The 144,179-nt window shown below is 48.3% G+C and overlaps 4 protein-coding genes across 16 annotated transcripts; 2 read left to right on the top strand and 2 right to left on the bottom strand.

The window, feature by feature from the left end:
* Nucleotides 1-13,963: 13,963 nt before the first annotated feature.
* On the top strand, nucleotides 13,964-15,432 carry LOC138916846 (olfactory receptor 4D10-like). The gene has a single exon (XM_070230450.1). The coding sequence runs from the start codon at nucleotides 14,438-14,440 to the stop codon at nucleotides 15,371-15,373; it is 936 nt and encodes a 311-aa protein (XP_070086551.1). The 5' UTR covers nucleotides 13,964-14,437; the 3' UTR covers nucleotides 15,374-15,432.
* A 7,733-nt stretch (nucleotides 15,433-23,165) lies between these two features.
* On the top strand, nucleotides 23,166-24,101 carry LOC138916665 (olfactory receptor 4D11-like). Its single transcript, XM_070229743.1, has one exon. It carries the CDS (start codon nucleotides 23,166-23,168, stop codon nucleotides 24,099-24,101), a length of 936 nt encoding a protein of 311 aa, XP_070085844.1.
* Nucleotides 24,102-30,121: 6,020 nt separating this feature from the next.
* On the bottom strand, nucleotides 30,122-115,598 carry LOC138916664 (liprin-alpha-1-like). 10 transcript variants are annotated; one of them, XM_070229732.1, is made up of 29 exons: nucleotides 115,459-115,598; nucleotides 91,118-91,219; nucleotides 90,612-90,776; nucleotides 89,892-89,966; nucleotides 89,430-89,531; nucleotides 88,981-89,205; nucleotides 87,159-87,305; nucleotides 85,632-85,766; nucleotides 84,388-84,462; nucleotides 83,925-84,008; nucleotides 81,839-81,970; nucleotides 80,469-80,531; nucleotides 79,333-79,412; nucleotides 75,246-75,381; nucleotides 71,883-72,106; nucleotides 68,985-69,216; nucleotides 63,644-63,795; nucleotides 62,484-62,656; nucleotides 61,997-62,090; nucleotides 55,869-55,950; nucleotides 55,561-55,761; nucleotides 53,871-53,933; nucleotides 53,344-53,370; nucleotides 48,286-48,461; nucleotides 48,103-48,200; nucleotides 37,027-37,202; nucleotides 35,992-36,060; nucleotides 34,935-35,100; nucleotides 30,122-32,478 (listed from the first exon to the last, which is right to left on the bottom strand). In XM_070229732.1, exons 1-29 carry the CDS (start codon nucleotides 115,510-115,512, stop codon nucleotides 32,420-32,422), a joined length of 3,567 nt encoding a protein of 1,188 aa, XP_070085833.1. In that variant the 5' UTR covers nucleotides 115,513-115,598; the 3' UTR covers nucleotides 30,122-32,419. The 10 variants fall into 10 exon arrangements, with proteins under 10 accessions (XP_070085833.1, XP_070085834.1, XP_070085836.1 ...); XM_070229733.1 differs by having other exon boundaries at nucleotides 88,981-89,202; XM_070229735.1 differs by lacking the exon at nucleotides 84,388-84,462.
* Nucleotides 115,599-115,728: 130 nt separating this feature from the next.
* Nucleotides 115,729-142,688, bottom strand: LOC138916667 (src substrate cortactin-like). 4 transcript variants are annotated; one of them, XM_070229745.1, is made up of 7 exons: nucleotides 142,538-142,688; nucleotides 140,594-140,704; nucleotides 138,965-139,075; nucleotides 138,321-138,431; nucleotides 135,911-135,966; nucleotides 131,758-131,827; nucleotides 115,729-115,880 (listed from the first exon to the last, which is right to left on the bottom strand). In XM_070229745.1, the coding sequence occupies exons 1-7, from the start codon at nucleotides 142,671-142,673 to the stop codon at nucleotides 115,729-115,731; spliced, it is 747 nt and encodes a 248-aa protein (XP_070085846.1). In that variant the 5' UTR covers nucleotides 142,674-142,688. The 4 variants fall into 4 exon arrangements, with proteins under 4 accessions (XP_070085846.1, XP_070085848.1, XP_070085849.1 ...); XM_070229747.1 differs by lacking the exon at nucleotides 115,729-115,880 and adding an exon at nucleotides 130,075-130,239; XM_070229748.1 differs by lacking the exons at nucleotides 115,729-115,880; nucleotides 131,758-131,827 and adding an exon at nucleotides 131,834-132,366.
* Nucleotides 142,689-144,179: the final 1,491 nt, after the last annotated feature.

Genomic DNA, 144,179 nt, shown 5'->3' with positions numbered 1-144,179 from the left:
GGGCTGAGAAGAGCACCAATAGCCTTATGGGCTTTCCTTTGTATGTCATTTATGGCCCTTCTTTGCTGCTTTTAAGATTCTCTCTTTATCTTTAATTGCGGACATTTTAACTATAATGTGTCTTGGTGTGGGTCTCTTTGGGATTATCTTGTTTGGTGTTCTCTGTGTTTCCTGTACTTGGGTGTCTGTTTCCTTCCTTAGGTTAGGAAAGTTTTCATCTATTATTTCTTCAAATAGATTATCTGCCCTTTTGTCTCTATCTTCTCCTTCTGGGACACACATAATACGAATGTTAGTGTGCTTGATATGGTCCCAAAGTTCTCTTAGACTGTCCTCATTCTTTTAAATTCTTTTTTCTTTTATGTGTTCAGCTTGGGTGATTTCCTCTAGTCTTTCATCCAGCTTGCTGATCCTTTCTGTATCATCTACTCGGCTATTAAGTCCCTCTAGTGAATTTTTCATTTCCAGTATTGTATTCTTCATTTCTGACTGGTTCTTTTTGAGATTTTCTAATTTTTTGTTGATGTTCTCAGTGTGTTCATCCAGTCTTCTCCCAATATCTATGAGAATCCCTATGAGTTTTTGCTTGAAATCTTTGTCAGGTAGATTGCTTATTTCTGTTTCATTTAATTCTTTTTGGGAGGGGGGTTGTCCTGTTCCTTCGCATGGAATGTATTCCTTTGCCTACTGATTATGCCTCTTTCTCTGTGCTTATTTCTATGTATTAGGTGAGTCAGCCATGTCAACTGATCTTGGAGAAGTGGCTTTATGTAAGAAAAGCCTTTAGAGGCCCAGTAGTGTGCTTCCCTCTCATCAGCAGTCCAAATGATCCATGAGTGACCGCTGTGAGTGCTATTTATGTCCTTCTGCTGTGTCAGGGTTGCTCTTACTGCAGATACTCAAGGAGTCTAGTCTTTGACTCCCTGGCCAGCTGTTTGTAAATTGGGTTTGGGGAGCCCCAGCAGCATTGGCAACAAGATCTAATAGCACACTTTTGTTGCAGTTTTCCTGTTACTTGAGTAGGTACCCAATGTAGTTGGTTGCTAGGCTCAGGGGATAACAGTTGCTGTAGGCCTCAGGCTTGCAAGGCTATTGTCAGCTCTCTTAGAATCACAGTTCTGGGGGCACAGGCCCTAGGCATGGGGAGCACTCAACTGTTTCAGGCTTCAAAAGGTGGGGCAAATCTTGTTTGTGGGTTTTTGTGAAGCACAAGTCTTCTGCCACTGATAAGCCCCCCCCCTCGCCCCCAGTCCACACACACCATAAACACAGTCCTGGCTCATGAATACTTCCTGATCTCCTGAAGCATACTCTGTAACCCCACTGTAGATGCCCCCACCACTCCACCAATGCCCCCCACAGTTCACCTGGTCCTCACACAGGCCCTGCTCCACAGAGGTGGACACACCAGCCTGTCTGTACAGGATTAAGGTACCCAGTCTACACAGGCTGACAAGTAGCATGAGGGCTTGTTGTTACGTGGTTCCAGTCCCTAGAGTGGGCTGCCTGCCCGGGATGAACTGAATTAAATCCACTCTTTATTGGGTGCAGGGGTGTGGCAGACCCTTGAACTAACAAGCCAGGGGAAGAACGCCAATGGCATCTGCCAGCATCTATGTCAGCTCTCCTGTACTTGGTCACAACAATGGCTGCCACTAATGTCTCAGTCTCTGGAGAGGTCTCATCACTCACTGAGATGCACCCAGAGCCTGCCACGTGAGTCTCTTTTCACCAAAGGACTGTGGAGCTTTCTTTCTGGTGATTTTAGGTTGCTGTCTGAGATGGGTGAATCTATGTGTGGGCCTTTTAAGAGCTGGATATTTCCAGCTTTCTTCTGATAGCTTTTCTGGGGTTATTCCCCATTGCAGTTAATAGCCAGTGGAGCCAGATAGTAGGACACTTATCTCAGTTGTGCTGAGTCTGAAGGATGCTTATAGTGGTACAGTGCCCTTACTAAGGGCCCTACTTCTCCAAGGGAGACTGCATACCTTAGGATGGCTCCCATCTGGCTGGCTGTGAAGCTCCACCACTCACAAAGGTGGCTTCTTTTTCTCTCTATAAGGAATTTCTCCCTCTTCTGCCTCAGTCAGGACAGTTTCTTGTTGTGGGTGTTCTTTTTATCCACATTTCAGTTGTCTGTCTGGGATAATTTTTCCAAGAATAGTTGTGATCTGGCTGTGTTTGCGGGAGGAAGTGAGTTCAGAGTCTGCCTGTGCTGCCATCTTGACGAGATCCTCCTTGGTTTTTAGTATTTAAAATTGTCTCTATTTCTTGAACAGATACTTCATCATGGAAGTCAAAGGAAATGGAAGTATTTGAATCACAGTATCTGCAATCTTATACTCAAGATCTGGGCATCTGTGTGTGTCTTTATGAGAACACCAAATCAAATGTTAGATTCAATAACATTTGTTGAGACCCATGTACACCATAGAATAGAAACATCCCAGGAAAAATGAGTGTTTTGCAATATTCATGGAAAATGAATGTACAAATTCATTCATTCGGAGTTTCAATAAACCAGTGCTTTGAGTATGTCCAGACAGACACTTGAAATACCTGACAATCAAATATGGGAGGATGGAATTTTTTTACTCTCTCTTTCTTCTGGAGCACAAATCCTAGTAAGATTGAGTAAGTAAACAGATTCATTGAAATGTAGCAGTAGGCTAATTATTATGATAATAATAATGATAATGTAAGACTGCATTCCTTCATTTTCATTTATTGAAAACAGCTAGATTTTTTAATTTATAATTTCTTATATTTTAGAAACATAATACAGTGCATGTATTATGTATTACGTAATTTCTCCCATGGGAAGCATCTGATACACAAACACTTTAATATTTCTGCAGGCAAATGTATGAATATTTCCACAAACATGCAATAAATAAAAACTGTGCATGGTGTCACATAAATTCAGATAAAATTTTGCAACAAAATTAATTCATGTCAGATCAGAGTTTACTGCCAAATGTATTCCTAAAAATTTTCCAGCATTCAGAGTTTTGAGATTTCAGAATGACTTGCAAAAAATGCAGAAGCTGAGTAAGAGGGAGTTGTAGTAGGAAGAGTAATCCCCCCAGAAAGATATTCACATCCTAATCTTCAGAATCTGTGAGTATGCTATTTAGATAGTAAAGGAAATTAAGGTTGCAGGTGGAATTAAGGTTGCTAATGAGCTGACCTTGAAGAGGGAGATTACCCTGGATTATCTGGGAGAGGGCCAATAAAATCACAAGGGCCTTCAAAAGTGGAAGAGGTAGACAGAAGAGGAGGTCAGAGTGAGCAACGTGAGGAGTACTTGAGTTGACATGGTTGGCTTTAAAGACGGAAGTATCCACAAGCCAAGGAATGTAGCTAGACTCTAGAAGCTAGAAAAAGAGAAGAATGGGTTCTGCCTTAGAACCTCCAGAAAAGAATACATCCTGCCAACACCTTGATTTTAGCTTTGTGAGGCCCATGTCAGATTTCTGACCTACAGAATTTTAGGACAATAAATTTGTGTTGTTTTAAACAACTAACTCTTTGTAATTTTGTAACAGGAGTAGTAGGAAACTAATATAAGAGAAATGCTTCAATTGGAGATGAAGGGGCTGTATGGACTGAAAAGGTAAAGAAAGAGAAAAATGAATAAAAAGGGTCAGAGGTGGGACAGGGCTCAATCAAGGGAAGGTGCCCACATGTTTCACCCAAAAGCCTAAGAATGAGCAACACACCATGCACAAATCTCAAGTACAAGGGCAATGGGCTAGAGAAGCCAGTCCCAAGCTGTCACCACTTTAAAACTCTGTATAGGATGAAATCGACCTTCAAATCTGAAGTAAAGGTCTAATTTAACACTCTCATAAATTCCACATGTAATTGGCTAATAGTGAGATGACTTGATATCAATTGAAGTGCCCCTAGACTTTATGAAAAGAGACTCAGAGATGGAGTCTCAAGCATTTTGTATATTGACTATACTTACCATATTAGAATTTAAAATGTCATCCACTGTAAACTGTATTTGCCACTTTAATGACAGCTAAGTAGTAAAAATGAAGCATTTCCATATCACATGTACTCACTGATTGTAAGACAAATCTTAATTTCATGGATGTTAAAATATGAAAGAAAAGTTCATCTTAGAACTCAAGAAATTGAATATTTAAAAATACAGTCATGTGTCACATAATGGCATTTTGGTCAATTCAGACCACATTAATGACTGTAATCCTACAAGATTAATACCATATAACCTAGGTGTATAGAAGTCTGTATTATCTAGATTTGTGTGAGTACACTCTATGATGTTCACACAATGATGAAATCACCTAAAAATGAATTTCTCAGAATGCATCCTCACCATAAAGCAACACATGACTGTATGAGGTAATCAGTCCCTGTCACACACACATACACATGCAAACACACACAGTCACACACAAAGACTTTTCCAAAGAGAGACAGGTAAAAAGTAAACAAGTTTTATTTTGTCAGCCATGTATTTTAGGAACACAGAAGACTGTGGTCAACTCACTAGTACAAAACAGATTTTTATAATCAAATTCTGATCGTCAATAACACATTACCTTATTTATGTGCAGTTCATCATTTTCTTGGTATTAAAATAAAGTGTGAAACTTCTATTTTTGCTCACTTTAGGGGACCAAAGATGCTACAGCTACAGTTCCTCATTTTGGAAGACATGAAGATACTTATCTTATGGGAACCTGATAAGATATTCTCTTCTGGACACCCTCCTTTTGTTTCCCAAAGATCCAGGCACATTCAGGAGTTACACTTTTCTCATTGAACATATAAACAAATGCACTCTATGGACTTTCAGCCTTTCAAGAGAAAGAAGTAAAGACTCAGTGCGTTGAAATGCAATTTTTAAAATTTCCAGGATATACTAAAGTATATAATTTTCATGGGAATTATAGGTTACCAAAATGGACTAAAAGAAAGTAGAAAAATCTTAACAGAAAGTGCCCCTCCTCCTGCCCAGCACTCCAGCTCTGCCATCAGACAGACCACCGCACAGAGAGAAAAGTAGCCAGCAGCTGAGGGGATCACACAGGTGAAAGAAAGTGCCCCTCCCCCTGCCCAGTGATCTAGCTCAGCAACTGGCCAGAGTGCCACACAAACAGAAAAGGAGTCTGTTTTGAGCTAGGGAGCTGCAGATTGTGGCAAGCTCAGAATACACAGTGCCTGACCCCATTCAGTGGTGGCAGTTGGAAACTGTGAACAGATAATATCATGAGGGGCCGGCCCAGTGGCACAGCAGTTAAGTGTGCATGTTCCACTTTGGCAGCCCTGGGTTCACCAGTTCAGATCCCGGGTGTGAACATGGCATTGCTTGGCATGCCATGCTGTGGTAAGCGTCCCACATATAACATGGAGGAAGCTGGGCACGGATGTTAGCTCAGGGCCAGTCTTCCTCAGAATAAAGAGGAGGATTGGCAGCAGTTAGCTCAGGGTTAATCTTCCTAAAAAAAATAAAAGATAATATCACGAGATGGAGACAAAAATCCAGGCCATCAAGCTGTATGAAGATATTAAATCTCAAGAACAGAAGGAAAATGACAAGTACCCAGCAATCAGCCCCAACAGCATGGAAATTCACAACCTAAATGACAGAGAATTCAAAATAACTATCATTAAAAAAATACTCAACGAGTAACTAGAAAATGCAGAAAGGCAGTTCAATGAATTGAGGAACTTCTTCATAAAAGAGATTGAAACTATAAAAAGAACCAATCAGAACTGTGTGGAGATGAAAAACACAATGAATGAGATGAAGAAAAATCTGGATTCCCTAAACAATAGAGCTGATATTATGGAGGATTGAATTACCAACTTAGAGAACAGAAATATAGAAATGTTTCAGATGGAGGAGGAGAGAGAACTGAGATTAAAAAGAAATGAAGAAATTATCTGAGAAATATCAGACTCAATTAGGAAATGCAACATAAGGATTATAGGTATTCCAGAGGGATAAGAGAAGGAGAATGGAGCAGAAAGCTTGTTCAAAGAAATAATAGCAGAGAACTTCCCAAACATGAGGAAGGAGTTGGAAATGCAAGTGAAATAAGCCAATATATTTCCTAACTGTATCAATGTAAAAAGACCTTCTCCAAGGCATATATTAGTAAAGCTGGCAAAAGTCAATGACAAAGAGAAAATATTAAGGGAAGCAAGGCAAAAGAAAACAACTAACAAAGGAACCCCTAACAGGCTTTCAGAGGATTTCTCAGCAGAAACCTTACAGGCTAGGAGAAAGTGGAATGATATATTCAAAATTTTGAAAAACAAAAACTTTAAGCCAAGAATAGTCTATCAATCAAAAATATCCTTTAGATATGACAGAGAAATAAAAAGTTTCCCAGATAAACAAAAGCTAAGGGAGTTCATCACCACATGACATTCCTACAAGAAATCCTCAGTAAGGCCATCATAGTGGAAAAATAAAAGGAAAGGGGCTACAAAGCCCTGAGCCAGGAGATAAATAGGTAGGCAATAATCAGGAAAATGCAGCTGTCTATTAGAACAGATTAGTAAACACTTAACTATAACATTAAAGATAAAGGGAAGGAAAACACCAAAATAAATATAATCTTGTCACTTTAACACAAACTCACAACGCAAGATGGAAAAAGATATGACAATGATAACCTAAAAGGGGAGGAGGAAAGAGATGGAATTGGTTTAGTCTAATGAAATAAAAGGCTATCAAAAATGCACTAGCTCATCTATAAGATATTTCTATAAACCTAATGGTAATCAGTAAACAAATAATTAAAACAGAGACATAAGGAGAAAATCATCATAGAAAACTACTTAACCCAATTGGTAATCCAAAATACATGGGACGAGAAAAAAGGGAAATGCAGAAAATAAGCAATGAGAGGGGAGCATTAAGCCCTCATATATCAATAATCACTCTAAATGTAAATGGATTGAATTCTCCAATCAAAAGACAGAGTGGTAGGATGGATGAAAAAAGAAGACCCAACAATATGCTGCCTCCAGGAAACACATCTCAGCCCCAAAGACAAACACAGTCTCAGAGTGAAGCAATGGAAGAAGATATCCCATGCTAATGACAAATAAATGACAGCAGATGTTGCCATACTTGTATCAGACAAAGTAGATGTCAAGATAAAATAGGTAAAGAGACACAAAGAGGGGCAGTATATAATGATTAAAGGGACACTCCACCAAGAAGAATTAACATTTATAAATATTTATGCACCCAACACAGGAGTACCAAAGTACATAAAGCAACTGTTAACAAACTTAAAAGGAGATATTACCAACAACACAATAACAGTATGGACCTGAACACTCCTTTTAAATCAATGGATAGATCATCCAGACAAAAATTCAACAAGGAAATAGTGGAATTAAATGAAAAGACCAGATGGACTTTAGAGATATATATAGAACACTCCATGCCAAAACAGCAGAATACACATTCTTCTCTAGTGCGCATGTAACATTCTCAAGGGTAGACCATATATTGGGAAATAAGGCAAGCCTCAATAAATTTAAGTAGATTGAAATAATATCTAGCATCTTTTCTGACCACAATGCTATGAAACTAGAAATCCACTAGGAGAAAAAAGCTGGGAAAGGGACAAAAATGTGGAAACTAAACAATATGCTACTGAACAACAAATGGATGATTAAAGAAATTAAAGGAGAAATCAAAAAATACTATAGACAAAGGAAAATGAAAATGCATCAGACCAGCTTATACGGGATGCAGCAAAAGTGATCCTAAGATGGAAATTTATAGCAATACAGGCCCATGTTAACAAACAATAAAAATCTCCAATAAGCAACCTTAAACTTCTCCTAACAGAATTAGAAAAAGAAGAACAAATAAAGCCCATACTCAGTGGGTGGAGGGAAAAAAGAAAAAGTAGAGCAGAAACAAATGATATTGAAACAAAAAAGACAGTAGAAAGGATCGATGAATCAAAGAGCTGGTTCTTTGGGAGGATAAACAAAATTGACAAACCTTTAGGGAGACTCACTAAGAAAAAACGAGAGAAGTCTCAAATAGATAAAATTAGAAATGAAAAAGGAAAAATTACAATGGCTACCACAGAAATACAAAAGATTATAAAAGAATACTTTGGAAACCTATACGCCTACAAATTGGACAGTTTAGAAGAAATGAATAAATTCTTAGACTCTTACAACTTACCAAAACTGAATCAAGAAGAAATAGAGAATCTGAATAGACAAATCACAAGTAGAGAGGTTGAAATAGTAATCAAAAACCTCCCCCAAAATAAAAGCACAGGAACAGATGGCTTCTATGGAGAATTCTACCAAACATTCAAAGAAGATTTATTAACTATCCTCAAACTATTCCAAAAAATTGAGGAAGCCAGAACACTTCCTAACACATTCTATGAGGCCAACATCACCCAGATACCAAAAGAAGACAAGGATAACACAAACAAGGAAAATTACATGCCAATATCACTGATGAGCATAGATGCAAAAATCTTCAACAAAATATTGGCAAACTGAAAACAGCAATACATTAAAAAAATCACACACCATGATCAAGTGGGATTCATACCAGAGACACAGGGATGGTTCAACATCTGTAAATCAATCAAGGTGATACACCACATTAACGAAATGAGGAATAAAAACCACACAATAATCTCAACAGACACAGAGAAAGCATTAGACAAGATATAACACCCATTCATGATAAAAACTCTCAATAAAATATATATAGGGGCAGGCCCCATAGCACAGCGGTTAAGTAAACATGTTTAGCTTCAGCAGCCCAGGGTTTGCCTGTTCAGATCCCAGGTGGAGACATGGCACTGCTTGGCAAGCCATGCTGTGGTAGGCGTCCCATGTATCAAGTAGAGGAAGATGGGCATGGATGTTAGCTCAGGGCCAGCCTTCCTCAGCAAAAAGAGGAGGATTGGCAGCAGTTAGCTCAGGGCTAATTTTCCTCAAAAAGAAATGTTTATAGAAGGAGAGTAACTCAACATATTAAAGGCCATATATGACAAACCCACAGCCAACATCATACTCAATGGAGAAAAAATGAAAGCCATCCCTCTGAAAACAGGAACAAGACAAGTGTGGTCACTCTCACCACTCTTCTTCAACATAGTATTGGAGGTTTGGGCCAGAGCAATTAGGCAAGAAAAAGAAATAAAAGGAATCCAAATAGGCAATGAAGAAGTGGAACTCTCACTATTTGCAGATTAGATGATTTTATATGTAGAAAACCCTAAAGAATCCATTGGAAAATTATGATAAATAATCAACAACTACATCAAAGTTGCAGGGTGCAAAGTCACCTTACAAAAATCAGTAGTATTTCTATATTCTGATAATGAACTAACAGAAGAGAACTCAAAGATACAATCCCATTTAGAATTGAATCAAACGGATAACACGCTAAGGAAGAAATTTAACCAAGGAAGTGAAAGATCTGTTCACTGAATCATAAGCCATTGATGAAAGAAATTGAAGAAGATATATATAAATACAAAGATATTCTATGCTCATGGATTGTAAGAATTAATATTGTAAAATGTACATACTACCCAAAGAGATCTACAGATTCAATGCAATCCCTATCCAAATTCCAATAACATCTTTCACAGAATTAGAAAAAGCAATTGAGAGAAAGAAAAATAAATTCGGAGGCATCATACTTATGATTTCAACCTTTATACTACAAAGCTTTAATAATCAAAACAGTATAGTCTGGCATAAAAACAGACATACAGATAAATGGAACATAATCAAGAGCTCATAAATAAATCCATGCATATACAGGCAATTAATTTACAACAAAGAAGCCAAGAATGTACAATGGGAAAGGGATACTCTCTTCAATAAATGATACTGGAAAAACTAGATAACTAGATGCATAATAATGAAATCAGACCCCTGTCTTACACAGCTCAGAAAAATTATTTGAAATGGATTAAATATTTAAATATTTAAATATTAAAGACCTGAAACAATAAAACTCCTAGGAGAAAAAGTCATGGAAAATCTCCTCAACATTGGCCTTGTCAATAATTTTTTGGATATGACACCAAAAGGACAAGCAACAAAAGAAAAACTTAATAAATGAAACTACATCAAACTGAAAGCTTCTGCACAGCAAAAGAGACAATCAAAACATGAGAAGACAACCTACAGAATGGGAGAAATTATTTGCAAATTATGTATCTGATAAGCTGTTAGTATCCAAAACACATAAAGAACTGATAAACTCAATACCAAAAACACACAATCCGATTTAAAAATGGGCATAGGAACTGAATAGATATTTTTTTAAACAGGGCATTCAAATGGCCAATAGGTACATGAAAATGTGCTCAACATCACTAAGCATGAGAGAAATGCAATTCAAAACCACAGTGAGATATCACTTCACACCTGTTAGAATGGCTATCATCAAAAAGACAAAAGATAAGTGTTGGTGAGGATGTGGAGGAAAGAAAATCCTTGTGCACTGCTGCTGGAAATATACATTGGTACAACCACTGTGGAAAACAGTAGAGAGGTTCCTCAAAAGATTTAAAATAAGACTACCATATGAACCAGCAATACCATCTCTGGATATATACCAAAAGGAAATGAAATTAAGGTCTTGAAGAAGTATCAGCACTTCTATGTTCATTGCAGCATTATTCACAACATTCAAGATATGAAAGCAATCTCAGTGTCCATCAACGGATCGATGGATAAAGAAGGTGTGGTCAGTCACAAAAAATAGAAAGTCCTGCCATTTGCAACAACACAGATGGACCTTGAGGGCATTATGCTAAGTGAACTAAGTCAAACAAAGACAAATATTCTATGATCTCATATTTATATGGAACCTAAAAATCTGATCTCATAGAAACAGAGTAGAATGAAGGTAGGTTACCAGGTGTTGGGGATGGGGAGAAGTAAGGAGATGTTGGTTAAACTGTACAAATTCCCAGCTATAAGATGAATAAGTTTTGGATCTAATGTAAAGATGGTGATTATAGTTAACAATATGGTAACAATACTTGAAAGTTTAAAAGAGAGTATGTCTTAAATGATCTCACTACCAAAAAGAACGAGTAATTATGTGAGGTGATGAAAGTGTTCGCTAACACTAAGATGATAAGCATTTTGCAATTATAAAGGTATCAAATCAACACATTATATGCCTTAAACACACTCAATGATATATGTCAATTAAATCTCAGTAAAGCTGGGTTGGGGGAGGAATTACCCATCTCAAACACATAACCTGCATCATGCACTTTTTAATCTGTGTAGGCTAGTTTACAGTACTAAAACAAAATGGAAAAGCAAGTAAATCCAAACCCATCAGCATTCTGCAAACAGTGGAAGTTCATTTTATATAAGATCCCATCATTCAATAAATTCAGGTAATCTTAAGTAACTATTATGATTTTGTAGACAGCTTTACTAACATACTTATCTAGATGTATCCAAATTGAGAGTTTCCATTTGAGTAGAGTGTTGGAAAAAAGGAAAAACGTGCATTCCCCAAACGTCATCTAAGTCTTGTTTCTCTACATGCAGAGACTTAGAGCAACATCATGAGACTATAATCATTCTGCATATAATTAGAAACTAGACTGGTAGCAAAGGATTTGAGGTGCAGTTTTTCTTGAGATTTTTGACAATCAAAATGAAACTGATTTGTCTATACTGTCCTCTGAGCCTTACAAGCAATGAAAACTGGACCCTTTTTCTCTCTCAGGTGCAGTATTTGGCATGTTTTAACAAAGTTCTTATTGAGCTATGGATAAACAGATAGATTTCCTCTACTGCCTCTAAAGAATTTGGATATCAATCAAAATGTGTCCGTCTGTGTATGCGTGAATGTGTGTTTACACATGTGAATGTTTCAGTAACTTCTTAATAACTCCCTTTGAAACTTCATCACCAACAACAGAATCAGGCACTGAATTCCACTTCCTTGTCCAATATTATTCCCTTTGCAATTCTCACATTAAGCCTGAGGCTGAGGGATTTGCACGTAAGATAGGGACACAGAGGAAGTTCTTGAAGATGTGATTCTTTGAATCTGCCCTTTCTTTCCTGAAAGGAGAATAAAGACACTAAGATATTTAGTCTTCCAAGAGGCTCTGCCTTCAGAAACAATATTTTCAAGAATTAACGTCACTAGTGTCACTAGTGTTCTATTCTGGTCTGTACCTGATGACATACAATTTGTAGTTGGAGTTTCAGGATCAAAGGTATTAGGTAAAGATGTTAAGATTTAGCTAAGGTTAAAGTTATCGATAGTGACATTGAGATGTTGTTATTGATTATACAAACTATGTATGAATAGTTTGACTTTGATATTTTCCAGGTATACTAAATGCTTCAGAGCCAAGATGATCTTCTCAGTGACAGAAACAACAAAGGTGGGTGTTAACTATTGGAAGAGAGGTGATATGTTAAGAGGGATTCAGAAATGTGGTCCACTCAGTGTGAGAGAAGGCATCATTCATTTGCTGTGATCATTTGAGTTGCTTCTTGATGAGATAGTCTCAGACTAAGCTCCACATAAATTGGGTTTCCAGAACCCCTTTCTGAAAAATTCTTATCTTCAGACAGACTTTACCAAATTTTCTTTTCTTTGTTTTGTTTCTCTGAGAAAGATTATCACTGAGCTAACATCTGCTGCCAATCCTCCTCTCTTATGCTGAGGAAGATTGGCCCTGAGCTACTATCTGTGCCCGTCTTTCTCTATTTTTCCTATGTGGGACGCCTGCCACAGCATAGCTTGATGAGCAGGGCGTAGGTCCGTGTCCAGGATCCGAACCAGTGAACCTGGGGCCACCAAAGCAGTGCATGCAAACTTAACCACACGGCTATCAGGCGCACCCCAAAATATTCTTGTTATACAAAATGAGACCCTATATACATAAGGTTGAAGAGGCAAACAAAACAATGTTTTTTCCATCCTATCTCTATCTTTTCCTTAACTTCAAACATAGATTCACACTATATTCCATCTGAAAAACAGGAATAACATTAATACTTTCTAAAGGATAGTGGTGAAAATTCAATGTCAACATTTCATAACTCTTCACACACAGTAAACACTCAAAAAGTAGCAGCTTTTATTACTGCTAGAAATCATTATATCTCTTAGCATAGTTCCTATCCCAACCAAATCAATCTCTACTTTTCTCTTGACATTTTACATTTTATCATGCATTATGTTCATCAATTTATACAAATCATTCACTTTCGCTAAGCTGCAAACACTTTGACAATGTGGTCCCATTTGTTCATATACATTTGAACATTGCAATAAATGTTGACTTGCTAAGTATAAGGTGGAATAAGTAATAATTATAAAATTTCCTAAGAATGGCCAATAACAGCTTATAAAAAATAGGTATTATTCTAAACATATCTACATCTCTCCCTCCTGTGTGAACCCTCCACTCTCTTAGCTTTGATCCACACAGAGATAGAGGCAGAAGAGAGTGTGGTTGATAGAGTATGGATGACCTTTCAAAAGTGGGTCACTATCTTTATTCTCTCCCCCACACTCAAGCAAGGATCACAACAGTTACATGAGATGAATAAGTTCTAGAGAATTGCTGTGCAGCACTGTGGCTATACTGTATTGGCACCCAAAAATTTGTTAAGAGGGCAGCTCTCATGTTCAAGTGTTATCACAATAAAAGAAACTAAAGATATTCTTTGATATTTGTATTTATATATTGTTTCAATGCGTTTCTTAAAAATAAATTTTGAATATTTTAAAATAATTAATAAAAAATCTGATTCGTATAAGGTAATGACAAAGAAAAGCTACATATATGGAATAACAGGTGACAATTTTAAGAAATTCAACATAAAACAGCCAACAGTAAGGAAACTGACTCATGCCACAGCAACATTGCAGTAAGAAACAGAATGATACTCTTTTTTTCTTTTTAGCAAGACAAGACCCTGTGGAAGTCAACAGAAAGTTTGCTAATATGAATATTAAACTTTCATACTATGAGTCTACAGTGGCTGGAACCTCATTGTACTTATCTTTCTGTTTATGATTCAGACATTTTGGACATTCGATATATTTGGATGGAAGAAAACAATAACAAAATTTGAAAACTAAAATAAATTAATTAAATAAAATGTTATGTAAACATCACTGCTGAACATAAAGTTTGTTCTTTTCAAAAATAGTTTTATAAGAACAGAATTATTGAATGACTTTACATGGGATAATTTGATTTGATCACCAAACTGACTGCAATCTTAAAAATTTAGACAAAACAACAAATCACAAACAGTGCAACCACGCGAGGAACATTCTGAATTGTATTCTTAGTGCTTGAGAAGAAAACAAAATAAAGAGCCAAGTCTTTTCAAATGAAGAAGCTTGAAACAAGAGAGAGAGAAAGAAGTTGACTCAATGGAGCTAAAAAACTGCACGAGGGTCAAAGAATTTATTTTCCTTGGCCTAACCCAGAATCAAGAACTGAACTGGGTCTTATTCCTTTTCCTGCTTTGGGTGTATGTGACAACTCTGCTGGGAAACCTCCTCATCACGGTCACGGTGACCTGTGAATCTCGCCTTCACACCCCCATGTATTTTTTGCTCCGTAATTTGTCTGTTGCTGACATCTGCTTTTCCTCCATCACAGCTCCCAAGGTTCTGGTGGACCTTCTGTCAGAGAGAAAGACCATCTCCTTCAATGGCTGCTCCACCCAGATGTTTTTCTTCCACCTTGTTGGAGGGGTGGATGTATGTTCTTTGTCGGTGATGGCATTTGATCGCTATGTGGCCATCTCCAAGCCCCTGCACTACATGACCATCATGAGCAGAGGGCGATGCACTGCCCTCATTGTAGCCTGCTGGCTGGGGGGCTTTGTCCACTCCATCGTGCAGATTTCCCTGTTGCTGCCCCTCCCCTTCTGTGGACCCAATGTTCTTGATACTTTCTACTGTGATGTCCCCCAGGTCCTCAAACTCGCCCATACTGACATTTTTGTGCTTGAGCTACTGATGATTTCCAATAGTGGGCTGCTCACCACACTGTGGTTTATCTTCCTGCTTGTGTCCTACACAGTCATCCTAATGATGCTGAGGTCTCAGGCAGGGGAGGGCAGGAGGAAAGCCATCTCCACCTGCACCTCACACATCACTGTGGTGACCTTGCACTTTGTGCCCTGCATCTATGTCTATGCCCGGCCCTTCACTGCCCTCCCCACAGATAAGGCCATCTCCGTCACCTTCACTGTCATCTCCCCTCTGCTGAACCCCTTGATCTACACTCTGAGGAACCAGGAGATGAAGTCAGCCATCAGGAAACTGAGAAGAAGATGTGTACCTTCTGAGAGGATATAGACTGGTCGCTCACTCCTTCTCACCACCTTTGAAAATGTCCATCAAATAAACCGCATTGACTAAAGGATTTCTAAATAATTTTGATATTTCTACTGAGATGCACACGACTTTCAAAGATTCTGTTTGGCATGCAATAATAATGTAAAAAGATACGTTTCATGTTGCAAAAGGAAGCAGAGAAATCAAACTGTTAGCTGAAGAGTTATTGCATAATGCTTATGCAATAAAGCCTTGGAAGAAATAAAGAAAAATGAACCTGTATGCACTCAGACAATTTTATCACATTGGAATTGTTGTGGGGGTTCGTTCAGCTCTATTGCTTATAATTGAGAAATACAAATGTTGTTTATTTCAGATGTACAACTTGATGTTTTGATATACATATAGATTGTGAAATGATCATTGGGGGAAAATGGATTAAGGTGGGACCTCTCTTGGTTATTACTTACAACAACATGGAAATCTCCAATTGTATAAATAAAATTAACAATAAGAAAAAGCAAATATATATATACTCAGACATTCCCACTATATTCTTGTTACCAGGAAGGGAGCTGAGAAACATAATGCAGCTTGGGCATTGGATTGCTAAGGTCTTTCATGAAGTAATCACATTTTAATGAAGTAAGCACACTCAAATTAAGTTCCTCCTCTGACTTTCTGATATGAGTAAATTAAATAACTACTACCTGAAGATTTTTCCGTCTGAAGCCCACACTCCAGTGGTTGAGTGCAGGCGCTTTGAAGCCAGCACAGCTTGAGTTAGAATGTGGACCCCAGTAACTATGGGTTCTATGACCTCATGTAGGTCCTTACCCTGACCTTCCTCTGAACCCCACACCTACTGACCACACTTCCATGACATTGCCTCAGCGACCGGGGCTCAGCTCAAGCACCACACTCAGGACCTTGTTTCCAATTCCCTGTCCTCCTTCTTCCTATTCCCCCAGTAGGGCTATGATTTATTTATTGTATCCCCAGCACCTGGCACAGCAAGTAGAACATAGAAAACTGTCCAAAAAATGGTTGAGTTAAAGAACTCAGTGAATGAATATCACCTCTCACTCCTTTCTGTTTCTCAAATCATTGGAGAATAGGAGTAAGAAAACAATGGATTTGTTATTATTTTCTGTTAACATGACTCCCTAAAAATGACAGAAACCTATGAAGCTGCTTCAGACTACGCATATACATTCAAAAAGGTTGGCATGAACGGAAAAACATTATTCAATACATGAACTTGGTTTTTATTTGTTTTCTTGTTCTGCTATTTACAGCATTTGGGAGTTTTTCTTTTTTGCCCTTCATTTCTGCAGGTAGATCCTAGATCTTAAAATTTTTGAAATTAGACAAATGTTCATGTCACAGTACAAATGTCAGTTCAAAAATCAGACATGCAAAGGTCCTCAGGTGGGGCTGTGCCCAGGCCTTCATAAGAAGATGAGAGGAAGCAAGGAGGAGCCAGGTAATGATTGAAGTCAGAGAGATAATGAGGCCATGGGACCAGGTCTTTAGGACCTTTTAGACATTGTGAGGATTATGACTTTCACTCTAAATAACATGAGATGCATCTGAAGGGCTTTGAAGAGCAGAATAGTGATGCATGTTTTAACAGAATTGCAGGGGCTCCTGTTACAAATAGAATGAAGAGAGGTGAGGACAAAAACAGGGAGACCAATTAAGAGGCTACAACAATAGTCCCATGAAAGAAATAATGAAGATATAACTTAGGGTAGTAACAGTGGAGGTGGTGAGAATGGTGAAAAACTCTGAAAGTCGAGCAAGTAGGAGTTGCTGATGGATCCAGCGTGGATTTCCTGGTGACATGTGTGTCCTGTGAGAACTCCATCACCCACTTTCTTCATCTGCCCATTGAGAGCTCCTTCACTCTCGTCTACATAATCCTTTCAGGTCCAATGGCTCCTTCCAATACTTGTGTGTCACACTTCAGGAATTACCCTACGTGGGTGAAACTGCTAAGGAAGTTGTGCAGAATCCCTAAGAATAGGCATTTATGTCCCAATAGAAAATCTACTAAGAGGTAAGGTAGAATTCTGGTAAGCTGACCTAACAGGATTCTTGCTGAAGGCAGGCCACGGTGATCAAATATCACTTGGGGGATGGAGAATGGTGAGGAACCTGATAAGATACTGAGGGTGATCAACATGGAGGTTGGGGGATTTTGGCTAAACTGAATTAGCAGAATTCTTGCTAAAATTGGATAATGCAGAGACAAGCATGGAGGTCTCAAAGTGGAGGCCTAGTTGAAAAGTTCAGGGGAGTCTGAGTAGAGTTTGGTCAAGGGGAGAATCTTTGTCACTGCTAAAAACTTTTAGATCCTACACAAAAAGTGTGTTCCTAAGGACATGTGCCTGAGTCACATCTTGATTACTCCCACTGAAACCACCTCTCCATCAGTAGAATTTTTCCACAGCCACATCCAATTATATGCCCTCTGATAATTCTCACACTAGTTCTGGGATTGACAAATTGGTACATATGATGGAACACTGTGAATCAGTGTGGAAGAGCCAAGGAAATATTATTCCCTGAGTCTGCCTTTTTCCACGTAAAGATAGACAGGAAGCCACTGAAATCACTGGCCTTCAGAGGGGTATTTAACAAAATTTCCTGAAGCTGAATGACTCCCAAGGTTCGTGTGAACATTATTCAAGATGTTTGAGAAGGAGGTTGGAAATTTTAGGTAAGACACATAACTCTACATGAGTGTGAATGACTATGGTGTCTGGGTGTCGATGAATAAGTGTGAGAAGAGAAGAGTGAGAAAAACTGAAATCTAGATGGAATTGTAAGATTCATAAATACACTTTGACTAAAAATAATGAAATATATACACAAGATGCTGCATTCCAGGGTGAACTGTCAGTGGCAGACAGCACAGCTAAGAAATATGAACAAAGAAGATATTGTGAAAGGAGAGTCATAGAAATGAGTTTAGTTTGGAAGTAGGCAGAGGAAGCTCTTTTTTTCCAGGATCCTTTGAATTGCACAAACAAGAGATTTTTCTCAGAAAAAAACAATGAGATTTTCTCATCCTATAGATGGATCTCTTGAAACTGAAATCTACAGAGGTTTTTCTTATGCTAAATTCAAAACTAGAAAGAAAATAAAATATTTCAAAAAAGTTGAAAGAATAATACAGTGAACACCTACATACCCTCCCTTAGATTTATCAAAAAATAAAAATTTTGTAACAACGATTTTCTTTTGCTTGTCTTTCCGTGCCTACAGATTTGGATCCTTTCTTTCCAGCCAAACTTCCCACTCATCAGCAACTGTTATATATTCAACTGGTCCCCTAAAGCCAGATCTCCCATTCTCTCCACTCCCATGTGCCCCAAACAGAAATGTCACCTCCTCCATGCAGCTTCCTCTGAGCCTCTTGGAGAGAAATCACCCTTTTCTCACACACACCTCATCTGTCTTTAGACGGTCCCCATCAATGTCATATTATTAAATTTCAGTTCTTTCTCCACTGGTTTTGGATTATATTCATTTCTCTCAAATAACCTAGAACTCTGCCAACTTTCTATCAATATTTGTTAAATAAATGGAGTAAAAATAGCAGAAACATGGAGCAGAAGGCAGAGGATGTTGTCTGAATTACCAAAAGTATCTTGTGAACGTAGGACCTATTCCTCTCTGACAAACAGTACTGACTCGGGGTCTGAGGTACTGTACCTTCTACCCTTCTGTGTAGACCACAGTCTACTATTTACAATTCCATAGTCCCTGTGGAAGGATATCATAAGTAGGTAAGACCTCCTCAATATCTTTAGTAACTATATTGAGTTGGTGTTTTCTGGTGATTATTTCCCCACTTTAACTAGTCAGAATTGATAGCTCAGCTACTATTTGGTTCAACACACTCCATTTCCTGATGAGCCTCCCATGTTAAGGTTACCCAACATAGTACTAATCATAAGAGATAACCAGTCATGTATGTTGAGACTCTATGTATGTTAATTCACCTAATCCTGATAACTTCCCTGTGAGGTGGGTATTACTATAATCCCCATTCCACAGATGAAGTGGAGACTCCATGAGGTCTCTCACTTACCCAAGTCACACAGGGACAAAGCCAGGACTTGAGCCCAGATGGCTCTCACTGCAGAGACCAGCACTTGACTTCTCTGGTCTGCTAAGATGTTGTCAGATAAGAAACCAAACCAAGCAAGTGCTCTCCTTACTACCAAACGCTGTCACCACCCTCTGGGCCACTCTCATTGACAGTAAAAGAAAAGTACCTCCTATTTTCCCCAAAAAAAGTATGTTCTGATGAAGCTGTTTTAGAATACAGATTCTGGAAAACATACAACTCTTCTAAAAGATTGTCAGTACATTTAAGAAGCTGTGTGCCTGAGACAGTTACTAACCCAGCGTTTTACTTTAAGGTAACACACGTATGAGCATACTTATTATTGCTTAGGCAATGCTCTAAGTATTGATGTTTTTGCATATATTAATTCATTTAATCCTCACAAAAATCACATGAGGGAGATGCTAATGTTTCCAGATACTGATGCAGAGCCTGAGGCCAAAGGGGTAAACGAACTTCTCCTGTAGCGTAAGCAGTAAGTACCCAGCTGGGATTGCAACAGGCTGTGCTATGCCAGAGGCCCCCAGGTATCTGCCTGCATGCTCTGATAACTCTTGGTAGCTTTTTTAGTTTTCCATATTAAGTAGACTTTCGACAAAATTGTATACAGAAGAAAGACAACTTGAATGGAAAGTGAGCTAGGTGAAAAGAAATATCTTCATTTGAACTGGAAAACACCCCAAAAAAGTGAGAGAAGTGACTTTCACCTTTCTTTTCTTTCTGATCATGGTAAGGAAAAGGAGATAAACTGCAAAGAAAGAAATTAAGTCCATTTCAAGGATTCGCAAAATAAAAAAAGGAAGGAATTCAAGAGCAAAATGATTATATTGTAAGCACATGCCTAACATTTTAAGAAAGTGACAAATTGTTTTCAAAAGTGGTTGCATCATAACATGGATGGACCTTGAGAGAATTATGTTAAGTGAAATAAGCCAGCGAGAGAAAGATAATCTGTGTATGACTCCACTCATATGAGGAATTTAAAACTATGGACCAAGAACAGTTTAGTGGATACCAGGGGAAAGGTGGGGTGGGGGGTGGGCACAAAGGGTGAAGTGGTGCACCTACAACATGACTGACAAACATTAATGTACAATTGAAATTTCACAAGATTGTAACCTATCAATGACTCAATAAAAAATAATAATAATAATAAAAAGTGGTTGCATCATTGCACATTCCCACCAGAGTTACAGTTCCTCTACACTTTTGTCAACTCTGATATGTCAATCTTCTTTTTTTATTGCAGTAACACTGGATCATAACATTATATAGCTTTCAGACGTACATCGTAACATATTTCGAAGACTGTGTAGATTACATCATGTTCACCACCCAAAAACTAATCATAATCCATCACCACACATGTGAGCCTAAATCATCCCTTTTACCCTCCCCTCTCCCCTCTTCCTCTGTGGTAACCACCAATCCAATCTCTGTTGCTATGTGTTTGTTTGTCGTTGTTTTTATCTTCTACTTATGAGTGAGATCATACAGTATCTGACTTTCTCCCTCTGACTTATTCCACTCAGCATAATAACCTCAAGCTTCATCCATGTTGTCACAAATGGCTGGATTGCATCATTTCTTATGGCTGAGTAGTATTCCATTATGAATATATACCACATCTTCTTTATCCATTCTTCCCTTGATGGGCACCTAGGTTGCTTGCAAGTCTTGGCTATTGTGAATAATGCTGCAATGAACACAGGGGTGCATGTATCTTTATGCATTTGTGTTTTCAAGATCTTTGGATAAATACCCAGCAGTGGGATAGCTGGATCATACGGTAGATCTATTCTTAATTTTCTGAGGATGCTCCATGTTGCTTTCCATAGTGGCTGCACCAGTTTGCACTCCCACCAGCAGTGTACGAGGGTTCCCTTCTCTCCACATCCTCTCCAACACTTGTTTCCTGTCTTGTTAATTATAGCCATTCTGATGGGAGAGAGGTGATATCTCATTGTAATTTGAATTTGCATTTCCCTGATAGCTAATGATGTTGAACATCCTTTCACGCACCTGTTGGCCATCTGTATGTCTTCTTTGGAGAAATCTCTGTTCAGATCTTTTGCCCATTTTTAAATTGGGTTGTTGATTTTATGTTGTTGAGATGTATGAGTTCTTTGTATATTTTGGATATTAACCCCTTCTCTCTTATTTTAGCCATTTTAATAAATGTGCACTGTTACCTCACTATAGCTTTCATTTACATTTCCCCACTGATAAATGACATTGAGCATCTTTTCATATGCTTAATTGCTAAACCTATATCTTCTCGTTGAAGTATCTGTTCAAACCATTTGTCCCTTTTTTTTTAATTGGGTGGTTGGTTTTCTTATTGAATTTTAAGAGTTACAGCCATTCCATTCCTAGGTACTTACCTAAGAGAAATGGAAACATGTATCTACATGAAGACCTCTACAAGAATATTCATAGCAGCTTTATGTGTAATAGCCAAAAACTAGAAACAACCCAAATGTTCATCAACAAGTGAATTGATAAACAAAATGTGGCACATCCGTACAATAAAAGGGAACAAAATATTGGTACACACAAAACGTGGATGTATTTTGTAAGTGAAACAAGCCAGACAAAAAGAGAACGTACACCTTTTAGGATTCCATTTATAGAAAATTTTAGAGAATGCAAACTAATGGATAGTGACAGAATGCAGATCAGTGCTTGCCTGAAGAAAGGGGGCAGAGGGGACATATTAGAGTCACAAGGACACTTTTGGAGTGATACATATATTAATTAACTTATATCTTATTATATCTTAATATATATTAAGACATATTAATTAACTATCTTAAACATATTGATGATTGCATGGGTATATGCGTACGTCAGAACTTATCAAAGTGTACACGTCAAACACATGAGTCTATCGTATGTCAATGAAAGCGCAATAAAAAAAATAGCTTTTAGGAAAGAAATTTGACCAGTGAACAGAAGAGAAGCTCTGAGTTACCACTTTTCTTTCATAGCTGAGGAGTTATTCAACATCCAGGGGTTTTGGTACCTAAAGTATATTAAAGAAAGAAACAAATAAATCCCCTTAAGGAAAAATAGAACGATAAAGAAGAATTTTACAGCTTTAAAATTATCTGATTTTTCATAGCATTAAATCTGTGACCTAAAAAAGGGAGGAGTGCTTCTGTGAAATTCAGTCCAAAGACAATCATTTTGCAGATAGGAGTTCTTAAAGCATTTAAATGGAGCACCCAGTCTGGAAAAAACCCCACATTTGTGTAAAACCTCAAAGGACCCCAGTTGTACCAAATAGGCATTGTCTTATTTACACACCAAACTGCATCCATTTTTGTATCCCTTGTGCCAAAATATTCCCTTTCTGATTATTTACTATTCACCTTTTTATCTTGGATACTTACAACTTCTATTCTGAGAACATTACTTTTATGCATTTTCTAAAATACATATAATTTACAGAAGAAAACAATAATTAACTGCATGCTTACGGAATAAGATGGCATGTAGGATGTGTTAACAATAACCTTGGAAAGAGTCTTCATGTGGTGATAATGCCTCACTAGTCTTCCGACCTAATACCCAACTGTAAACCTGAATCTATTAAGGGGGAGTAAACCCTTTCTGAAATAACACTTTTAATTTTTTCCAAGCTACACAAAGAAGAAGAAACATGATTCAATGGAGTTGGGAAATGGCACCAGGGTAAAAGAATTTATATTTCTAGGACTTACTCAGTCCCAAGATCTCAGTTTGGTCTTATTTCTTTTTCTGTGTTTTGTGTACATGACAACTCTGCTGGGAAACCTCCTCATCATGGTCACTGTGACCTGTGAGCCTTGCCTTCACACCCCCATGTACTTCCTGCTCCGCAATCTAGCCATCCTTGACGTCTGCTTCTCCTCCATCACCGCTCCAAAGGTCCTGGCAGACCTTCTGTCAAAGATAAAGACCATATCCTATACTAGCTGCATGACACAAACGTTCTTCTTCCATCTCCTCGGTGGAGCAGATATTTTCTCTCTCTCTGTGATGGCATTTGATCGCTACATAGCCATCTCCAAGCCCCTGCATTATGTCACCATCATGAGTAGGGGGCGATGCACTGCCCTCATTTTGGCTTCCTGGGTGGGGGGCTTTGTCCACTCCATCATGCAAATTTCCCTGTTGCTGCCCCTCCCCTTCTGTGGACCCAATGTTCTTGACACATTCTACTGTGATGTCCCCCAGGTCCTCAAACTCGCCTGTACAGACACCTCTGCACTTGAGCTCCTGATGATTTCCAACAATGGCTTAGTGAGTACCCTGTGGTTTATCTTCCTGCTTGTGTCCTACACAGTCATCCTAATGATGCTGAGGTCTCAGGCAGGGGAGGGCAGGAGGAAAGCCATCTCCACCTGCACCTCACACATCACGGTGGTGACTCTGCACTTTGTGCCCTGCATCTATGTCTATGCCCGGCCCTTCACTGCCCTCCCCACAGATAAAGCCATCTCTGTCACCTTCACTGTCATCTCCCCTCTGATGAACCCCTTGATCTACACTCTGAGGAACCAAGAAATGAAGTCAGCCATGAAGAGACTGAAGAGAAGACTCATGCCTTCTGTGGTGGAATAGAATAAGAGTTTCCAACCTCTTCATCACCAAGGACTCCTTTCATCATTTTTCCCACAGAGTCCTATTTATATACTCAAATATATTATCAATAAACCAACTACACGTACTAGGTAACAATTTATTTTTCTAGTAAATTAATAGGTTGCTGGTAACCCTAGCTTCTGGTAAGCATAAAGTAACTAGTGCTACAGGATTGAGCTGATTGATGTATTTCCATTCAAAGAACAAAGTAACAATGTGTCAGGACAACTATATCGCAGGTGAAGAGATTGATTAAATCCAACTCCTTTTCCAGAGGTAAGTACACAGAAGCCTAGAGTTAGAGTGATTTGCTCAAGAACTCATATCCACTTAATCACAGAGATAAGTCTTCAGATACCCAATTGATTGCTCTTAAACCATTTGGATGTAATGTATTACATTACTGGACCTGTCTATGCCAAACTGTAATCCTGTTCTAGAAAGATTTCATGATCACTGCAAATGCAGCACCCGTATATGGGGACAAATGGCCCATCACAGATTAAGACTTTTTTTTGCTTAGTTGAACACCACATGGGCTTGTGACCTCTTGAGAACCTCAAAGGCACACAATTGTTGTCCTCCTGGATTCCTGTAAGGAACGAAGAAGCTTTGAAAGACTTCCCATAATGGCCTACAGGGATTTATCTTATGCAGAACTGCACGTGCCAGATTCACATTCTTGTGATAAGTTTAGACAAAGGCAGAACCTCAGAAATCCTACACAACAAGCAAGCAATTCTCATTATTCAAGAACTGATCTTCTAGTCCAGCCTTACCAGGGCCAATCTCAGACTGGGTTCTCCATTGAGAATTTACACTCTTTTCACTTCCCACTTCCTGAGAGAGAGAGAGGAAGGGTTAAAGAAGATAAAACTCTAAACAATCCAGTCTTCAATTTGTTGGTGTTTGTGAAGAAGTAAAAGGTAGTGTTTTTGTCTGGGAAAGCATGGTAAAAGTAAACCATTATAGCTGAATGCTCTAACCTCAGAGTCATACGGCCTTGGGTCCAAATCCTATCTCTGCCATCCCTCAACTGTGTGATCTTGAGCAAATTATTTCATGTCTTCACAGGTCATATGTCACTTATAAAAAGGTACTTATAATATCCATCTCATGGAGTTGTTGTCAGGGTTAAAATGAGATGGTATATGTGAAACATACAATGCCTGGCAGATAGTAAATTCTCAGTGAAAGGCAAATATCATTATTAATACCCTCCAAATTGCTCTACATTATGCACATTCTGACCTGAACCCTAACCCCAACCCCCAATGATCTGTTACACTCTCCTACTACAGGGCCACTACTCCTCATTATTGGAAAAAACTGATGGGGTAGCAAAACATAGGAATATACATTGAATTCAAAGCATTTTTCATCCAGCTTTCTTGGACCAGCGCCATGGCCAAGTGGTTAAGTTCGTGTGCTCTGCTTCAGCAGCCCAGGGATTAACTGGTTCAGATTCTGGATGCAGACGTGGCATCACTCGTCAGGCCACGGTGAGGCGGAGTCCCACATTTCACAACCAGAGGCACTCACAACTAGAACCTACAACTGTGTACTGGGGGGCTTTGGGGAGAAGAACAAAAAAAAAAGATGGCAACAGTTTTAGCTCAGGTGTCAATCTAGGAAAAAAACAAATTTCTAGCTTTCTGTCATTAAAACATGACTACAGCTTTGCTGGTTATTTTTATAGCTTAAAAAGTCATCCTGAAGCTGTTGACATAATGCATTGGATAGTTTCATATTAAAAGAAAGTAATGGATCAAATATAAACCCTTGGCTTTTCTGGCAGGGATAAGGGATCAGAACAAGAAGTCAGATCACCCAGGACAGAGAAGAGCCCAAGTAGAGTTAGCCAAAGGATACTGAGCGTTGAGGACAAACTTTACTTATGTCCCACTTTGGATCTGGAATGGCACCATAAGCATTGATTAACTAACTGGTTCATTGCCATTTCTTGTCACCTGGTCTATAAATTCTAAATGTTTACCATATTGACCTACTTCCCCTAACATGAAAATTCTAAGAATAATTCACATTTGTCAAGTCACCGTTCATATGGTCCTGCTACCTTTGCTCAGGTAGCACTGGTCACGAGTCTCTAAGCTTTTCTATGTGAAATTGCCTATGAAAAATGCATGCCACAAACCACCTTACAGTCTATTTCATGCCAATTTGTCCTTTTCTGTCCTTCCTATCTCTTGTGAATCACTCAAATCAGAGTTTTATCACTATGTCAGAATTGGATGGCACCAAAGATCTATGGGGACTGAATCACTGATTGCATCTCAGAGGCATAATCCCAGGAGACCAAGGACCAAAGAACTCCTGCCACATCACTGTCCCTGAGACTTTCTCAAGCCATGTTTAAACACACAACACAATCTGATTCAATATTTCAGGAGAAGGAGAAAGAATTACATCTGATTACATAAACATTATCATTACTCTGGATGACATAAAATCTAAAGCTGGGTTGCATTTGTTCCAATTAAATCAGCTTTTATTATTTTTAAGCTCTGTTCCTAATAGCCATGGAAAGGTTGACTGGCTCTGGACACACACACATAGCTTTCAAACTACCCTTTCTTACATTGTTCCCTGAATCGAATATTTCAATGACCAACATCTCTGGGTACCCGTGAACCCAATAACATAAAATTATTCTGAAGTAATTAACCTGATGAATATCAACAGCTGTCACTGTGCTACCTTCCTAGATTCTAAGGGAGCTGTGGATCTTAGAGATGTAGATTAAGATAATTGTATAGCCTCAATGAATATATTGCATTCAACAGAAATTGGACATATAAATCTACACCATTCAGTCTCTAACAGCGGCCCTGACAGTAGCCACAAAGATTTGATTTTTCCCTCACTACCCTTTTATTTAAGCTTTATTTCCCAGCCCCCTAAGCAAAGCAATTTTGGTTAGAAGGAAGACAGCACAGTCCTTGGTGTGGTTTAACACACTTTCTTTAACACACATCTGCCACATTCATTTGGTCAACCAAGTCACTGAGGCTGGCCAGGCTGCAGGGGATGAGACCCCACCTGTCAGTGGGAGGAGCAGCAGAGAAGCTGCAGCCCACGTGAAGTTTTGTCGTACGCCATAGTTCATCAAGTCTAAGATGCCATCATTTGTAAGACACATCCTGACTTCAAAGACACCAAAATGTCACAAAGGAGTCACGACAGAATGGATGAAACGTAGTGCGTGCATGCTGAGTTGTGGTGTAAAATGGGTGGGCTGCAGTTAATGTTCAAAACTTGGGTAAATTACATTCCAAAGTGAGGACCAAGAAGCAATTTTTCCCGACATCTAAAGACTGAGGGTTTAAAACACAGAGGGTCTCCCTAAAATAACTATTAAAATATTATTATAGAAAATGTCACACAAATGCAAAAAGAGAATACTATGATAAACCCTCATGAATCCATCACCCACCTTCAACAACTATCAACCCACACGGTCAATTTGGTTTGACCCATATCCTGACCTACCCCTCCGCCAAGATTATTGTCAAGCAAATCCCAGACACGGTCATTTCATCTGTAAATACTGGGCACACAACACGTGCCCTCGGTTGTAATCATAGTAACCCACTTGGCCCAGCAATGAATAACACCTCCAGCCTTCCTCACGGCAACAGTGAACACGGATTCAGCTCTGCTGGGAGCTGGGGAGGAGAAAGGGAGGTGCGGGAAAGCTGAAATTCTCATCCCCCAGAAGGAGATGCCAAGAGGCAAAGTCCACACTGGAGGAATCGAGAGGCCACATTAAGCACGTGTTATGTAGGAGCCCGGGCGTCACGGCTCCCTCTCTCGGCTCACCATGTTCCCACTGGGGGGTGGGTCCCTTGGGGTAGAGCCAGGTCTATCCATCCGGGTATCTCCCGGGCAGGGCAGCTCTTCTCCAGAATGTCGAAAGGTGGAATGGGGTGAACAGGGGCCCCACAAGCATGTGTCTGTGTGCAAATCGCAGGATCCTGTGAACGTGAGTTTATTTGGGAAAGGGGTCTTTGTAGGTGTAACTAAGTGAAGCGTCTTGAGGTGAGACCATCCCAGATGACCTAGGTGGGCCAGTGACAAGTGTCCTCGTAAGAGACAGAAGATAAGACACAGGGTGGGGCCACGTGAAGACAGAGGCAGAGACGGGAGACCCGGCTCACAGCCCAGGAGGCCAACAAGCACTGAAAGCGGGAAGAGGCGAAGGATGGATCCTCCACGCCAGCCCTGCTCCTCCCTGCACTGGGTGTGCCCTCGGCGTGTGCCAGGTGGAGGGGGCGCACGCAGTGCTGGCCTCAAACAACAGGACTCCAAAAGGTGCCCCACTGAGTCAAGGACACGCGGTTGCAAAACCACTGGCTACTACTCCTCACCGAGGAGTTAAGCTAAGGAAATGTCAGAAACAGAAGCCTCTGAGCTATTTGGGAATGCACTCGATGACATGTCGGTGGTTAGGACAGCAGCCACAGCACCCGAACGCCCACCTCGCTATCCACCTGCCGGAGATACACGGGAGACACGCTCCTCCCCAGACCCTGGGGAGCCCATCCCCATGAGCACAGGACTTAGTCAGCAAAAGAGCAAAGAAAACCCCAAACCCACAATTACCTTAAAGTGCATGATGTGAGACTTGAAAAGAGAAACTTAAGGGCAGCAATTATGAGGCTAAAGGAGGCTCGACAGAGTTCTAGCGGTGGGAAGGGTCCAGAGAGTCTTCAGTGTGGCCACACCTGGCTTGCGAATGGCTCCCATCCCCGCCGACTGCGGGCGAGCCCTGGGACACTGCGTGTGGGGCGAGCAGACCCGGGAGGCGTGGCTGAGAGTGTGCCTAGCACAGCAGAGTGCGCGTAGCACAGCAGAGCTACTGCAACACCGGCCTGTGCTCTCTGCGTCGTTCTGAGCTGACCTTTTGTTAAAGGCGTAAACGGAACCACCGAATGAAGTTTTAATCAAACACCTGCAACTTAAAGAGTCAATGATGACCTGGTCTGCTTCCAGAAGCTTCAGGCTACCCAAGGCTTGCCCGGCTTTGGTCAGGCAAACGGACTGGTGGGTGAAAAAGCAGGGAAACGCTATGTGCTTTTGAGTCTCACACTTAAGTGAACCCAAGAACGAGGAAATGCCAAGAAAAGGCTGCCCCCAACAAAACTGGAAAACCAGCCAGCACAGGCTCTCAAGAGAACACCAAACCACCGGATCGCTGTGCCCTGACGGACACCAGCTGGAATGTATTCACCCGAATAAAGAAAACACGTCACTCAGGAGAGGCGGCCGTCAGCCCTGGAAGGACAGCAGAACAGGAAAAGGAAAACCGAGGCGACAGTCAGCAGCGCCCACCCAACACAGCGCGAGGCATGGGGTCGGCCTGGGCATCGTGCACCCCCAGACCTGATGACAATACTGCGGTGGGGGGAGGGCGGGCGACAGCACCTAGGGGCTGAGGCATCGGGTGCCCTGGGTCTGGCGCTGCCAGCCACGAGCGCCGCGCCTTGCCGCCCTGCAGCCGGGCGCGTCCTGCCTGCCTGCCTGCCTGGGCCCGTCGGCGCGTCCCTCCCCTCTCGCGCCGGACTGCTTCATGACTCAGGACTCCGTCTGAGCGCTCCGAGACCAGGCTCCCTGGGAACCGGAAGGACACAGCCCAGGGCGGGAGCAGCAGGAGAGCAGGGCCCCAGTGCGCGCATGGACTGACGCGCCTCCGCGCCTCCCTGTGGCCTGCGGTGCCTCTGAGCGCCAGGCTGCCCGGGCCTGGTCCCCCAGGTCTCAGCGAGAGAGGGTCTGGGCCTCGGGGGCCGAGGCGGGAAGCCCCTGGGCTTCCTGGCGGGGACGCCCCCATCCTGTGCTTCCACCCCCAGCTTTTTCATTCTGTCAACTGATTTCTACCCAAGAAAGTCCACTCGACCACGCTGCCGCCACTGAATCAGCCTGGAGCCGGAGATGAGCCAGCTGCGGCCGATTTGTCACAGAATGACAGCTTATTCTCAGTATCCTTTATTGGCAGTGGAAAACGCCTCAGTACTTTATTGAAAGAAAGCAATAAATAATACTGTGATAAAAATAGTTCAAAAGGAGACTGTACAGACTTTGTTACATAATCAGGAGGTTCACAAAAGATTAACAGAAAACAGAATGTAACAACGAATGAATCGTACAAGGAAGTTAAAAGCAGAAACCGAATGTAAAACGTCCACCGACAAAATGAGCTGTATAATAAATAATGCACCGTGGTGGGAACACATTTCCTGCTGGCTCTTTAATGTGCCATTTAAAAAGGAAAAGTTACATCTGCTACTTAGTCCAAAACGGCTATATCGTCAAAAGCTAAAAATGTACCAATAGGTCCCTCCTTTCAACATGTTTACAAACAAATGTAAAAAGATGATTTACATAAGAAAAAATAAGGCCTTTAGTAGAGTCGCACTGCGTGGTTTCCTGGTTTCAGGGAGCCCGCGCCTTCCTCTTCCGGCACGGGCGTCCCTGTGGAGCGCGGTGCTTCCTGCTTGGTCCTCAAAGAGCAGCGGGGCGGGGGCCCGAGTCCGCCCGTCAGGGCAGAGCCCAGAGAGCCCCCCAGCCCTTCCTGCGGCCGAGAGAAGTGCTCCCGGCTGGGGCTCGTGCCGGGCGCTGAGGACAAGCCGTGCGGGTCTCCAGGGACGAGCTCTGCAAGCTACTGAGAGCCACCAGAGATGCTCACAGTTCTGACGGCCCCTTCAGCCCAAATTTTATCAGAAGCTCATATTTAACACCAGGTACTTTCAGTCTGTTCACGCTGCAGAATAAAGCATTTCTTGCTAGAAAAAGTAGAGTAAGGTCAGTCATTAAAACGCAATTGCTTGAAATTAAGTCTGCTTGTTTCAAAATGATTGTTGTAGAGCTGGTTACATTTGTCAGGATAACGCGCACCATGTCATGATGATCTTACAAATGCAAATGCAGTAAAATCCTCTTCTCTCTCGCCGATTATTATTAAAAAATTAATGATAATTACAATAAATGCATAATTTACAAAAGCCCAGTATCTTTTCATAGGATTTATACATACAAGCATTACAGTACATTCGTTTGAAAGACTAAAATTAGAAGAACAGAATCGATTTGAAAGGATATTTATAGCCTGGATATACATGAAAAAGTAACTAACTATATAAATGAAGTCATGTTTACATAAATATAAGAAACATTAAATTCTAAAATATTTTCTCTATGGTATTCGTGAATTTTTCACTAATTAAAAACTCTGTAATAAAATATCTTAGGGTCCATGTAACAAGTATCAACAGATTGCAGATCCACTGAATTCTGAAAGGCCGTCTTCGCCGGGTCCCGAGCGCTGCACGGTCATCTGTAGAAGTAGTGTGGGTAAACTGGAAAGGAAGCACAAACAGGACAATCAGCCTCAGGACGGGCCGCCCGGCGCACACCTGCGTCCTGAGGCCCAGCCCTGCCTCCCTGCCCCTTGCGCTGTAGCTGCTTGAGAACTGAGATGAAACGTCAAGGAGTACGCGTATCAATGAGAAAATTCCTTGCTGACTTCCTTTTGGCGTATGTCTAAAAGTTACCAATTAAAAAGATTAGGAAACCAATCAAACCTTCTGGCGGAGACGTGAAAAGTGGAGAGCGGAACACAGCCCCCGGCCCTGGCGCCACGAGCAGGGGCTGGGCTCCCAGCCCCACGTCACCCCTTCAGCGCGAGCGGGCTGCTCGTAACTGCACCCCTGCGATGGCAACGCAGCTGTGTGTTTAAAACCACCCGCCAGGCCCTCAGGGTCGCACGACAGCGTGGCCCCAGGAAACCTGGCCGTGCGGGGTGCGGCTCATTCAAGACCGTGTATTTCTAAGAAAGCCAGTGGGCGCCGCTGACCTGGGAGCGACACCAGCGCGGATGCCAGGGTCAAGGCGGAGAGCCGCCGTGCCGGGCGCTCTCAACCACGGGTGGTCGCCAGCCAAGAGCTGAGCCGGTGAGCTCCTGCCACGCGCTGCTCTCCTGCCTCCCCACCCCCAAAAGACATTAGCAGATACTGAAAAGAGTCCAGCACTTTCAGTTTTAAGGAAAAAATGCAAATACACTTTTTTCCTTAACAAATGAGGATACACGAACCCCTCTGTGACCAACTGTGAGCATACAGAACACCAGAACCACGTAACGGGTGCAGCCGGGCTTGCGTGCGTGTTCCTAAAGGCCTGCAGGAACGGAAACGGGCTCTCCGGGCCAGGCAGCGCCCCCGTGCGGTCACCCGGCCGCCTCTGCGGCCTCCGGGCACGCGGAGCCCTCTACTCACCACGGGGCTTCAGCAGGAGTAAGTCCTGACCGTGGCGGCGTCCAGCCTCTGCGCTCCCGACACGCTGCCTGCTCCGACACCGGGGAGGAAGCGTGCAAACACAGCGTGCGGTTAGTCTTCAGACGTCACACGGGGCACACGTACACACACATCTGCACACCTACAACACCTACTGAGGGCTCCCAGGGAAACTGCTAGATGGGAGCGGACGAGCCAGGGAAAGAGAACCTAAGCGTCGCCAGGAGGGGGTTCTCTTCAGCCCCCAGCAGCCCTGGGAGCCACTGGCAGCTAATCTCACGACAGCAAGGACGCCTCAGATGATACACACTTCGTGATGTCCTCTGTCTAAGTGACAACTACTTCACCTGGTAACTTTGTTTCTCCTGAAACTCTCTAGATTTGCAGAGCAACTAGACTTTTCTTCGGGGCCTAAACGTGATATCCCCAAGGCCGGTGTGAGGTAGATAACCCGGGGCAGCGCTAGACACCACGGGGTGCAGGTGACCGGAGTCAAACGCAGGCCTGGCCTGACGGGAGACGTGCCCTCGGGCCACCTGCCCTCCGCGCCTGTCTGAGGGAGCATCCAGGGCACTCCTCCCCAGGGCCGGGCTGCAGGGGGTCGGTAGAGGACAATGACTCATCTAAGAACACTAAAACCCAGTCTCAGTTTCTGCCGGAAGTGATGTGTACCACTGAGGCCTTGTTCCTGTCGAGAAACACACGGCACGGCCCAAGAGGTGAGCCCCGCCTCTCCCTTGCAACCTGGACAGAAAATGTGCAAACACCTGGAGCAGATATTCCCGACTGCCAGTTACACAGTTTGTGTTCCCACGGGGCCAGCAGGAACACGTTTTATCAAGAATGTGCCGTGGTTCCAGAAGAGATGGCACGACAGCTGGCACTGTCGGTGAGCATGGGTCATCTTTCCAAACCCTGACCCTGAGGTCCCAGGAGGCCAGCTGCAGCTTCCCCGATGCCCCTTATTTAAGAAGGCATTGAGCAGTCCACTCTCCCGGGGTTGGGCCTCAGTTTTCCTACAAGGGTCAACAGCCGTCTTCCATGTAATATATTCCCTACACCTCTCTCTAGGCTTATTTTTAATTTATCTGAACTCTAATCTCAATGTCGCCGTCAATACTGAACACGGGAAGTGTGACTGAGTCTGAGGAAACTGGGCACGAAGCTGTGAAGAAAATCAGAAGGCGCTCCGTCAGCCTATTCAATAAGTGGAGGGCCGAGTTACCGTTAGAGTTATACAAATTACCTCATGCTCCTTAGAATAAGAATGCTACTAAAGACACTGCTACTCTTGCCCCATTAACCAGATCACTGAGCTCTGCAGAGAGATGCAGGCTTCCAGCAGCAGTGCTGCCCTGGGGGCCATCTCACCAAGCGTCCGGCTGAGCGAAGGCTTTACACACACGCGCTTTTCTCTCATTTTGATATAAGCAAGTGAGAGCCAAACTCACAAACCTACATACGGGAAGGGCTAAGAACAGGGAAACTTGTAAAAGCCAACTCAGGACAATTTTTAAAAGCGCTTCCTTTCCCATAGCCGATCCATGGGCCACAGAGAGGAGAACGAAGTCCTTCGTAACGGGAGTGTGGCTACAATGGCCCCAGCGGCCAGCACCACACGGGACCAGGACCCGCAGACGCCTCCTACGAGCCTGAGGAGGAGCAGCCGTTTCACTGCCACAGCCGCTGAAGAGGACACGGCTGTACGACGACGGCCCTACAGACGGGGAGACTGAGGCACAGTGCTCGAGGCTGTGCCCCTCCTCAGTGGCAGAGCCAGGGTCCACCAAGGCCATCTGCCCTTGATCCTGTCATCGTGGGGGCCGCGGTCAGAGCTGAGAGGTCTGTCAGTAAAGCGCGACCAACTTGTCATCAGCCGTGTCCTCCAAGCGGAGCGGCGGTCAAAGGGAAAACCGCAAGCTCCATCTGGAACCCTGACTGCAAGGCTCGTGCGCTCCCACGGCCCACCGCGCTCCAGTGACGACCTGCCCAGGCTCACCTTCTTCCTCCTCTCCGTCCTTATGGTGCACAGTGACAGGGACCAACGCCAGCAGGGGTGGAGAGAGGAAAGGGAAGGCTCACAGAGGGGGAAACTGTGTTCTCTAAGATGGACTCAGTCACCTCTCCAGGTGGAGAGACGTCCCGGGAGCACCCGGCGTGGCCCGAGAGCTGCTGCACCACCTTGCGGCGGAGCCTTCCAGGGCTGCCTGCCACACACACAGGCTACAGGACGTCCACTCAGCACGCCGAGAACACACGCGACGCTCAGCTTTATTAGTTGGAAGGATATGCTAAGATTCAACCAGACAAGACTCTAAAAAACCTACATTATTGTTAAACTGTTATGCACAGATGTTAGGATTCATTTTAAAACACTTAACCTGGGCATGCACCAGTACTCAATGCCTTGTAACACAATCAAGAGGCCATTCTGGATCACGGTTAACATTCCAGCCACAAAGCTGCTCATGCCACCCACAGCGGCTGGCCGCCCCTGCACACCTACCGTCCAGCTGCGTCTTCTTCGGCTGCATGGAGGGTGAGGACAGAGAGGACGTGACCCGGAAGTTGGCGGGGAGAGTCTCTGCGGACCCAGCAGCTAAGCCACGAACATCCTTTGGTCTAAATTTTTTTCTCCAAGAAGGTGCTCTCCTAAAGCTTTTATCATGGTCCTGGGAAATTAAAGGACAGAAAACAAGACTGATTTTAAAATAAAGGACAAAAATAGACAGTCAAGTTACCAGCCTTGAACCTGACTGCTGAACTCGTCACTGCAAGTTTGTTCACACCTATTTAACCCGTTCCTGATAACCACAGGATCTACTGTCCCCACCGGGAACTTCTGAGAGTGACGGGCCCAGTAACACTATGTGGGGCCCTCACTGGGCATTGATGAGGACGGCCCTGGGCAGGCCAGGTGCATGTGCCTCCTGTTCATCACCCTGTTTCCTTTCTTATCTTGGAGAAATCATCTTCTTGCCGTATAAGATAATACATTTCTATTTGTCTTAAAATAGTTTCCAAGCTGTAAGCAGTTCTGCCTTAGAGCCGGGGAAGAGCCAGCAAGCACTCCTTTAGCTGTCCTCCTAGTCACCAGGCAAACTCACGTTTTCTTAAGGGGCAACGAAGGAAAGAATAAAAACAGTGTGGGAACAAACGAGTCACGACTGTGTGAGGGGAAATTAACATGTTGCGTTTCTCTAATCTCCTTCTAACAGGTTTCTCCAAAGCACAGGGACTCTGGATTGGGGTCAGACATCCAGCGGTCCCCAAACATAGCCCATGGACGCCATGCCTCGGCTGCCACCAATGTTGATGGGAACAACATTTTTGAGGGCTATCAAAACTTAAATAGCAAATATTTTAAAAACAGAAAACCTCAGACTGAAAATACGAGTTTCTTACTATCTCATTTAACACATTTTTGAGAGCAAAGCTTAGCTCAGGAGGTAAAATCATCTCCACACTTAGAAGAGAGACTGCCGACGGGGCTCACGTGCATATGAACAAATAATTCACACTGAATGCAAATTTAAATAAAATTCATTAGGCTGAAAACTCACTTCATCAAAACTTCTGTCCGTCCCCATGACCAAAAGGTTGTTAAATTCTCGTTCCAAGACAGCGCGAGCCTGAAATCATAACAAAACAACAATACCGCAAAGCTTCATCAATCTAATCTGAAGGACGTTAGCATATCACAACTGTTTTTCAAATCAAGACTTTTAAAAAGCTCAGGCTATAAACACCTTGAGCCATGACAGCATTTAATTTAATTGAATTAATTAATTTATTTGAGGAAGATTAGCACTGAGCTAACACCAGCTGCCAATCCTCCTCTTTTTTGCTGAGGAAGACTGGCCCTGAGCTAGAATCCATGCCCATCGTCCTCTATTTTATATGTGGGACGCTGCCACAGCATGGCTTGCCAAGTGCTTCCACGTCTGCACCCGGGCTCCGAACCGGCGAACCCCGGGCTGCCGAGAAGCAGAACGTGCGCACTTAACCACTGCAACACCGGGCTGGCCCCCACAACCACATTTTAAATTAGGGGATTCCTGCGGAGCCCATGGATGGGCTTTCAGGGAAAGGGACCCATGACCGCTGGCAGACTATCTACGAAAGTGTGCTCTGTGGGTTGGTGCTGGTGGGGGGATGGGGGGTATTGGCAAAAGACATACAATCTTCTGTAGAAGAAGAATAAATTTCCTGATTCTCAGGTGAGCCCGTGTGTCAAAAAGAATCACACAGGGCAATAGAAACAAAATTAACAGAATCTCCATCGGTGTACCTATGAGCATTTCTCTTTCCACGTAAGAACTAAATACACGTCGTCACTCCTACGAGCATATGGACTTGAACGAAGTTTCCCCTTTTTTTTTAATCGCAAGACTCTCATGCTGACAACAGAAAATGGAAGGACAGGCAAAACTAATGAAGAATTAAGCATTGCTGGTTTGGAACCAGTATTTTGTGGATTAGGGATAGTTGTCTGAGGTACTGTGAAGTTTTGTGTCCACTCAGTTAACCAGCTAGACGTCTCCATCAGGAGACCTGACTGAACGCTGAGTGAGAGCCGGGCCGGCTCTGCAGCATACCTGTGTGTTCTGCTTAGGGATCCGTAACAAGAGCGCCAGTGCACTGAAATCGAAGGTTTCATCTAAGGCCACAAGTGCACCATGAACGCCACTCTCCACCAGATTGTTTGCATATTCTTTAAGACCAATTGAGACGATCCAGCGAATCACTCGATCGTTGCTCCACACAAGCACGTCTACAGGTGAACAGAAACAATTAGAACGGCGTCTGCACAAAGCTGTCTTCATCATGCACACCTGTAACAGCACACAGAAGGTGGGCAGGCAACCGCTGCTGCATTTAGAGGTCACGCCTCGGCCCTCCTCCATCGAAGGGAAACTGTCCCACTAGAACTCATGCTGCCAAAGAACCCAAGAGCAATGAAGTTCTTACGGACATTGATTTTCTAGAGAACAGAAAATGAGGAGGATCCAGGGTCAGAAACCAGAAGGACAGAGAAGAAGCTGAATGCCCACCAGGCACGAGCGCGCTTCCTCTACAGCCTTCAGAGTTTCTGAAACACTTTCTTTTCGTCAGAGAAGGAGTTGGCGCCCTGCTCGATTCAACACAAATCTCTCATTTGTAATCTTGAAGCTTGTTTCCTTGAAGCCTTTTTTGTTGTCTCATTTTAAAAAGAGAGAAACTTAAAGATGCTCTCCAGCATATCAGAGACTGGGGGGAAGATCTTACACCACACGAAGTGATCCATTATTAAATTCGCTCTAGTAGAGATCTAAAAATAGCCACTCCATGAAAATATCTCCGGATGCTCACCAATCACTTCCAAAGACAACTTTTGTCAACTATAAAAAGATTTAAAACAGATACAGAAAACAGACAAAACTGATTTACCCATTTTATTTCCAATGCCCTTTTATACTATACACACACAAACACTATATATATAGTATAAAATATATGCACTACATATATAGTATAAAGTGTGTATATATATATAGTATAAAAGCTGGCTTACGGTTTTTCTTGTGATTCACGTTAGCTCAATCATGACCAGACTATCCTTTAAACGGGCTGTGTCCTCAACCAGTTTTGTCTTCAGTTTCTTTCTTTGTAAAACCTGGGGAAGAAGACAGCACTCACACGCACGGGGTTGTGGGAAGGATTAAACAATTAACCTCTGAAAGTGCTTCGAGTTCTTAAGTCTTACCTATTATTATGACTGTTGTTAGTGATTTCTTTATTCTGAAAATTCTGGGAGATTTTACTTTGAGCTTAATCGTTAACGTCTTACTTAAAAGCAGACTATTGTAGTCGATGCTTTCGAGGCATGCCGGGTGAGAGGTTCCCATTGCATCTCCCCACCTGCGCTCTCACTGAGCCGCCTCTGCCATCGTCCCCTGCTAAGGAGCTCCTCCTCCACCTCCAAGGCCCAGCTGAACCAGCGCCTCTGTGCTGCCCCCTGAGCCCTGGAGGCAGAGCCACAGGGCTCCATCTGTGCTCCTGAAGCCCTCTGATAAGTGGCTAGAGCAGAATCGCCACACTGGAGTCCAGTGAGCCGATAGCAGAGTCCTGCCCGTCTGTGCCCTGCTGTTACCCAGCAGTGTGGCACGGGGTGGCATTTCTGAGTGAAGGAGTACACACGTCAGAACAAGTCACAGGAGGAGTGTTCCCCTTGAGACGGTTCGCGCAGACTGACGTAAGCACAAGAAAGCAGGCACAGGTGCTGTGCCTCAGAGGAGGACCGTGCTTCCTCCCAGAGCTGCAGGGCGTGGTGGCGCACCCTGGTGGTAAGTCACGAGCTGCCCCACAGCACAGCCACACACAGACAGGTGCTGTGGTGCTGCGGCCAGGGAGCGAACCTGGGCTGCTGAGTGCTGGGGGCCAGACTTGAACTACCAGGCCATGAGAGGAGGGTCTTCAAAGCACTCATCTCCAACCCTCCCTCCTCTGTAAGGATGCCAGACTAGTTTTCTCCACTTAACAAATTTCCTAATATTTTTAAAAATGGGAAATCACTAACCCACAGCCAGCATCATACTCAACGGGGAAAAACTGAGCGCCATCCCCCTGAGAACAGGAACAAGACAAGGGAGCCCACTCCCACCACTCTTACTGAACATAGTACTGCAGGTTTGGGCCAGAGCAATTAGGCAAGAAAAAGAAAGAAAAGGAATCCAAATTGGCAGTGAAGAAGTGTAACTCTCACTGTTTGCAGACGACATGATTTTATATAGAGAAAACCCTAAAGAAGCCATGGCGGGGCCGGCTCGGTGGCTGAGTGGCTAAGTTCGCGCGCTCCGCTGAGGCAGCCCAGGGTTCGGATCCTGGGCACGGACATGGCACCGCTCATCAGGCCACGTTGAGACGGCGTCCCACATCCCACAACTAGAAAGACATGCAACTAAGATATGCAACTATGTACCAGGGGGGTTTGGGAAATAAAGCAGGGAAAAAAAAAAAAAAAAGATTGGCAACAGTTGTTAGCCTAGGTGCCAATCTTTAAAAAAAAAAAAAAGAAGCCATGGGAAAACAATTAGAAATAAACATCTACAGCAAAGTTGCAGGATACAAAGTCTACTTACAAAAATCAGTTGCATTTCTCTACTCTAATAACAAACTAACAGAACGAGAACTCAAGAATAGAATACCATTTACAATCGCAACAAAGAGAATAAAATATCTAGAAATAGGGGTGACGTCAGCAACATGGCAGCGTGAGCTCACCCAGGACTCTCTCCCCTCCAAATTACAACTAAAAAGAGCAACTGCTTTCCAACCAAAAAAAAAAAAATCCCAATAACAGAAATCCTCACAGACCCACAGCAGCCAAATGACGGAAGGCGGAGAGGCTGGAGCCGCCCTCGGAGGAGCTGGAACGGGGTCTTCGCTCCCTCCCCTAGAGACTGGGATCGCTGCCGTGGGTGTGAGAAGGAGCAGGGGAGGGGCCGTGCATTGGGAGATCGTGCAGGACTCCCACCGCTGGAGCAGCGGAAACCCTCTAACAGGGGACAGCTTTCGCGTGGGGGAACCCCAGCAAGCCAGGGCCCTGGGAGACCAGAGAGCGAGAGCTGTGCCAATCCAGGTCGGCATGAGAGAAAGTGTCCCTCCTCCCTCAACCCATGCTGGGCGCCACCATCGTGGCTGAAGGCGCAGGGCTCAGAACCAAGGCTCTCGACCCCCATCTAGTGGCGACAGGCTGTACCTGCAACCAAATAACAGCATCATGCGCAAAAACCTCTCCTCTACCATCCAGCAATTTATAAAAGTTCCAGTCCAAAAGGAAAACAATAAAAACACAGAATTATGTCCTGAGGGCTTGGAAATGGGTAAAGTAAGTGAAGAGCAGTTCAAAATAGCTATCCTCAAAATACTCAATGAGGTAAAGGGAAATATAGAGAAACAAGTCAACAAGTTCTGGAGTTACTTCACAAAAGAGATTGAAATTATAAAGAAGAATCAATTAGAAACACTAGAGACGAAAAACACAATGGACCAGATAAAACAGAATACAGATTCCCTGAATGCCCGTGTAGACACCATAGAGGAGTAAACTAGCATAATCAAGGACAGGCTGAATGGCTCCAGACAGAGGAAGAAAGACAACTAAGAATTAAAAAAACTGAAGAAAAGCTCAGAGAAATAGCTGACTCAATGAGAAAATGCAACTTAAGAATCATCGGAATTCCTGAGGGCGTGGAAAAGGAAAATGGAGCAGAAAGTGTGCTCAACGAAATCAGAGAAGAGAACTTCCCAAATCTAGGGATTGAGAGAGAAATGTGTGTGGAGGAAGTTTTCAGATCTCCTACATTTGTCAATGTAAAAAGACCTACTGCAAGGTACATAGTAGTAAAAATGGCAAAAATGAAGGACAGAGAAAGAATACTCAGGGCAGCAAGGCAGAAGAAAAGAACCTACAAAGGAACCCCTATCAGACCTTCAGCGGATTTCTCGACAGAAACCTTACAAGCTAGGAGAGACTGGAGTGACATATTCAAAACTTTAAAGGATAAAAATCTTCAGCCAAGAATACTCTATCCAGGAAAAATATCCTTCAGATAGGAGGGAGAAATTAAATCTTTTCCAGACAAACAAAAGCTAAGGGACTTCGTAGTCACAGGACCTTCACTACAAGAAATCCTCAAGAAGGCTCTCATACCTGAAAAAAGAAAAAAAGGGAGTAAGGGGTCACAAAACACAGAGTAGGGAGACAAATAGACAGAAGCTAAATAGGATAGCAAATATTCAACTATAGCATTAGGATAAAGGGAAGGAAATCACCAAAGCAAAGATAATCTTATCACTCTAACCACAAACTCACAACACAAGTTGGAATAAGAGATGAAAATAATAATTTCGGAGGGGAGGAGGAAAGGGACTGAAACAATCTAGGCTAAGGAAGTAAGAGACCACCAGAAAATGGACTATGTTATACACGAGATTCTGAATACAAACTTCAGGGTAGCCACTAAACTGAAAAACAGAACAGAAACATAAAACATAAATAAGGAAAAATCTAAGAAACCCAGCCTAAGAAACTGCAGAAGTCAATGGGTAGGCTAAAACACACAGGACAAGAAACAAAGGAAACACAGGAAAACCGGAAAACGAGCAACAGAATGACAGCATTCAGCCCTCATGCATCAATACTCACCCTCAACGTAAACGGATTGAACTCGCCAATAAAAAGACACAGAGTGGCAAAATAGATTAAAGAACGAGATCCAACAATTTGTTGCCTCCAGGAAACACACCTCAGCTCCAAGGACAAACACAGGCTCAGAGTGAAGGGGTGGAAGACAACACTCCAAGCCAATAGCAAACAAAAGAAAGCAGGGGTCGCAATGCTTATATCAGACAAAACAGACTTCAAGATAAGGCAGGTAAAGAGAGACATAGAGGGCCAATATATAATGATCAGAGGGACACTTCATCAAGAAGAAATAACGCTTATAAATATCTATGCCCCCAACACAGGAGCACCAAAGTTCATAAAGTAACTATTAACAAACCTAAAAGAAGATATCAAAAATAACACAAAAATAATAGGGGACCTCAACACCACACTCACATCAATGGATAGATCATCCAGACAGGAAATCAACAGAGAAACAGTGGAGCTAAACGAAAAGCTAAAACAGTGGGACTTCATAGATACATATAGAATGCTTCATCCAAAAACAGCAGAATACACATTCTTCTCAAGCGTGCATGGAACATTCTCAAGGATAGACCATAGGTTGGGAAACAAGGCAAGCCTCTACAAATTTAAAAAAATTGAAATAATAACGAGCATCTTCTCTGATCATAATGTTATAAGGCTAGAAATTAATTACAAGGAAGAAGCTGAGAAAGGCACAAGGATGTGGAGACTAAACAATACGCTATTGAACAAGCAATGGATCATGGAAGAAATTAAAGAAGAAATCCAAAAATACCTGGAGACAAATGAAAATGATAGCATGCTATACCAACTCATATGGGATGCAGCAAAAGCTCTATTAAGAGGAAAATTCATCGCCATTCAGGGACATCTTAACAAACCAGAAAATCAGCAATCTTAAACTACACCTAACTGAATTAGAGAAAGAAGAACAAACAAAGCCAAAAGTCAGCAGAAGGAGAGAAATAATAAAAATCAGAGCAGAAATAAATGGTATTGAAACAAAAAAGGCAGTAGAAAGGATTAATGAAACAAAGAGCTTGTTCTTTGAGAAGGTAAATAAAATTGACAAACTCCTAGCCAGACTTACAAAGAAAAAAAGAGAGAAAGCTCAAATAAACAAAATCAGAAATGAAAGAGGAGAAATAACAACAGACTCCACAGAAATACAATGGATTATAAGAGAATACTACGCAAAAACTATATGCCAGCAAAATGGATAACCTACAGGAAATGGATAAATTCTTGGACTCCTACAATCTCCCAAAGCTCACTCAAGAAGGAGGAGACAATCTGAACAGACCAGTCACAAGCAAAGAGACTGAAACAGCCATCAAAAGCACCCAAAGAATAAACCCCCAGGACCAGATGGCTTTCCTGGGGAATTTTACCAAACTTTCAGAGAGGATTTAATACCTATCCTTTTCAAGCTATTCCAAAAAATTAGGGAGGATGGAACACTTCCTAACACATTCTACGAGGCCAACATCATGCTGATACCAAAGCCTGACAAGGACAGCACGAAAAAGAACTACAGGCCAATATCGCTGATGAACACAGATGCAAAAATTCTCAACAAAATTTTGGCAACCAGAATACAGTAATTCATCAAAAGGATCCTACATCATGATCAGGTGGGATTCATACCAGGGACACAGGGATGGTTCAGCATCCGCAAATCAATCAATGTGATACACCACATCAACAAACTGAGGAATAAAAACCACATGATCATCTCAATAGATGCAGAGAAAGCATTTGACAAGATCCAACAGCCATTTATGACAAAAACTCAACAAAATGGGGATAGACGGGAACTACCTCAACACAATAAAGGCCATAGATGACAAACCCACAGCCAACATCGTACTCAATGGGCAAAAACTGAGCACCATCCCCCTGAGAACCGGAACGAGACAAGGATGCCCTCTATCACCACTCTTATTCAGCATAGTACTGGAGGTCCTGGCCAGAGCAATCAGGCAAGAAAAAGGAATAAAAGGAATCCAAATAGGGGCGGAAGAAGTGAAACTCTCGCTATTTGCAGACGACGTGATCTTATACATAGAAAACCCCAAAGAATCCATTGGAAAACTTTTAGAAGTAATCAACAACTACAGCAAAGTAGCAGGATATAAAATCAATTTACATAAATCAGTAGCATTTCTATACTCTAATAACAAACTAACAGAAAAAGAACTCAAGAACACAATACCATTCATAATCGCAACAAAAAGAAGAACATACCTCAGGGTGAATTTAACTAAGGAAGTGAAAGACCTATACAATGAAAATTACAAGGCTTTTCTGAAAGAAATGGATGACGACATAAAGAGATGGAAAGACATTCCATGCACATGGATTGGAAGAATAAACACAGTTAAAATATCCACTCTACCTAAAGCAATCTACAGATTCAACGCCATCCCAATGAGAATCCCAATGACATCTTTACAGAAATAGAACAAAGAATCCTAAAATTCATATGGGACAACAAAAGACCCTGAATTGCTAAAGCAATCCTGAGAAAGAAGAACAAAGCTGGAGGCATCACAATCCCTGACTTCAAAACATACCACAAAGCTACAGTAATCAAAACAGCATGGTACTGGTACAAAAACAGGTGCACAGATCCATGGAACAGAACTGAAAGCGCAGAAATAAAACCACACATCTATGGACAGCTAATCTTCAACAAAGGAGCTGAGGGCCTACAATGGAGAAAAGAAAGTCTCTTCAACAAACGGCGCTGGGAAAACTGGAAAGCCACACGTAAAAGAATGAAAATTGGACCATTCTTTTTCACCATTCACCAAAATGAACTCAAAATGGATCAAAGACCTAAAGGTAAGACCTGAAACCATAAGGCTTCTAGAAGAAAATATAGGAAGTACACTCTTTGACATCAGTATTAAAGGGATCTTTTCGGACACCATGTCTTCTCAGAGAAGGGAAACAACAGAAAGAATAAACAAATGGGACTTCATCAGACGAAAGTGCTTCTTCAAGGCAAGGGAAAACAGGAGTGAAACAAAAAAACAACCCACTAACTGGGAAAAAACATTTCCAAGTAATACATCTGACAAAGGCTTAATATCCATAACAGATGAAGAACTCACACAACTCAACAACAAAAAATTAAACAACCCGATCAAAAAATGGACAGGAGACATGAACAGACATTTCTCCCAAGAAGATATACGGATGGCCAATAGGCACATGAAAAGACGCTCATCATCGCTGATCATCAGGGAAGTGCAAATCAAAACTACACTAAGATATTACCTTACACCCATTAGAGTGACAAAAATAACTGAAACAAATAGTAATAAATGTTGGAGAGGTTGTGGAGAAAAAGGAACCCTCATACACTGCTGGCGGGAATGCAAACTGGTGCAGCCACTATGGAAAACAGTATGGAGATTCCTCAAAAAATTAAAAATAGAACTACCATACGATCCAGCCATCCCACTACTGGGTATCTATCCAAAGAGCTTGAAGTCAGCAATTCCAAAAGTCCTATGCACCCCAATGTTCACTGCAGCATTATTTACAATAGCCAAGACATGGAAGCGACCTAAGTGCCCATCAACAGATGACTGGATAAAGAAGATGTGGTACATATATACAATGGAATACTACTCAGCCGTAAAAAAGAACAAAATCGTCCCATTTGCAACAACATGGATGGACCTTGAGGGAATTATGTTAAGTGAAATAAGCCAGATAGACAAGACAATCTCTGTGTGACTCCACTCCTATGAGGAATTTAAACCTGTGGGCAAAGAGAACAGATTAGTGGCTACCAGGGGAAGGGGGGGTGGGGGGTGGGCACAAAGGGTGAAGGGTTGCACCTACAACACGACTGACAGACGATAATACATAACTGAAATTTCACAAGATTGTAACCTATCATTAACTCAATAAAAATTTTTTTAAAAAATAAAATAAAGTAAAAAATCTCACAACATGAAAAAAAAATACCCAGGAATAAATTTAATAGGGGGAGGGTGAAAGGGGTGATTAAGCACACGTGTGTGGTGATGGCTTGTAATTAGTCTTTGGGTGGTGAACATGATGGAATCTACATAGAATTTGAAACATGCTATGATGTACATCTGAAAGTTATATAATGTTATAATCAAATGTTACTGCGATAAAAAAATAAAAAATAAAAAGATCTATACAAGGAAAACTATAAGACATCACTGAAAGAAATCAATAATGACAAAAGAAATGGGAAGATATCCCATGCACATGGATTTGGAAGAATAAGCATAGTTAAAATGTCCATTCTAGGGGCCGGCCCGGTGGTGCAGCGGTTAAGTGCGCACGTTCTGCTTCTCAGCAGCCCGGGCTCCACCGGTTCGGATCCTGGGTGCGGACGGGGCACTGCTTGGCAAAAGCTATGCTGTGGAAGGCGTCCCACATACAAAGTAGAGGAAGATGGGCATAGATGTTAGCTCAGGGCCAGTCTTTCTCAGCAAAAAGAAGAGGATTGGCAGTAGTTAGCTCAGGGCTGATCTTCCTAAAAGAAAAAAAAAAGTCCATTCTACCTAAAGCAATCTATAGATTCAATGGAATCCCAATCAGAATCCCAATGACATTCTTCATAGAACAAAGAATCTTAAAATTCACATGGGTCAACAAAAGACCCTGAATAGCCAAAGCAATCCTGAGAAAGAACAACAAAGCTGGAGCATCACAGTGCCTGACTTCAAAACGTACTACAGACCCATAGTGATCAAAACAGCATGGTACTGGTACAAAAACAGGCACACAGATCAATGGAAGAGAATCGAAAGCCCAGAAATAAAACCACACATCTACAGACAGCTAATCTTCGGCAAAGGAGCTAAGAATATACAATGGAGAAAGGAAAGCCTCTTCAATAAATGGTGCTGGGAAAACTGGATAGCCACATGCAAAACAACGAAAGTAGACCACTACCTTTCTCCATACACAAAAATAGACTCAAAATGGACCAGAGACTTGAAGGTAAGAGCTGAAACCATAAAACTTCTGGAAGAAAATACAGGCAGTCCACTCTTTGACATCACACTTAAAAGGATCTTACTGAATACCATGTCTACCCAGACAAGGAAAACAAAAGGAAAAAAGAAACAAGTGGGACTTCATCAGACTAAAGAGCTTCTGGAAGTCAAAGGAAATCAAGATTAAAATGAAAAAACAACCCACCAAATGGGAGAAAATATTTGCAAATCATATATCCGACAAGGAGTTAATCTCCATAATATAGAAACAACTCACACAAATGAACAACAAAAAAAACAAACAACCCAATCAAAAAGTAGGCAGAGGATACGAACAGACATTTTTCCAAAGAAGATAGCTGGATGGCCAATAGGCACATGAAAAGATGCTCAACATCACTAATCATCAGGGAAATGCAAATCAAAACTACATTTAGGGGCCGGGGCCGTGGCCGAGTGGTTAAGTTCGCATGCCCCGCTTTAGAGGCCCAGGGTTTCGCTGGTTCAGATCCTGGGTGGAGATATGGCACCGCTCATCAAGCCATGCTGAGGTGGTACCCCACATAGCACAGACAGAAGGACGTGCAACTGGAGGATACAACTATGTACCGGCAGGCTTTGGGGAGAAGAAGAAGGGGAAAAAAGAAAAAAAAGATTGGCAACAGATGTTAGCTCAGGTGCCCGTCTTTAAAAAAAAAACCTAAAAAGCAAAAAACTACACTTAGATATCTTACACCCATTAGAATGGCTATAATCACCAAGACAAAAAACAACAAGCGTTGGAGAGGTTGTAGAGAAAAGGGAACCCTCATCCACTGCTGGTGGGAATGCAAACTGGTGCAGCCACTGCAGAAAACAGTACGGAGATTTCTCAAAAAATTAAAAATAGAAATTCCATACAACCCAGCTAACCCACTACTGGGTATTTATCAAAAAAAACTGAAATCCACAATTCAAAGAGACTTATGTACCCCATGTTCATGGCAGCATTATTCACAATAGCCAAGATGTGGAAGCAGCCCAAGTGCCCATCGACGGATGATTGGATAAAGAGTATGGGGTATATAAATACACAATGGAATACTACTCAGCCATAAAAAAAAAGATGTAATCGTCCCATTCGCAACCACATGGATGGACCTTGAGGGCATCCTGTGAAGCGAAATAAGCCAAATGGAGAAAGACAAACACTGGATGATTTCACTCCTATGTAGAAGATAATCAAACTTACGGACAAAGAGAACAATTTAGTGGTTACAAGGGGCAAGTGGTGTGGAAGGTGGCCACAAGGGGCGAAGCGGCACACTCACATGGTGTCTGACAAATATTAATGTACAACTGAAATTTCACAATGCTATAAACTATTATGACCACAATAAAAAAAATATTTTTTTTAATTTAAAGAAACTAGGAAATCACTTAGGCTGCTAATACACTGGGAAGCAGAAATACGCTAAATCAATTAAACGTAATGTACTAGCCTTTTATTTCATTCTGGCTTTCTTCTCTTTTTCTTTCCAGTTCTTTTCGGTCATAATTCAGCCTTCGCAGGCACATAATTCCACACTGGAAGCTCTTTCTATTTACAAAAAAAAACAAAATTACAGATGGAAACAGTCAAAAGCCTCCTAGCCAACGAGCAGGAACTGTGTGCAACGACTGACCTGTGGAAGCTGTCCGCCATCTTCAGCTGCCCGCGCAGGTCCTTCTTGGTGAGATAGGCCAGCATGCGCGCGTCCACCAGGCACTCCATGAAGTAGCTGCGGTATTGCGGGAGGCCCAGGCTGGGCAGCCACTCGTTCCCGATCCAATCATGGTTCATGTCCCCGTAGGCGAGCGTCTGCTTTCAACAAGCAAGTACGATCAGTTCAGGAAAAAGAACACCCAAGAGGTCACAAGGGCAGTTTAAATAATCTTTAAACTGGATTTTTAACCTATTACATATCCTTAAAGCTTAAATGAATGACAACACTGTTCTTTATCATTTCAAAATAATTTGATCTCCTATGTACCTTTTAAATTTGTCAGTAGAATTTTAACAGAAGGTATTATACCACTGAAAACCTATGACTCATTCGTGTTTATAAATTTAACCTATTTCCCCAACCACAATAAAAATGTAGCTGATAACACATGATCTTTCTGAAGTAATTTTTGTGTATAATACTATAACAACAAAGAATGATCACGACTCATGAACAAGTTTGAAGGATCAATCCAACTGTACACAAAAATATCTGTGGCTGGTTTTAATTTTAACACTTTGTTTTCCAAATTTCCTCAACAAAAAATCTGTTAATTTCAAAATCCGTGTAAAAAGTGAACTGAAGGGGCCGGCCCCGTGGCTGAGTGGTTACGTTGGTGCACTCCGCTTCAGCAGCCCAGGGTTTCACCGGTTTGCATCCTGGGCCTGGATATGACACTGCTCATCAAGCCATGTTGAGGTGGCGTCCCACATGCCCCAACTAGAAGGACCCACAACTAAAAACATACAATTACATACCAGGGGACTTTGGGGAGAAAAAGGAAAAATAAAATCTTAAAAAAAAAGTGAACCGAAAAATAGTTTTAAAAGAAGAGAGAAGCAAGACAACAACTGACAGAACTGAAAGGAGAAACAGAAAAATCCACAGTTACAGTCACAAGACCTCAACCCTCCTCTGACTCAGTCACTGATTGAACAAAGAAGCCAAAACAGGCAGACAGACCCCCTCAGTAAGGATCCAGAAGCCTTAAACAACACTATTGACCAGCTTGACCTAAGTGACGTTTCATGGAACACCCCACCCAATAATAGCAGAATACGTTCATTTCAAGTGCGTATGGGATTCTCCAAGACAAATCTCAACAGATCTAAAGGGACTGAAATCATACAAACTATGTTCTCTGACCTCAACAGAATTAAATTAGAAATCAATAATAAAAAGATATCTAGAAAATTCTCAAGTATTTGGAAATTAGCATACGGCTAAATAACCCACGTGCCAAAGAAGAAAACAAGAGAAATGGGAAAATATTTCTAACTGAATGAAAGTGAAACACAATCTATTCAAAAATTGTAGGACATGGCTAAAGCAGTGTCTTGAGGGAAATTTATAGTATTAAACACTTATGTCGTAAATGAAGGAAGGTCTCAAAACAACAATGTAAGATTCTACCTTAAAAAACTTGAAAAAGAAGAACAAATGAAATCCACAGCAAGCAGAAGGAAGAAAATAAAAGAGCAGAAATCAATGAAACAGAAACAAGAAAAATAAAACTATGAAACTAAAATCTGGTTCTTCATAAAGATCAGTAAAATTGACTAAGCCCTAGACAGAGTGACTAAGAAAAAAGAAAAGACGTACATTACCAATATCAAGAATGAAAGAGGGGACACACTATAGGACATAGACACTGAAAGGGAAAACTGTGAACAACTGTAAGCAACTTAGATAAAATGGGCAAAAGACATCATCTATGAGAGCAACTCATAAGAAAGAGATAAGTTGTATCTTATCAGGACTCAAATTTGCAGTTATAAACTTTCTCTCACATACACATAAAATCTTTACCTTAAATGTCTTCACTGGTGAATCTTACCAAATATTTATGGAAAAAATAACAATTCTACACTATTATTCCAAAAAAATGGAGAAGAAATGCCTAACTCATCCTATGAAGCCAGCACTATCCTGATACCAAAACCAGACAAAGACATTACAAGAAAACTACAGACCAGTATCTCTCATAGACACAGATGCAAAATTCCTCGACAAAATATGAGCAAATTAAATCAATAATAAATTAAAAGAATAAGCTATCACGACAAGTGAGGTTCATCCTACGAACATAAGGTTGGGTCAACACTTGAAAAATCAATGACATTCATCCTATCAATGGATTCAAAAGAAATACCACTATATCATCTCAAAAGATGCAGAAAAGGCATTTGACAAAATTCACCATTCATTTATGGAAATCTCAGCAATCTAGCAATGGAAGAAAACGGCCTCAACCTGATAAGGGGCATCTACAGCAAACACAGGGCTGACATCACACTTAACGGTGAAAGACAATGTATTCTTCCTGAGATCAGGAACAAAGGGTCTGCTCTCACTAATTTTATTCAGCGCTGCGGTGGAACTCCAAGCCACGGTAACAAGGCAAGAAAAAGAAATCAAAAGCATAGGAATTGGAAAAAAAAAACCTGTCTTTATTTGCAGATGACCTGATTAGCAACATAGAAAATGCACCTACAAACTGGCTGTGAGAACTACAGTGAGCTTAGCAAAGCGGCAGGACACAAGGCCAGGACACAAACACGAGCTGTGCTTCTAAATACTAGAAGTGAACTGGAAACTGAAATTTACAAAATGCCATTCACAATGTCATCAAAGTCATGAAATCCTTAGGGATAAATCTAACAGAACACAGCCAAGCTTTGTACAATGAAAAATAAGCACACACATTATATGTATCTACAGACATATCCAAAAAAGGCACTCGCTGCCCCTCTGTCCGAGACCAGCTGCGCCCGCAGGCCTTCTGCAGTCCCATCACGGAATCCCTGGACACAGTCCCTCTCAACTACCACCGTGCTGTGCCTTGAAAACACGGCCTCTGGTCTAATTTATCACTTACACCAACCAAGCTGGAAGAAATGACTCACACTCCAACAAGAATGCTCAAATTCGAACAGAAAAAAACATTTTCACTATTTTCTCTAAGCAACCATGAGTGGGAAAAACATCAAACATTTTCGGGAAATCATCACACTGTCATGTTTTTCACTCTTTCAAACCTTACTCTCATCTCATATGCCTGAGACTTACGCATGAGCATCTGGTCTCATTTCCTTGCCTGTGATTACGTATTCTTAAATGGGCACACAACGCAAAGATTTCTAAATAAGAGAATTCCATGGAAGCGGAACCCTCCTCCTTTTTGTTTACTCATCATACACTCTAGTCACACTTCTTAAGTGGTCAGCGTCAGATAACATAGGTCAGCGACTGAGGATCAGGCCCAGTCCAGGGAGCCCTCCATCTCCCGGGCCGCCATCAGAGCCTTCTGAAAAAGCCCTTGACACGGATCTCCAGCATCGGACAACACCTGGGCCAGAAGAGGCAGCCACTGCCCAGGGCCTGCTAATCCACCACTGAAATAATCACAAACACACTTCTGTGATCTCTGTAAACTGTGAGGGCCGGCGGCAGGGACTGTGGCTGTCCCGCTCACTCCTGTGTCTGCAGCAAGCAGCACAGCCTCCCACAGACAGCCCACATGTGCCACTTGCTAAATGAAGGCACCCACGGCTCTCACCACACCTTGATGCTTTCTTCCCGAGGGCCCGAGGAAACCTTGAACGTCCTCTCGGCTTCAGAGCTGGCCACGAGGTAAGGGCACAGGAGAGGAACACTGTGTGACCGCGGCCCTCAGCAGACCGGGCGGCCTCACAGAGCCCAGGAAGCCTCTTCACTCCTCTCATCTGGGGGAGGCGACAGCGAGAGCAGCTCTTGCTTACTAGGAACACTGAGTGTTGGCTAACTCTGCTGCCGCGGGCACAGCTCACCCGTGTTTGTATTTCTACTGCAGAGAGCAAACATTCCGCTTATTTAATTTATACCTCGTGCCCCGGACACAGGGAATTTCCTACTCAAGTGCTGACAAAGTTCTGCTTCCTAGTGTGAAATACACCGACATTTAAGTAATTACGAAATGCACCCTTTTTAATTCACTGATGGTCATCAGTGGCCTTGTAAAGAGGTAGCTGACCAGGTTAAATCATTAATGAGGATATTTATCTGGCGTAGCAGCACAGAAGGCCCAAATCAGGAGCAGAGGGCTCACACCATCATATTATAGCTTCTCTCTTCTTTTGTTACAAAGAGAGAGAGAATTGGCTTTATGTTGGGAATACAAACAGAGGGAAACTGGCATTTCAACCAACAACTTGTACTCAGGAAAATTCTGATTTGAAACTATCCTGATTCTTTTCAGACATACAACGATCCCGTGAGGACCCTGAGCGCTCTGCCCTCAGCAAGAGCCTCTGGAGACGCCGCCTGCTCACACCGCGCGGCTGTGCGGGTCCCTCTAAAGTGCGGCATGTCACACAGCAACGCTGGTGGGGTCACAGGCAGGGACACCGCTGTGTTAGTCGAGCTGTCTCAGAGGAAGGCTGCAAGACACGTGTGGCAGCTTTTTGTGAGCTGAAGAGCTGGGGAGCTGAAAACGGAAAAGTACATTAAGCAAGAAGAGGCTTAATTTCTGAGAATTCCATTAGTAAGAAAGCCTTTTGATCAGCACTTAGTAAAACACCAACACGAAGACCCGGACGTGACGTCTCCACAGCAACTCCTGTGCTGGAAAGTTCTCAGAATTCAGTTTTCCCACCGGCAGACCTTGCGGTTAAGTTACCCAAGCGGGTACTTAAATCCGCAATGTCAGGAGCCGCCGAAGCCCCAGGACCGCGTCCAGGAGCCGGTCCGCTACACAGAGCCGTCTACGCTAACCAGAACTGACACCACGGCCCCACGGAAGAGAGGTTCAAAATTGTCCATGAGACGTGCTCTTTAACTCTACGCTCTGCTTCCGCCTAATGCTTTCAAATCGTTAACAATATCCTGAAAAAGTTAAGATGTTAAAAATGTCAAGAAAAGTAAATTACGAGTTTTCATACGCCAATTCTTTTTGTTGCTGTACATATAGTGAAGAATATAGTATAGAAAGTCTCCAACCTGAGCCCAGCTTCCCTCCTCATCCTCCTGATGTTACGTGGTTAGGAATGAAAAGAACACAGCTGTTAGTATCGGTGAGCTTAGTAAGGCAAGCAGATCAACTTCAGAAGGTGCAGCGAGACGGAGGGGAAAGTTCGAGAAATCAAGGTATCATGCAAAACGCATGCAAAACAACAATCCCAGCTTCTCATGCAGGAGCCGAGGCCCCCCCGGCAAGCACACTCAGTGAGGGAGAAAATGGGCCAGACCCTCAAAATGGAGTGTTCGGCCGAGGCCTCTCCCTAAAGGAGGTGTGAATTCAACCTACTCTAAAGAGAGAGGGCCTACCAATGTAAAGTTCCTGGAAAAATCGAAAATAAGACAAAATACGGATCCTATTTTATACATTTGACTAATACCTAGCGGAAATACTTATCAGGAACAACTGAGTGTAAAATGACCTTTCTGTTTCCCACAAAAAGGCCGGGAATGGTGCCGCTTGTAAGTGGGGTGCCCTGGGAGGAGGACAGGCTCGGGGCGGGACTGACCGTTTGTGGCGAGGCCGCGAGTGTTTCCATCTCCTCATGCGTTAACCAGACATTTCCTGTGGTCTACGGTGACCCAGGGACCACCACATCCAGGGCGAGGGAAGCAGTGACAGAGAGGAAGGTGGCAGACACGTGAGCCACGGGCACACAGGAGGAGCAGGGGAGGCGAGGCCCGTCTCCCCCTCTTCTCATTTGAGATGCCCACGTAGAAAAGGAGAGAACATCGACCAGCTCGCCCTTCTTAAAGAGTGACCACACCTAATTAATGCTGTGTGGTCAGCCACACGAGAAGAGCCCATGATTCCTAGAGCTGGATCTGCCCTGCTCACCCCCTGAGGTATGTGAAATATAAAGAGAAGAAAATACATTTTGCGCCTCTCAAAGTGTGAGTAATTCTCCAGTGCCCATCAACCCGCCCCATGGGAAAGGGCCTCAGCCCAGGAAGCCCACGCAGCCGAGCTCCGGACTGGGGGAGACGGCTCGGGGCAGGCGCTCCCAGGATGGGGCCTCTCGGCCTGCACAACCTCGCCGGGGGGCTCAAGAGGCAGGGAGCAGGACTGAGTGTGTCCAAAAGAAGGCCCAATCGCAACTGTACCGGAACACCGGCCCCACGTCCTGTCCCCGTCACTGCAGCCGCGGACAGCCAGGCCCCGCGGCTCTCAACGCAGAGCTTCCCGGGGGACGGGCTCTTCACCACTGGCCGTTAACCTCAGCTCGCAGGACGCGAGCTTTCTCAAGACAGTTGATAAAAACTTGGGGAAAACCACCCCAGCGCCTTCACTTGTAGAAAGGCCACTCTCATGTGAAATGATGGGGGAACAGGGACCAGATCGGATACTGCGACAAAACTTTCCACTGGGAGAAGAGCTGTCTGTGCGACAGGTGAGAACACAGGCTGATTGTCACTACCACAACTCTTTACTAAGAGACAAAATCAAACAAACAAACAAAAAAGGCTCTTAACACTTTTTGTGCAAAGGAACCGAGGCCTGAATCGGGCCCTGACCTGCTACTCAGAGAAGCATGCCTGTGAGGCTCTTGGTTTCTTAATCAGGGTTTTTCTCTCGAGAGTAAACCAAAAGCTAAAAGCAGAGAGTGGGCACTGGGCCAATGAAAAGAGTCTGCACTTTAGAAATGAGGCGTCGGCCTGCCCTTATCTCCCAGTAACCGCTAATGTTTTCATTAGATTAGTTTTTAACGTTTCAAACAGGAGGACCCTCTTTAAGGACGTTCGAGGTCTCCCCACGGGGAGCAAACCGGATGAGCACAGGTAATGCCTGGTGCGTGAGCACACGCAGGCTAATGGACTGCTCAGAACCCTGAGCTCCCAGGGCCCTCAGTGCCAAAAATGGAAGCACCGAGGGGCCCAACGTCACATTAGAGTAAAACACTGCTTATAGCGCAACTGGGGATCGAGGCTTTTTTCCCTTCACTTTTGATGAATTTATGTTTAAATTTGTGATCGCTACTGTTGTTTTCAGAAACTCCTACTTCTATGTTACAATGCAGCCACTGAAGCCAGGCTGTTAAAAAAAGCATTCAATAAAGTATTTTTAACCACTCAGTTTTCACCCGTTAGAAGCTGTGACGTTTCTGCAGGCTGAAATTTTAAACCGGAGCCCTGGGTGTGTTTACGAAGACTTGGAGAAGCAACGTCAGGAGGGGATAAACTGCTTTCAGGGAGACGCACCGTTCTTGACGTAGGAGGGGCTGACGGACTCGTGAGGGACGTGATCGCCTGAATGGCCAGCCTCAGCTTCAGCCTGTGCAGAGGGTTGCTGATGCCGATCTTGCGCTGGATCTCCGTGTCTGACAGGGTGGACATGATAGCCCCACTTTTCACGTTGGCTCGGCAGGCGGCCACATACCAGGCTGGCAACCCAACCCAGAGCTAGAGACAGGAAATGTTAAGGCCAGAAGGTTATGCACAGTGTGTGAAATGGATTAACACGTTCACATGAGTCACATACTTGATCCAGGATCGAAAGACGACTATACCTCCAGCCAGACGCCAACAGTTGGCCCATCCCATTGTGCAAAAGGTAAACCTTGTCTCCGGGCTTCCTCGAGCAACTCATGCCTACAAATAACCAGACAGTCACAGTGAAAGACTCGATCACACGCATACAGGAAGCAAGTTAGCAGAGTACTCGCTCTATACACTTTCACAAGCATAGTAGCACATATCTCATTATTTTCCTTTAATCTTCTAAACCATCCACTTAACGGTAGTTTGGTACATGTCAGGAAGAACTCCTGAACAATGAAATGCTGACGGACTCGACAAGGTTCTCTGTAGAATCATCTCCTCGCAGAATTAAAGAATTATTACCCACTTTAAAAAAACCCAGCAGAGCCTTTGTATCCAAGCTAGGACATTCAAGCGAAAACATACTCGCTCTTCTCTTTCTAAACGATGAGGGAAAATATGGAGAAAGAGGAAACTAGACCGGGTCTGAACAGAGAAGCCTGCCTCTGTGGGAGCTTCACAAACGTTCAGCGTTCACACCACCAACACCGAGAACAATGTGGATTTTTAACACTAGGAATGGTCTACTGTAGCAAGCAAGTAGTGGACTGGATTTTGGCTGTTTCTCTTCCACGTTGCTAGTTAGCTAACTAGGTACTTGCTAAATTCAGACATTGGGTCATTTCTGTGGTTTAACCCACAGGCTTCAAATCCAGAAAATTTCAACCCGGACAGTTTCTACCAGGACCCCAGACGGAGTGTGAGCCTAAGATGCCCTGCGCTGACAGCTACCGTGGGGCAGGAGGCAGGGAGGAGTCCCAGGGCCCTCGTGAGATCAGAAATATTCTGTAGGCCTGATTTTCAAATAGGCGAACTGGAACTTTACCACATTACCATCTTTGCAAATGATTCTGTCTACTGGGAACATGGCTATGTAAGAGAGAACAAAGAAGCTTCACGAATCTTATCTTACTGCTTTGTGCTGTTTACCTCCAAGCCTTTCTAAGACACCCTATCACTTTGACAGGGAGAGCCTCGGAGAGGAGACGGGGCTGCTCACCGCACGCGCCCCGACACCCCAAGTCATTTTCCATAATCATTTCTACAGAACACGTCGTCGAATCTTTTACTTCTAAAGATACATAACAGCTCTTCAACATATTGAAATGCTATTAGACTTTTCTTAAGACTATGAAGTCTACGGACAATTAAAGCTCAAAACGTTTCACACAGGATCTCAAGTAAGTGTTCCTTAAGTCACCCTTAGGCTTCTGGGGAATAACAGATATTGTAACTATCCAGGATAATTCTACCAGAGGATGCAATAAATATCTTAATAGCTCAAGTAGAGTTAACAAGGGGCAAACTTCTCTAGTTCAAATAAGCAAAGCTACTCATAAATAAAAAAGCAGCCAAGTCCACTGGAACTGCCGTCCCCCTGACACCGGAGGCCAATGCTGGACGGAGGGGGGAGGAGGGCCTCGCTGGGCGGGACCGACCGCCAGTGTGCTGAATTAAGTGCCACTTTGTGTTTCCCGGGGACAAGTTCTCCTCAAGGACAGTGGCTCTATCTTATGTAAACATGTCTGTGAGCCATAGGAGCCATACGAGCAAGACAAACACCTCCTCGGCAGACAGAGCAGGGAAAGACCTGAACCCTGACAGCACGGTCAAGGCCCAAGTCCTGCCCGCCTGGCCCGGCGGAGGGGCGGGGATGGCACTGGTGCCGGGCCAACAGGGCTTTCCGATCCCCACACTCTGAAGTGAACTAAACAGGTACTGAGTCCGGGGCACTTGGCAGAGAGTTCGTTTTTCATATGAAACAGACACTCACTGTACACAGGAACATAGGGTTAAAAATAGTCTGGTAATTCCATCATCTGGGGACTGGTGCACACCCTTCTGACTTCACCTGCAATGGTCGTTGGCTTTTATCAACAGCTTTCTCTAGTATGGATTACTTCTGGGTTTCACAGTGCAGGCCCAGCGCCCTGCTGAAAGGGCGATAAGGCAATGGAGGGAGAACGATGCATCTCTTAGATGCCGCTGAGAGAGACGCGAGAAGTGAGCGCGAGGGCAGAGGAGACCCCAGCTGGGCGGCCGGCCCAGGTCTCTGTCTGCTTCCAGCTCCCTCCCCTATCAGGCTAGTTGGTGACCTTGAAGACCCCACACGGAGCCAGATCCCTGCGTTATCACCCCAGGCAGGAACACCAGCACCCCCTTCTTCTCTGGGGGTGACTGTTCTGTCACGTGAAGAAGGCCCCTGCCCGTGGGAGAGGAGAGGGCAGCGCCCCTGGAAGCTGTGCAGGGTAGGGCGAGCACAGGATGCGGAGACCAGACTGGAGACGCCGGGGCCAGCGCCACTCCTGCCCTCTCTGGAGCTCGGTTTCTCGAACAAATACGCTCCCTTCTTGCTCGGTCTAGGAACTGCCTTTCCCTGCTGGCCACTGAGAACGGCCTCAGGCAGACGGCCGCTCTCCTTCGTTTGTGACTACTCATCAGAGCACTTTCTAAGAATCAACAGAACCACCCGTGTGGTTCGACTTCACCGCAACCAGAGATCACCACGAAGGCTGCTGAGTCCTCGCGACAGCTAACCGCCAGGGCACGAGGTCGTCTTCTACTGGCCCTTCGCTCCAAGGCCTGAAACCCGAGAGATCGAAGGCGGCGGGCCTCTCAAGTGCCGTGCGTTTCTCTGCATCCTAAGTCTACCCGAGGCACCCACCTCTGTTCTGCAGAGGCTGAGGCAGAAGCTGATATCCTGGGGCAATGAGGTGTATTCTGTGTGCCCAGATTCTACGGCCCCAAACCACTGTCCAGAGCAAACAGAAGACTCGTCTGGTTTCTGTTGTTACGTATTTCCCTCCTCTGCTTGGAGATACTGCAATCTCTGTCATCGCTTTGTCCACCCTTAGGATCTGCGATCTCCGTTTACAGAGAGCTACTCAAGAAACAAGGGCGGGGCTGCCGTCCCTGCGGAGTAAAGGGACGAGCGCTGGGCCCGCGATAGTCAGCCAGCAACTCGCGGCTGCTTGGCTGGGACTTGACCTCCTCCCTCGAAGATCATTCTAGACCCCAAGGGCGATTTTTTAAATACCTCTATACCAGGAAACTGATGTGCCATGCTTCCCAGCCTTAACATTAGAGTCAGAGGAGAAAGACATTCAGAAATATGCTAAATCCCCTGGGGAACAGGCACACGGATGAGACAAACGTCATGTAACCCGTGAGTGACGGCGTGTGTTTTATAACTAGGACAGGACACGGTGATGAAGTTATCTTTCATAACGAGAAGCGGTGTGGGCTTTGCTGACCAGACCCCAGATAAGGTGTACCATCCAAGCGACACACGCACCTCGTTTCTCTGAGGCTGACACGTTCAGTACCATGGCACCTTGCACCAACACCTGCTGGGCTCATGTCACAAACACGGCTCTACGGCCCACGCAAAGCACTACTCCCGCCATGGGGTGCAGCTCGCTGTCAGAGGCTGGGGGTGGGGGCGGCCAGGGTGAGGGGACCCGGGACAGCTCTCAGCAAAGCAGCACGACTCTCCCGGAACCTCAGTTCAGAGCCTGAGGCTGGTGACTGCCAACGCCACAGGCTGTAACACACGCTCAGCACAGCACACCCTCCGCCTCAACTTACCCTGCGACCACACTAGAGTCAACCAGGGAGAAACGGGAAAGAGAGCATTAGAACACCAGGTTACTTAAGGCGACGGAGTTCAGACAGCACCAGGGACACCCGGCAACGCTGTGGGAGCACCGCCAAGCGGACGAACACAGTGATGTCTGATTTCACGCCAGCGGTACCCTCCACGGATTCATTAAGCATGTCCAGCACCGAATGCGCCCACCACTCTCTTTTATGTACCTTAGACAAAACCTCAAAGTCAGCTCTCCACCGAAGTCACCAGGTTCTTGAAAACTCTCTAAAAGTGGATGTGTTTGGCTGTGTGACTTTGGCAGCTAAAGGCACACTTTTGAGGTAATAAAAAGAAATATTTCTGAGGACCGTATTTTGATTCTTACCTCTATAATGCCATAAACGTAAAACTGTATTCCAATAATACTTTTTCCGGATAACTCAAACATTTTCCCACAAGTATAAATAAAGCATTTTTCCTAAAGTCAATTTTATTTCTGGTTAACTGACAGAACTAAAATTACCCACTGTAGTCAGACAAATAACCTCCATACTTTGAATTTTTCCCTAGTAACTTACTAGTACATCCTAGAACTTGCCGTGCACGACCACAGAGTTCAGAGAACGGCCTGCCCCTGGACAGTTACAGCTATGGTGACACAGAAGTGCAGAGCCAATGCCATCACGGGGAACCCGGAGCTCCAGAGAAACCTGCCTACCACCCACCACCACACACGCTCCCCACGCAGCGGGAAACGGAGTCACGTGCCGGGACAAACAATAAAGGCTGTCTCCACACAGCCAAGTGCTCAAGCATACCTCCTGCGAATTACAAAATAAATTTAGAAAACAAGGGTGACCCAAACTTGGGCCAATTTGAATAGTTTGTGACCCTACAGGAACCATGAACTTCCGGGGACGAGGACCGAGGCGCACTGCCACAAACCTTACGGATTTTATTCCAGCATGTGCAAGCGTGTGCACTAGAACACGTCAGCAAAATCTAACGGACACATTTTTCCTGGCATGGCTCCAGGAGGCAAAAGGCCTGGCTGGGATACGTTTCACAAAGGCAAATGGCAATTACCCAAGTTACTTTAAAACATTTTTATACAGTTCAAAGACAGCAACGTTCAAAGCACGTTTTGCTTTCAATGGTGTCTGCGGATTTCCATTCACGGGGACCTGAAAGACTGAGTATTCCTAGGGCATGGTGAGCAATAACAGAAACAACGGCACTTCGCCTGAAATAAGACCAGCAGTGGGCCAGTCAAGAAGATTAGTACGATTCTGAGAAGAGAACGAAAACGAGGCAGGGTTCACAAAAGGGAACCCAACCGGCAACTCTACAGCTAAAGGCACGTGGCCTCTAGGGGAGAGGGTCCCCGGGCCCCAGCGTGGTCCTCGGGGCGCACTGCAGGCCCGGGTGCCACACCAATGAGGCTGTCTCAGGGTACTTGAGTGGCCAGACGACCTTTCCTATCGTCAGACTGACCACAGAACCTACCAATCGTCAGCCTGTCGCAAGGACCAGCTTTGCCATCTGACCACTGGCTCTCGCCCGTCTTCCCCATTCTCAAGGTCAGCGCTTCCCTCTGGGACTGCTAACTGCCCCTTCTGTCATAGAGGGTGGTTCAGTTTCAGTTTTCAGTCGCCAGTTCACTGGGATACTGTCTCTCCCTACCTCGTTCATCTACTTAGTTCTGGTTGACATACGGTCAACCAACACACAACCTGCTCCCGATCAGAACGAAGCCAGAGAAACACGCACACACTATTCCTCCATGCCCCTACCCCGGGGCATCGCAGCGTCTCAGCACCTTTGCAGAAAATGATCACCCTGCTATCACCTATTTTCAGAGTCAAGACAAATCAGAATCAAAATTTAATAAACAGACCACAAAATCACGAGTCTATTGAAGATAAAAATACAAAATCTACCGGAGGAGGAAAAAAGGGGCAACACAGCGAATATTTCCTGACAGATCATAGCCCGCACGGCAAACTCTGGATGCTGGTGATCAAGTCGGAGCGGTAGCTGCAATTACACACTCAGTTCTCCCTATTTTAGGATGGCTGGCACTGTTGCCAGTGCTTTACGTGTGTTTATGTAGCGACAGATGTGTGTCTAACACTCAGAAAGCCGTGTGAGGCGTGTACCGCTGCACTCCCATCTTAGAGGAGGAAACCGGGAATGCAGCAAGGCTAAGCGGCCCCTCCCCCCAGAGCTGACGCACTGGAGCCGGACTCGGGGCCCCACGCCTGGCGGGGAGCCCTCCTCGTCAGACAGCTCTCCGGGGGACGGGAGCCTCCCCTGAGTCCTCTCCCCCTTCCTGAGCAGAGGCTCTCAGCCCCCCAGGAAGCACAGTCTGTTAAAAGCTTTAGGTTAACCTTTCAGAAGGTAATATAGACACATAAATAGATACTACATTTATTAAATAAACGTTAGTTAAAAATCAGGCACAACTGAGAAGTGTTCAGTGAGATGGACGAATAACGAAAAGCTTACTTTTTTTGAAGTTTCCGGTTTTTCTCCGCCTGTCCTCCTAGTTTGCTGAGTCCCAAGGCATCCTGAGCTGAGTTTTCGGTCTCCGAAACGCCAGCTGTGAGGGCCCAGCGGTTGAAACAGCGAGAGAAATCAACACGGCCGCATTAGGTGAGTTCAGAAACAGGTGGAAGAGCACTTGCAGGCAAAGAACACCTCTAAAGGCTAAGTTTCTGACTAGGCAACCAAGGCACGAGAATGCTCGAGAGACAGTGAGCCCTTTCTGTCTGGGACGCCAGGTTGTTCAGGGCCAAAGAACGTCCACCGTGGCTCTCTGGGTCGCATGTGTCCCAGAGAAAACATACGCCTCCTGAGCTTTCACTCCCTGAGAACGCCCAGCGTCTTCGACAGACCGCCCGTGGGAACAACCGGGGGCACACAGTAGGCACACACACGGCAGGCCCCCCGCCTCCATCCTAAGGGTTAAGAATGTTTGCTGGAAGCCACCCACCTTGTCCTAATGACTCCTTGCCGGCATGTCCAGGTCGGCCCTTTTCTTTCTTGCCAAACAGGCGGCCGATGGAGGACTTGATGCCCTTCTTCTTGGGGGCTTTGTGGAGCGAGTCCTGGCCACTATTACTACTGCTGGGGTTGCTCACGGGGCCGTCCTGTGAGCCTGTGGAGCTTTGGGGACAGAAAACGATCTTTAATGAGCGCCCTCGTCCCAACACAACGTTCCATTCACAGGCACTAGAACACTCCACGCTTTTAATACTTGCTCTTCCAACTACACGAGCATTCCAAGTCTCCTCCAGGCATGTCTCCTTCGCAAAATGCATCGCGTGTAGAAACGAAGGCTCCCAGCCATCCCACCACGGAGAACCGTTTCTGAGGAGCTGAGGCTCTGAGCCAGAGCTCTCCTTCTGAGAAGGCTTCCAGTCCGAACCATGGAAGGCAGAGAGCACCATGAGCCCACCTGAGGGCCGCCCCTCGGCTGTGAAGATGCTCTCCCAACTGGAGGCCTGACCCCAGCGCCCCAGCAACCTCCCCAGTGCCACCGTCCCTGCCGCGAAACAAGAGCCACAGGGCCTACTGCAGAGGCGGCGAGGATGGACACCTGCACCCGCCACCGAGGGCTGCCAGGGGGGGACAAAAGCACAGCCCGTGGTAGTTTGACATAGGAGCACACTAGTCACCCACTGGCTCTCATGGTCCCTGTGGGGAGGCGCTTGGAGCGCTGGGGACGAGGTGGGGCTCTCCACAGCTCAGAGGCAGAGAGCGCATCCGAGCGGCGGGACACGGACGGTCCTGCAGAGCAACGCTCAGAACATGCCACATGCTTAGCAAATGCTCCACAAGAAGAGAAAGTTCTCACAAGAGTCAATTTGCAGACTCTGAAGAAATGAAGGCTTTCTAAGATTGCTGCTATCACTGAACTCTCTTTCTAAACTCACGTCGCCCAAACAGACAGCATCTTCTGCTGGGCTCACCTGAGCTCCCAGGGCAGCCCGAGGGCATCATCTAAATCAACTCAACTCAATTAACCAGTATTTCTTTAAAGTCATCATTCTGACTTTTTTCCCCAAGAAGAGAGCAATGGATTTCTGAAAGCTGAGCATGAGAAGGCGGTCTGTTTGGAGCCGGGCTAGGGTGGGACGCTGCCCTCCTTACTTCCGTAAGTCCCTGAGGTCCTCGTGGCCGACCGTGTGCAGCGCCCCTTTGTGCAGCCTGTCCAGCCGAAGGGACCGCGGGGAGGGCGGGGGCGAGGTTTCACATTTTATTGTCGTCTTGTCGTCTCGTACCTCTTCTAGGGAGGCTGGCAACTGAGGGGTTGAGACCAGTGTAAAATTAGTGAACAACACACTGTGACCAAAAAAACCCCACAACACATAGGCTTTAAATTATAACCATAAACTTATGTGGAAATCCACGAGCTATGCTTTCTGCTGAGTACAACCAGCCTCGTTCTAGCCCAACGCCACGTTAAAGGACCGTCTTACTTATCAGGAGCAGGAGCACAGAGCAGAGCCCGACTCCTGGCCTACGAGCACCAGAACGAGCGCAGAGACCCGGGCAGGACACACGGGCACTCCTCCTCCTGAGCCTCCTCGCAGCCCGAGGGCCCGCCCGCCCTAGGATCCTAGGCCACCACGAGAACAGCCACTGAAGGGCACCGAGATCTGAACCACGCCCAAAACCTCGTCCTCACACAGCACGCACGGCACTCACTGTCCCTGATGAGGAGCTGAAGATGAACGTGTTTATCTCCTGATGCATTCAGAAGAAACACCAGAGAGGGCAGAAACCTCTTGGGTAAACTGTCCAGAACTTTTTGTTTTGGGAGAAAAAGAGAAATAGCTTGTACCATGATCCACTATCATTTTGAGTAGTGATGCACCTTCCTGGACTCTGTAACAAGTGGAAAAGCAAAAAGGGATCTAACTCCTGCATCCCAGACACGCCTGTCTGTCTCATACGTCTCAGCGTGCAGAACAGATGCTATAAACTGAGGTCTTTCTACGCGGTTTAAAAGCAATTTGTTTAAGCCGGCTCAAAGCAGTCCTGGCCTTCCACTGGAAGATCCTCTCCTTCAGACTGCCAGTTTTCCCGTGTCGGGGAACGTGAGGACAGGAAGGAGGCGGTGGGGAAAACGTTAACTCCGGCAGGTCTTACTGATCCATGTGGCTCCGTGGTGAAGGCAGGGCTGGAGTCCTCAAAACGTGCGTGGCAGGCGTTTGTACAAACAGCAAGACCTGAGCAGCCAACTTGGGCTTTTTTAATGCGACTGTGTAGAGTGTCGCTCCACTGCAGCCCCACAGCGGCTCAGTGACAACCAAGGGGCTTAGTGCAAAACGGAGTCGAACTCATTTAAGATAGAACCTTAAGCCGTAGCTGGATAGATTCCGCATGCTCTCCTGATTTCAAATTACAATCTGCAGACAACCAAAGGCTACGACGGCTAGAAACTATCAATACGAAACTGAAACAGGGAGAGATTTCAAACTGAGGTTAAAACAATCACCTATAAAAAACAAAAAAGAACAGGACAGGGAGCAGTCCACGGGACTGAGTTCACTGTCCTCAGCGGAGACAGAGCTCAGGAGGAGCGGCCCGCCCTGGCCGGTGGCTGCTCCCGTTGCGCCCCCGTGGTGAGGGGCCCTGCCCAGCCTGGGGCCCGCCAGGCTGGGGCCTGCACGCTCTTTCAGAGCTGACTGGAACGAAGCTCCCCGACAGCTGGGGGGTCACGGCGGCGTAGGCCAGGGACGCTGAGGAGGAGGACAGTGCGTGGCCCACGCCGCCCGTGTCTGCACCATGCCTGCACTCCTGCCTTTCATCCTCACCACAGCCCCACAGCAAGGCCCTCGAAGGAGCCAGCCAGCCAGCCCACAGTGCCGTGAGCAACAGGGTCAGGCTGTCCTGCCTGGACGTCAATCAACACGCTCCTTCCTTCCCTGAGAAAGCCTTCCCACCGAGGGAAACACGGATGCGAGTCGGCGGGACTGAGGGCGTGCTGTGCGCCGCGGGGCCGGTTATAAGCTCTCAGCTCCTTGCAGATCGTGCACGGACGGGCACCGTCTGCGGCCACCCCGAGGAGCGCGCTTCTGTCGTTGTCTTCACTTAAACAGGAGGGCAAACCAAGGCGCAGAGAGGGCGAGCAGCACACCCGGGTCACAAATCATCACTGACAGCGGGGACTTGAGCCTGCGTTTCGCTGAATCGCCACGGTGCTCTGCGCAGCGGAGGGCTCCCACGGCTGCCACCCAGCTCATGTGCTCTAAGCGCTGCGGTCAGAGGACAGCTGCCCGAGCATCCGAAGGGCGGCCTACCAGCGCAGGATCAGGCAGCTTCTGGGTCGGGGTGCAGGCTAGGCACATGGCGTGAAGGTTAGGAGGAAGGCATTCTGGTCAACAGATCTGCTCCCCAGTGCGTGCACGTCCTCCAAGAACAGGGAAGCCCGATTCACGACTATCTATAAGGAGAAGAGGCCCGCTGGCCCCCGCTGTCAGGGACGAGTGAGGAGGTGAGAGAATCTGCAGAGAAGTCAGGCCGTGGGGGAAGCGACTCAGTGTCCTGGTTTTGAAATCAGACCAGTCCACACTGCAGCGTTCCCTAACTGTGTGCCCCTAGGCACAGCACGTGGCCTCTCTGAGCCTCCGTTCCACATCTGTCCATGGGGATAACGACAGTAACCTGCATCTCACCGGAAGTCCATGAGGACGAGAGAGCAGACTCGTAGAGCACTCAGCACAGGGCCTGGCATACAGTAAGAGCTCATGACAGCTAGCTATGTTTTTTTTTTTTTTTTGAGGAAGATTAGCCCTGAGCTAACTACTGCCAATCTTCCTATTTTTGCTGAGGAAGACTGGCCCTGAGCTCACATCCGTGCCCATCTTGCTCTACTTTATATGTGGGACACCTCCCACAGTATGACTTTCGCAAAGGGGCGCCAGGTCCACACCCGGGATCCGAACCGGCGAACCCCGGGCTGCCGAGGAGCAGAACATGCGAACTTAAGTGCCGCGCCACCAGGCCGGCCCTTCTAGCTATGCTTATTAAAATTAGTTTTTCCCCAAACTAAAATCTGTGGCTCTGCTTCAGTAATTTCTCATTGAAAAAATACTATAGCCATTATAAATAAGCATGCAACGATGAGAAGGCAAATGAGTGGAAGAAAGGCACACCCTTACGCCTGTCCCAGCATTCTATGCAAACCACCAGTGACCTGTCTCCAACAGGACAATCGTCATTTGTGACATGCCAGGTGAGTGTCAACATGTCCATTTAAATGTCAGTGATTCACAGGGCTCATTCATGCCAAATGATAGGTGCCCGTCAATACTTCAGAGAAACAAAGGTATGTTAAATTACTAAACACTTGACCTTTCTATGATGTTGCCTTAAATCACTAGGCTGACGGACGCATGCAAAGAAATGAAGAGAAACCAGATTTACTGCATACTCTGAAGTTAAAAATTCAAGGATCAGTCCAGGTAAATATATTAAAAAGAGAATGACAAGACAGATATAAGCGAGCTGAGATTCAGAGAAAACGTAACTGGAAATGGAACATCTTTTTCACCATGAAATTTAAACAGTAAGTTACTCAAGATTTACTAGAGAAACACTATAAATCGTTACTCAGGGAGATAAAATTCTATTACAACATATACAATTTATTAAAATACGGCATTTTATAGAACAAAGGGCCCTAACAGTTGTCTATTCTAAGCCAAACTTCTCTAGAACTTAGTTTGCCCTAATGAAAAACATGTCTCTAAACATCAATTTAGTTGACGAGGAAGTTACTGCAAGACTTACTATAAAACTGAACAAACCTACTTTTAGTTATTAATCACCTATTGGTCATTCATATAAAATTCTTACCTAGAAATTGATTTAAAATTTCTCAAACACAAATTTTTTGATTAAAGCAGGGTACCCTGTGAAAATACGTAAGGATAAAAGCTAGCAGAATAGCAGGTGGAATCTTCACATTCTATGATTCCTAAGAGATATGTGAATTTAAAAAATAGTCTATTAAAGGCATTAATTGTTTATGTCCAACAAGTTGATGAAATTTACAGTCTTGAATATAAGCATCAAAACCAAAAGGTATACTGTTTGTGTCAAGTTTCCGTTAATTCTATACTTGGCGGATTATCTCTGTATATATAAAAGATTTCATTTCTGAATTACACAAACCCTACACAGTTTGAATAAAAGCACTCTGATCCAGCGATATCATGCCTGTATCCACATCTGTTGTACAGTGACACAGCAGTAAAAACGTATCACTACTGAGGGAAAAAGACACTATTTCATGAGAAACGAAGATAACGCAGAAACCCCACTAATGAGCCCCAGTGGCCCCCACACACACACCATGGCCCCCACTGTGGCGGTTCCCTGAGCACCCCGTGGAGGGGGTGTCACAGCGCGGGCTGAGGCCTGGACTAACAGTGACAAAATAAACAGAAGGATGACACAGGAAATCAAAACTAAACACGGAAGCAGACACAGCGTCAGCCGGCACACACAACTACAAAAACAAGGAAAAAGAAAAACAGAACTGTTTTTACAAATTCTCTGAAAGGAAATAAGCATGAAATTGTCAAAGAGCTTAAAATATCAGCTAATGAGCTAACGATGTAAATTATAAAAATACTATGTCAAAACACCGCGAAATGGACTAGTTACCACTTCGGACGCTACTAAAGCGATTCACGGTTCATTTAATTACACGCAGGCTAACAACGCAACTAAAAACGAAAATGGGTGGTAGCAGAAGAAATGAGAACGGAAGCGCAATGAGAAAGCAGAACGCTGTCAACATGATTTCATGCATTCACAAAACCCAGACTAAACACGTGAGAAAGCTAGGCACTATTCTTTAGAGCAGCACGCTGTCGCGGTCCCTGCACTTCCAGAGGCTGCGCACGAACGCAGCCCCGCGCTTCCCGGGGAGGCCAAGCGGCAGCGCGCTCTCACTCACGCCACCCTGGATTCACCTGCAGAACCGGTGCCAAGCATGCCACCGAGGGCATTATTAAGAGGACCGATTTAGCTTTTTCTTCAGTTTTGTTTTTGACGGCATATTCTGTACCCTCCAGTCAGGCATCCCGAACGTAAAGACAGACAGCACTGACTCTCTCTGCACATTTTCCTATATGTTACGATGGCTGCTGTATTTACTTTTGTTACACTGTCTATTGCTGGAAAACAAAAATATCCCCCTAGCTGCCGAACCCTGCAGAGCTGACCACGCTCAGAGCTGAACAAGTGAAAACTTCTCTGGAGTTCAGGCATCACCCCAATATTAAAATTAATTTGTCACCATGCTATTGTTGAATGATTAAATACGAGTTGGTTTTAAAAATCTCAAACCTCTGAGCATAACAAATGCACCTGATTTTCTTCCGGGTTAAAAATAAAGCATATTCGTGGTGTCCAAGACTTAAATCAGGTGTGTCGGGGGCGAGGGGAGACAGCACAAGAAAAGACAAATCCTTACCAGAGTCATGATACCTAGTCTGTCCACCTCCCGAGCTGGGCTGTGCGGAATCCTTCGCGGGGTGGACCGGCCACTGTTCGGAGGAGAAGAGCCGGCGAGCGAGGAGGCAGGGTAGAGGGGAATGGAGCTCACTGATCTAAAACGACGAAGATTGCCAAAACTCCCACTGCCAACTCGACTCTCAATCTCCTCCGCCCGCTGCTCTGTGTTTTCCTTTTCTTCCTGTATCAACCTAAAGTAAAAACAAAACAGTCATCCTTCCTTCATTAGCAGACAGATTAACGGGTTCAGATGAAAAAATCGGTGCTTGCATTACTGTAAGGAAACTCCAACGACGGTTGCTCCAACAATTAACACTTCAGCAAAAACGTTCTACTTTTTCTCTCTTTAACACACTCGGCTTCGGAACAGCACAAAGTACACCTTCCACTGAGTCTTACCAACTATCTCTGATCACTCGCGTTTGATTTTATTTAAGTACCCCACAAGTCTGGAGGGGCTAGTTGGCAACTCTCTTACTACACAATGAGATGTTTGAATTTTACAGCTCCGACATTCCCACTTCTCAGGGCACAGCTGCACATTTACCTATCGGTTTTTTTGACTGGAAACTGGGAACTCTGATATAATCAAAAAATCAATTTACAAAGCAATTAGGAGTTTCCAAACACTTAAGTCTCTAGACTAGACGAAAACATTGATTTTTTTTTTTTTAAAGGTTGAGTTCGAACAAAAGTATTTTGTTTGTATTATTTGACAGAATTCTCCACCAGCCTCATCTGAATGAATTCACGTCAACCATGCTGCATTAATTTGGAAATTCATAATTAAAGCTCTTCTCTCCTAATGTATAGTGGATGCTTAAACAGCAGTTTTAATATTTGACTATGCAAATCATTACTCTAATATTAAATTAGTAGTAACCTTGCAGTAACCTGTCCAATTAAAGTTCTACTTATATATTCTGAAAGTACTTTCTGTTACTGATACCAAGGCAGTGGACAGAATTTACCATTTATATCAGGTCAACTTGCTACATAAAGAAGAACCCATTTTACTTAGCAATACACTGTGAAAAATAAAAGCTGACGTTTATAATCCTTTCGCGTTTCCCACAGCGATGGGGAAAGGCAGTCTTCCGGGCTCTGCGGGGTTGAACACAGCACACGAACCGTGGTTTAGGGAGGCAGACTGCAGGCCGCACACCCCTTCCTTGCAGAGCCTACAGCTCTCCCTGGAGTTAGTTCTGCCCCTCCTTCCCTCCCGCAGGCTCTGCGCAGGAACCGGCACTTGGCGTCTGTGTCAGCTTGACAAGAACAAAATGTTGGCAGCAACTCTGCCCGGACCTCCTGCAGGGTCACTGGCACACGGCTGGTCTCTGTGTGCATGCAGGACCGAACCACGGCTGCCTCAGGCCTGACAGGGCAGATCTTGGGCTCCCTGTCACCCTGCACCCCAGACCTAAGGCCTCTTAATCCCCCCTCGGACGGGCAAGTCTTTGGCTTGATGAGCAGTGCCATGTCTGCGCCCAGGATCCGAACCAACGAAACACCGGGCCGCCTGCAGCGGAGCTCAGGAACTTAACCACTGGGCCACGGGGACAGCCCCCCCTTGGACGGGCAAGTCTTTGGATTGCACCCCACAGTCGGCCCTTTGTCTTGTAAATTTACTGTTATAACTGCTAAGAGGCTTTCGAAAGAAAACACCTCTGAAACACTGACGAGGTTAAGATTCAAACCATCCTTTGACCACTGTCTTTTTTTTTTTTTAAAGATTGGCGCCTGAGCTAACAACTGTTGCCAATCGTCGCCTTCTTTCTTCTTCTTCTCCCCAAAGCCCCCAGTACATAGTGCTGGATTCTAGTTGGGAGTGCCTCTGGTTGTGCTATGTGGGATGCCGCCTCAACATGGCCTGAAGAGCGGTGCTGTGTCAGCACCCAGGATCCAAATTGGTGAAATCCAGGGCCGCCAAAGCGGAGCGCGTGAACTTAACCACTCGGCCATGGGGCCTGCCCCTGACCACTGTCTTGTAATGAACCAATTTTCACATTCTATTAGTTTAACAGAGAAAAATGCAAGTAGGAGTGGGAATTTGCCAATCTGAAAACCTCGGCTTTCTGTTCCAGGTGGTTGGGTGACACACCTGAAAACGTGAGGCTCTGAAAGACACACAAGAGGGCCCTCCTCAGCGCTGGAGGAGGCACAAGCGGCAGGTGGACGCTGCCCCAGCTCCCTGCCCCCCGCAGGGTTCAGAGTTGGGGGACACTCAGGCTGGAGGGGGGCAGGAAACTCTCCCTCCCGCTTCCTACTGCATGTTTCACCTTCGCTTGCCAGTGGACTGAACTCTGGCGTTTCTCCTCGTAAGTCACCCGCCACCTGGCACTGCCCGTGAAAAGAGTCCTGCTTCTTACCCACAAGGGCGCCAGGCCAGTCCACCTCCTCCTGGCTCTCCATGGTGCCCTGCCCCACACCACAGCTCCCCTCTGCACTTCGGAGCAGGGAGGCCTCCTCTGATGTGTGCTCAGCTCTCTGCACCCCGGCCGTCTCTGGAACCCGGCCTGGGATCCAGAGCGGCACAGGTGGACACTGAGCTCCCCGGCAACGCTCTCCAGCTGTGTCATCGGCTCGTGGGGGAACGGACTGAACCCCTTTCACCCTTCTGCAAGATCTTACACAAGTGTACCCACACCACAACTGTGGCGAGAACGCCCGGTCAACTGAACTTTCCAATCAAGGGCAACCTCAGAACTTAAAACTATTAAAACAGGATTGAACAAAGTTTTACTATCATGGGACATGTAGAATACGTCCACAGTATTTCTTCCAGACTGTCCTAGGTAGCATACAATTCTTTAGAGACATGCATGGTGTCTGTGGTGCTATGCACAAGCCCACGTACCTGATCTCCTTGTTGATGGCGTCCAGCTGCTCCTGAAGCATCATGGCCAGCGTCTGGGCATCGGCCTGCCCACTGGGGGACAAGAGGCCAGCTGGGCTGAAGATGGTGTCCCTGTCGTCTTCGCCGTCGGACACGTCCACATCACTCTCGAAGGCCTGCGCCACGTTGGCCAGGACACTCGCTTGTTGGGCACGTTCCCAATCCTGTTCATTAAGAGTCTGTACCTAGAAACAAGAAAATCAAATCTCAGCAAAGATGGAAAATAACAACCAAGTTACAGCAACTTACAGTAAACCTAGCAGAAACTTAAATATCTTTTAAATAGAAGCCCAAAAGATTTTGGAAAAATAGGCCATGCTTGTAAGTGGCTGACACGTATTAAGCAGGCAGTATTTCAGGGGCAGGACAGTCGATTACTTAGACTGCCTGGTAACAGTCACATCTCACTGTGGACACAAGGCATTTCCATGATGTTATTCACAATGGTGACAAGACCGAGTGCAAACAAAAACTGAAAATTAGAAAAATACACCATGGGGGGGCCGGCCCTGTGGCATAGTGGTTAAGTTCAGTGCACTCTGCCTCGGTGGCCTGAATCCACGGGTTTGGACCTACACTGCTAGTTGGCCACGCTGTAGCAGCGAACCACATATAAAACAGAGGAAGACCGGCATAGACGTTAGCTCAGGGCTAATCTTCCTCAGCAAAAGCAAAAACAAAAACCACACACACAAAAACATGGCACGATCAGCCACGCTAATGGGAAGTAAAAAGTTCACTACATCCACGGCAGCTGTGTTCACTGCAGTTGCCACACCACTGTACTAGTGTTATCGAGTAACACACCTCACTGGAGTTCCCCAATCCTCCCTCTTCTGAGCCCGGTGTGGACGAGCACAGACAGCAGCAGGCAGGGGCAGAAGGAGACAGCAGGGCAGCCGTCGGACGCACTCGTCTCAACACCCAGGGAAGAGCGAGCTGGCGGACCACGGTCTCTAGAGAACTGAGGCTCTCGGAGAAAAGGCTCCTCTGTGCCGAGCCAACTCCTGTCTCGCGTGATGGAGGGGTACCGTGTGCAATCAGAACGCGCACAGAGAAGGCATGCGCGCCGGGGCCACGTGACCCATCCCGTGCGGCTGTCTCAGCCCCTCTCTCGAAGCCTCCATCTCTTCCTCTCCCGTCCTCACTGAGCCCAGGGCCCTGCCTCCCACTTCACTGACACGACATCAGAGCAACCACAAGACTTGAGATGCCCTGCTGGCTTATCTCCCCGTCCCCCGGGCCTTTACCCATGCACTCCACCTCCCCTCCCAAGATCTGAGGTCGCGGCCAGGTACCTGGGCCCCCACCCAGGCCAGCCCCACCTCTGGGCACGAGGCGCACCCCCTCCGGCTGACTCCAGGCTCGCCTGCTGTGCTCCCTCCCTCTCTCGGGGTAATCGATTCTCTACTGGCCCACACCCATCAGCCTGAGAAGGTTTGCGCCCTTCTCCCTCCTTCAGATAACACACCAGAACCACGGAACCTGGATGCCACGTCTCTTTCCAGCCACCACTGCACTTCGTCCCGATGAGTAAAAGGTCTCCAGAGCCGCCTTGACTCCGCCTCCACCTCCTCTCCTCCTGCTCACCTCCCCTCCCACAGAGCTGCTCCAGGATCAAAGCGCCCACCTTAAGAAGTCCGCCACTGACCTCCACCGCCCTCTCGTCTGGCCCATCGGCAGGCCCAGGCCTGCTGCTCTTCCCTCTTCCCTGAGCATCTCGCTCACTCGGCTGCAGGCCCCGTTGTCCAGGGTTTCTGCCTACCTCCTTGTCACTCTTTAGTCTCCTGCCGGTCCTTTCTCAGTCTCCCCAACCTCTCAATTTTGGAGGGGCCCACGGCTCTATCCTGGAAGCTCCTCTCTATCAACAGGCACCCACTTTGGACTTGATCTCATCTTACACCTTTAAACACCATCTGTATGGTCATGACCCCCACATCTTTATCTCTAGTCCAGACTTCTCTCTTGGGTTCCAGGCCAGAATATCCAACTGCCTACCTGACACGTCCACCTGGACAGCAGATAGGGCTGTCGACCTGATCAGGGCCAGGCTCCACTCGTCTCCCCTGCCCCGCAGTCTTCCTCATCGCAGGAGACAGCCTCCAGCCTCCAGCTGCTCAAGCACGGGCCCTCGGGGGCCTCACTCGCCTCTTTGTCTCATACTCTATGTTCAACCCATCAGCACATCGTGTTGGCAGGACCTTCTAATATCTCCAAATGGGTCCTTCCCTTCCTTGGCTCAAATGTCACCGTCCCTGTGAGACCTCGCTGGCTACCCTACTTAAAACTATCATTCCCCTCCTACAGCTCAGGGTACCCCGGGTTTCCTTTCCCTGCTTATGACCATCGGAAACCCTGTGGTGGTTTAAATATACGTCCACACTTCTCTAACACTCCTCCCTTGGCCCACAGTGAGGGCAGGACTCGCTAACTCACTCTAACGCACCGAGTGCAGCCCAGGTGAAGGCATGCTGCCTCCAGACCAGGGCCTCAGAGGCTCTGGGGCTTTCTCCTGGCTCTCTCTCAGAATGAGCCCGGAGCAAAGCTGGCGGGCACCTTTCCAGGACACTCAAGCAGCCCCCAGAGAGGGGCCAGGCAGAGCCAGGCGAGTGAGCCTGGAAGTGCACTCTTCAGCCCCAGGCGAGAATCCGGACGGCTGCAACCTCAGGAGAACTGAGCCCGAACCGTCCTGCTCACAGCCCCGAGCCCACGGAACCTGTGAACTCTAAGTGCTCCTTGCTTTAGGCCACTGAGCTCGCAGCAGCCTGTGACCGCAGTGAGAGGAAACTGACACACGGCCCGTACTGTACTTCTCACGCACGCTGGCTCCTCACTAGAACGTGCGCCCTGGCGGTGCGGGCATCTTCTCTGCCTGTATTCACTGCTGGAGCCCTAGTCTATAATGACGCCTGGCCCAAACCAGGTGTGCACTGAATACGGGTGCTGTAAATAAAAATACGCAGAAGTAGATAAAGACGTGCTGTTAAACAGACACAAGTAGGAAGGTATTTAAACTTCCCGATGTGAATTCTTCTCACTAAAAGATGACGGATACACGCATTCATTCACGCTTATCGCTGCTTCCAAACCGTACTAATTACATTACGTTGCACTTAAGAGTAGGTCATATTCTATCAGAACTTGTTCTTCAGAAAAAAGCATGCCTAAAACGAAACTCTTAGCCAGAAAAAGGAAAATGGGGGGAGGGGAAGAGAGAAGGCGACCTATGACCATTGGAATCCCCAAAGTCTCAAAGTCACGGGACGAGCAGGAGACACGCCCGAGGGCCGGCAGCTCGCGGGCAGTGAGGACGGAGGCCCTTGCCTTGGACGGCTCATCCCGCAGGGCTGCCACGCGGCCTTTCTGGGGGCGCCGCAACACCGCGCTGCTGCTGGAGGCGTCTGCGGGACCGTCTGCCACAGGGAACCTGAAATCCGAGACACTGCCCAAGTGGGGTCGGCTGAAATATGGAAAACAAAAGGTCATTATTAGATAAGAAAAGCGAACTAAGTTTGTTAGTCAAGCCAGAAGCTGTCAATTTGGAAAACACGTAATTTCACAGAAAAAGGACTCCAAGGAGGGCACCTCTGTCCTTGCTCCCGCCAGCACTGAGCCTTTCAGCCCCGCCAGCGGGGACACTCCATACCTAGGAAAGCCAATGCTGCCACTGCAGACCTGGAGATGAGAGGATGGGGTCCAGCTGTCTGGGCCGTGGAAGAGGCATCCGTCACCCATGTCAGGGCCCGCAGAGGGGTGCTCAGCCCTGCCTCTGCTCGACCTTCTCCTCGACCCACCAGGAAGCACCCCCACCCCGACCTGCGGCCTTCCACGGTCACTCTCCCATTTGTGCCAGGCTCCGCAGTGTGAGGCTGGTGGACACCGACACTCCTCTCTCTGCGTGGCACTGTCTGAAGCGCTCCCACAGGCCCCTCGGAGGGAGCGGCTGCAGAAGCCCTTCTGACCACAGCTCGGGCTGGTATGAACCGGGCTGGGCAGGACACTTTGAGGATTCCGAACCAAAAGCAGAGACTGCGTGCAATCAGACTGACAGACAATCAACACGCCCGGCTAAAACAGTCCCCTGAACCAGTGACTGGGGCCCTGAGCACCCGCGAGGGAGACGCTCAAGAGAGTCACTAGGAGAGGCCCTGGAGAGGAACTGGTGAGCGGAGGCGAGGAGGGCGCAGCCCAGCCCAGCGCTCAGCCCTGACCGTGGGCACCCCAGCCACACCTCAGTCCTGGCCCGCCACCGAGGGCCTCCCTGTTCTCCGGAAAGAAGGCTGGCTGCCTTCATTTTCAGGAGGCCTTACGATCTGAGAAGACAGAGTCCATTCATCTGATTAAAGCCAGTTAGACAGGGGACCCCTCGAGCCTCCCCACCCGATCGTGGACAGGGCCAGGCTGACATGCCAACTCATCTACTTTTGGTACACACCTCTCGACATCTTTTTAAAGAAATACCTTCTTGTAGCGTTACACGAGATTTACTGCCTGTTCGAAGATCTCCAAGTCTGGAATTCCCCTTGGAGCACACCCAGCCCTACTTCCTCTACCCCTTACTCCTCACGACACTCTCACTCTCCCTCAGGGTGACTTCCAGCCCAACTGCTCTGGGGCCGTGAGACGGTTCAACGGCAGATGAAAGCGATGCACCTGAAATCCTGCGTGTACCTCTGGATGGTTCGGGAAGCACAAATGCTTCCCGATTCTGACACCCCTTCCCAGGCTTACCTGCCTCCCGACCCGCCACCACCCTGCAGCTCATCACTTGCTGAAGCCTCTCTTCTATATGGCCAATCTGTTTATGGAAGGCCACCCATCACCGTGCTTTTCCACTCCTCAAGCTAGACTACCTTTTCTCATGGAGAAGATCACAAAAACAAGATGACCGATCTCACCGTGGAGTCACACCAAATGAGCTGAGCCTGCCCTGCCTGCCAGACCCCTTCTCCTCAGTCCACCCAAGGCCCTTCCACGCCTACTGTGATTGGTCTTCCCCCCGTTTCTACAGCTCCCAACCACCTCTCTTCTAGGCCACTTGACATGCAGCCTCTAGCCTTGCCTCCCTGAAACAAAGCCCTTCCCTCCGCATGCAGCCTCTCCTGCCCACTGTCTTCAGACCACTCCGCCCCAGGTGACCTTGGCCATCCCCTCCTGCCACCTCTGCACTACCAGAGCAAAGAGCTCCTTTCTCTCCTTGTCTTTCACCTCTAACATCACACCTGGGACCGGCAAACATGTCAAGACGTCTCCATCGGAAAAACTGCCCCCAGCTCTGCCACCCCCTCAAGCTCCTACACCGGCTCCCTTCCCTTCAGGACTCGACTTCCACAAGAGTCACACACGCGTGTCCACTTCCTCTTCACCCACGTGCCTGTGAGAGCCTCCTCGCACACACGCCTGCAATCCCGAGCAGCGGGTCCGCCTGCAGCGCTCTAACGACACGAGCCTTCCACCAGCGAGGACCTGAAGCAGAAAGCAAGTGCCTGTTCCCTGCACTGGTCCTCCTCTGCACCTCGCTCTCTGAAGCGCACACTCTCCTCCTCGAAACTCCACCTTCCAGCGGGTTCGGCGTCAGGGGAAGCTTCTGGCTCTGCCTCTCTGTCCTCGCTGATTTCTCCTCTAGTTTCTAGGAGTGGGTTAGGCAGGGACAGCCGCAAGATAGCCTAAACCTTCAGGATGTCCTAACTTGGCAAATGCCGGAACACCTGCAGAGGTTCGGAGCTTCCTCCTGAGTCGTGTTGGAGGCAGGGGCCCGTCTCCTGTGTTTCAGTCACTGCCACCAGGTAAGCGCTTCGATAACTTTTGCTAAAGCGTAACTCTCACTTGATGACCATTTTCTACAAAGAAGTAAATCACCTAAATGAGAATTACCGCCTCTACCACGATGAGGAAGAAAAACTCAGGATGCCGGGCAACTTGGTAGATTCACGCCGAGCCAGGGGGCTCACTCCCGCAGCAGCCGGCCCGGTCACGCCTCGAAAGATCTGCGAGCGCCACGCCGTTAACTCTCAGCCTCTTCAAAACATACAGACTCCAAGCGCCGCACCAGACACGCGAACGTCAGGGCATCCTCCCGCTCCAGCAGCGCAGGCTCTCCGCGGCCTTCTCTTTCACCTCGAGGATGCGACCGTCACTCCCAGGTGGACGGGGCTTCCTCTGGCACCCTGGGCTCTGTCCTCCGATCCCGACACCATCACGCCCACACTCTGTCGGGTGCCTCAGACTCATATGCCCGACACTAATCAATCGTCCCCAGCCCCACCTCCTCCTGCGGTTCTGAGTTGAGTCAAGGACGTGACGGGAACCTCCAAGGTACCAGAACCTAACCTTCAGGATGATGCTGTCCTCTGCCCTCCGGCCTGCTCCGAAGCCCCAGGCTCCCTGAGCTCAGGCCAGGCAGTGTGTTCAGTTGGCTGCCCCTGTGGCCTGCATGTGTTCCTGTACACACACGGCAGGGGCTGGAGCGTGTCTGTGAGTGCGTGAGCTCCCCGTACACACACAGCAGGTGCTGGAGCGTGTCTGTGAGCACGTGAGCACCCTGTACACATATGGCACGTGCCAGAGTGCGCCTGTGAGCATGTGAGCACCCTGTACACACACGGCAGGTGCTGGAGTGCGTCTGTGAGGGTGTGAGCGCCCTATACACATACGACAGGCGCTTGAACATGTCTGAGCACCCCGTACACACACAGCAGGTGCCAGAGCACGTCTGTGAGCACGTGAGCACCCTGCACACACATGGCAGGTGCTGGAGTGTGTCTGTGAGCGCGTGAGCACCCTGTACACACATGGCACGTGCCAGAGTGCGCCTGTGAGCATGTGAGCGCCCTATACACACACGGCAGGTGCTGGAGTGCGTCTGTGAGCATGTGAGCGCCCTGCACATACATGGCAGGTGCCGGAGCATGTCTGTGAGCACGTGAGCGCCCTGTACACACACGGCAGGTGCTGGAGCATGTCTGTGAGCGCCCTGTACACACACAGCAGGTGCTGGAATGTGTCTGTGAGTGTGCGAGCACCCTGTACACACAGGGCAGGTGCTGGAGCGTGTCTGTGAGCGCATGAGTGCCCTGTACACACATGGCAGGTGCCGGACCATGTCTGTGAGCGCCCCGGACACACACAGCAGGTGCTGGAGAGTGTCTGTGAGGGTGTGAGCGCCCTGTACACACACAGCAGGTGCTGGAGTGCGTCTGTGAGTGTGCGAGCACCCTGTACACACACGGCAGGTGCTGGAGAGTGTCTGTGAGCGCATGCGTGGCCCGTACACACACGGCAGGTGCCAGAGCACGTCTGTGAGCACGTGAGTGGCCTGTACACACACGGCAGATGCCGGAGCACGTCTGTGAGCGCCCCGTACACACACAGCAGGTGCTGGAGAGTGTCTGTGAACGCGTGAGTGCCGTACCCGTGGTGAAGGGACGCCCCTCTCAGCCTCGCTTGGTCCAGCTCAGCCCTCAAGGCTTCGATGTCCAGTACGAGCTGATCCTACAAAACAGCAAATGACACATACTGCAGCTGTCTCCTTCAGGATTTAAAATTATTTGCATCAAATGTTGAACATAACCATAATAGGTTAAATTAGCAGTTATAAATATCAAGTATTTTAGTTCTGAGAACGTTTTCTCCGAGAGTCCTATAGTAAACATAAACACTCAGACCACCAAATTAGCTTTATAAACCCTGATGCATAAAAAGTCATGTCTTAGTCAAAGAGAAGTTTTTAGAGGCGAAACACCGAGTCATTAACAATTATTAATTCTGTAGAGAGATTTGGGGTGGGAGAGGCGAACAATACTCACCTTCTACTGCACAGACTTCCCTGTGTTGTCTTTTTCCTTTCTGTATTGTCTTTGTCTCACATCGAGCACACATTCATTCATTCATGAATCATTTGTTCATTTGTACGTCCAATCTCATTTTTGTACACGTCAAAACAGTAAGGAAAACTGACAAAAAACTTTTTAAGTCACCTATAACCTTCTAGATCTATGCTGTCCCATACAGCAGCCACTCGCCACACGTGGCCATTGAGCACCTGAATGGGGCTGGTCCAAACTGAGATGTCCTGTAACTATAAAGCACACAGCGGGTTTCAAAGACCCACTATGAAAAAATGAATGTAAAGCAGCTCATTAGCTTTTATATTAATGACATGATAAAATAACATTTGACTCTATCAGGTTAAGTAAAACTAATTTCACCTGTTTCATATTACACTTTTAAATGTGGCTACTAGAAAATTTTAGATTATACATGTGGCTCCCATTACATTTCTGTTGCACAGCACAGTTCTAGACGACAGGTTTGTGCTAAGGTTTTAGCTTCCAAATGAACCCAGAAAGGACTCAGAACTCTGATCCCTACCCGCTGCCAGACTTAACATCCACCGCCAACACAAACGCATTCACGCACAACTCTAGGAGTGCCATAAATCTTACAGCAGGAAAGTCTGACCCCACTTCACCCAACGTCTGTAGTAGTTATAGCAACAGTGAACTCGCTCAATTCACGGATTTCTCAATGATTTAGAGATTTAAGTACCTTATCATGTTGCGTTTCTTCTAACTGCTTTTTTGCATTTTCAACTTCTCGTAATAGAGAATTCTGCAAAAGATGAAGAGTCCTTTAGTGTTGATTCTTGAAAACGTTCCACATAATAGTATGGCTACATTTCTGTCTAAGATAATAAAGTACCACGGAAAAGGGGCCACGTGAACGTACTCATGAGCAGTATTAGAGTGAAATGCAACAGTGAGACCATCGCAACTTCTCATGATAATATGTAAATACAGAACCTACTACCTCCGTGATGGATTTTTCTAAGTAAGCATGTCAAGCCCATAGTGTAGGCCTATCTGCATCCGTTAAACTGGTTTATAGCAGCTTTTAGATTTTACAATTCATCGGTCACTTGGGAAACCTGACATAAGTTTCAAATGTACAGTTTAAATCTAAGGTCAAAGTATTCTGCCCTTAAGGTTGGCCCACTGATCAAGGAGGAAAGGGGGAAGCGCCCTGTGTGGTCTCTGATAACGCCTTTCCTGACGGGCTCTGTGCAACAGGAACGTCACGTCATTAGTAATGACCACTGGTCTCTCTCGAATGAGCGTGACCACGGTGCCCACCTCAGGGCAGGCTCTGGCCGTTATCTTTAGGGACACCCGTGCAGTCGGGACAGGTCGTGCCAAGGCCCAATGCAACTGTCGCCCATGAGAGCTTCTCTGACAAATTCTAGGGCTCTCCTTCACCCTGGGGATGGCTGAAGTGTCCCCATGATGAGAGGAGCATGAGTCCTGCTCAGACGTTTTCCAAACCGAATGGAGGGAGAGAGGGAGGAGCTGGAACACTTTCAGTTGATCCAAGCCTTTATTTTACACCATTCTCCTACACCGTTATGTTTATAAACGAGACAGAAATTAACTTCCGACGCAGGAGCAACGAAGGGGTGAGGGCTGGGCCCAGCAAAAGATTCCAGTGCAGGAGCTGGCAAGCGAGGGCCTGTCCCTGTCAACAAAGTTCTACTGGAACACAGTCACTCACTCACATGTCACCAGCGGCTGCTTTCATGCTCATTATTAGTAGGCATGAAATTATTTTGCTCAATTACTCATAATTCGTAAAAGCCTAAAATTTTTACTATCTGGCCCTTTATAGAAACAGTTTGCCAACTCCTGCTCTAGAGAATAAGAACGGTAAACAAGCTTCCATACACACAAATTGGGCAAGAACATAACAAACGAGAAGTTAATTCAGCGAGCGGTTAACAGTTGGCACTTTTTCCTCCTTACGGAGTCATTTCTACTTCCTGTAATGGCTGTTAACCACCATTATGCAGCATTCCTGGGGAGCAGAACATGGGCGATCTCTCTGTAAAGGATGGGAAACCTTCGGCGAGGTGTGTGACATCCCACCTTGTCTTCCAGGGCAGCCATCCTCTCTTTGAGATGAAGCTGGAGCCTCTCATCAGACTCTGACAGAAGCTTGTCGACGGTGTCGGACAGGCGTTTGTTATGCTCCTCGTTCATCTTCTCTCTCTGCCTTGCCTGGAACAGGAGAAACAAAAACCTGGCCACTGCGAGCAAAGGCAGGATCGTTTCCCCCACCTTGGAGTCACCCGTGCCGCCATCCCTGGGCTGTTCCGGCCCTCCGCCATCAGTGGACATCTACACGATGACCAGGACTGCCTCACAGGCGCAGAGAAAGGCAGGGCCAAGTCTGCGAGAGCGTTAATGAGAACGTCCACTGCTCCTTAAACGAGGCCCTCACGGGGCCTCAGCAACGTCACCCATCCCTGACTGTCGGGTGGGCTCCAGGAGCAGATTTACACCCAGACACAGCAGAGTTTCAAGGGGATCAGCTTATCCACACACCAGTGGAGGAATCTGCCCATGTAAACAGAAGCTTGCGTCTGGATTCAGGAGAAAAAATGAACTCAACTCACAAAGCAAAAGGTAAAGAAATTCATCTGGGGAAAAAACAGTGGAGACAGAGACTTTCACCTGTTCTTTATACTCCTACATCACTTGAATTTTTCGTAATGAACGTTTATGTTGAAAAATTACAAATAATCACGAGTAATTTTAAAACTTAAAAATAAAGTCGCTAAGTCTGTGTTTTATAAAACTATCATCAATTTCATGGCTTAAAAAGCTTGCTTTCACCCCTTATTCTGAACAAAGACAAAGGGCACGTGGAGGGGACAGGAAGGGCTAACAGGCGGCACCTGTCAGGGTGAGTCCCCCGGGCCGGTGGGCAGCTCCCGGGCAGAGGGCAGCATGGCTCGGGGGCTGAGACCTGCGCTCAAGCCACGCTGCCTGGAGGAGCAGCCCACAGGGAATCGCCAACACAGTCAAGCCCTCCGTGCTTCAGCGTCCTCAGCTGACCACCACGGGTGCCAGCATCTCCCTTTTCTCATGGGTCACGGTCAAATCAAACAGAAGGCTCTCAGAATCATGCCCAACACACAGCAGCTACCACCATCTGGAGAGACCCAGCACACCACACAATAAGGCACCGGTGTTCAAATATTTTTAAAGCAAAGCAACTTAAACGTTTACTTGGAATTGCCTTACTTATTAATGGCACCCCTATCTCAACACTGGTCCTTCCAAATTCTATCAACAGTTCTGAAAGTAAGGAAGTGCATCCCCAAACGGATAAAAATCTCTGCCTAAGAGCTACGTGTGTGCGTATGGGGGGCAGGCAGAGGACTAAGATACAATCTTCTGAAGGGAGTCAGAATGTTTGAAAGTCTGCGGTCCACGCCCAAGAATACGGGCTTCTGGTGAAAATAAAATCTGACGGCCTTGAATTGGTGTCGTAAGGGTGGGTGCCAGCTGGACGCAGGACGGCCACTCGCTCCATTGCCTGGATGCTCCACACTGACACCTGACCAACTCCTCAGGGAAAACTCTCTCAGGATTCAACTGACACGAGCCTCCACTGCACACTCTCTTCACAGCTCACAGCTCAGTCACAGTCTCCTCTTCCTCGCCAATACCCACCTCTGCACACACCTGTGTGTCTGCAGTCATACTTTGGTACTTTGGGAGACAGTCAGGCCCGTGACCTGAATTTGGGCTTTCAGTGCCATATCCTAAGCAAGTGGACCTGTCATCTAGGACAACACGCCTCACTCTAAGTTTCACGGGGACCCCAGGCCAGCACCTCAGGTTTCAGGGGCGCCTGGAGCAGGTCCCCTGACGGGCGGGTCAGAGAAGCAAGCGGCCTCCTCGGGCTGGGGACCCACCTCCCTGCAGGGCCTACGGGCACCAAGCTCTTCCCCTGCTGCAGTGCTGGCATGACTGTCCCCGGGGTGGATGCACCTGTCAGCAGACGACTCGTACATGAGGCCACAAACGAAACACACATGACAGGATGGAGAAGGGACCGGTGTCCGCGTCGGGACAAGTGGAATCACGAGGTGTCACTTTCCCCTGCCTGAGCGCGTCCCCCCCGCACCGGGCTCGGCGCTCGGCCTTGTGCCTGGACACGTACCCGCTGCAGCTCTTGATTCTTCTCCTCCAACTGTGCCTCCATCTGGCGCAGCCTCTCCTCAATGTTGCCGTGTCTCTCCTCGGCCTGTCAGCAAACACAGTGTAAGTTCAACCAGGGTCTCCGCTTCCCTGGCAGCATGCTGTACGCCACTGCGGCGGCAGCCAGCGGAACATGCTCTGCGTGCACCACTGTCAACCACGTGAGACGGAAAGCGTCTCCTTACATCTCCCGACACAGCCTACGTGGCTTCACGTGCTCATCTGGGAAGCGGTTAATCCTCTCACGTTGGTGACGCTGAGGCAGGACTGGTGTTGGTGACAAATGTGGTGAGAGAAATGTGCTTCCCCGACCCCGTGCCCAATTTCAGTGGATCGTATGCTCCCCACCCTCACACCGCGTTTGGTTAGTCAGCAGGGAAAGCAGGAAGCAGCAAGCGCGAGTGAGAGCAATGCACACGTTCTACCTTCCTGAGCTGGGAAGTAAGTTCGAACAGTTTAGCTTCCTTAGCAGCAGACATTCCAGAAGACAAAGGGTCAGACTATAAGGCCAACCAGGGACAGGAGAGACGACAGGGGAGAGAAGAAACCGACACTTTAAACACAGATCACGAAGGAAGAGAAGCGGTTCTGCGACAGCTGTTAGCAGTGAACTTGCTCTGAGGGAGGCCTGTGCGCACTCGACAGCATCTTACCCACCCAAGGCGAGTTTTCACCAGCAGCAGCCTGTGCCTGTCCTGCCCTTTTCCCACGGGTGCCCTCCCCAGCAGCTCACTAAGCTCGAACCAGGCGACATGAAACCACTGACGGAGGCGCCCACACAGGCCTCTGCCAGGAGGCCCCCTGGCCCGGGGCCGCTTCTCTGCCTGGCTGACTCCCACGGGCACTGGAGGCTAAGCCTTCCCTAGGCCCAGGGAGGCTGGGCTCTCTGTCATCACGTGCTTCCTCCTCCCGTACGGGCCACCTGCTTCTAGTACCTACAACATCATTCTGAAGGTGCCTAGTCACCTGTGGATAGAGAGGGCAGGGCGCGTGTCTTGCATACGCCTAGTCAACATTTGTTGAACAGATGAATGAATAAATTGCTTAAAAATTTGTTTATTACAAATTTATTTTCATTGTCTTTAAAAGAAAATGGCAGGGCTAGCCCTGGTGGCCTGGTGGTTAAGTTCGCTGTGCTCCGCTTTGGCAGCCCGAGTTCAATTCCAAGGAGCAAACCTATACCACTCATCTGCCAGTGGCCATGCTGTGACAGCAGCTCACATACAAAAAAGGGGAAGACTGGCAACAGACGTTAGCTCAGGGTGACTCTTGCTTAGCAAAAAAAAAAGAAAAAGTAAAACAAATGAGAATGGTGTTTTCCGATTTCTGGGACCAAGTCTATCCTTCTACACAAAGCTTCCATCCTACACTTTGAGTTGCTGACTAACTCTAAGCAGCAGTGACTCTTAGATCAAGCAGCCTGGGGATGAACAGCACACACCTGACAAAACTGGAGAGAAATTAGTTCAGGGATAACAAAAGAGGAGGCTCACACTGGACATTTAAAAAGCGGTCCAACCTCAGACAACGCAAGACTAAGAACCAATCTGAGCTCTTTCGTGGGCGGAGGTGCACCGACATAAGAACAAAAGGTAAACAAGGCACACAGGGAAATCATCTCAAGATCAAAATCCCGACATTGGCCCCAGAAGGGAACCCAAGGCGGCACCTTGGAGAGCGCGGCCACCCTCTGGGCCAGCTCCGCTTCCACCTCGGGGAGCGTCTCCGCTTTCCGCAAGGTCTGCTGCAGCTTCTGCTCCGCCAACTCCAGGCGCTCTTGTAACCGGCGGTTCTTATCCTCAGTCTACGAAACGAGAGCAGAGCATCAAAATGGACCAAATCTTCTGGCCCTCTCCATATTGACAAACTGAGGAAAACTCTAAACGCAGACATCTCCTAAACCAGCTCTGACAGAAGCAGCACTGTGCTGGCAGGCACTTCAGAGTGAACCTCGTCTTCCACTGTTTGGGCTTGATTTCAATGTGCAAAGCGCCTCTGCCAAAGTATTTGCTTTACCTAAATATCTTTGAAGAAGTCTTTTTTCTTAAAAAAAAAAACAAAAAACAAAAAACAAAGTTCCTATACATGAAAGAAAACCCATTTTCTGTGGAAGCTTGCTCATTCTTAGTGACAAGTTAAGGAAGAAGAGTCATCATTAACCCTTTTTAAAAAATAACCAGACCCATGATTTGAAGGTAACACTACTTCCAGCCAACTGCCAGGGGCAGGTAAGCCAAAAGATGGCCTTCTCCTTTGAAACAGAGACCTTCGAAGAGTCGGCCTAAGGAAAAGCTAGTCAAGCTATTTTTGTAAATGTATCATTGTTCTTTTAAAAAGTCCTCCTACTCTAAAAAAAAACTTCAATGTGGGAAATTTAGACAAGAACTTCTTAAAAAAAGAAAATTTTAAAAATCATCTGTAAGTTCAGGTTCCTGAGAGGCGGACATTTGCTCCTAAGCAGCTTTCTCCTCTTCCTGTGTGCACATATCTCCGTAGACATACAGACAATATATTACGCTTGAAAACCTTTGGAAAACGCGTCACACTGTCCACAGTATTTTGTGGTCTGCCCTTTAAAGTCATCCCTGTGAACAACTCCCAAGCTCTCAAACAGTATTCCACAATAAAATTGTTAATGGCTTCCTAGTATTTTATGTTTTATTTTTATTTTGGGTTTAATGATATACTTTATGATATACCAGATGAACTCACTTTATTTTCAAGAAGCTGGATTGGGGTTTTCTGGTTAACTCGATTCTCTGGGGCTACAGAGAAACAGGAGCAAGCGTGGCTCAGCAAACCGCAGGAGGGGCAGACTCTCCCTGCTGGCTGCATTTCTAAACGCGCCATGTATTACACTGACCCAGCTGTTAACAAGCAGCCACTGCCTTGCAGCTCTCTGCCACTCTGCTCCTTTGGTAAAAACGCTAACAAGCAACAGATTAACATTCACTTAAAACAAAACAAAACAGGAGAAAGAAGCAAGGAGTGCAGTTCCATAAAATGGTTAAATCAAATCCTAAGTAATTAAAACTGGCCAGTTGAAGTCATTCACCCTTTTGAACACAGTAGTCTAAGATTACAAAAACTTTACATTGGGCCTTGGTTTCCAACATGGAAGTCACAGGAAAAAGGCCTTTAACTGCCTTAGTAATTATTCAGCGAAAGCCAGACAGAGCTCTGTAAGATCCCCTACCTGGCGATGCACGGAGTCTTGGTGCGCGATTTCGTTTTCGAGTTTGTCGTTGAGGTTGTGCACAGAGGTGGCCTCCCACTGCGCCGCGAGATAGCGCTTCTCCAGAGCAGTGATTCTCTCTTCCATGTCTTCCTTTTGGGCCATGGCCTACATTAGGTGTTTCAGACGGAAAAAAGGTGAATGCTAAAGAGAGAAAAAACTGGACTAAACTCTAATTTTGAAATCAAATATAAAATTAGTGTCCTCAGAATTCAGTTGATAGAGATGCCAGTTTCCTTCAAGGTGAATGGCAATGTACCTATCTCAAATATCATAAATATTCATAAATATTCACCTACTATGTTTGGCCACTCAGTTTACGAAGCTTATCCTTTTCTACATAAGATTACCCAGAAAAATGGATAATAAAATAGCCCAATCTTGCAAGAATCCCAGGAGGTGAAGGTCTTGACAATGAAGACACGACCTCTGTGTGCCTCACGATGCAAGTGCGCTCCTGCAGGACGGGGCGAAGCCCCTCAAGGACACGATGCTGAGACACTAGGCTCATTTTCTTGGCTAGAAGTTGGATGAAATCTCATGCAATTACCACAAAATTAAAGCAATAACATTAACAAATGGGAACAGAAGTCAAAGTTCAATTTAATTGGATGCAACCTTCTGATGCCTCATTCAGCAGCAAAATTCTATTACACAGTATCGAACACTGAAACCAGGACCAGAACTTTCTGATAGCACCATTCCTGTCCCCCAACCTAAAAGTCCATTTCAGGTCCCTCTTTGTTTACTAAGGAACTCACGTTAGCCACGTCTTAATATTCAAAGTGACGGGTCTTAAAGAAGTTCGAAATCCTCTGCATATTAAACTCCGCCACATAAATAATCTCCTCCTGCTGCCAAAGAATAATATAACTAAACAAGTTCTGTAATAAATGCAGTCTTTTCCTTTGTTTTGAATTCCTACAGAAAACTGCTCACACCGAGTTGCTGAAGGGGCAGTGCGGCTGCTCCGCACCCACGTGAAAAGGTCTGAAGGGTCTTCCCGACAGGCTCTCTGAGATGGTCTCGCAGGGGTGCGCGTGCATGTGTTCTGTTTGTTTACAAAGGACGGGCTGCAGTGACAGGAGGAAGCACCAGAGAAAGTATCCAGCCCTCATTTGCTCTCATAATGATGGTTAGACAGATTCTCGTAAATAATTCTACGTGCAGAAACATGTGCCGGAAACGAGTCTATTTCTGCATATTGTTCCAGCACGCTCCTCACGGCACAGTGTGAGCCAATTCCACTCTCGCTGTGGTCCGACCTCTGACATTCAATACCGTCACCCATCCCTTCGCAGAGCAGAAGGTCAGAGCGCCGGAAGACTGCCAGGAACGCGCCCTTAACGCTCAGCAGATCACGCTCACATCACTTTCAGGGAACAAGCAGACAACCGAAACCAACATTCCCCTTAAGCAAGAAGGAAACCTGAGCATAACGAAGAATAAATTCAGACAGCCTGGAAGCCGTGGACGTGAGGGACCCACAGACCAGGGCACTACAGCCACACCGCAGCACGGCGGGGAGCCGCGGCCACCAGGCTAACAGACCAGCTGGACCGGGGGTCCTCCAGCTCCGAAGACCTCAGGGAAAGGAGGCCTCACCACAGAGATGGGGAGGCGCCTACCACAGCCTCACAGTGCTGTTCTGTTTGGCCGTCACTTATACAGTAACCCAAAGGCTGGAGGGAGCTGGGAGCGTGAGGGACAAGATGAGCGAGGATCAAACCCAAACCGCCCAGCCCTGGGACTCCAGGGCAGCGCCGTCTCCACCACCACTCACTTCGCGGACGTCCCGCTGCAACTTGGTGTTCATTTCCTCAGATTTGATGAGAGCTTTCCTAGCGGTGTCCAGGTCTTTCTCCAGCTCCGTGACGTGACTGGAAAGGGCGGCCAGACGCTCCTTCATCTGCCTCTGCTCTCTCGACTGCTTATCTATGACTTCCTGGAGCTCGATGACTTTAGCAAGGTCCTCCTCGTGGCTTAAGGAACCATTGGAAGATCGCTGCTGGGGGAAAAAATCCTTAAATAGGCTTGTTTGGTGAGCTAGGAAGTAAAGGACTTCCAGGAGGAAGGTAAAACCAAAGCTGATTTACGAGACCTGCTGGATGGCACAGCGCTCACGACACTCAAGCTCGAAGCGGGGCTCGACAACAGTTGTGAAACAGTGCTGCACGCACACTGCGGGCAGATGGAACTAGGAGACGACAAAGAGAAAGCCCACGGACTTGCCTTTCCATTAGTGCTCCGTGTATTTTCTTGTTTGCGGTTTACGTCAAGCACCCCATCTTTGAGCGTTTTTTTCTGATTATTCTGTTCCTTAAGAATCATTAGCTAAAACCAAAAAAAATTGGATAAGAGCAAAGAAATAAGGAAAGATAGCAAACTTCTTTTGGAAAAACAGAACTATAAACTGTAACCATAACACAAAAAGAAAACACATGGTGGTGTCACCCACCCTGAGGGGAACCAGGTTATCAAAACAGAGTTTATTATCTCCCGGCCAACCGGGTACTTAAGAGACTTTTGCAACTTGGAAATAAAAGTCTAGTTTACGAGTCATTCAAATGACCCAGATTCAGAAAGATAAAGAACATCCGATATCCACCACTAAGGCATCATACTTTTTTCAAAATTAAGAAGTAAAAATTAACAGCCCTCAATTCCAAGCACACAATGATTTAGCAAGCTTACCTCCTCGTGTGTGGCTCCTAATTCTTCTTCCAACAAACTACATCTTTCAAGTGCTACTCGTAACCGCTCTCTCACCTGAAAACAGCAGGGGTGGAGTGTGTGAGTGCACACTTCTCCAAGCCTTCGCGGACAGTGACCCTATCACTAGCAGAATATAACACAGAACACCTGGAACGTCTCTCATTGATGTTACCGTCATGGAAACTTGCTTTTAACAGCTTTAAATTTTAAGTTTGAGAAAAATCTTCTCCCTAAATAAATTACATTACCCAATTCTTAACAGCAAATCTATAAACGGGATATAATAAATTTTAAAACATTTATGTCAGGGGCTGGCCCCGTGGCCGAGTGGTTAAGTTCGCGCGCTCCGCTGCAGGCGGCCCAGTGTTTCGTCGGTTCGAATCCTGGGCACGGACATGGCACTGCTCATCAGACCACGCTGAGGCAGCGTCCCACATGCCACAACTAGAAGAACCCACAACGAAGAATACACAACTGCGTACCGGGGGCTTTGGGGAGAAAAAGGAAAAAACAACAAACAAAAATCTAAAACATTTCTGCCAACTAATACTTTTTAACCATATAGAACTGTCTTCTTATAGAAGAACTTTGTTGAGAAGAATTCCAGAAGGTACTAAGAGTAAACTGAAGCTGCACACGCACAACGCCTGCCAGGCGCACAGCGCGCAGCCCAAGCCTGGCCCCGGGGGCCGCCGGTACCTTCTCATCCAGAGCTTTGTGGTGCTGGAACAAAAATTTCAGCGCCTTCAGCACTTCCACCTCACTGGACACGCCGGCGGGGGACTGCGCCTGCCTCTTCACCACCGTCATCCTCAGGGACGGCTCGTGCCTGGAGACGAGGTACTCTAAGTGCTCCAACAGCAGCTGGGAGAAAAGGCCAACACAGACGCAAGTTTAAACAACACCTTCAATTGCACATTGGGATTCGGGGCAAATCAATCCTTTCCATCTCATGCTGAACCAGTGTGAATGCCTTCAATCCAGTAGAAAGTTAGAGAAATTCCTCCTCAAATGGATCAAAATACTAATTCTTAACTATGAATTTCAAGAAAAGTATGAGAACGCTGAACTGATCGATCACAGTTAAGTCGTGGGAAAATGTCGAAAATGTGTTTGAAACCAGGTAGAGTGGACGTCTTTCGAGTTTAAAGCCAGCCAGAGTGACTGATAGTGGCCCAGAGGCTCAAGTTCCGGCACCTACTGACCCTGGTGTTGTTTCTTTCGGCCTTCATTTCGGCAATTTCTTCCTCCCTCTCAAGGAGCTGTTCCCTGCACGCACTGAGGTCTTTAATGAGTGCTGCATACTCCTAGAAAATAAGGGGGGAAAGAGATCTTTTAAGGACAGACTCCCAGCAAGCCACCCCAGTCCTCACACAGGCAACCCCAGCCGGAGGCCCTAAGGGACCTCCGTGGGGGGTCGAGCCACCAGCCCAAGACCGCGCAGACGCCGTAACTCAGACGCCACCCTCCCTCCACCCCTGCACCTGGGCACACGCACAGCGGAGGAAGAAGGGACTCCAAGCCCACCTCCTCAGACCCAGAGAAGCCCTCGACACGTTCCTGAGCAGGAATCCTGACACCAAGTGGACACAGACATCTTTAAACGACTCGCACCCCGGTGACCTGGAGCCACCGGAGAGTAAAGAGGCCCCAAAGGCCGCCGCCCTGTGCCCAGCCTCCTGCTCTACGCGGATTCTCCCCTGGGGAAGAGCATCCCCAGGAAAAGGCTGATGGCACTCCAACGCTAACGGATTGGCCAAGTAATTACTCAAAGCCAACTCCCTAATGTGGACTTTTCACAAATGCCGGTAAGCCTTTGGTAGGAAGGGGAAGTTTAAGAAGACTTATTTCTGGGGCCGGCCCCGTGGCCAAGCGGTTAAGTTCGCGCACTCCGCTGTGGCGGCCTAGGGTTTCACTGGTTCGGATCCTGGGCGCGGACATGGTACCGCTCATCAGGCCACGCTGAGGCGGCGGCCCACGTGCCACCACTAGAAGGACCTGCAACTAAGACATACAACTATGTACGGGGTCGGGGGGGATTTGGGGAGATAAAGCAGAAAGAAAAAAAAAAAAGAAGACATTTCGTTAGCTAAGGGGAAAAAGTTCCTTGACGACATCACTGAGAGGAGAGGTGCCAGGCGCTCCCCTTGTCAACCGTGGGTCACTTCTAACTGCAACACTGAGCACCCTCACACAAACACGATGTCATTAAGCTGGGGAGAAAGGAAAGCACTCACATTCTCCTGTCAGTTTTTCAATGGAGCAAAACTCCTCTGAAATAATTAAAATTATCTGCCAACTGCCAACGTTTCTCAACATTTTAAGAGTTTTCTCTTTACTGGACAAAGGAACGGATAAAGGTTCACCTAACAAATAATCCAGCTGCCAGTCAAAATACGAAAAGAGGCTGATTGAGGTAATTCTAGAAAATCAATTGACAAACAGGTGGTGTAAAGCTCATTCCTAAATTAATCATTTGCAACTCAAAGTCAGCATTACCATCTGTGGTCAATTAGAATTTGACTTTATAAGGCTAGCCCACAAAAGCCTATTTGAGCCATGATGCAGAACTGAAATACTTACCCCTGGGGGATGAAAGGAAGCAAGCCATATTGTTACATTCCACAATGGAAAAGAGTAAAGTGAAAACATTTATTTTTTTCTCGAATGCTGTTATCTCAAGGGTAACAAACAGAAGGGGATGGGGATGGAGACAGTTTACAGAGATCTTGAAGGACACGTGAACATTTTTGTGGATATAGTCAGCTAACGCCCATTTTATCTAATTTCTTCTTCAAGAGTCTATGACTGTGGGTGATCAACTTCCAGCCTGACAGCATGAGGAGCTCTGCTGACCTGCTCCCCAGTGAAACTCGTGAGATTAATAGATAAAAACAACTATTGGTGGGGCCGGCCCGGTGGCACAGCAGTTAAGTTCACACGTTCCGCTTCAGCAGCCCGGGGTTCGCCGGTTCAGATCCCGGGTGCGGCCATGGCACCGCCTGGCATGCCATGCTGTGGTAGGTGTCCCACATATAAAGCAGAGGAAGATGGGCATGGATGTTAGCTCAGGGCCAGGCTTCCTCAGCGAAAAAGAGGAGGACTGGCAGTAGTTAGCCTAGGGCTAATCTTCCCCCAAAACCAAAAAAACAACTATTCAAAGCCTCTGACCTGGTCCTAAGGGCAAATAACAAATGAAGAAACATCTATTCAAGAAAATCTATGAAGATTCCGTGGAAAGGGACGAGTCTGCGGCTTCTGCACCAAGACTGCTCCCTCCCCCACCCCAGCTCCAGGAGGTAGAGACTCCAATCTAGAGGCTGCAGCCAAGAACACAGGCTTCCCGTCCCCTCGCCCCCATCAGAAGGACTTCTTCCTGGGAGGGGCAGGACAGCAGCATTTCCCACCTGGGCCCCCAGCTACCTGGCGCAGAGGGAAGCATGGTGGAGATGTGCGGGCTCCCAGGTTCTGCCCAACTTCCACTCAAGGAATAGAGGCTCACGCCACACCTTGGGTGGCGCGTGCTGAGAATCCTGGCCCTGATCATCCCCGCCCTCGCTCTCTGAGGCAGTGGTTCCAAGGCTGCAGAGACCCCAGGCTGCTGCCCACCCCTGCCAGTGCTCAGCTCCTAGAGCACAGGTGTCACTCAGAGGAGCCTGCCATTGTCCGCACCAGGCTCCAGAGCCCTAGTTCAGAGATTTTCCGGTGGGGGGGCGGGGGGAGGCAGTAAGAGAGCTCCTAATCTCGTCCAAAAGGAGCTGACTCCACGGGTGAAGTTTAAGCCTAAGGGCGCTCTCAAGAACAGTGGGGGTCAGGTGACAGGCAGCTGGGCAGCTGGGAGGAGATGACCGGCTTTCCCAAGACACAGCCCAGACGGTACCCCGCTGGTGTGCAGGAGGGAACTGGAGCTTCGGGGAGCTGGGAGGAACCCTCCTGGGGTCAGGGCAAATACCAAACTCTGACCTGGAGACAACTCCTAGAAAGGAGGCAGGATTTGACTGGGTTCGTGTGTAGGGGAATTTATGCCCCAGGGCACTGCTGGAACTAGAGCAATTGGCTGGCAATTAGTGGAGTTAACAGCTGGGTGGGTCAGGGACAGAGGGGAAGAGGGCCCCTACCACTGCCACTACCGCCCAGGGCGACTGGGGGCCTGTCCAGAGCCGCACCTCCCCGCCCCCCCCAGGAGCACAGCCGGGGGCCACAGACACAGGCTTCACTGAAATCATCCAGCTACTCAATAAACTGGTTAAAATGGTAGGTATATACGTTTTCATTGTACAAAATTAAGGTTTAACTTTATTTTAGTTCAAATGGATAGACAACAGTTTCAACACCAATAGTTACTCAAGTCATCCTTTCCCCTGCTGAAACGAATCGCTTTACTCCATATGGTCTGTATATTTTATCACAATTTACACACACACGGTGCCCTTGGAGAAAAGGCTGCTCCTGAGAGCACAAGACTGGCTAAAGAACACGGACGACTCTGTACTTCAGTATTCCACCGCAGGCCTGCAAACAGAAAGAAACTCCGGGAACACTAAAAGAAGTCATTCAATGTGCCTTGAAGCCTGACACACACTCCCTCAAGGGAGATGCTGTGTTCAGAAGAGCTGGTAAGAGGGTGAGGCCAGAAGTGGAGGGACCAGGCAGGTATTGCAATGACGCAGGCAAGACCAGGTGAGCGAGCGCACTGTAAGAGAAGTCGGAGGGCTCCGAAGATGCCCTGGAGGAGAGCCAACAGGATGTGCTGACAGACCCAACAGATCTGAGAGGAAGAAAGGCCCAAGACCATGCCAAGGATTCCGGCAGGAGCAAGGGAGGGACGGAGTCACTACGTTCCGAGAAGGGAACGAGCATGGGAAGAGCACGTTCTGAAGAGAGGGGCGGAAGTCCAGTGTGGACTGCTCCATTTGAGATAGCATCAGACACTCACGCGGAGTGAGATACCCAGTGCAGAGCTGCAATTCCCTGTCTGGAGTTCTCGGGAACGTTGGCCAAGACGGGATAGCAATTGCATTCCACGCAAATGGACAAGGCACTGAGCGCAGACAAGAAGAGATGAGGTTCCAGCCCTGTGACAACCTAACATTGGACGGCTGGGAGATGAGGGGCATCAACAAAGCAGACTGGGAGCGGGCAGTGGGCAGGAGGACATGCCGGAATCCAGCGCTCCCAGCAGGAATCAGCCCTATCTCTGATGCTGGCTGACCGATCACTGATAGGTGGATCTGCTGAAAGGCAGGTCAGCGGTGACCGTGAGAACAGCAGTTCTGGCGCAGCGGCAGGGCCGAAAGCCTGACTGGGCTGAGGTCACTAGAGAGCAGGAGGAGAAGCGAAAACTCCTTTGAGGAACTGGGCGGTAGAGGGGGAAGAGAAACAGGGCAGGGGCTGCAGCAGACATGGGTTTAGAAAGACCTTCTGGAGGACGAGACAGTGTGCGAGACAGTGTGCGTGCTGACTGGCAGGAAGCCAGGGGAGCGGTGGGACTGACAGAGTAACTCCCCTGAGTAAGGCGAGCAGATCGGGCCAAGCGGCCAAGTGCAGAGGTGGCCTTTCCTGGGTGCACACAGTTCGCCCACAGTAAGAGGAAGGGCAGCCGAATACACGGGCACAGATCCAGGTAAATAGGTAGACATGTGGTGAGAGTTTACGCAAGACCTCTTCTGATTTCTTCCGATTTCACTGAGAAAACAGAGGACTTGGCATTAAGTTTCAGGGTGGGTGAGGAGCGCTGGGGAGGGGAAAGGGGAAGGAAGAAAACAGCCACCTAGAAGAGAAGAGTCGCTGTGACTGTGGCGGCATGCAGGTCCACTTCCGGTCACTGGTCACGACAGCGGACAGAGAACGCACTTACTGGGTGCAGGCTTCTGCCGGTGAGTACAGTGAAGTGAAAGAGGCGAGGGAGGGGCAGGGCGTGCAAGGCTGTGATGATAACGGACCATGGGATTTCAGGGGGGTGAGGAAGAAGGGAGAGGGGAGAAGGGCGAGGGACCATGACAAGTGGCAGGGGACCTGCAGTCCCAGGAGGGTTGAGTATCAGCGTTTTATTTTTAAGTCTTACTAGCTGTCATGGACAAATTTCGCCACCTTTAAATGAAACGCCTAGTCGAAGCACAACAAGGTGGACACTGGACGCTTCAGGGGGTGCGTCGAAGCTCCCCTGCGCACCGGGACGAGGAGCTGGCTCCTACACGGACTCACACCGCCTGGAAAGAGGGAGCTCCGCCCCGGAGCCCACTTGCGCTCCCATCGAGCCCCTATGCTGGATGCCTGTCACCTCGCTTTCCCGTGACCTCCTCCCGCCCCCCTCCCCGGGCAAGCCTCTGTCTCTTTCATGCAGTTCCCCTAAGTTCTTCCTAACAGCCCAGACTGTCTTCGTTCACCTGTAAAGAGAATATGCTTCATTCCTATCGCTGGGTTATATCTCAAAAGAAATCTGTGACACACTGCTTTGGCCATGGTAGAAAACACATTTACAGAACTTGACAATTATTTTTACTCCTTAAAGGAAAACCTTTTCCCTTGGCTCAAAAGAATTCGACAACTGAAAAAGCATCAAAGCAAATTTAAACTTAGGAGTTTAGATACACATTAGACAGGAAATTCCAAAGTTTAAGACTCCAGAAGCACGTTCATATGTGCACTGTGTATCATTATTGCAGAAAAAACTAGCACAGGCTGAACAAACCCCAAATATGTGCAGTAAATGATCTCCCCTATTACCATCACAGGAATCTAATTGTCAGCATCTACCTTTTTCCTCTTTAGAAAAAAAACGTTGCTCTAAAAAATACTGTAAGCCACATATACTACTAGTCTAAAGTGTCATTCTATTTACTATAATTAAAGTATCTCTGAAACTGAACAGATCCAATAATCACTGGGATACTTTCATTTAAAGTATAAGTCTGAGCAATACAGATTTGCATTTCCGTTTGACACTTTCTAGGATTGAGAACAGGGAAGGTAACAGCCATTAACACCAGCTCAAGAACTTGGTTTCACATAACGCTCAAAAATGCTGACATTTAGCATTTCTGGACAAAAGGTTCAGATCTGGATAACAGGTCCAGATTATGCAAACCAGACATTATTTATCAAAATCCGCCATGAGACCAATTTTAAGTTACGTCCTATGGATCAGATGCAACATTTAGCTCCGAAAGCAAAGAACATTCTTTCTTCCCAGTCATTCCAGTAGCTCCCAGCAACTGCAGGACTCTGGGCTGGAAGCAGCCACCCTTCCCACTCCCCCAGCCCCACGTGAGTCCTGCCCCCCCCCGCCCTCCCCCAAATTCTTCACTCGGCCATCCCACGCTGCGCTTCAGCATCTTTCACTCTCTAGCATCTCCATCAGTACTTTCGTTTTATGTTTTAGCTACTCTTCATTATTTTCGCTAACCTGCTGAAACAGGAGCGAAGCTTCAGTGGCGGCAAAAAGTACCCGTCCTCTTGGTGTGGGGACAGGGAGGGTAATAAACAAATAGAAACAGGGTCTAACTGTTAGCACACCAAACGAACCCCTGAAAAACTGACTTGCAGAACTGACAGATTATCTTGTGCCAGCAGAAGCTACCCGCTTCAGCCTTAGGTTTTAAAGCATGTCAAATTGTGAAATAAGGGAAATTGGAAGTTTATTTACGAGTCAGCAAATCATATGTTTCAAAACTCCAGCATCTTGATTAAAAGTGTGCTTAGAAAGGTTATTACAACTATCTATTCCTGTTAACAGACTATGTCTAACTGTCTGTTCATGTCGCATCTAACGACGGGAGAAGAGGCACAGTCAGAAGACAGCAAACTTTACGCCCTTGGAAAAGCTGACCGTCAGCTCACTAGACTTGTGGAAAGCCACTTTTAAGGCAACAGCACGGGATTTTCAGTCACTGAATGTCATTTGCAAGCAACAGAGTAAAATGCATAAGCAGTTACAAAGTCCCAATACATCTAATTTCTTTTCTTGTCGGTTTCTCTTTAAGAAATGGATACTGACACAATTTATGCTGCTGCTCAGCATTTAGGGATTCATAGCAGAGACTGTATAATCCGAACCGAAAAAGACAGTACAGCACAGTATTTCAGCGTCATCTCAACTTGGTTCACAGCAAACACACACCATGCGTATTTTTTACGTCTTTAAGATAACACAGAGACGGACACCCAGCAAACAGCTAATGCAGGTTACCCACCGGGACTGGGAAAGGGGGCTGAAGCGAGACTTCGTTTTTAATTTATATTCCTTTTTAAATTTTTAACTATGTACTTGCCTTGTATTTAAAAACAAACAAAAAAAAGACCAATCCTCCCTTCTCTTTTTGTCTCCCAAAACCATGCTAGAGCACAGGACGTGACCAGAATATGGACTGTCCACGTGGACACAGAACTTGTTCAGAAACACCTGCCCCCTCAGCCACCACACCCCAATCCTGAATCCTGTTCTTGCTCTCTGCAACCTGGCCTCAGGCCCCGCTGCTGCCCTGAAAGCGCTCTGGCTCAGACACAGCAATCCCCTCGCCTGCGCTAACCCCAGGCAGGCTTCGTGCTCGCTGACCTCGCCAACCACCGTCAGGGAGCATGCGATCCCACCTTCCCCTTCTCTTCCCCTCGTCCTTTTCCCTGCTCATCTCGTAACTGCTGAACAAAAGGTTCCTGGGTGCCCTGTTCACTCTCCACAACTGTGTCCTGTGTCCAAGGCTTTAAGCCCCCACCCCGGCAACTGTCCAACTGCCCGTCAGACATCTCTACTTGGACGCTTAAACCACCTTCCCCAAACGGAGTTCATCACCCTCCTCCCTGACCCAGCCCCCAACTCCTCCCAGGCCCTCACTCAACTCAGCAGAGGACCCACCCAGGCAGTTGTCCAAGCCAGACTCCCGGACGTCACATCACCCACTTCCTCTCCCCCCACATTAACCAGCTGCTGGGTACTAATTCTGCCTCCTACCTGGATCTTCTGGAGGGTCCTCGCTGCCTCCTGCTCTGCCTAGGCCACCAGGTCTCCTTGGTCTGGAGGGGTGGTTCCAGAAGTCAGCTCCCGCAGCTCTGACCCTGCCTCTCTCTCTGCAGCCTCCTCCCTCATCACTCTGTGTCTCCTACTCGGCATGTCAGTCCCAACTCATCTACAGTTCCTAGAACACGTCTGTGCCTCGGCTGTGCCCTCTGCCTCAGGTCTGTGAATCGGCCGGTCTTCCCCTGGCCACCACTCGCCCTGCTCAGTTCACGGCCTAAGGGCCGTGTGCTGCAGAACAAAACACCCGTCCACCTCAGAGGTTTGCAGGCGGCACAGGGAACCGTGCTGTCCAGACCAGCTGCCTAAAAACCACCTGTGCAGCTGACGAAAATACAGACTCCTAGGCCTCAGCCTACTGAATCAACATTTCTGGGGTGGAACCTGGAATATGTATTTTTAAAGGCTTCCCAGAGGAATTCAGTAGCCATGCTGGGAAACAACTGACCTTTATGACCTTGGACTGGTCACTTAGTTCTCCATCTTGACCACTCATCTAAAAATACGGGGAGCAATATCTACGTTCTACCACGGCCACAAGTGTGACATCAAATGAGGACGCTGGAAATGAGCCACTCCGCTGAAAGGCCTCACTGTCAGCCCTCAAACACAGGCGACGGCCGCCACCTGGCCCCGCCGAGCTCCTTCCACAGCATCTCCGGGCGTTTCCACCAGGAGCAGGTGGCTAACAGGGTTCTGACGGGCTGATTTTTGCAATATTGCTAAAACGGATGTCACTTAAGTACCTTCAAACGTTAGCTCAGCTCTTAACAGAAGCATTCCCACCCATGATGGGGAAAACGATCACACGTACACTCACCTTCTTCCAACAGGGACCACTGGCTGGCTTTCCAGCCCGCCCTGTCACCTCCCATTACCGTCGCCACCGCACTTCAGAGGCGGTCTGCACTCCGCCCCGCGTCCCCGTGCTCATGCCCGCCCAGGTTCTCGCTGTCCGCCCCCTCTCCCTGCCACTCACCGACCTACCGCTCTCCAAGATCAGCAAACCTGAGCGCCACCCAGCCCTCCGCTCTCCCTGCGCTGGACCCTTCGCCAGCTGTCGGCCCCGGGGTCTGCTCTCGTCTTCCAAAACTCGTCTCTGCTAAGTGCTGAGCAGCCACTGCTCCCAACAGCAGCTCAAACCTGTTTTGCCAAAAACCGAACGTGACTTCCATTTGGAGGAGAAAAAAACTACCTTAGTGTTTTTTTTTTTAATGTATGTATGGACCAGGTCAAAAATACACTGTGCCAGATGGTTACAGATTTACCCATAATGGCCAAAACCTGGAAGCAACCAAGAAGTCCCTCAGTGGGTGAGTGGATGAACTATGGTCCACCCAGACAATGGAGTACTATTCAGCACTAATAAGAAGGAGCTATTAAGCCGTGAAAAGATACCGAGGAATCTTAAATGCACATTCCTTGGTGAAAGAAGCTAATCTTGGTGAAAGAATCACATACTGTATGATTCCAACTATATGACATTCTGGAAAAGGGAAAACTATGGAGATGCTCGAAAGATCAGTGATGGCCAGGGCTGGGGGAAGGGAAGGATGCACAGGGGGAGCACGGGATTTCAGGGCAGTGAAACTACTCCGGATGACCTATAATGGTGGACACAGGTCCTTACACACGTGTTCAGCCCACAGCAGGTCCAGCACCAAGAGCGAACCCTGACGTCAACCGTGGATTCTAGGTGGTGACGATGCATCAACGTAGGTTCAAGGACTGTAACCAATGTGCCACGCTGGTGGGGGGTGTGGACAGTAGGGGAGGCTGGGGGAGTGGGGGGCAGGAGGTATACGGGAAACCTCTGTATCTCCCCCTCAATTTTGCTGTAAGCCGAAAATGGCTCTAAAAAATAAAGTTTATGGAAAAAAACCATCCTGTGCCTCTTTCCTAACTGTTGGCTTGGCAACTAGGGAGGATGCATTGTGTGGGAGTCTAATTCCAAACGAGCATCCTTTAGAGCCAAACCTGAGCATCTCTGTAGGATGCGGTCTGTCCACCGGCTGCAGGGGCACTGCCAGGCGGCAATAACACAAACACAACTCACAACTTGGTCTGCCCACTCTGACATTTGATCATTTTTGACATCTTAACTTTTTTTACTCTTGAGAGAACTGCATTACCTCACAGTAATTGAAACACTGATGTGAATTTCTTTTCCCCCCAAGACTGGCACCTGAGCTAACAACTGCTGCCAATCTTCTTCTTCCCTTTTTTCTTTCTGCTTTTTCTCCCCAAATCCCCCCAGTACATAGTTGTATCTCCTAGTTGTGGGTCCTTCTAGTTGTGGCATGTGGGACACTGCCTCGGTGTGGCCTGACAAGTGGTGCCATGTCCATGCCCAGGATCCGAACCAGTGAAGCCCCGGGCCGCCGCAGCAGAACGCGGGAACTTAACCACTCGGCCGTGGGCCGGCCCCTGATGTGACTATTTTATAACACTATTTTCAATCCACATCACTCAAAGTCAGAAAAAATGGGACCACACTGCTTTTCTTTTCTTTTCTTTTTGAGATTTTTTACTACGACAAAAGTCACTAACATAAAATTCACCATCTTAACCATTTTCAAGAGTACAATTCAGTGATTTTCAGCATATTCACAATGTTGAGTTACCATCACCAGTAATTCCAGAACATTTTGGTCACGCCCCAAAAGCTGATCCATTAGCAGTCACTCCCCATTACCTCCCCACCAGCCCCTGGCAGCCACAAATCCGCTGAGTCCATGGACTCGCCTGTTCTGGACGTTTCGTATAAATGAAATCACACAATATCTGTCCTTCCGTGTCTGGTGTCTTTCAGTCAGCATCACATATTTAAGGTTCATCCACATCGTAGCGTGTGTCAGGGCCTTGTTCACTTTTATGGCTGAATAACATTCGACCGCACGGATGGACCATGTTTTGTTTATCCCTTCATTCGCTGATGAACATGTGGGTTGCTTCCACTTCCTAGCGATCACGAATAATGCTGCTATGAACGTTCCTGCACAAGTTTTCATGTGGATTTATGCTATGTTTTCTCTCGGGTGTACACATGGGTAGACACATTTCTTTACAATGGCAATGAGTGAATTATTCCTTTTTTTTTTTTTTAAAGATTTTATTTTTTCCTTTTTCTCCCCAAAGCCCCCCAGCACATAGTTGTATATTCTTCGTTGTGGGTCCTTCTAGTTGTAGCACGTGGGACGCTGCCTCAGCGTGGTTTGATGAGCAGAGCTATGTCCGTGCCCAGGATTCGAACTGACGAAACACTGGGCCGCCTGCAGCAGAGCGCACAGACTTAACCACTCGGCCACGGGGCCAGCCCCGAATTGTTCCATTTTTGTTCCTCATTTCCAATTTAAATTTCTAGCTATGTTAGCCATCACTCCTTTCTTCTTTGGAAGGCATCTGCTTTTAAGCAAAAATGGGGATTTACTCATGGGCAGTGAGTATAAGATTTGCTTCACGTATTTTTACCTTTCTGCTAAAGAGTAAACCAAAATGTTTTCGGTTGTTACAAGCATGTTGTATTTAAACACAAATAATGTCTCACAATTAGTCAAGACAATGTGAAATATGAATGCACACGTATATTTCAAAACAATCTGAAATATTAGTGTGAAAGTATATTTCAGAAGCATAACATTTCAGTGCATAATAACAGCGAAATACTCACAGGCAAAAACATTCTGATTAAATTTTTCAAACGGAGCCTGAGCGGCAGGGGAGAATCAAACCAATGAAATAAAAAATCAAGGGCAGAAATATTTATTCAAATAGGAATGAGTGCCTTCTGGAATCTTCTAGGTAGGTTTTTTTTTTAAACATTACTTTTTTACAAAAGACGACTACCTTAAAGAGTTTCAGATAAATTAACAACACTAGATAATAATAAAATGAAAACACAATATGAAGCATATTAATGTCCAGTTTATATTCACACCATGTTTCAAACTTTCCAGTAAAGCAAGTATGTGATTTTTGGCGCTGCTCGTGCTTACTGGAGTATAAAATAGTTTTCATTTTCGAATACTTCCTTTCATAGATCTATGCACGTGCCAAAAAACCACTGAATCATAAAGAAACTGTCTTTAAAGTATGAGACCAGAAACTGCCTGCCTGGCCTTGACAGCCTAAAGCCATCATTAGGAGCAGCGTAAAATCTACATTTCCACGGAGATGTTTTGGCCATCACAAACTTTTACAAAACAGGGATAGCAGCAGCAATGGAAGGATGCTCAGGACAGAGCTCTTTTTCACACCAACTTTTAAAACTTTGTTTTTTACAAATGGTAATAAAGGTATCCATGGAGGCCTCCCTTCCAGCCCTGGTGGCTCTTCAACTCGGCAGGCAGCTGAAGGCAGACGCTCCCCGTTTATCCCGAGGTTCGACGCGCGGAGAATCCAGTGAGACACGCATTCCCTCTAGTGCCTCTCCAGCAGGGACACGGCCTGAGGACGGCCGGCCGGCTCGCAGCGTCCTCCTCCTCTCACAGCCGCACTGACACAAAAGCCGTAACGTATTTATTCTTCTCCTACCGATGGACACTTACGACTGTGCTTCCGATCTTTAGCTCTGACAAACAGCATGGCAACAAATAACCTTGTACATGTATCATTCTGCACGTGTGCCAAGTGCATCTGCAGGATAAAACCTTAGAACTTCTGAGTCAAAGGTCAGTTGCAATTTTAATAGCTACTGCTAAATTATTCCTCCTGGGCCAGCAGCTTATGAAACACCTGTTTCCTGTAGCTCTGCCACCCTGGTGTGTTATTAAACTTTAGGGCCCACTTTCTTTTTTGGATCCATCTTCCATTCCCTGTCGCCCATCAAATAGGGGGTCTCCAAAATCTTCTCATATGACAGGGACTGAACGCATGCCTGGGCATTTGGTGAGAGTTCCAGAGGCAATATGTTCTTCGTGACCCTCCGTCACTCCCCTGGCCCTCTCATGACCAAGGGAACTCTTCTGACATTTCACCTGCAAAGAAGGCTCAGCTCGTATGCGAGACTGTTGTACTTGCCCAGGTCTCTACTTGACAATCTGTGATACGAAAGGCACGTTGTCCTTATTTCAGTCACGGTTATTCATTTTTCTCGGATCAAATACAATTGAGATTGGTCTGTGTTTACTTATCCTAACACACTTTTATGGAGTGGCCACCTCTTCTTTCACATTTCTCTATTTTTCTATGGAATGGCTTCTGATCATCTTCTCTTAAACTCATTCATCAGCAGAAGGTACAAACATCTGACTTGCGTCTTCGGTGCAGTCGTGCCCAAACATTTACAGAATGAAATGTTTCACCGTAAACTAACTTTTTAAATTTACTTTATTTTATAATTAGGATATTGTACTGATTTTTTAAAATTATGTACAAAAAGGAGGTACTGGATTGCTCTGAGGGACAGACCCAGAAATGGACCTGCTGGCTCCAAGACCTATGGAATTGAATTCTCAACGTTTCTAATGTTATAAATTGCACTGTACTAAATAAAGATTAGTTTTACTGTTTTTGTCATTTCCTCATACATTGATAATTTAAGAGAGTTTGCAATGCCTTGAAAAAAACGTAACAATCACAAACATAATCATCTCCATCAATGATTAATATTGCTTTGTAGCGGGCCAGCTGCATGGTCATTTTTATAGTCCCATGCAAAGTGAGGACTGTCTTACTACTTTTTAGAAGATAAAACATTATTTGCAAAAATAATGTTTTATTTCACTGCAATTTCTCTATGTAGAATCTTTGCCCTTTCTTTTTGGCCAGGAAGACTGCCCCCGAGCTAACATCTGTTGCCAATTTTCCTCTACTTGGCATGTGGGTTGCTGGCACAGCATGGCTGACGAGTGGAGTAGGTCTGTGCCCAGGAGCCAAACCCGAAACCCAGGCCACTGAAGTGCAGTGCACCGAACTTAACCACACCAGGGGGCTGGCCCCAAATCTTTGCCTTTTTTAACCTCCCATGGCAATAAAGGACAGATTAAAATATTACGCTATTACATAACAGTAGAAATAATCACAAACCTGTGATTATTCAGCTTGACACCCCAGTTATGAAGCTTATGTAAACATCACATACATAGACTGTGTGCCTAAACACAAGGCGACTTCAAGGGGCCAGCCCCCCATTTCCCTATGAAGACGCTGCCCGAAAGCTTGGCCACGTTAACACACCCTTCCAGGAAAGTAGAGCACCAGCCGACTGTGACTCCGACTCAGCCCCACAAATTTATTACAATAAACAGGCAGACAAAAGTGTTCGTGCCAGCTGCACGCTAAGTTACCACATCGAACATGCTTACTCTGCACTTACATCACCAGGCTTTAAAACATCTCCGCGAGACCCTTAAACTATGTTTCCTAGTCTTCCTTGCTTGACAACAGCAGCTCATCTTTTAGTGAGCCCTTGGAGACTCATCTGACACCATCTACCACGAGGGAGTCCCTCCGTTAGGACGCTCCACCTGCGAGTCACTGCTCCGTCACTCACACTCCGCCACGTTCCAGAACCACTGGTGGTCCCGCCTTAGCATGTGGTGGTATCCCTCCCGGCAATGATGGCTCCACCAAAACACGGAGCCAATAAAGGCATGGAAGTGATGGAGGGTGCCAGTGTTCCAGGCATCCTGACCCTGAGAGGGGAGGACAGTAACCTGATTAAGGCCCCCGCTCCTCGAGTAAAATGACGTCATACTGGTCTCCCCAGCCCCTCTCGGGAACAGCTTTAGAGTTCACAGGTTAGCAATTCTCCTGAAAAGTCTTAGGGTATGAGCAAGGTTTCCCCGATTCAGTTACAATTTTAGCATTTTTCAGGCTTGTCAGTAGTTCACACTAGCACTTCAATTCTGCAAAGAAAGCCACAATCCACTCTTTTGCGTGTGATGAAGCACTCTGTGAAGTTATTTCATGACCTTTATTACATGAGGACGTCCGAGATGTGGAAGAGCGTTTGGACACCACCCCCTAGGCCTTCATAGGTACCACCGAGCACAACGGCACAGAAAGGGATCTAAGACAGGACCTGCTCTGTCACACTTTGAGACTCCACTACTGACGGGAACAGAAATGTCAAACAAGACCCCCGCGGGTACTATTCAACAGCCCCACTCTGACGGCAACTGGGTCTCCGCACACTGCACCTCACTGCCCTAGAGCCACCCGCAATTCCCAAGGCAGGCAGGAAACGAGCACGGAGAAGCTGGGCCAGCACTGCAACACATACGGGGAGACCACACCTCGAAGCTCCAGCTGAGCGCACAGGACACCGAGGACAAGCGAGCAGCCTGCTCTCCTTTCCGTCTCTGACGAGCGTTTTGGACACACGGGACAGGAGGGCATCTCGGGCTGAGGCAGGGGTCTCGACATCAGCCGTGCCTGAAAGTTCTCCATGTGGGATTCCTCCCGCGGCTCCATCACGCCGGGTCAGCAGAAACACAAGTTCAGAAGGAGCACCTACGGCTACCTGAGGCTACACTGACAGCAGCTCCTCCCCGCCTGCTAACAAGTCAAAGAAACACAGCAGCTGCGGCCTGCAAGGCCACGCAGCCTCGGCTGAGAGTAGTGAGGACAGGTGAGCCCGAAGACGCTGTCGACCCCCTCTCCTGCAGTGTCCACAGCAGGAGTGACAACGGCCCCCGGAGCACACAGAGCTGGCTGGCGGATCTCAGGTAAGGGTGCAGCGTCAACAAAGGCGGCCTCTCGGCACCTGCAGGGCCCCCATCACGCTGCCCCACCAGAGCGCTCTCGGAGAACTGACTCCAGCCCTCGGGGACCGCCCTGCCGTGAGCTCACACCCTCGGTGCCTTTCTGTTCCTCTGTCGACCCTTCTCCTCCCACCCGGCGTGCCTGGCACACCACACCCCTCCGCAGCCAACCACCCGACACGGAGCAGGCCCGCCCAGCCGGCCCAAACTGCGCCCTCTGCTCCTGCTCGCGCGCCCGTGGCAGCTCCTCCTTCCCAATGCCGCCCCAGCCCCGCGCCTCCCGCATGCCCAACACGACGTCGCAGCCGGAGCTCAACCCTGCCGCTCTGTACAGGCTCCGCCGGCCCCTCAGAAAGACAGCACCTGTCCCTTCCGTGCGGGACCACACTCACACGAGTCTGCTCGAGGGAAAGAACTGCTCCCCTCACTGTTTCAAAATCCCCAGCCCGGGCGAACAATGTAGTGTTCAAACAACAGGTCCCCGTGGATCTGAACCAGCAACGACTACGTCTGACTGTGAATATTACCGCGTTGTAACCTTCTTAAACTGTCATGGCTCCGTGTATTCACGTCTTGCAAACCAGTCTCACACGAGCCTTATATTATAACCAGTTTTACCTACCCTCTAACTTAACAAGAAGGGCGTCTCAGAATGAACCAAAGGTCTAAGTACAAAACTGGAACGGAAGCTACTTTATTAGGGATTTCCTCTCGAGGCTCCAGCAAGCTCAGGAGACAGCAATACCAGCTGGAGAAGGAGCAGCCCTATTAATTTGGACAATTTACTGAACAAAAAAGTTGGGAGGCACGATGCTAAGTACTCCTAAGACACAAATATTCATTGTAATAACTTTATACGTGCTTAATGCTTGACTGGTTTTCAAAATATTTTCCAATATTTATCACATAAAAGTAGATGTCACATACGACAGGAAGGCATACATAATTAGCTCACTTCACAGACTGGAAGACAGGCCCGGGCAGGTTAGTGACCTACAAAGGTCACTTGGCTGATAAGCAGCTCGGGACTCAGAGCTCAAGACGATGTCATCTTCAGGGGGAGATCCCACGGTGAGCACCCAAACCAAGCCCCTGCAGGCTGTACGCCCTCCCAGTCACCCGAGTCGGGGCTACAGGGTCTGCAGACAGACACCTCGCATCTAATGAAGGCCCACCTTGTGCAGGGTACAGCGGTGGATGCTTTATTTTAGTTCTCACTAAATCTGCCTATAATATTGGGAAATAAATAGTATCTCTACTTTACAGACGACAAAACGGTCTCAGAAGTGAAATATCTTGGCCAAGATCAGAAAGTTAGTAAGCAGAGGATCCAAGATTTGACACGGGTGTGGAGGGGGAGGTAGAGGAGGAGGGGAGGGTGGGAAAGTAGAGGAAGCCACTCAGCAGTCAGTGAAAAAGCAGACTGTTCCACGCTCACCCAGCAAGCCCACCGCCATCATCCCATGGGGAGAAAGAGGCTGGCCACACACCCCACAGGAGATCTTTTTGTGATTTCTTTTACCCCCTCAAGAATGACCTTGATCCTACTCTTTCATCTGCGTTTTTCTTAAAGCTGGTGGCATTTTGAAAAACTGGAGAAAAGATAAAAGGAATCACAGTAAAACCAGCCCCAAGCACCAAATCTGTCGTCTCCTAGAGATGGGAGCGACTGTGAATCCCAGTAGGAATCGGAGTTGGTCCGAGCAGACCTCACAGGGGTGACCTCGGCCTGGAGAGGCAGGTGGGGTCTGATGAAAGCGAGGAGAGGGAGAGGCAGTACCCGAGCAGGGAATCGCGCAGGACGAGGCGTCAGGGAAGGGGAGCAGAGTGAGCAGACTGGTTGGGCAGAGTGAAGGGGCATTTACAGAGGGAAAGATGTGGGAAAGGTGAATAAAGCCAGAACATGGAGCCATGAATGCCAAACTGCCAAACACCTGCTGCCATGGATAGGCCCTGCCAAAACCTTCTCATGCCAGAGGTCTGGGTTACCCTGGGAGCTAGGTGGCCTGGAAAGGAAGAAAGCACAAGCAAAGCCACCTCATGTAGACACCAAGGCCCCACGAACGGCCCAAGCTAGCGCACCAGAGCACAAAGGAAAACAGAAACGACGTGAGAGCAGAAAACACGGACAGAGCTGCGGACTGGCCCAGCAGGATGAGCGAGGAAGGGCAGAGGAGGCGCGTGAAGTGGGGAGGGAGGCGGGGAGACTCGAGGCTGACCAAGGAGGAAGGCGGAGCAGGACCCTGGACTGAGACACAGCAGGACGTCTACGGGCCTTCTAAGGGATACGGCAAAACTCGGGGCTGGGCATGCAGGAGCATCCCAAATGTGGAGCTCCAGACAGAAACGTGGCGATCATCTTCAAAAAGGGGACGGGTGACCCCACAGAGACGAAGGAATCTCCAAGATGACGACTAGAGCAGAGGGAGCAGAGGGCTAGGATTTAACGTATTTCCTAGTCAGTGGCACAAAACTTTCGTTCAAATGAAAATAATTACCCAAGAATGTGTGGATAGCAAGTGCTTCCTTTCCCTCCGTCCTTCCCGCAGAGGTTTTCCAACTGGAACGAACCTAATGCCCGCCAGCGAGCGCAGCAAACAGAACCACGGAGACCCGAGCACAGGCGGTTCAGGAGCTCCCTGGAAATTAAATTACTGGCAATGCTTAAAGTTACTGTAAATTAGCACTACGTGTGTCACTATCTCTTTACACGGCATTACTATAAAACTTCCCAGCAGAGGCTCTTCAGACGAATTTACAACTGAAGCAACACCAGCAGCGTTTCAAAGCACAGAGAAACCCGCATCCCGAGTCCCAGACACGGTGGGCAGCGACGCCCTGCCCTCCACCGCTCGTGGGTTTCCAGGCCAGGCGGGGGCACGGGCTCGCAGCCTGGAAGCCGCGGAAAGAGCGGCTACTATATTAACGCTTCCAGGTCTGCTGGAAACGGCTCCCTTCCCGCAGCGCCCAGCCCTGTGGACACAGTTGGGGAACATGAAGGGGAACGAACTGCACGTTAAGGGTTTGTACAAACTACGCAGAACCTATAATCAGGAATCTGCTTCCACACAATCTCTTAATTCATCGTCAAACTTCGTTAGGAACAACTATTTCTATGGTTTGCACAAGAAAACAACCTCAGAGTGCACATTCTCTCCAACTTAAACCCTTTATTCTAACCACCTACTACTTTTTCCTGCATGGGCCTTTCTCCCACTCTGGTGACTGTCAGGCACCCACCATACACACATCAAAAAGACACGCTGTCCAGTTTGTGAAACTTTCTCACAGAAATGGAGTCAAGATCATCAGGAAGGAGAATAAAAGTAACAAACGGGGGGGAGGGGCGGTATATAACTCCAAATCCCTAATCCCCAGGTTTACTTAACAAGTGTTCTCTTCCCTTCTCGGGGAAGTCAGGGCAGGGGAGGGGGAGGCGGCAGTTGGCCCTGATAATCCCAGCCAGGAGGAGCCTTCCAGCTGCCATGTAAGTAACACTAAACTGCCTTCTCCAGCTGCAGAGGCACAGCTGCAGTGATTTCAGGCACGCTGTCACAATTTGTCACCTGTTTTGGCTGCCTGGCCTCTGAGCCCCTCCCCAGGCCTGGGAACAGCACCGGGCCAGAGGAGCTGAGAGCCCCAGGCACTTACTCTCCCGGCCTCTCCTGCATTTGGGGCAGCGCACGATGGCCCCAGGCCTGCCAATCTCAGACTTGAGACAAGAAGCGAGCAGTGTGCAGAGGCATCCTTTAATCGCGGGCCCCGCCGGGCAAGGATGCGGCAGGGGGGCAGCACTGGACCGAGACACGCCTGGTGTGGATGCGGCAGGGGGGCAGCACTGGACCGAGGCACGCCTGGTGAGGATGCGGCGGGGGGGCAGTACTGGACCGAGGCACGCCAGCTCAGGATGCGGCAGGGGGGGCAGCACTGGACCGAGGTACGCCAGCTCAGGATGCGGCAGGGGGGCAGCACTGGACCAAGGCATGCCTGGTGAGGATGCGGGAGGGGGGCAGCACTGGACCGCAACACACCCGGGGGGGCCTCCAGAGCTCTTCTCCCACCCTCCCATCGACGCAGGGAACCAAAGGCCTTAGAATAATTTATTTCTCTGCACGGATCACCAGGCAGCTTGTCGCTAAGCCCCCTGACTCAGCAAGTTTATTGTACTCATTACTTGTATTCTCACAATGTAGAACTTCACCCATCTTTCTCTACGAAAAGTATGAACGCACAGTAAAAACACCACCACCTTTCAGATAAAATACCCCACACTGTGGACATACGGGGTGGAGAGAGAGACTGTCACTCCGTCCACCACACATTTGCATACCGTTTGCACTTTTTCTTCGTCATTCTCCTTTTTTCCCTATTGGTCACGGTTAACTGTGGGAGTCAGAGGGAAGCACTCTTCACCATAACCAATCTCCACACTCATTCGCTACCGGCCTCTGAAGGGGCTCCCAAACCTCTCCGTGCCTCAATTCCTTCACTGTCAGACGGGCTGCGGAACAGTCCCCTGCCTTCCAGCACTATTTATAGTAGAAAGAATGCTCTACAGTACTGTTATGAGACTCAGGGAGATAACTCACAGAAAGAGGCTTAGAAGCAATAAATGCTGGCTATTATCTCATTTAATCCCCCAAACATCTGTCTACCCAGCCCTTGGACAGACAGTGCCTAACACACGGCAGACAATCAATATTTGCTGAAGCAAAACCGACAGTTACCGTCCCTAACTGACGGATGAGAACTCCGAAGGCTCAGAGACGAGGTAACTGACGCAGGGAACTCCACGAGGATGGGGCGCGAGTCCGCCGACTGCCCACCAGGCTGCTTCCTCCGAGCCTTGCCCACCGGGACCGAGGGAGACCGGGGGTCTACCTACAGAGACGGACGGCAGCACGGGAGACAGGGCGGCACACACCCACACACCTGCTGCCACTGTCCTCTGCAGTCAGTCTGTCCGCCGGAGGAGGGACAGGCACTCAGCACGTTGCATAAAGCGCCTTCAAACAGCACGAAGAAGGAGACGCCAGCTGGCTGACGGTCTCCCTTCCGTGTGTATCTCTGCGGGAGCTACAGGAGCTGAGCCACAAAACAGCCAAGTAAAATTCTATACAGGACTTCTTTAACTCTGTGCATCAACTGCATTTCACACTCAGTCAAAAATGAAGTCTTTCATATTTTCATTTGCATGAAAATAACACATCAGACTATCCTAGAATTCATACTCAAGACTCTTCAAAATACCCTTGCCCTGCCACAGCTGTTTCTATTGCAGGGCGCGCAGGCTATCGCGACCTCACCTGTCACTCACGTTCTCCCCATGAACTATTTTTAAGGCGGGAGCAAGAGTGTGTCCTAGCTTCTTAGCAGCACCCCGGGATTTCCAGAGATGTTAAGGGCTCAGCGACATTGATTAGTCTTCTTCAGCATGGCGCTACACGAAATCAATTTCCATATTACTACTGGCAAAGGTTTAAAAATACATAGGCAGGAGGGATAATTACCCATTTGCAAAGCAGAAAAACTTGGAAATGCAAGATATGCTTGAAGCTCCCAGATTATTTTCAGAGAAAAAGGAAATTTCCTCCTCAGAATAAGAATGAGCCTCTGGAAGCCACAAAGAACTCCCTGGGTGGACCTTCCCTGCCCAGCGAACCGCGATCCAAGTCAGCAGAACTCGGCCAAGAGCTTCCTTCCAGCCACAGGGAAAAACCTACCAAGTGGAAACATTTTGTCTCCTCTCTCATGAGCATTAGCAAGCGCCGACAAGGCTTTCCCTATGCTTCATTTCTGAGAGTGAAAGGGGCACGACTGCTAATTGCCTGAGGATAAGAGGCAAAACCCAGGCCTACCCTCAGGCAAACCGGACCGTGGTCCCCCACCTAGAAGGCGTGAGTGGGACAGGGACGGGAGGAGCAAGACTTCCGACTATGCCTTTTTCTATACTTCTCGTTTTTGAATCACGTAAAAGCTTTATGTATTTGAAGAAAAATTAACTCCAGAAGAACAATGTAAACCCTAAACTTAAGAAGAAGGAGAAACAAATGAACTTTGCAACTTCCAACAGAAGGCCCGATTTGGGCAGGAACACCAACGGGCACTCCAACTGTTTATCAAGTGTTGTGTGGTTATGTTACCTCACATTGCTTTAAAACCCATTATTCTAGCTATGTATTCTTAAGATAGGTTTATTCTAACATCCAAAAGAACTACAAAGAAACTCTAAAACTTCACTCAACAGGATGATTATAACAATACGATATTAAAAGGTTTAAACTATTTTATGTGTATCATAGGATAAAAAAATTAAGGCTAATATCATTAGAAATCAAAACTGTCAGTGTAAGACAAGAAATATAAAATAAGGGCCGGCCCCGGGGTCGAGTGGTTAAGTTCATGCGCTCCGCTTCGGGGGCCCAGGGTTTCGCGGGTTCGGATCCTGGGAGCAGACATGGCACTGCTCGTCAGGCCACGCTGAGGCGGCATCCCACGTGCCACAACTAGAAGGACCTGCAACTGAGATATACAACTATGTATCGGGGGGTTGGGGGAGATCAAGCAGAAAAAAGAAAAAAGAAAAAAAGAAAGAAAGAAATTAAGGGGAAAAAACTAGGTTTAATTTGTAAAGGAAATACCAATATGAAATCCAGGTTTTTCTTTTTGTCAAGATTTTTCTCCAGCTCTGTCCCGAAAAGAACCTAGATGTGAACCTCTGTGACAGTGAGCACACCGAGCCCCCAGATACTGATTTCTAAACAGCATTTCCCCACCAAAAGGAACCAGGGCTCCTCAGAGGAACGACTGCAGATCTGAGGCAGGAGAAACACAAAGTGGGTCTGCGGCAAATTCTGTGTCAGGAAACAACGGAGCATTCAAAGACTAACAGGGCCCTGGAGAAAGGACACAGGAGCCCAGCTGAGGGGACAATCTGAGTATCCAAAGGAATAATGATGATAACTGACTGCGATACACTGAATAAATACAAATGCAAGGGGCCACAGCAACTGAGAGAGAGAAAGAGAACAGAAAGGGATGCTCCTTACTGAAGAGGAGCAGCTAACAAATGAAGGAGGATTGAGTCAGAAAAATCACCACTTCGCAACCTCCAGTACAGGACCCGGTTCGGGCAGGAACACCAATGGGCACTCCGACTACTAGAAGGCCCCAGCTGACCAGGAAGGTCGCTGGGAATGGGCTCCCTGTCTGAGGCCCTCCGCAGACGCCCGAGGAAGCTCCGGGAGAGTCCAGCATGGTCTGCAGTCACAGCCAGGGCCCGCTGCCCCACCTCCAACCACAAGAACGGGCCCACAGGAAATCATGTCCCTCCCGAGGTGATGCCAAAACCAGGGGGAAGGAGGTGAGGCTGGGAGGCAAAAGCGAGAGATGGTAAACCCATGAAGTGGGAATTACACATTATTTATGCTTTAAATGGTTTCTAAAAATAAATAGATGCTGGCATCTATTACTCTTCTAACTTGCTCAGGAATAAAGGATGTAAACACGCTAAGTTGTTATGGTGAACATCCTTATGCCGAAAGTCCCCTCCAGAAAGCAACCATTTCTGGAGCAGAAGTAAAACTGCTCGGGCAGAATACGAGCACTTTTGAAGATCTTTATTCACAGGGCAAAACTGGTTCTCCAAAAGAGTTAGTTATCAAATTACTTAGCAGTCGTTAGCACGAAGAATCAGCAAGCAGAACACAGGGTGAGTAAAAAAGACCGCCTTCTCTGAGAACAGCATATTTACAAAGAAGTTTCCAGAAAACAACACATCTGCATGTGAGGAACTGCCCACAGCTCAGCGCCGCGGGTGCCAGACCACAGGGGGCCGGGGCGGGAGAGGCCACGGGAGCCAACCGCTCCTCGAATCACCCTGATGGAAAAAACGGTCCAGCTCTCGCCAGTGCACCTCAGAGGCGGGCTCCGACAGGACAGGCACACGCCTCAGGACCTGCAGACTGCAGGCTGAGGAAGAGGCGAAGCGGGCTCCCCGGTTTCTGAGCCCCTGGCTGGGGGGAGGCCACACTGCTCACAGGAGGAGGGACAGACGAGGGCAAAGGATGGTTGTGGCCGATGTTGAACTGAAGGAACCCAAAGACCGCCCAAACGGAGGTAGAGAGCGTGGCGCTGAGGCAGGTCTCTGCGAGACAGAGCAGAGGGCGTGGCTGAAAGTACAGGGATCACGGCCTCCCCAAGTCCGCCTGCACAGACACCCAGGACAAAACAGCCACGGCTGCAGCCACCGCACCGTCCACACATTTCACCTGCTCCAGCTGAACCCACACAGCCCTTCCGTCCTCCAGCTCTCCTTGCACAACTGAAACATGCCTGGGTTATGCGCCCCTTACTACATCCTGACTCTTCGGCACCTAGAACAGTGCCTGCCCCGTAACAGGCACTCGGAAAGTATCTGAACACAGTGCTGTGCATGTGACAGGCGTACACACACAGCCGTTACACACCCGCCACTGAAACATTCTCTATCTCTGCAACATCAAACACATGCACACTGCTCTGCGCTCTGTGGGGTGGGCGATGTGAAGGGGACTTTAATGCTGGCCCAAAGCACTAACTTCACAGCTCAACCCAGGCATCAGGAGTGCCTTCTTGGACCAACGGTTCCTACTCCCCATCCGTTCTTGCCTCCAGCTCAACCCATTCTCCACACAGCACCAGCGTCATAAAAACCCACCCAAATCACCTCAACCCCTCCCTGAGAAGCCACAATACCCTCGGGCCCTCAGAAGTCCTTAAAAACAAAACAAAAATCCCAGCTCTGCTGGGGAAGGCTCCACCTGACTCCCAACTCCCTGGTCCCCCTCACCTTGTTCGTCTTTTCCCTCCGCCTCCGGTCCAGGAACCTCCGCAACAGCTTCATGGCCTGACGCGGCCAAGTTGTTCCTTGCCCCTGGCCTTGGCCCCAGCAGGCCCAGCACCGGGAAAGCGCTCAGGCTGGCTCCGCTCAGCTTCAGATCTTGGCTCAAACGTGAGCCCTCCGAAAGGCCTTTGCTGGACCACGGTGTGCACACAGGCGGCCTGCCCACACACCAGGTCGTGTCTTTCCTCTTAACTACTTCCTCCTGTCAGGGTGCGCTCACAACCTGTACTGATCGTGAGAAAGGATCCGCTCTGTCAGCTCTCTGAGGACTGCGATCCTGTGTGCCTCCACCACTGTCTCCCAGGAGCACGGAACCTGGAACCCGGAACCAGATATAGTCACAGAGGGGCTGGGGGTGGCGCTGGCTCCTGCAGACGATTAAAGGGACAGAAACAGGAAGACAAGAAGGCAGAGCTGGGGGCCGGCCCGGTGGCACAGTGGTTAAGTTCACACTCTTCACTTGGGCGGCGTGGGGTTTGCTGGTTCGGACCCCGAGGGCGGGCCTGCACACCACTTGTCAGGCCAGGCTGCGGCAGGCATCCCACACATAAAGCAGAGGAATTATGGGCACGGATGTTAGCTCAGGGCCAGTCTTCCTCAGCAAAAAGAAGAGGATTCACAAAAAGAAAAAAGAAGGCGGGGCCAGCCCCGTGGCACGGCACTTAGGTTTGCACGTTCCACTTCTCTGCGGCCCAGGGTTCGCCAGTTCGGAACCCGGGTGCGGACATGGCACCGCTTGGCATGCCATGCTGTGGTAGGCATCCCACATATAGAGTAGAGGAAGATGGGCATGGATGTTAGCTCAGGGCCAGTCTTCCTCAGCAAAAACAGGAGGACTGGCAGTTGTTAGCTCAGGGCTAATCTTCCTCAAAAGAGAAAAGAAGGCAGGGCTGCTTTCAAAGAGATGGCAAGTTGAGTGTGTAGAAAAGAGAGAAGATGCAAATACTCCACTACTACTTTGAAGGGATATATTTAACTGTTTCATAAACCAAACACAACAGAAATAAGCCTGATTTTCTGGGGGGTCTGCCACCTCCTCCTACAAGAGCAGCAGTCAGTAACGGCCACCAGAGGGGCACTATCTAAACTGAAGGGGACGTCTAGAATGGACCCTCAGTCAGCAGTCACTGAGCTAGTCTCACCTCATGCGGACTACGAGGTCAATTCTCCCTCATTTACTCACCAGCTTAAGCCCAGCAAGGGCTTGAGGAAGCCTTGCTAAGAGCACTCAGGATGAAACGACAGGGGCGCGCCGCACCCCACTGGAGATTAGAGCAGTCCCCGGGAGAAGCCTGGGTTCCTCCACCAGAGCCTCTCCACTTGGCACCTGCTTCCTGAATAGTAGTAACTCCTCGTTGTGGGGGCCGCACTGCAGAATGTGTAGGAGCACCCCTGCCCCTAGCTGTGACAACCAGAACACCCCAGACACTGCCCAGTGTCTGCACCTTCCTCTGTCACCCCAACCACCCGAGCTGTCCCCCGCATCATCTTTCGTCCTTTCTCCTCCTGCCGACCGGGCTGCACCTGCACCTTCTTCCTTTCCAGCCCCCAGCACACCTCATACCGCTACCAGTTTAGCCTCGACCTGTGCTCTGACAACCAACACACCCGACACAGGTCGACTCAGGCGTCACGAGGTCGTGGCTTTAAGACCTTACTCCCGAGGGCGTTCTGAGTCCTACAGACACGCCCCGTCTCAGGCATTGGTGGACTCTGGGGGACCCACAACTGGGGTCCCACCCACAATTCAACCCAAATAGATTCTCTTTTCTCAGTCTTACATACTGGAGCTCTCTGAGTGAGACGTCTTATTAAAATCTCATTCGGTGCTTTCAAAAACACCGTAAAATCACTGCACTAGATTTCAAGAACAAAATCTGCATTTTCAACTTTAAAATGAAACCAGAGGGAAGCTTAAAAGCAGTAATTTGTTTAAACACTCAAAGTGAAGACTCACATGTGATCAATTCACAGAATGTCACTTAACCCCTTCCAACTCTTAAGCCTTCTCCTCTGCCACTGCCAGCCTGTCATCACAAAGCCTGCCCTGGGCTGGCTCAGGGCAAGGGGAAGAGGAGGGAGCAGTGCCAGGATGGAGCGTCCGCGCAGCAGCTGAGAGAGGAGCCAGGAGCGGAGGTGCTGCCTGTGTGTCCTGGTGGGGTGGGCCACCTGCTCCTTCTTTCCCTGTGTACGTGGCTGGGCCAGGGCAAACGGGATGCTGAGTAGAAAAAGAACAGGGGGTACTAAGCAAGGACTAGTGGGTTTAGGTTGCTCTCATAACAATAACGATCACTATACTTACTAGGACTCTGACATCTTGCTTCAGATGGAGAGGGAACACCGATTTGTTTGCCCACGTCCAGCTACATACACGAACAGCCTGCAGGAGATCCACTCACCAACAACTAGAAAAGCTGGATACACTTTTAAGACTGTTTGAAGGCATCAAGGAGATACTGAGGCAGCCAACTGGAGGGGCAAAGATTCCAAACAAAAGGGCAGCCCACTGAGGCCAGTCTAACATTCCGAGAGCCACTCTCTCCCTCAGGGCATGGGACGATCAGGTGTTCCTCAGGGATTTGGGGAAATGCACCAATAAGCTGGGAAGAAAACAGCAGAAAGCCAAGCAGAAAGTACTGGCTAACAGAGCTCTGGAGAGTTCCATTGGGCTGGGAAGACAGAAATTCAAATACAGGCCTGACAAATCAGACGGGACTTAAGGCGCCAAGATCTCTGAGAAAAGGGAGGCAGAGAAAATGAGCCCAGCACTGTGCAAAAACTGCCTGACAGGCTGAGCCTTCAGGAATCTCATTGTCTTCAGGTGACAAAAATTGGGCTTCAGGACCTGCCAAGGAGGAGGGGCCCCGGGAAACACTTCAGGCTTTCAGATGGAGACCCGGGGGCTACACACTGGGTGAGAGGGCAGATGAAGGCAGCTTATAAGGACTGAGGCTTACAAAGACCGAATCCAGCCTAGAGTCGCTCAGAAGCTGGCTGAACAGAGAGTGTCTGTCCTCTGGGTGTGTGTCAGAGGAAGCGCTGAGGGAAGACAGCATCACCTAGAGTCTCCACAGGTTTTCATCCATAACGCCCAAGGTTCACTTAGAAAAATAACAACAAACAGGACCAAGAGAAAAAAGGAAAACAGAAATAGAAACAGACCCTGAGGTGACCCATACAGTGTAGTTATCAGATGCAGACTTCAACTGGTCAAAAATAGACTTGACAAAATGAAAATTTTCACCAAAGTATCAAAACAGATTCTAGAACTGAAAAATAGGGTAAGTGAAATTAAGAACCCAATCTATGGGTTTAAGCTCAGGTTGAACACAACTGAAGAGAGGATCAGTGAACCAGAAGACAGGTCAGTAAAAAACAGCCAGATAGAAGTCACAAGAAAAAAGTCTGGAAAATACAGAAGGAGCCCAAAAGACGTGTAGGACACGGTAAAAGGTCTAATGTCCATATAAATGGGGACTCCCAAAGTGAGGAAAGACAGAACAGGGAGTAAGAAACATCTACAGACAATGGTCAAAACTTGTCTGAAAGTGATGAAGGAATCAAGCCATTGACTCAACAAAGAAAACCACACTTTGGTTTTCAGCAGTCCTTCGGAGTGTGCCTAAGGCAAGAACAAAGTGTCAAAAGGAGCCAGACGAAAAAAGGCACCACCTTCAGTGGGACAACAGGAACACTGAGAGCTGACTTTTTAAGGAAAGGGAAGGAAGCCAGACGACAATGGATTGGCATCTATAAAATGCCGAAAGAAAATAACCACCAACCTGGAATCCTATACCCAATAGAAAGTCAAGACAAAATATAGACTTTTCACTTCAAAAGTGAAGACAAAATATAGACTTTTCAGGAAACAAGAATGAGACAACTCATTGCCCACAGGCGTGAACTAAAAGGATTATGAAAGCAGTTCTTCAGGGAAAAGTAGTCTCTGACAGAAATACGAAAAAACAAGGAGTGAAGAGCAACAGAAAGGGTCACTACGAGAATAAACCTTCATAAGCACTAACTGTACAAAACGAGGATAATGCCAAAAATGTATCTAAAATTCAAAAGTATGATAATGACACAGGAGGCGGGAGGGAGTTCAGTGCAGTTCAAGTGTCAAAGGAAACAGCAGTGTCAGGAGGTAGTAAAAGCAGTAAATAAGGCTCAAATGTAAAATGCACCCTGTATCTAGGAATGTACACAGCCAACAACCTAAGAGAGAAGTACCGAACCAAACACCACGATACGTCTAACAGAAGGCCAGAGAGAAACACAGCACAGCATAGGTGGAACAAACAGAGAACAGATAGTAACATGGTACCTACAAACCAAAATACCAGCCATTATATTTAAATGGAGCAAACGCTCTAATTAAAAGATAAAAATCGTCAAATTGATTAAAATCAAACTAGCTGTATACTCTCCACAGAGGCACGCTTAAAAATACAAGATCACAGACAGGTGAAAGCAAAACATCCCCAGGCCAACGCTACCTAAGAGAACACCGATGTGGCAAAGATCACTATCAAATAAAGCAGCCTCGACAGCAAGAAGCCTGACTAACGAGGAGCATTTCACAATGATAAAGTGCAATCCACCAAGAAGATAAAAACGCTAAATCTGAATGCACCCCACAACACGATCTCAAAAGACAGAAACATTGATAGAAATAGAAAAGGAGAAACAACCAAAGCCAACATCACAGTGGGAGGCTTTAAGACACATCTCTCAGTAACTGATAGAAAAAACAGACCCAAAAAAGGTACGGGTGTAGGGGTCGGCCCAGTGGCGCAGCAGTCAAGTTCCCACGTCCCACTTCGGTGGCCTGGGGTTCGGCGGTTCAGATCCTGGCTGCAGACCTACACACCGCTCATCAAGCCATGCTGTGGCAGGCGCCCCACGTATAAAGTAGAGGGAGACGGGCACAGGTGTTAGCTCAGGGCCAGCCTTCTTCAGCAAAAAGAGGAGGACTGACGGTAGATGTTAGCTCAGGGCTAATCTTCCTCAAAAAAAAAAAAGTAACAGTGTAGAACTGGGCTGCCCAGTAAACAGTCACATGCAGCTATTAAGTACCTGAAATGTGCCTACTTCAAATTGAGACGTGTTGCAAGAATGCACACCCGATTTTAAAGACTTATCACAACAAAAAGAAGGCAAAATATTTCAGTAGTCTTTTCATGTTGATTACACATTGAAATTATAATATTTTGGATATTTAGGTTAAATAAAATACATTATCAAAATTAATTTCACCTATTTCTTTTTACTTTATGTAATGTGGCTACTAGAATCTAAATTATATGATTAACAAACTTGATCTAACTGGTATACATACAACACTGCATTCTCACCGATAAATAACATTTTCAAGGGCCCAAGGAACGTTTAACAAAAATGAATGTATGCTGGGCCATTAGGAAAGCTCGACTCATTTCAAAACGTTGAAATAATGCAGGGTGTACGTAGAGATTACAACAGACTGACAGTTTACGTCCCCCTAAAATTCGTCAGCCCCAAGGTGATGGTATCAGGAGGCGGGGACTCTGCGAGGTGATTAGTCTGGAGTTGAGAGAGCTCCCTCGCCCCCTCCGCCATGTGAGGACAGTGAGAGGCTGGCCGTCTACGAACCAGGAAGCGGCCCCTCACCAGCCACGGAATCTGCCGGTGTCTTGATCCGGGACTTCACAGCCTCCAGAACGATGCGAAATAAACTTCTGTTGTTCATAAACCAGTTAGTCTATGCATCTGATCATAGCAGCCCCAAAAGACCAAGACAGGGATCTTCATGCAAGGAAGGTAGAAACCAACAAAAAGCTAACCAGAGAATCCCCACAAACATTGGGAAGTCAAGTGACATAATTCTTTAAAAACTTTATGAGTAAAAAAAGATACCACGATGAACATCAGAACATGTTTTCACACAAGAGAGAACGAAAATCTGGCTTTCAGAACTTGCGGGATGCAGCTAAAGGTGCACTTACAGGGCCAGCTGGAGCCTCACATACATAGACTGGAAAAGACGAAAGAGCCAAAATCAGTTAAGCATCTATCTCAAGAAACTAGAAAAAAGAACAGCAAACAGAACACAAAGTAAATGGAAGGAAAAAAGCATAAATTAACAAAATAGAGAACAAATACTAAACAGAAAAAAATCAATAAAGCCAAAAGCTGTCCTTTGAAAGGGCTACTACAATTCATAAGACTCTAGCAAGACCGATGAAGAAAAAGAGAAAAGGACAAATTACCAATATCAAAAATTTTTAAAAGGGGATATTACAGGAGATCTTGCACAAAATAAGGATATTATGAACCATATTACACTTAACAATCGGAAAGTTTGGGTGGCCTGAACAAATTCCTAGGAAAAAAGAGCATCTTACCCAAACAGACACAAGAAGAAATATAAAATCAGAAAAATCCTATTTCCACGTGAATAACTGAATCTGAAACTAAAAGCCTTCTCACAAAGAAAACCTTACACCAGCTGGTTTTGCTGGTCAATTCTTCCAAAACTGCAAGGAAGAAAACACCAGTCTCACAGGGGCTCTTCTGGGAATCAACAAGGAACGCTTTCCACCTTGTGTTAGGAGACGAGCATGAGCCAAACCTAACAAGGACAACACAAGACAGCAAAGTTACAGACCAAGCTCTCACAAACACAGACGCAACAATCTTAAAATATTAACAAACAAAATCCGGGGAAAGCAGAATACATCAAGGTCAGGTTGGGATTCTTCTAGAATTGCAAACTAAAAGGTAAATCACCACATAAAAGGGAAAAAACTGGACTGTCTCAAAAGATGCAGAAAATGCACTTAAGAAAATTTAATAATTTAATTCATGATTTAAAAAAACACTTAGCAAACTAATAGAGGAGAATTTGGATATTTCGATAAAAATATTTATGGAAAAGCTACAGCCAACATCAGATATAACAGTGAGATACCGAAAGCCTTCCCTCTGACACTGGGAGGGAGACGAGGATCCCTACCCTCACCACTTCTACTCAGCACTGTGCTGGAGGTCCCAGCCAGGCCAGCGAGGCAAGAAAAAGAAAAACGAGTACAGCACTTGGAAACAAAAAAGAAAAGAAACTGTCTCTTGCAGACATACTTGTGAACACCTACAAAATACAAGAAGAATTACTATTAGAAATAAATGGATTTAGCAAGTGAATACGCAGAAATCAATTCTATCACTATATAACAGTAATAAACAATTACATAATATAATTTATAATAAAGTAAGAAATGTGAAATATCTATGAATAAATGTAATTAAACATGTAGACGATATATATACAGAAAACTGTATAGTATTAAGACAAATTAAAGAAGAGCTAAATAAATAGAAGGCTATATTGTGTTCATGGATTTTAAAACCCATGTTTTTTCCCTCCGAGGAAGACTAGCCCTGAGCTAACATCTGCTGCCAATCCTCCTCTTTTGGCTGAGGAAGACTGGCCCTGAGCTAACGTCCATGCCCATCTTCCTCCACTTTATACGTGGGACGCCTGCCACAGCACGGCTTGATAAGTGGTGCGCAGGTCCACAGCCGGGATCCAAACCTGCAAACCCTGGGCCGCCAAAGCAGAGCGCAAACTTAACCGCCGCACACCGCGTGGGCCCCTGTAAGACCAATATTAAGAAGCTGTCATTTCTCCCCACGCTAGTCTACAGATGAAACGCAATCTCAGTGAAAATCAGAGCACGTTTTCCGGGGAGAGGCGGCCACGCAGACTCTACATTTTAACCGAGGATGTAAAGGGTGAAGATTAGCCCAGCTAGCCTTGCACAAGAACGAGGCTGGGGGACTCAAATTACCAGATGCCAGGACAGGCTAAATCTACAGCAATTTACACAGCGTGCTGCTTGTGCAAAGACGACAGAAAGACCAACGGGGCAGAGCGGAGTCTAGATCCAGGCCCGTATATTTACGGTCACTTGCCTGATGACACAGACGACACTGTCGTGCACTGGGGAGAGGAGGGTCTGTTTAATAAATTATTCTCGGTCAACTGTATAGCATACACTTAAGGAAAAAAAAGGAACCTTGGCCGTTATCTCACACCACAAACAAAAATCACTTTCAGATGGATTACAGGTCTAAATGTGAAAGATAAAATCATAAAGCTTTTACAGGATAATATCTTCATGATCTTTGTGATACTATCTTCCAATGAACACAAAGAGCATTCAATATTACTGAAAAGACTGATCCATCGGGCTAGATTACAATTAAAACTTCTGCTTATCAAGACACCACTGAGAGCCAAAGGGCAAACATACACAAGAATGTAAAATAACCTGCCACACACACATGTACTCAGAATATATAACTTGTACTCAGAACATATGAAAAGAACTCCTTCAACTCAGTAAGAAACAACACAGAAAACCCAATCGAAAAACGGGCAAAGGACAAGCACTCACAAGAGAGGATCTCGAAACCGCCAACAGACACACACACAGAGTCTGCTTCTGCGCGTCCCCGGCCACCGGGCAGCAGCCAGCCCACAGCACACTGAGCCTCCTCCACTCGGTGCCCACCGGACAGCCACAACGAACGAGCTGACGACACCAAGCGCTGGGGAACGGCGGACGGCTCACACACGGCTGGCGGCAGCACCGCCACTTTGGGCAGTGTCTACTCAGGTTGGACAGACGCAGACCCTGGCCCTCTGCAGTGCCACTCCTGTGAACACCAACAGAAACGCATACATACCTGCACCAAAGAAACAAGCACGAATATGCAGGGCGGCGTTCGTCTGAACTAGGAACATCCAGAATACCCAAGAATGGCAGAAAGAATAAATGATGGTAAATTCAGAGACTGGGTTCCTGGGCAGCAGACAAGAAAGAACAAAGCTACGAGACAATGCGAGTGGATTCCACAAAGGTACTACTGAATGAAAGAACCAAGAAACCAAATGTACGTATAACTTTATTTCACTTAGACAGTCAAGCACACGGGAAAGTCATCAATGGTGGAAAGCCAAGACCACTGCCGGCTTTGGGGGACAGTTCCTGGGAGTGGGGACGAGGGGGCTTCTGGGAAGCTTGGCCATGTTTCACTCCTTAATGTAGGCGGTATATTACGAGAGTGTGTTCACTTAGTGAAAAAGTCACTGAGGTGCACACTTACGCTTGGGGAAATTCTCTGATGTATGCTACAGCTAAATCTTTTATAAGTACAGCATTACGTGCCAACATAAAGTGCCAGGAAGACAAATGCATTTAGTTAAGCACATGCCTCTCTGGTCACACTATTAGCCACGAAACATGAGACAAACGCCAGGAATCGGAAGGGTCCTGAAAGTGTTCACTCAGTGGTTCCTGCGTTTCTGAAACGCTGGGCTCAGGGACCGCTGACGTCACCACCTTCTCCACCCGGCGAGGCATTTCCAGGCTACAACACTGAGCAGTGGCTGGAAACAAACCACTAAGCGACCGGCTCCTCCGCCGGTGCGATGGCCTCCGCCGCTCCACACTGGACTGCACACACTCCTGTCCCTTCCCTGCGAGGGCCCCTGAGACCATTCTCTCAAAAACCACCTTATCAAATACGCGGTATCTGACACACACTTCAGTGTAAGTGCCCCAAATTACATGAAAACAAACACAGCTACAAAACCAAACAAACAAAACTACTGAAAAGATAAATACATGAAAATCCCAGTAAAACATAATTTGACCAATCCTTCTAAGCTGTGGTAATAAAATTTGACCTAAACGAACTTCGTAATTTATAAGATTCAGAGGACAAAAAACTTAATGATTCTCTAACCCAACAGAGAAGGAGCATTATAGCCCTGCATAGCGCGAATTAGATGTTAAAAAGGAAACCCAGGGCCTGGCCCCGTGGCCGAGTGGTTAAGTTCGCACGCTCCACTGCAGGCGGCCCAGTGTTTCGTTAGTTCGAATCCTGGGCGTGGACATGGCACTGCTCATCAGACCACACTGAGGCAGCGTCCCACATGCCACAACTAGAAGAACCCACAACAAAGAATACACAACTATGTACCGGGGAGCTTTGGGGAGAAAAAGAAAAAAATAAAATATTTAAAAAAAAAAAAGGAAACCCAAATGTTTGGCTAATCAATCTTTCAGAAGGACTGACTAAGCCAAGAAGCACATTAAGCTTGTCATTACTCATCTCCTAAGTCACTGCTGCAGACCCATCACGAGAGTGTAAGTGTGCACCCACTCGGTCCACCTGAAAGCACCACAGAGGCACCTGTTATGAGCAAGTAAAACGGCACCAAGACAGCCCAGAGGCCCCCGGAACCCACGTACCCTCCACTTTCCTAGGTGCCGCTTTCCTCCTTCACCTGCCATGACACCTCACTCAGCTCCCGACGGAAAGGCTCTGACACCCTGGTCCCAACACCAACACACCGGGACTAACAAGTTCAGTGTGACTCTAAGCTTTGTAACTCTCATCCGCCAAGGACAAAGTTCCAAAGGGGTCAACCTCCAGTCTTCCACCCCCTAAAACAGATTGGATTTACAAAACACAGGTGTTCTAATAAAGGTGGTGTGTAAAAATATTTTCTCTGTGAAATCCATCCTATTTGTCCACTAAATTTCATTAGGATATTGGAAATATATGATGAAACCCATGGGAAATACACATTTAGCGAGAAATGGCTTAAGACGACAGGTCAGAAGGCACCACACAGCGGGGGGCAGATCAGTCATCGGAGAAGGCGACTTTCACAGGGCAACTTAACAGGGGCACCCTCTGCCCGGGGAACACCACAGGGGCCCCCCCGTACCTGCAGGATAGTGGCCCTGGGCCTCCGTGCTTTCATAGACGGCCTCTGGGGCGTAGGCCAGACCCTGCTGGCTATCGGCGTCCTGGTAGTCGGCGGCCTCGGTGCTGTACACGGGTTCCGGCTCGCTCACGGGGCCTCTGTAGCTCGGCTCGGCCTTGAACGAAGCCGCATCCTGGGGAAGAGCCAGGGAGACAGTTCACATGGGCCAGGCGGGTCGCTGCCACGGCCAAGGGAAACACACGGACCACTTCTCGGTCCAGCTGAGACCGAGCAAATGGACACGAAGAGGAGGCAACACCTGCCGACGTGTGCAGACGGCTTCGATTCTAACCGTGCTAAGTGTGTTCAGAGGGACCACGTGGCACTTCTTCCTGAATAACCCCCATCCTCACCGCCCCCCAGCGCCCGCAAATCCTGCAGGAACTGGAACCCGCACGGCTGTCACGAGCTGAGCGCTTCTCAGGCTGTCGCCTGGGGCAGGTCTGGCCTGTTTCTTTTTCAGGTCCCAGCCCTCCGACGGCCACCCAGCAGCTTCACAATGTCACCCCATCACACGGCCAGAGCTGGCAAGGCCGCGGACGGCCAGGTTCTGTCCTAACCAAGTCCTCTGGCGGAGGGGCGGGAGGGAGGGAGCACCAGGTCACGTGCAGGAGGAAATCACCAACTCCCTGGTCACAAGCACCGGGACTTCCAAGCTCGAACCCAAGTCCTGAACTCCTGATCATCAACGGTGGCTTTCACCAGTGTTTCCAACGAGGGTCCTCCTGAAGGCGCCCTCAGGAGCCAGAGGCGGCGGGGCATGGGGAGAAGCTCCAGGAAGGGCCGGTGCTCAGGCACCAGCTCTCGATGGAGGATGAGCAGCACAGTGCATGCTGCCTGGGAGAGGTACTATGAAGGCCACAGAGAGGGCACTCCACCTCCAGGCCAGGTACCAGGAGTCACTCAAGGGTTAAAGAGGGAGGGACAGAGCCAGAGGCTCCTTTTGGCAAGGTCCCCCTGGATTCAAAGGGAACGGACTGGAGGATTAAAGGCCAGGCCATGGTGTGGGGGCACGAGCTGGCTGCCCGCACCCTCAGCTTAGTCATGTGGGGGCACCGTGAGCAGGTGGGCGCTACGGCGGGCATCCCACACTGGCAGCACCCTATTCTCCTATCTTCCAGCAACACCACCTCTGCCCCACCCAGCACAGGGTTCCAGCAGGGCTGCTGATCTAGGACCCACCTCCCATCCCTGCCAGGGACAGCATGCCATCTTGGCCTTCTCAAGAACCAACTGCTCAGTGACGGGCCAATAGTGGAACATGATGGGGGGGGTGGCTCAAGGTCCCCGTTTTCCATTGTATTACGAATTATAAGGCCACATCCAACACACCCGCCCAGAAGTCCAGAAGGACACGGCCGCCACACAGAGGGAACAGCAACACAAGGAGATGACCCTGGTGGTGATGAGACTGTGGACCTGAGGCCAGGCCTGCTGCCCCGGCCCACAGCTCTCCCCGCATCCTCGTCCCTTTATGCCTCAGCTGATATGAGTTAGTTCTCATCCCCTGCGACTCAATGATCTTTGAGGGCTAATGTCCAGGGAGAGAAGACGGGTGTGGGAACCAGGACAGTGGCCGCAGGGCCAGAGAAGGGATGGAATTCGGGGCTCAGCCGGGTATGGCCATGGACGGTGGTGGCAGGGGTGCTCCCGAGAGAGGGAGATGCGGAGACCCCGTGACGGAGCGAAGGAGAGCTGAGGCAGGCAGCTCAGTAACTCAGATCAGGAGAGAGCATGGGGATCCGTGTTAGCAGGCCCTGGGGACACAGGCAGGCACTAGGCACTGACGACACAACTGAGGAGAAAGGGCCAAGGACAGAGGCTCTGGAGCAGACACGTTCAAGAGGGGCTGAGGGAGGGGAGAGCTGCAGAGGGCTCCAGTGAAGCGAGGCCACGCGGGAGAGGCAGCTGGGTGCCGCCGGATGCGGATTCTAGAACAGCGGGGTCAGCGCAAATGCAGCATGACCACGTGAGCTCCGGACCAGAAGCCATCCACTCGGTGTTCGGAGACCCCACTGGGGGGCTGCGGGCTGGCTGAGCAAGGGGGCCTCGTCCAGGAGCCCAGTGAGGACGGCCATTCTCGGTGAGAAGCAGGCCGTGTGCCCGGGAGCGTCCCCCAGCACCAGGAGGCTGCTCGCCAAGCCGCCCTCTGTGGATGGGCACCTAGCAGAGCTGAGGAGGGAGCCCACGCCGTCCGCGGTGGCGGCACTGCCCCAGGAGGGATGGCTTCAAGAAGCCAGAGACTCACTCACAAACAACGCAAGACCCACCTCATAGACGGGGCTCGAAGGCGGCCTCTCCTGTGCCGGCTGAGGAGCAGGGGACGCGGGCGGGGTCTGCTTCCCGGCTCTGGCCTGCTCCTGTGATCGACAGACACGCAGCACTCAGAACACGCCTAGGACACTCTGGGTCACCAGGCCGCCTCCGCGGCAACACGGCTCCGGCAGAAAGAGCAGAGAGGACCAAGCACGGAGACCGAACACCAGCAGGTCTTAAGGGAAGTTTGCTCTGAAGTGAAGGTCACGCAGTCAGTCAAGTATTCTCAAGAACTAGGACCTCGGTGGCCCGTAATACTCCTGCTGCCACCACATAAGCCACAGGATTTACTCACTGTGCAGTCGGCAAGGCAACAGTACCACTACCGAGCTACAACCCCCGTCCCACCCAAACCCAACTCAGACTTTTAAAATGGACAGAATGTATTCTGCACGTAGTACGGACATGAATCTTTGGGGCTCAGAGCGAGGACTGTCATGGACAGAATACGGCCCCTAAACAAGCTGACATCCCAGGCCCCAGATGCTGTGAACACGTGACCTCACAGGGCAGAAGGGACCGCAGATGCGACGAAGTTAGGCATCTGAGATGGGAGACAATCCGGGATTATCTGGGTTGGCCCATGTCATCACGGGGTCTTACAAGAGGGGGACAGCCATGTGAGAGAGAGAGCAAAGCAGAGGGTGCAACGCGGACGGCCCCAGAAACTGGAGAAGGCCAGGGAACGTCGTCCTCTCCAGCCTCCAGAACGGACGCAGCCCTGCTGACCTGTTAGGACTTCTGCCCTCCAGCACTAGAGACAGGAAATGAGTGTTGTTTTAAGCCACTAAACTTGTGGTCATTTGATCCAGCAGCTACAGGAACGAGTTCTGCCAGCTGGAAGGCTGGATTTTTCTCCAGGTTTCAGACGAGGAGACTGAGCTCCCGGAGAGGGTAAGTCACACACCCAGGGACGCATGCCGGCGAGGGGCAGAAGCGGAATCTGAGCCCTCTCCTCCCCACCCCCCAGGAGAGTCCCAGCACCACAAGTCACTTGGACGCACCCACAAGTACTTGAGGCAGCAGAGCGCCTCCTCGAAGGGGCTGTGCCTGGGCTGGGCGGCCGGGCTGAAGGTGGGCTTGCAGAGAGACCGGGAACTGCAGAGGCACAGGGCCACGGATTCGTCTATGAATCACTTCTAGAAACATGTCTCCAGGCCACGGGCTCTAGGACAGCCCCTCTCAAAGGTGGCAGGGTATAGGCAGACTCCTTCCCAGAGGCGGGCTTCCAGGATCTGAGAGTCAGGCGTACGTGACCCAAGTCAAACTCTCCTCGCCTGCCAGGAGGGAGCACTCAGAAGACATGTGCTGTCGGGGAGCCGAGTGCTCCAGCGCCCTTCCACAGCCCAGGGGGTTCTGCTGGGAGCAGTACTGTGCCGACGGAGACTCGCTCTCACTGGGGAGGAGGAAGAGAGCAGACGGGTGGCAGGGGCTGGGGACAGAGAAGGACAACACACCCGAAGAGACAGCAGGAGAACCTCAAAAGGAGAGAGGTTAGGTGACGATGATCAAAAGTTTTCTTCTTCTCAAGCAGCCCATCCCTTCTGCATCTTGTGGATGCTGAGGCGACTTAGATGGCAGGGGTCAAACTTCTAAGGCAAAAAATGAGGAGGGCACTATTTGAAAAGAAGACCAAGATAGCAGGAAAAAATGCCTTGTAGTCTGTGAGCGTGTGATATGCAATGAAAGAAAGCTAACTTACAAGCAGCTTACTAAAAACTTGAAGGAGACATGTCTAAAAGTTTTCCAGCAATTAAGGAATAGTAAATGGTAACCGTAAAACTTGCTCTTATTCCGACTTCGCCGCACGTGGTAAGACAGCAGGGCTTATTTAACTCACGTCCTCCGCGTCGGCATTTTCTGTCTATTGCATGTTAATTTCCTCGATTATCCACGTTCTCAACATTCCCCCCCATGATTTCGGGCAGAACGTCCACAGAGTTAAACACACCTTTACGGTTTATCAATGTTGCATGCATGACTTCAGACTCTACCTCGTCACTACCCCAAAAAGAGTCATGATGAGTGTCTCCACCCCCATTTCATGGACCAGAACATGAGGCACAGAACAGCGAGCTCATCTGTCACGGGTCGCCCAGTTGGTAGGCGAGAACGTAGGGACCTGAGCCTTCAGACACCAGCCCCCCTAGGACAGGTTGAGGCAGGAGGAGCCCACCCCTCCGGCTCACCTCCCAGGCTCCCGCTCCTACCTTCTCTGGTGGGAAACACTACAAACACTCACAGGAAAAGGCAGCAGACCCAGGCTGCAGACCCCTGGACTAGAAGAGGCCCTCACACGAGCAATCACCTGAAAGGACAGACTGCGGCAGCCTGGACCAGGCCCAAGGAGGAGAAGGAGCGAAGGAGAGAGTGCCTACTCCAGCTCACGCACAGGCGCTACAACACATCCCTCGGGTCACAGCCAGGGCCGACCGCGTCCAGGGGCACCAGCGAGCGTGTCTGAGCAGCAGGTGCCACAGGACCCTCCCAGAACGCGGTTCCAGCAGCGAGAAGGGCCCTCGCACACGTGCAGTTAACCCAGCTCTACTTTGGGAGGCACCCACCAAAGCAGATCCCCACGGCCAGAGAGCACAACACGCAGTGTGGGAAAGCTGCCTCTGACCCTCTGCAGGAATAAAGAGGATCTTCCCTCAAAAGGCAAGTCAATTTCTTTCCTGAAAATACACAGGAACGACTCTGCTCCCCATTCAGCTCCATCTCTCCACTCATGCTCCATCTGCTCCCGGTGCACATTCTGCCAACTACCCTTTTTTTTGAGGAAGATTAGCCCTGAGCTAACATCGGCCACCAATCCTCCTCGTTTTGCTGAGGAAGACTGGCCCTGAGCGCACATCCGTGCCCATCTTCCTCCACTTTATATGTGGGACGCCTGCCACAGCATGGCTTGCCAAGTGGTGCCATGTCTGCACCCGGGATCTGAACCAGCAAACCCCGGGCTGCCGAAGCAGAACGTGCGAACTCAACTGCTGTGCTACTGGGCCAGCCCCCCAACTACCCTTTGCCCTGAGCATTTTCCTGGGACAACCAAAGAGCGTGGAATTTCCTCCTGGAAAAACCACAGTGCCGGTAGGGGGTCCGCCAGGACTCACCTGCTTCGACAGGGACAGTCTTCTGATACGTGGAGGCCACCTTGGCGACATCCTCAAGGATTGAAGCATTCTACCGAGACAGGAAAGGAACATCAGGAAGGCACTGTTCTCTGCTCCTCACACCCCGTGACGGCTGCCACCTCACCCAGACGGCAAAGCCTGCCCTCGACCTTCCCAAAGAGCCCACCGGGGAGCCCAAAGCTTTCGTATCTCCTTCTCTGTTCTGCAAGTTAACTGAGGCATGAAAAGGGTTACGACACACACTTGCTGGTGACGACGTGGGTCAGCGTGAGAAGAAAAAGTACACACGTGAGGAGGGATGGACAGACGGAGCACAGAGGATTTCTAGGGCAGTGAAAATACTCTGTAGGGCAGTGCAAGGGGGACACATGTCCTTACGCACGTGTGCAAAGCCACAGAACGTCCAGCACCAAGAGTGGACGCTAAAGTCAACCGTGGACTCTGGTGACGACGACCTGTCAGCGCAGGCTCGCGGACTGTACCCAACGTCCCAGCTGGCGGAGGATGCTGATGGTGGCGGAGGTTGTGCGTGGTGGGGGCGGGGGGCATATGGGAAATCTCTGTACCATCCTCTCAAATTTGCTAAAGCTGCTCCAAAAAAAAAGAGTAGGAAAAAACCCAAAAGCATATCTACACCTGCGCAATCAGAAACCAGGTGCGGGTTCTGCACTAGCCCTCGCCCCGGGAGGGGACACAGTGCCGCAAGCCTCGCCTGGCCTGACCGTCCACATCCCCCACAAGCGTGAGTACGGGGGCCCAATTCTGTCAGACGACACTTTGAGCGACAGCTGCTCCTTCAAGGCTGATGCTGACGCAGACACTGATGCAGACAGGCTCTGGGAACCACGGGCCATCCTCAGTTTCTTCGTGAGCAACCACTTCCCAGTGACACACCTGGGGCGTGGGACAGTCACTGCCTTCCTGACACAAATCAGGGGAGCAGGGCCCCGAGGACGTGGACCTGAAGTTAGCGGGCACTGTCTGAGGGTGACTGTGAGTGGCAGCTCCCTCCCGTCCAGGCACAGGCTGAGCCCTGCGCGGAGTGCCGCACTCACGGGCCAGGCCCCCACCCTCCCCCAGAGCCCCGTTCTCCCTCCACAGCCACCCCGCTCGGCCAGAGCACGGCTGTCCGCCCACCCGTCTGCCATGCCCAGCCACAGCCAGCCTGAGAGCCCGGCACCCGGGCCACCATGGCCCCCCTGCCCCCCTCTCCGAGTGCGACCGCTCAGCTGCCCTGACCAAGCGCTCTCCCTTCCCAGACCACCCGCCCACCAGACCTGGCCTCTGCCACCTCTCTCCAGAACAATCTCTTCTCACACTCACTCCCTGCCCTGCCCCCCACCTCCGGATGTCCCATCAGGCTCCTGCCTGCCCTGTGGCTTCAGGGGTAGGGGCGTCAGCACCCTCCCCATGGGCCCCTCCTGTCGCCCCCATCTGCCCAGCCCAGCCAGTTCTCTGCCGTCACCTGGGGGCTTCCAGCAAACACGGCCCCCAACCTCTCATTCTCGCTTGCAGCGTCCCCACCACACCGCGCCCGACCTCCTCCACAGCACGCCCCCATCACCAAGACCCGCTTGCCGACTAGAAGCTTCTCCCTCTCACCGCCCTCCTCTACGCGGCGCCTGCTCCTCCCTCCCCTCGGTCCAGCCTGGCAACTCAAGGTCACGACCTCTCCCAGGTCCCACCTGCTGGACACCCCTCAACCCGTTTCCATCCCCTATAGGGACTTCACACCCGAATCCCTCCACACGCAGCTCACTGGGACCCCGCGCAGCTCCCTCACCTTCCTAAGCCTCAGGCCGCCAACCGCACAACACGGACGCCATCACACCACCAACAGGAACCACAGTCACCGTCAGACACAGGCTCACCCAACCTCTGCGCCAAGCCACCACGCTGCCTCGGTCGCAGGCCCCCTCGTCAGCCTCTACCGTCCACGGCTGCGTCTCAGTGACCCCACATTCTCCACCAGCACCACCTCACGGTCTCCCTCCACATGCCTGTCTACGGCCTGGGCTCCCCTACACGTTCTGGTCTCTTCCATCTTAAACAGAACCATCCCCTCGGCTGACCGCTGCCCAGCTCACAGGACCACAGTGGGCGGAGCGGGCCCAAGCTTGCCGACTCTACGACTGACCCTCCCCACACGGTGCGGGTCCCTGCAGGCCAGCTTCCCCCAACCTGCCCCCCAACACCCACAACAATGCCCTCACCAGGACTCCCGGGGCTACCACGTTGCTCGCCCAGACGTCGCCCCCACCAGCAGCACTGCTGGGCACAGGTGACCCCCCTGCCCCAAAGCTGTTTACCCTCAGACCAGCACCACCAGACCCTGTGGGCTCCCCCCACCTTGCTGGGTGCACTTCCCAGTCTCCTCTACCAGCCTGACTGCTGCCATCCCCAGGTGTGTCCCTGGGCCCGCTCACCACTCTGCAGGCTCTCCTCGCCTCCGACTTGACCCCGGCTCCGTCCACATCTGTGCAGTGGCCATCTGCCTCTGGTCCAGCCGCACTCTCGTCCACCTGCCCTGCTGGGTAGCCCACCCCGGACACACCCACAGCCGACTCAGCTACCCACCCCTGCTCCTCCCAGGCGCCCCAGCTCAGCAGAGGCCCACCGCCCACCTGGGGCAGTCCTGCCTGCCCCTGCCAGCCCTTAAAGCCGGGGGCTTTACCTCCCGCCTCGCTGAGGTCAGTGCCGCTCTCCCTCTGCCACGAGCCCCTGCCCGAGCCAGCACCGCACCCTGCTCACACCGCTGAAGCCACCTCCTAACTAGGGCCACAGCCTCGCTGCTTCTCCGCAATCCACTTCCACACTGTGACCAGGGTCTTCTCAACACAGATCCCGTTTGTGTCACTTGCCTGCCAAACCCTTCGAGGGCCACTCAGGACTCATCTGATGAAGAACGAAACCTGACGTACGTAGTCTGCAGGGCTCCCCGAGATGGTCCCTCCCAGCTCCTCACCCCTCGGCCCTCCTCTACAGTGAGACCCTAACAGTCTTTGCGGCGTCACCCCCACCCCCGCACACACGCTATGCCCCTGCTCTCCAGGCTCCTGGCCCATCTTCCCGGCATGCTCCACCCGTCAAAGCTGAGCCCAGCCTCTCACTTCCCCAGGACCCTTCTGGCCCCTCAGCCTGAGCCCTGGGCCTGCCACATGCTCCCAGGGCCCATGCGTGGTCACGTGGTGGAGCCCCTGGGTGACGGCCTCTGTGTGGTCAGCTGTGAGCCTGACAGCAGCAGAACTCCGTGAGGACTGGCCCTGCTCTCCTTGACCACAGGCCGGGCACAGGACCAGGCAGGACGGCCTCCGTCTTTGCTCAGGAGATACAAGCCACACGTGTCCTCGTGTGGACAACTCCACACCTGCTCTAAGTGTAGACTCTGCTATGGCTGGACCGTACGCTAGAAAAACGGCCGTCTGATACACTTAAGACTGACTCTCAGAGATCCGACACCGTGTGACAAAGTCCCCAGTGAGAAACAAGCGTGTTCCCCGGGACACCCGTGGGAGGCGGTGCTGTGGGCAGGACCTGCCTCTACACGGTCCCTGTCCCGTGGACCTTCCACCATGAACCATGATACAGATGTTCTAGACCCGCGCGCTCCCAGAGCCGCCGCCGCCACGCGTGCCTACTGAGCTCCTGACATGGACAGTGTGACCAAGGAGCTCAATTTCCAGCCGGTTTACCGCTAACTACTTTGGATTCAAACAGCCACACGTCCTCAAGGGTCTCGTGTTGGCCCCAGAGCCTAATGCCTGGCTTCCAAAGGTGGCCCCGCCACTTGCTGCTATGCTGTGGCCAAGCACTGAGCCTGCCTGGCCAGGGACCCCCAAATGCAAAAGGGGACAGGGACAGTCTCTCCCCCACAGCACGACCATGTGGGGTACCGGAGAGGATGTCCGTGACCGGTAGACGAGGCCTGGCATACAGGTCAGCAATCGGCACCATCAGTGATGACACGTGCCCGACTTAAACGTTCGTGCTTCTGAAAACCTGAGCCACACCCCACCCCAGACCATCCACGGAGCCGTGCGCTGACACACCAAGAGCTCCACGAATTCCCGGACCTCCTAAATTCCCGAACACGGCAGCAGAAGACACTCAGGCCTGGATCTGGAATCCTTACCTTGTCCATCCGGTCCTTCTGGACCCCGTACTTTCCGCCGAATCCTTTGGAATAGTCTGCAAAGTGGCACAACACAACACTTACACTTAGGCTGAGGACCAGCGAGGTGCCCGGGGCAGAGGCATGCAAACAGATCCAGAAACAGCCCAAGAAGACGCACCCCGAGCAGAAAGAGACCAGAACCGCACCCCGCGCGGTCCTCACTTGCAAGCTGAGTTGGTTTCTACCCGTGGTGTTCAGCACACAGGCGGGGGAGAAGCAGAAAAGGGGTGTGCGCATGCGTCCCGCGCTCTCCTGAGGGACAGAGGGTGCCGTGTGGGCTGGCAGGCAGTGAGCCGAGGGCCCAGCACAGGCGCGGGGCAGCGTGCCACTCCAACAGCTCAGTCCTCCACCTGGCACCGCTCCCTCCCTACTAGGACTAGGCAGAGGCTCGAGGCAGCTGTTTTCTTGCTTTTTAAAAGAAAAAAAAAAATTCCATGGGGAAATTCTACCAGCCAACTCTTAGGACGTAGCAACACAGATCTCCGTGACAGTCACACCGTCACACGGCCTTAAGGCCACGCAGAGCCAAGGCCGTCTCCGCGCAGGCTGCCGGATCAGCACCGGATCAGGTGCGTCCGCCGTCCCTCGCCTGAACACGGCCGTGTGTTCCCAACCAGGGGACGGAGCCTACGCTCTGCCCTGGCAAGGAGGACCGTCCTTGTCTTCCGCTCGTGTGTCCAGGTTCTAACGGCCAAGTCCGAATTTGGACAGCAATTAAATAACTGCTCTAAGGAGAAATGTGTTCACCGTGTGGACTCCCAACAGATACACCTAGAAATTTCCTGTGTCTTCTTAGCTTCCTGTACATACCGTTTAGCTCTGTGTGGGGAAGTTATACGCAGGTGGTGTCGTCAAAAAAACCAAAACAAACGAAAAACACCTCCCACCCCTGGTCAAAAAAACACCACCACGATGAAACAGAGACCACACAGAACACGGCTGCCCCTGCCCCTGCCCCCCGGTGACCCGCGCCTCTGGCTGAACTAAACATGGTTCTCCCCGTCTCAGAGGCAGTCAGGTGGCTTACTCAGTAGGTAAGTCACGGTCAACAGCAAGAGCTCCAGCAGAAGGCTGCTGGGAGACCAGGGACACCCCGCTCCAGGATGGAGCCACGTTATGGGTTTAGGGCAACACACCCTGCAAACTACGGCCATGTCTTGCCAAGCACAAACCCCATGGTGCCAGGGAACAAGTGAATGGGGGTGGGAGGAGTGCAGGCCACCATGGCTCCAGCATACACCTGGGTTTCAACGCCCGAGTGCCCCTTGAGGGCACAGAGGGTGCTGGCAAGGCTGAGGCTGGAAGTCTGTGCTAGAAGTGGCCGCACTGGAGGGGAGGCGGGGGCGGGGGGTGGTGAGCAACGGTGCCTTGCTGGGACTCGTGCTTGGCCAGCCTCTCCTTGTAATCAAACCCCACAGCACAGGAGTCCTGCCTCTCGGGCTGAACACCAAATCTGCCTCCGAAACCAGTCTTATAACCTGGAAATCCACAAGCAACAGTGAAGAAAACCGAGAGAGGAAACACAGTTCGGTTAGAATCGTGGGAGCATGGGCAAGAATCAAGTACATCGTTTAGAGAAAGGAAAAGCTCTGCCAGGCTCAGGGGCTGCAGAGCCAGCTCGCAGGCTCAGCAACAGTCAAAACTGGGCTCAAAGGTTAGAGGGCAAACTCAAACTCTTAACACTCCAGCCAAGATCAGAGACCGGGTTAGGAAATGTATTTCAAGTAATTCGGGAAAGCCACTCCATGCTTTGAGGTTTCTTTCTAGGTCCTACCCACGCTGCAGACAAGAGAACGCATCTCTGCGCATGTGAAGAAAGAGACACGTTATACACGAGGTTACTGCACGGCAACGCGTACCAGCCCCACCTCCATCTGTGCTGGCTGAAAGGACGGGGTGAGTCTGGGGCTCACTCAGAGGTCTCCCGTCCCCACGTGCTACTTTCCCAGGGACATGGTTCTGTCGTGGAAAGCACACACTCCCGGGCAGAGAGGAGGCATCCCCTTCCACAGCCTACAGCACGCTTTATCAGCACCAATTCATGGACTGGATAGCTGTCGGCCCTCTGGCCGCCCGCTGAGGGCAGAAAACAGCGTTCCCAGAGCTGCTGCAGGCAGTGACCGGCGCTCCAGAAGCCCAGTGACATGGGGCCTTCTCGCGGGAGCCCTCCCGTGGGAGGGGACGGGGGTTCCTCACTCCTCTAGCTGAAGGGCTGTCTCAAATCACGGGAGGGCTACGACAACCTCCCACACTGAAGACACAACACCACTGCTACAGAGACACGGCAAAAACACGGCACAGTGACGGACCTGGGAAGGGAAATAAACTCGGGAAACGATCCCAAGTAGGAGATTCAAAATGAAGGTACCTTTTTGGGATTCGTGCAGCTGCAATTTCTCCTGGTGATCCCGGCCAAGAGCACATTTGTCTTGTCTGTCTGTCTGCACACCAAATTTTCCGTCAAACCCTTTCACGTAGTCTAATGGATTAGAAAAAGGACACAAACTGGTATTAACGGATAGCCCGGGCAACAGAGAGAAAACATGTCTTTCAATGCACGTCAATACACACAATTCGCTCAATTCATCCCTTCTCTCTCAGATCTTCGGTAAAACTTTAGGTAACACTCATCAAGAGGCCCTCCTCATACAGCGTCTGGAAACTGACCCCATCTGTAATCCCAGCGTTCCGAATAAACGCAGACGGGACCCCACAGAAGCAGCGCCAAGCGATGCAGCTTAAGCAGCAACCGGAGCCCCACAGTCCCACCACTTACACACGCGACACTATTAGCACAAGCGGCACTGCTGGGGTGTCAGAGACAAAACAACTGGCAAGAGTCGATCTCTCATGTAACAGCTGTGTTTCTGCTTTGCTGTTTTAAAGCTGGCTGCTTAACTGAGAGATGTCCGTATTAAGGGCTGCTGGTTACGCTCCGTCTCTGCCTGCTGCTCTGGTTACCACCCGTCCCGTTAACGGTCACCGGCTGGAGAGCTGGTAAGATGCAGGCACCTGTCTGGGACTCGTGCTTCTCCGTTTTGCCTTGATACTCAAAGCCGACGGCACTTTTATCCACCTTGTCCTTGTCGATACCGTACTTGCTACCGAAGCCTTCGGAGTAATCTAAAAACAAGGAAAGCAGTTTACAGGCCAGCAACACAACCAGCGAGCAAGCTGTGGATTCCAGCAGGCTTCAAGAAAGTACTTTTAACACTCAATTAAAAAAAATATAAACCAAAAATCTTTTAGGCTCACTATAAGATCACTGATACAGAAAATATCTAAAAGTCTTGCTCATATGTAATAACAGGACTAGGAAGAGTCCTATAAAGACAGATTTATAACTGTAGCATCTTTCCTTCATTCCAAAAGACAGCATGGAGTAACAGTTTATTACAAAGCTTCTGGATCAGCACGAGCTGAGCAGCCGGCTTTTAATGGGTCCCTCTGCTTCATGGACCAGCACAAGGAGAGGCATGCAGGGGTGCCTGCAAAGACAGGATAAACCTGGAACGCCCTCCAGAAACACACGCCCTCCAGAAACGCCAGTGGAATGGTTCCCTCTGCACTAAAGGAGGACTCCATCGTGGGCACGTCAACGCACGAGCGCACGGAGCAAACCCCTTCCGCAAAGGCCTGGGGCTGCCGAGGAGCCTGCCTGCCCAGGCACTTGGGGCTGTGCCCCCGACCTCCCAGAGTGGCATTTCCTCTGCCCCAGAGGCCTCTTGGGGAGAAAGTCAGTGCAGACTGCAAGGCATCCAGCAGCAGGTGTGAGGAACTGGGTGCGCGTGGGGCAGAGGAGCACAGGTCTGCTCCAAGGAGGGAGGGAGAGAAGGCAGTGACAGCGACCCCGTGCCGCAGGCCACCTGCTGTAACGGAAGTGACGCCTGCGGCAAAGGGACACTGGGCTGGCCCACGGCCAGCTCCTCGCAGAAACGCCAAGCCAGTGGGGTTTCCAGTGCTGGGTTTTGGTTTTGTTCTTTAAAGAAACCTGGGATTTTTTTAAATACGTGAGCTCTCAGTTTTTATATGTTGGCAATCGTTTTAAAAAATCTAAATGTACAGGCCAAACAAAACAATGAGGAGAACCAACCGTTCGTGGCCTCTGCAGGAGGGGCTGAATCTAACGCCCTCCACCTACAGCCCTCGCTGGGTGACGGCAGTAAGCGACCCGCGAGGCCGCCACAGCGAAGGAAGCCAGCACGGCTTCTGAGGACAATCTGGCAATCTATCGAAATTTTAATTCAGTGTTCTCTGACCCAATTATATTTCTAGGAATTTACTCTTGAATAACCACTTACGTACATAAGACACAGGGAGAAGAATACTCATGCAGTCGACTTTTAACATCGAAAATTGAAAACAACCTAACTTGTACATTCCACAGAGGAATGGTTACGTAGACTACGGGATCTTCCCACCACAAGGACTGAGCAGTCACCAAAAACGCGACAGACCCCTACGCTGACCTGAACGGAACAACAACGGCCAAACGTTTGAGTTAAAAAACCGTGTAACTATAACGTGACCCGCCGTACACAGGGGAAACGCCCCAGTGCGCATGTCTGTAAGCGTGTGGGAAGCAGCGGCGAGGGGGCAGGCCGCGCGGTGGACGGGCTGCGGGGCGCCGCCCGGGCGGACCTTTCTGCGACTCGTGCTTCTCCGTCTTGCCCTGGTAGTCGAAGCCCACGGCGCTCTTGTCCACCCGGTCGGCCTGCACGCCATACTTGCCGCCGAAGCCGCTGGAGTAGTCTGTGGAGACACGCAGCAGTGGGCATGGGAGCAGATATGAGCTAACCCGGCGCTTGGTTGAACCAGAACAGAAACGACTCGCGGTGTGACTCAGCAAGAGATCAAGCACACATTCTAAAACACACGAGCCACCCACTGTCACCCACGCGTGACGCTCGACTCAGTCTACAGCGTCCCTTTCACCTGTTAGGGGCACTTCGTTCCTGATGGCAGACGTGAACTGCGTTCCCACCTCGGAAGTTCACCGTTCAGACACTTTCTGAGCACCGACTGCACGGCAGCGAGCAAAGGTCTGAATCACCACTTACATACACTCAAAAGTGTTTCAAGAATAAGTCTAACAAGATGCTTCCACTACAAGTCAGCTGTGGGGCGGGAACGGGGTGGGGGTAACTTCCAGTTCCTGGGGGGCAGAGGATCAAAACCAACTCTGCATCCCTTTGGCTCCTTCTTCCAGCGGGTCTGAAAGTTGCCTCTAGGACTCTGCCCGGCTCCCTGAGCATCTGGGAGCACTTTTCCAACCAGAGGAGAGTCAGGACTGCGCCAGGGGCTCAGCCGCGCTCAGCCAGGGGCAGGGGGGCCCACCGACCCACAGCCCTGGGATCTCAGCCCTCGCCAGCCGCCAGCCGGCGCCCGGCTGAATCCCGCGGTCAGGGCCTGGGGGATTAGCCAGGCAGAGCGCCGCGGGGCCCAGGCAGCCCCGCGCCAAGCGGAGCGCCCGGGGAGGGCGCACTCAGTGGGGATGCCACCAGCGCTGCGATCAGCGGGGAACGGAACCCCCCCCATCCCACCCCCGCCCCCAGGCCCGACACGTCCACAAACTGCGGGCGGAGGAAGCCCCGCACCCGCTCCAGGGAGGCCGCCCGCGGGGATCGAGTTCCTGGTGCAACACTCAGGCGATTCCAACAGAGGAACCAAAAACCCAGAAGCACCTTTCTGCTGATTTCCAACACAGCCAGAAGAAGAGGGATGGCTCCAAATTTAGAGCCTCTCGGCCGTCTGCAGCTGCGCGTGTCGCTGCATTTCCAGTGACCTGATTGCTAAACCTCCCTGTAGGTGCGGGCCGGGCCGCAGGAGCCGCGGCTGCGACGGCCCCGCCCGGGCGCCAGGGAGACCCCGGCCCCTCTCGGTCCTTCCCCGCAGGGCCCCACTCCTACCTCGCCCCGCATGGACCCAAGCCCCTCCCCGTCGGCCCTCCAACCCCTTCCCCTAAACCCCAGGGCCCTGATCCCGTCGCCCCCGATCCCGGACCCCTCCCCGCAGGGCCCCTCTCCTACCTCGCCCCGCTTGGACCCCAGCCCCTTCCCCTCGGCCCTCCACGCCCCTCCCCTAAACCCCTGGGCCCTGAGCCCCTCCCCCCGGACCCCACCCCCTCCCAGCATGGCCTCTCTCGCACCTCGCCCCCCTCCGACCCTCGGCCCCTCCACTCTCTCTTCTCCTAGCCCCCGGGTCCCGGGCACCCTCTCAGACCCCAGACCCCCTCCCCGTCTGGCCCTCTCCTCCCCTTCCTCCCTGCAGCCCCGGCCCCTCCCCTTCGGACCCCTGAACCTCAGAACTGCCCCTTCCTCCCCGACACCAGGCCCTCCCCACCGCTCGGCGCCCCGCCCCTCACCCCGCGGCCCCCCGGCCCCCACCCCTCGGCCCCCGGCCCCGGCTCCCCGGCCTGGGGAAGCCTCGCCCGCGCTCCCCCCGCGGCCGACCCGAAACCGCGAGCGGAAGAGCGGCTAGACCGCTGCGGCCGCCGCTTCCTTCCCTTTTCGGGGCCCGGGGGCGCCCCACGAGCGCCGCGGAGGGGCCGGCCCCCCCCGCCCGGCGGAAGCCGCTCTCGCTCACCGCCGCCTCGCTCCGTCCGGCCCCACTCGACTCCGACTCCGGCTCCGGCCCCGGCCCCGGCCCCTGCCGCTCCGCGCCCGCCGCTCCCAGGCGCCCGGCTCCACTTCCGCTTCCGCGGGCGGGGGCGGGGCCTCATCCGGGTCCCGGAAAGGCCCCGCCCCTCCCCGGCACGTCTCGCCCCTCGCCCGGCCGCCTCCCTCGCGCGCGTGCGCGGGCAGCGCAGGCCGAGCTCCGCCGGGGTGCGAGCCTGCAAAGCGTGTCTGGAAACAGTCTGTTCCTACACGCAGAGTCAATGTACGGAGCGCCCACCGTGTGCGCACGAGAGTGTGCTCAGATGCAGACGATCCCAGGTGAGACTCGAGGATTGACAACTCTGCCCGGGGTGAGAAAGGGAAAATGAGCCAGCCCTGGGGGTCAGTGCCCAGTGCATGAGCCCTGAGGACTCACAAGAGGTGAATTTGACCGCCAGTCAGCTGGAGGGACGAGCGTCTTCATCATCCACCCCTCCATCCATCCATCCATCCATCCATCACCCATACATCTATCCGTCCATCTGTTCTCTATTCATCCATCCATCATCCATCCATTCATTCATCATCCATCCATCCATCATCCCTTTTCTTCCATCCACCCTCCATTCTATCCGCCCATCCATCCGTCATCCATCTGTCCACCCAGCCTCCATTCATCCACCCATCCTTCTATCCATCCCTCACCCACACATCCATCCATCCATCATCCATCTTCTCTATCCACCCATCCACCCTCCATTTACCCATCCCACCATCCATCTATCCATCATCCATCCATTCATCATCCATTCTTCTGTCCATCCAGAGAAGGTCAGGTATGCATCAGAGATAGAAGGTCAGCAGAATAAACACAGCCCTTGCCTTCAGGAACCTTCCAGCCTAGAAGGGGAATCAGGCGTTAATCACATAGATAGATAATTAGGAAGAAAGATAAATGCTGTGAGGAAGAAGTCAAAGGTGTCATGAAATTATACTGGGGAAAAGGTGGGACATGAAGTCATCCAAGAGATCAGATAAGGTTTCTTTGAGCAATTCACCTTTGTGCCAAGATCTGAAGGCCAAATAGAAGTAAACCAGGTAAGGAGCGAAGAATTTTCCAGGTGAGAAAACAGCACGTGCACAGGCCCTGGGATCGGAAAGGTCTTGCCACAGAGGAACTGAAGGCAGTTCAGTGTAGCGGAAGTGTGGTGATGGAGCAGGGAAGTGGGGTGGGATGGGGCCGGGTCATGGAGAGGTTGGAAGGGCACAGCAAGGACCTTGGTCTTTATTCTAAAAGAAATGGGAAGTCCTTGGAGGAAGTTAAACAGAGAAGAGACATCATGCAGTTTGGACGGTAGTGAAATCCCTCTAACAGCTGTGTGGAGAACGGATGGGAAGAGGGCCAGGCAGGAGCTCGGACAGCCAGTTCAGGCAGACTGGTGGTGGCGGGTAAGAGGGAGAGAAGCAAGTAGATACAAGAGACATTGAGAAAGTTAAATTGTCAGGCTTGAGGATGGATGGGGCTGTGGGGTGGGGAAGGAGATGTCAGGTGTCAGAGGATAATTTTTTTCAAAAAGAAAATTATTTTCATGCGTATATAAAATGAACACATCAAAGATTTTATTTACCTT

The sequence above is a fragment of the Equus caballus genome, chromosome 12 (genome assembly GCF_041296265.1).
Source record: "Equus caballus isolate H_3958 breed thoroughbred chromosome 12, TB-T2T, whole genome shotgun sequence".
Taxonomy (NCBI): Eukaryota; Metazoa; Chordata; class Mammalia; order Perissodactyla; family Equidae; genus Equus; species Equus caballus.
The sequence above is the reverse complement of the archived record's forward strand: the minus strand, read 5'-3'. Positions and strand labels throughout refer to the sequence as shown.

Coding starts and splice junctions, on each gene's coding strand:
- LOC138916665 (XM_070229743.1), top strand. CDS start 23,166: ATGGAGTTGGGAAATGGCACCAGGGTAAAAGAATTTATATTTCTAGGA.
- LOC138916664 (XM_070229732.1), bottom strand. CDS start 115,512: ATGAAGCTGTTGCGGAGGTTCCTGGACCGGAGGCGGAGGGAAAAGACG. Junction 75,382..79,332: donor GGGGCGTCCCTTCACCACGG/GTACGGCACTCA, acceptor TCCATATTTCAG/CCGACCCCACTTGGGCAGTG. Junction 53,934..55,560: donor CCCCTCCTACGTCAAGAACG/GTGCGTCTCCCT, acceptor GGGTCACCGTAG/ACCACAGGAAATGTCTGGTT.
- LOC138916667 (XM_070229745.1), bottom strand. CDS start 142,673: ATGAGGCCCCGCCCCCGCCCGCGGAAGCGGAAGTGGAGCCGGGCGCCT. Junction 135,967..138,320: donor GCTGCACGAATCCCAAAAAG/GTACCTTCATTT, acceptor GCCACTTTGCAG/ACTATTCCAAAGGATTCGGC. Junction 115,881..131,757: donor GACTGTCCCTGTCGAAGCAG/GTGAGTCCTGGC, acceptor AATCGTCTGCAG/GAGCCAGCGCCACCCCCAGC.
- LOC138916846 (XM_070230450.1), top strand. CDS start 14,438: ATGGAGCTAAAAAACTGCACGAGGGTCAAAGAATTTATTTTCCTTGGC.